Below are 144,179 nucleotides of genomic sequence, written 5' to 3'. Positions count from 1 at the left end.
CCCCCCCCAAAAAAATGGGGGGGGGGACAGGGGAGCAAGAGGAGACAGAGGGAGGGCTTCGGCTCTAAATAATGCTCTCACTACCAATGTAACTCAAGCAAATCAAGGATTGTTTGAACTGTAACCAACTCTTTCAGGTCCTATAAAATCTTCAGAGTCAATTTGTAAGTATATTAATTCTTCCATTAGCCTAGTTTTATCTACATCCCTAAGCAAATCCTTTATCGTTTGTATTTTCTTTGATTTTCATTGCTTCAGGATTAATGCCTTCGCTGCATTTAAGAGGAATGGAGTAATTGCTGCTCTATAGTTTTTCATTGAGTCGCCCACCGCATGCAACAAACATTGCCAAGGGTCATGCCTAATTTCAACCCTACTGATCTTCTTAATTAAGTATAATACTTCCTCCCAATATGGCTGGATCAAAGGCCATTGCCAGCATATATGAGCATGGGTTTCCATGTCCCTACATTCCCTCCAACACAGAGGCGAAATATCAAGACTGATTTTATGCAATTTTGATGGAACATAATACCACTTAGTTAATAATTTATAATTAATTTATTTTGTCCTTGTGTCCATTAAAGTGGAATGTATGTAATCAATAACTTTACATTTCAATTCCATTTCCCAACCCTCCAAAAGACACATGGATCCAGAATATTGGGGGGGGGGTGTCTATCGACATCTTATATACAGTGGTGTGAAAAAGTGTTTGCCCCCTTCCTCATTTCCTGTTCCTTTGCATGTTTGTCACACTTAAGTGTTTCGGAACATCAAACCAATTTAAACAATAGTCAAGGACAACACAAGTAAACACAAAATGCAATTTGTAAATGAAGGTGTTTATTATTAAAGGTGGAAAAAAAATCCAAACCATCATGGCCCTGTGTGAAAAAGTGATTGCCCCCCTTGTAAAACATACTATAACTGTGGTTGTCCACACCTGAGTTCAATTTCTCTAGCCACACCCAGGCCTGATTATTGCCACACCTGTTCACAATCAAGGCATCACTTAAATAGGAGCTGCTTGACACAGTAAGGTCCACCAGAAGATCCTTAAAAGCTACACATCATGCCAAGACCCAAAGAAATTCAGGAACAATTGAGAAAGAAAGTAATTGAGATCTATCAGTCTGGAAAGGGTTATAAAGCCATTTCCAAAGCTTTGGGAATCCAGCGAACCACAGTGAGAGCCATTATCCACAAATGGCGAAGACATGGAACAGTGGTGAACCTTCCCAGGAGTGGCCGGCCACCCAAAATTACCCCAAGAGCGCAGCGATGACTCATCCAAGAGGTCACAAAAGACCCCACAACAACGTCCAAGGAACTGCAGGCCTCACTTGCCTCTGTTAAGGTCAGCGTTCATGCCTCCACCATCAGGAAAAGACTTGGCAAAAATGGCCTGCCTGGCAGAGTTCCAAGGAGAAAACCACTGCTGAGCAAAAAAAACATCAAAGCTCGTCTCAATTTCTCCACAACACATCTTGATGATCCCCAAGACTTTTGGGACAGCATTCTGTGGACCGATGAGACAAAAGTGGAACTCTTTGGAAGGTGTGTGTCCAAGTATATCTGGCGTAGAAGGAACACTGAATTTCATAAAAAGAACATTATACCAACAGTAAAATATGGTGGTGGTAGTGTGATGGTCTGGGGCTGTTTTGCTGCTTCAGGACCTGGAAGACTTGCCATGATAAAAGGAACTATGAATTCTGCTGTCTACCAAGAGATCCTGAAGGAGAATGTCCGACCATCTGTTCGTGTACTCAAGTTGAAACGAACTTGGGTTCTGCAGCAGGACAATGATCCTAAACACACCAGCAAGTCCACCACCGAATGGCTGAAGAAAAACAAAATGAAGACTTTGGAGTGGCCTAGCCAAAGTCCTGACCTGAATCCTATTGAGATGTTGTGGTATGACCTTAAAAAGGCCGTTCATGCTCGAAAACCCTCTAATGTAACTGAATTAGGACAATTCTGCAAAGATGAGTGGGCCAAAATTCCTCCAGGAGGCTGTAAAAGCCTCATTGCACGTTATCGCAAACGCTTGGTTGCAGTTGTTGCTGCTAAGGGTGGCCCAACCAGTTATTAGGTTTAGGGGGCAATCACTTTTTCACACAGGGCCATGATGGTTTGGATTTTTTCTCACCTTTAATAATAAACACCTTCATTTACAAATTGCATTTTGTGTTTACTTGTGTTGTCCTTGACTATTGTTTAAATTGGTTTGATGTTCCGAAACACTTAAGTGTGACAAACATGCAAAGGAACAGGAAATGAGGAAGGGGGCAAACACTTTTTCACACCACTGTATACTAGAAATCCCCTGTCTATTTACTCCCCCTTGGTCAATAATTCTTTCCCAAGGGCTTAACCTGCTGACTGGGCAGAGGTGTTTTGGGGAGGACTCTACAAAATGTTGGAGTTGTCTGTATCTCCACACATCCCATGGTGTTGTACCATATCTTTCTCGCAATTCCAATAATGAACAAAGAACATTTCCTTTTAGAACATCTTTTAGTCTCAGACAGTCAGAGAGGGTCAATTTTAAGTACAGCTTATTCTCTTTCCCTGGCCTGAAATAGTACCTAAGAGAAGCATCAAAGGACTATTATGTTGCCATGACATACTTTTAAGTAGCTTATCCCATAATCTTAAAGTTTCTATTGTAATTGGGGCCATTTCTCTAGAGAGACCTCTATATTGCCTGGGATCCAGATAATCTGGCCCAAAGCTAGTTTACTTATATTTTCCTCCAGTAACACTATTTTTTTTATGGGAAGTTCTATGAACCCAGTCTATTATTCTCTGTCACGTGGTACTTTTCAAAGTCTGGAAGGAGTAAGTCCCCCTTTTCTTTTGGTCTACTCATTATTTTATAGGCAATATGTTTGCCTCTATTTTTCCATATGAATTTCTGCAGTAAAAGTGTAAGGGTTTTAAAGTATGCCCCCGGGATGTTAATCGGGAGGCTTTGAAAGATAGAATAATCATTTTAATTGCACTTATCCTGCCAAACCAGGACAGTCTGTGGGCAGGGTATCCTTTCAGATCTTGTTTAATTTTGTTCGATAAAGGTAGGTTATTTCATAGTTTCATAGTTTGTTAGGTTGAATAAAGACACCAGTCCATCCAGTTCAACCTGAGTGAGTGTCTACAATTGTCCCCATCCCTGTACATTGCACACTCATGTTGGTCCCTACCCTCAAGGAGCCCACAATCCAAGGTCCCCATTCATATCCTAGGGCCAATTTTGAAGAGAAGCCAATTTACCTACCTGCATGTCTTTGGATTTGTATCTTGATACAAATTTGTCGTTGATATTGATAGAAATACTCCAGATACTTTAATCCTTTTTGCTTCCACATAAGGTCCCTACATTCTATTAACCACTTGCAGACCAGACCATTTTGCTGGTCAAAGACCAGACCACTTTTTGCGATTCGGCACTGCGTCGCTTTAACTGACAATTGCGCGGTCGTGCGACGTGGCTCCCAAACAAAATTTACGTCCTTTTTTTGCCACAAATAGAGCTTTCTTTTGGTGGTATTTGATCACCCCTGCGGTTTTTATTTTTTGCGCTATAAACAAAAATAGAGCGACAATTTTGAAAAAAACGCATTATTTTTTACTTTTTGTTATAATAAATATCCCCCAAAAATATATAAAAAAACATTTTTTTCCCTCAGTTTAGGCCGATACGTATTCTTCTACATATTTTTGGTAAAAAAAATCACAATAAGCGATTATTGATTGGTTTGCGCAAAAGTTATAGCGTTTACAAAATAGGGATAGTTTTATAGCATTTTTATTAATAATTTTTTATTATTATTTTTTTTACTAGTAATGGCGGCGATCAGCGATCGGCGCGCTCCCGATGGCAGGGCGGCATTTAATATTGGACGTACCTGTACGCCAATATGCCTGCCCGTGCCATTCTGTCTACGTACATCGTCGTGCGCTGGTCGAGAAGTGGTTAAAGAAACCAAAATATTTAATATCTCTGTTTTCTCCATATTGATCTTAAAATATTAAATAGCCCCATATTTACTCAGTTCTACAAAGAAATTTGGGAGCAACTGTATGGGATTTGTTATGTATAACATAATATCATCCTCAAAAAATGTTCTTGTCCAGCCACCTCTATACCTTCAATGGCATGATTTGCTCTTATAGTTGTTAGAAAATGTTCTAAAGAAAGTACGAAAAGTAGTGAGGAAAGTGGGAAACCCTGGTGTGTATCATTATAGGGCAAAAAGAGTTCTGACATAGTCCCGTTTACCTGAATTTGGGCCATAGGATTAGAGTACAGTGCCTCTATCCACCAAAACATTTGTGGGCCTATGCCAAAGTTATTTAGTGTCCGCAACATATACTCCTAATCTAACTTATCAAAGGCCTTTTTGGCATCTACCGATAGAAAAAGCACTGTTTCTTTCCCTTTTTTGCTCCGTGCATTAAAAGAATAGTTCTTAATATGTTGTCCCTTGCTTCCCTTTTGGGGACAAAACCTGCTTGGTCCTTCTCTATACATTTTGGCATATAAGACTTCAATCTTTCGGGCCAATATCCTTGCATAAATTTTTATGTCTTCATTATTCAGGGATATTGGCCTAAACCTGGAGCACAATGTTGGATCCTTCCCTTCCCCGTGATATTAATTTCCCTCCCCGGATGGAATTAATGTATATCTGAAAATAGGGAGTCACGGTTCCTAAAAATGTTTTATAATATAGAGACATATACCCATCTGGACCTGTGCTTTTAATGACCTTAATATTTTTATTTGCCTGTTCTAGCTTATTTGAGTCCTCTTCTGATATAAATGGAAGCTTTAAATTCTGTAAATACTGCTCTATTTTATTTCTTCTATTTTGTATATCATAGCAGTTTTCGGTGTCATTTACTTTACATAATAATTAATAATATTCCAAAAAAGTTTTACTGATATCACTAGTGGGATATGTAATCTCCCCTGTCTTATCTTTCATTTTCACTATATAATTTGTGTTCCTTCTAGGTTTAATTACCCCTGCCAGCAATCTCCCTAATTTATTTCCAAATTCATAATGCCTTTTTGCTGATCTGGTAAATGCCCGTTTAGTATCCTACTCCATCAAGTCCCTTAATGCCTCCTGCTTTCCTGTTAATTTGACCATCATCTTATTATCATTTAACCCTTTATGTATCTGTTCCAACTCCTGAATTTCCTTTAAAAGAGATTGTTTTTGAGCTAACCAAATTTTCTTCCTCTTAGCCCCTTCTGCTATTAATCTCCCTCTCATAAACACTTTATGAGTTTTCCAAAGTACAGTTGGTGCAATATTCTCTATATTATTTTCTCTAAAGAATACATTCAAGTATTTTTCCAGATCATTTACTATCCCATGATCATATAAAAGGGGTTCATCCAACCTCCAAGATCTCTGCCTATCCTGTATATCCTATAAACCCAAGATGACCATTACCATGGCATGATCTGGGAGGGTTATTGACTTCACTTCTGCCACTAACAACCCTTCTAAAAGCTGGTGATCTAAAAAAACATAATCAATTCTTGAGTAAGAAGAATATATTTGAGATTAATATTTAAAATTCCTCCCCCTGGGGTGTAGGATTCTCCAAGCCTCTACTAATTGCTGCTGATGCAATTTTTGTTTAATTACCCTAAGATGTTTTCCCTCTGAACGTAAGGAGAGAGGTTGAGTGTCTAGGGTTGGATCAAGTACAAAATTAAAGTCTCCTATCATGATCAATTTCCCCTCTTTGAACATTTCTAAATTGTTTATTACCTTTCTCAGAAAGAGACAAGGAAGGATATTGGGGCAATAAATATTAGCCAGTGTGTATTCATTATTAAACTAGGAGCCCTTAATAAATAAGTACCTTCCTTCAGGGTCTGACTCCAAAGCTTTTAAAATGAATGGTGTATTCCTATCAAACCCTATCGCCTTTAGATCTCTTATTAGGGGACTAGCCATGGAACAAGATTGAATCATTTTTAGAAGTCAAGCCAACCCTAGATGACCACTTTAAATGAGTGTCTTGTAAAAAAAACGATATTAGATAACCAGCTTTTCAGTTCCTGCAATATTTGATATCTGGGGCTATTTAGGCCTCTAACATTATAAGTAATTATCTTCAAAGGCGCCATTTTTCAAAAGAAAAAATCATAAGCCACAAAGAACGTTGAGCCGTGGAAAAGAAACAAATTTCTTCCCACATTCCAAAAGTAATACATTCTACTAATAACACAGTAATTAACAAAACATCATCAAATTTTTTACCGACAAACACCCACACACCCTCCCATATATTGAGTACCAATGTTATAGCCCACCAGGCTGCCGCCTAAATTGTAGGCACACAGCCAAACAGGGCATCCCTTGGGGGGTTTTGTATGCCCCCGTGGCCCCCCAGATCTCATCCCTAATTTGAGAATGGCGCTGGGGGACAGGCGGGCATCGCCAATCCCCAGTGTGCCCCCAAGTGAATCCTCTTCCCTTACTGCCCTAACTTCTCCTAACAAAGAAGCTTACTATATATTTATCTCCTATTTTATTTTTTTTATATTTTTTTCCCCAATTCTCCAGGTTAATACATGGCAAATCTAATTTGCTGCAGAATTCCTTTAAGTCTTTTGGAAATCGTAGGGTAGCTGAGATACCCTGATTTTGTGCTATCAAGCATGCTGGAAAGCCCCATCTATAAGAAATGTTTTTTTCTTGTAGCCTGCTTGTAGCCTGCTTGTCAAGGGTCTCAAAGCCCTCCCACAGGCTAAGATCTCTGATGATACATCTGTGAAAATAAGTAGCTTAGCTCCATTAAATTCAATCGATGCAGCATTTCTCATGCCTTGTGAAACTTGTTCTTTTATTTCATAATGAAGAAATCTCGCTATTTTATTAAACACCTCTCGGACCGTATTTTCTAAGTCGCTATCTTTCACGGACTCTGGTAGTCCACGGATCCTTAAATTATTCCGTCTGTTTAGATTTTCTTGATCTTCAAGCCTATATCGAATGTTCCTCATTTATAACCAATCCAGTTCAGCCCTCTCTCGCAATTCCATAATGGCCTTTTTATGTTCATCTAAATGTTCTTCAGATTCTTCTACCCATTGTAATACATTCTGTATATCCATTCTAGTAGCATTCAATTCTCCTTTAATCATGCATTCTAGATGGGACAGCATCTCTGCCATATCTTTCTTTGTAGGGAGTGCTTGTAAGCTTTCGGTTTATTTTTCCATTTTCTGCTGTTGAATTTTTTTTGGAGAGGCTTTTTCTTCTCCCATGCAGGTTCTCTTTTTTGTTTGCTCTACTGGGGGAGTGTTATCTCCTCTACACTCTCTACCGCTTTTTCCGTTCCTTGGTCCACTTTGTCCTGCACTATATATAATTTTATAGAATTGCTATTCCTGCTTTCTGCTTGGTTTGTTTTTTCTCCTTTTCTCCCCATTATTTCTTCATGCCTAATAATTGACCACGTCACACGAGCACTATGTTCCAAGTAATGCAGTTATCAAATCATGCAGATAGTTGTGCAAGTGTCTGCAAATATTTATATAAATATTTAGATATCCATACAGGTAATAATGCAGGTAGTTATGCTGATAGTTTTGCAAACATATTTGCAGATAGCTTTACAAATATTTATTGTGCAGGTAGCTATAAATATAGTATGCAGGTTAAGCCAAGTTTTGCAACTATTTATGCGAATGGGTATGCAGGTAATTATGCCAAGATTCTGCAGGTAAATATGTTAATAGTTCATATAGCAGGTATGCAGACACTTTATATAGATATTTATGCAGATTGTTGTACCAATATGTAAACTAGTAGGTAAGCAGGCAGGTAGATGTTTATGCAGTTGATACACAGATTGATGTGCAAGTAACACTGGCGATTTATGTGCGATTATGCGGGTAGATGTGCAGATAGGTGTGCAGGTAGGTAGATTCGCAGGTATGTATTCAGGTAAGTTTGTGGATAGGTATGCAGGTAGATATGCAGGTAAGTATGCAGGTAGATACGCAGGTTAGTATGCAGGTGGATAAGCAAATATTTTGTAGTTGTAGTTGTTGTACAAGTGGATATGCAAATAACAGTACACACAATTTTGCAAAGTGGTGGGTAACTGTGCAGGTGGAAAGCAGGTAGCTATGCAAATATACAGATAGATATATACAGTCAAGATAATAAGCGATTTAAGCCTATTATAGTACCACAGGCTTAAAACAGCCTCTTCCCTTGAAATTTTAGTGCTAGTTCACACCAGACGCAGTTCCGTTCAGTTCCGTGCACTTTTTTTCTGCACAAAATGCATGCACAGTGTTTTCAATGTATTCCAATGGTTCTAGTTCACACCATGCAGTCAGTTTTGACTGCATGGTGTGAACTAGAGCCATTGGAATACATTGAAAACACTGTGCATGCTTTTTTAGTGCAGAAAAAAGTGCACGGGAACTGAACGGAACTGCGTCTGGTGTGAACTGGCCCTTACTCCGACCAGTTCCCTCAATAGAGGCATAATTAAGTAGCAGAAATATCTTCTCTAGCTCGTCCCGCCCCCTCCCTGGCAGTGGCGATAAATGGGGTATACATATACTGGGGGCCACAAAAGATATATATATATGTCCAAATTACCAGGGGGGCCGTATTAAACCGGAATGCGGGCCGGACTTTGGACATGCCTGGACTATGGAATATGGGATTTATAGTGTGCACAGAACAGTTCACCTGACCGCAACAAACATGCACTGGAGAGGTTCAAGAGCTCACACAGGAAGTTACAAGAAAGCAGGAAAAAACAGAGTAGGAAACAATTAAATATAAAATAGATTACAGGGCCATTAGGTAGTATGAATTATTTTTGGAAAATAAAGATATTGTTTTTTATTATTTTTAAGTATTGATCTTTATTGTAATGTTAAAATTCTATTTTTTTACCTCCTAACCCTCATCAGAAGTTTCCGTAGTGTAGTGGTTATCACATTCGCCTAACACGCGAAAGGTCCCCGGTTCGAGACCGGGCGGAAACAATTTTTCGTTTTGATGTGAGAGTATTAAGGTCCAAGGCAACGCTGCACCTGTTACTGTGCACTAGCAGCCAATAAAATAGGATCAAGTGACACACAACACTGCCGATGCAGTTCTCAATTTTCATACACCATAGGTCAGAAAGAACCCTGACATCTTCTCATTTAGAATGCCTATGCGCTTTAGATTACTTCATTAAAAATAAATGGAAATTGTTAGTGGATGTCCTAGTGCAAATCATTTTCACCTTCCTCCTTCGTGGGAAACTAAAAGTTTAGTCATTATTTTCACGGTTGTCCTATCCACAGAGGGGGATAGACACTGAGGTATAAAAAAAAATATTTTACAATTTGAGGCCTCAGGAAGACCGGATGTTTGCCCATCTCTCCCAGACACCTTTTCTCCTTGGCAGAAAAAAAGATTAAGGCTTATAAATGCCTGCAACGTGTTTAGGTACGCTTGGGCGTTAATTCATTTCATTGGCCAGAATAACATATTCTGGCCATTGAAATGACTTAACGCTTTATGCACCTAGAATTGATGTATGTTAAGACACGTTTACATGCATCAAGCGTTTTTTTTCTGCCAAAACGCAGCTGCTCCTAATAATGTTGGCAATGGGGTTTTATCTGCTTCTAAAAACCTGTAGGCGGGACCAGACGGTTGGTACCTGGAGTGGAGTGAATGCACATAGAGACCTATGAGTGCAATAAAAGTAGACATGTGCAATTCGTTTCATTACAAATTCGTTTTTTAATGAATTTAGACAAATTCATTCATTCTGAATTTTCCGAACTTACTAAAACCCGTTTAACATTTTTTTCCGCATTTTCGTAAATTCAAAAATTTGCTAATTTGTAAATTCAAAATTTGCAAATTCGGAAATCCAAAAACCCCAAAATTCGAAAATCTTAAATAATAACTAAAAATAGCTTAACTATTACTAACTATTAAATGATAGGTATTGGGATTTTCTTTCAAATTTGGCTGTTAGCGAACGTAACAAATATAAATTTATCCAAAGTTGCGAATTATCTGAAAAAAAAGAATGCTGTATCTAAATGAAACAAATTAATAATGATAAATAATAATAATAATAATAACCTTTTTATTATTATTTATTATTAATTAGTTCTGTTCCATTTGTTTAGATGCGGCATTCCTTATTTCTGATAGTTTATAACTTTGGATAAATTTGTATTCGTTATGTTCACTAACAGCCAAATTTGAAAGGAAATTCCAATAATTACTATAACTTAATAGTTAGCTATTATTAGATTGTTAGTTATTCTTTCAAAGTTTCAGATTTTCTCTTTCTTATTTTTGGATTTTCAAATTGTCAAATTTACAAATTTCTTGAATTTACGGAGTTACGAATTGCGAATATAACGAATGACTCGAAAAACTAAAAAAAAACAAAAAAGAATGAAACGAAAACAAAAATTAACACATTTTTTGGCAGTGCACATGTCTAAAATAAAGTGTATTAACGTGAATGTTTCGACAATGTGGTAACAGGATATATGTAATACGACCAAGCCTGGCACAGCAGTACTTTACAGAAAATCTTGCAGACAGTCTCAATATTACACTCTAAGCCCTTGTACACACGGTCAGACATTCCGATGGAAAATGTCCGATCGGACCGTGTTGTCGGATAATCTGACCGTGTGTGGGCTCCATCGGACTGTTTCCTTCGGATTATCCGACCAACAAAGTTTTAGAGCAGGGCTATAAAACTTTCCGACAACATGATCTGATCTGACTTTGTCCGATTGTGTGTAGAGAATTCCGATCGGACAAAGTGCCACGCATGCTCAGATCAAATTCCTAGACCAAAGCTATTGGCTACTAGCCTGAACGTAGTCCCATTGTAACGAAATAACGTCACCACGTTCTGAACGATCGGATTTTCTGACAACTTTGTCCGACCGTGTGTATGCAACAGTCTCGGACAAAATCCGTTGGACACAATCCAACGGATTTGGTTGTCAGAATGTCCGACCGTGTGTACAAGGGCTAAAGGGTTTACAACAGGGGTGTCCAAACCTTTTTCAAAGAGGGCCAGATTTGATGAAGTGAACATGCTTGAGGGCGGACCATTTTGCCTGACATTCTTTGAACCATTAAAATTCGGTCTAAAGCCCCATCAGATTTTCTGTTGATTTTTTCCTTCAGGTTTCCCAAAACCATATAATATGAGATCAAACCTTAGGAGTTTCAATTTGTATGCAATCAGGCAGGCCCTTGCACTACATGGTTTTGGTAAACCTGAAGACAAAAATCAGCAGAAAATCTGATAGTGTGTATGGGGCTTAAGTGTGTTCGTCCGAGCACTAATACACTGCCTAAAAGAATTCTCTTGCCTTTGTGCTGTGTGTGGTGAATAGATGAGCTTGGGCGTGTTATTTGGATATACCATATTTATCGGCTTATAACACGCCCCTTAACTTTAAAAAGGAAGTTTCAGGAAAAAAATCTTACATTTTAAATAAAGAACTGTGAAGCAAAATAAGGGTTAGAGGTTCAATGCAGCCTAATCTGTGCCCATTTGCAGCCTCACAAGTGCCATGAATGCAGCACCCACTCCATTGCCATAAATGCAGCACCCACTCCATTGCCATAAATGCAGCACCCACCATATTGCCATGAATGCACCCCTTACCGTATTGCCATGAATGCAGCCCCCCACTGTATTGCCATGAATGCAGCACCCACCGTATTGCCATGAATGCCTCACCAACGGTATTGCCATGAATGGCGCGCCCACTCCATTGCCATGAATGGCGCACCCACTCCATTGCCATGAATGGCGCACCCACTCCATTGCCATGAATGCTGCACCCATCATATTGCCATGAGTGCAGCGCCCACCGTATTGCCATGAATGCAGCGCCCACCGTATTGCCATGAATGCAGCGCCCACCGTATTGCCATGAATGCAGCACCCACCGTAATGCCATGAATGCAGCACCCACTGCATTGCCATGAATGCAGCACCCACATTGACATGAATGCAGACTCACCATTGCCGTCAGCGCAGCCTGATTCATGTCCATCTGCACCCTTGGAGGAGACAGGGAGAGTGCGGGACGAGCGCCAACAGACATACAGGAGAAACTCCTGTTTTTATCGGTGGCCTTTTTAATTGAAAGTTCGACCTCCTATGATGGACAAAACAATTGTCCAATGGCAGCGCAGGAGACGGGATTTCCTTTTACACAAGATGCCGTGTAAACAGGAAATACTCCTCTCCTGTATGCATGGCACTCGTCCCGCCCCCTCCAAGGCAGTCAGCATATCTATCTTTTATGGCCCCTGGCACTTGGGGATTCGTTGGGGGCCACAAAAGATATATATGTCAAAATTACCAGGCGGGTCGTCCTAAACCGGAACACGGCCGTGGTTGGCCAGCAGGCTTGGACATGTCTGGCAACTTCTGTTGAATGGAGGCAGCTGGAAGGAGGTCTGGCAACAAGGCACCTGGCACGTCAGTCTTTTTGGAGGGCATATTTTCTGTCTCAATCTTAAGTAGATATTTTCCAGTGGTTCTGATTCAGACTCTGATTCCTGTTCTGGTTCAAACTCTAATTCAAGCTCTGGCTCAAGCTCTGGTTCAGGAGCAGTCTCTCTCTACTCAATTGGTGTGGGAACTGGGGGGTCTCTGGCACACTGAGTACTTCATTGGGTCCCGTCTTGACGTCCTCGTTTCCTCTTAGTGGGTGGGAATCTAGTACTTCAACTTCTGGTAGTGGAAGATGTGTCTTCCTCGCAAAGGGTGTCCCCTGAGCGGTGGGATCATCTTCTAAGGGGGAAATCTATAACCAATCAAGGTCTAATTCCTCATCACTCTCTCAGGGAGGAAAGTTTGACAAACACCCTCTGGCTCTTCAGATGAGCTTCTCCGGTATATGACTCCATCCTGTAATCGCATTCATTCCCATTCTTTATGGACTACTTTTGCTCCCTCAATGGAACTATTCAACAGCATATGAGGGTCCTGAATGAATAGCGACTTTTTCATAAAATTTCCCAAAGGGTCTTCCTGTTGATCCTGCCTCATATCCTCTCTTGTCAACTGGGGCAATTCTTGACTGTACACTTGTGTCAAATCACAGTAATATTTGGGCACACAAGCAGGAGTGACTCCCACAGCTTCCGCTCCTATTGCCCCTCTGTGCTTATGCTTGACTCCTTGACACACAGCCATCACTTCTTCCAGGGACAAATGGACTCAACTCTTCTGGCCAACATTTGTGACATGAGGACTTTGGGAAAGGACATCAGCGTCCCGATTTCCCACTCCTGGCTAGTATTTCAGACTGAACCGAAATTCAGACAGAGTGGCCAACCACCGATGTCCAGTGGCATCCAACTTGGTAGTGGTCAATAGGTAAAATAAAGGGTTCCAGATTTGGATGATCACCCAAATCTGGAACATGAAACGTGGGTTGCTGTATGGTCAAGTTGGTGCTGGTCAGATGTCCGATGAACAGCAGGCAGCAGGAATGTTGTACGCCTGCGTGGTAGGCCACAATCTTACTCTCCCTGCACTGAGAGTTCTATCACACATGAGGCCTGGGAAAAAGAGAGCCTGGGGCGGGTCTTTAGGTTTCTTTTATAGACCTTCCCAGCAATCTCCCTGATGGTAGCAAAGATCCCTGGGATAAGTGGTGTGGGTACATAGCCATGCAAGGGAATAGTTATCTGGTGGAACTACTAATCCCACAATCCCTTTGATTGGGCTCACAGATATGACATTAGTTTAGTAACACTGGGTACTAGAGGGATAATTAATATACAGATAGGGAAGGGAATAACTGTTTGTTGCAATTGTAGTCTATATTGCTACATTTGAAACCAGTGTGGCCTTCACAGCCCCATTATTTATTCACAGGAATATGTGAACAAAAAAAATCTATGAATCCCAAATGCCACAGCAGCAGAGGGACTTGTAATTCTCAATGGAGCACAATGCGGTGACGTTACCCACACTAGCAGTCCATTGACACTTCTATCCCTGTAACTGAAGAGATGTATCTTGGTAAGGACCAGTGGCCTTTTTTTTTATTTGGACACATTTATTATTTTCATGCAAAAGGCGGTGAATTGTGTTGACTGATTAAAGTTTTCCTGTTGAGACATCGTTGGTCTGCAGCTTTTTTATTTTTTTTGGATGCTACTGAGCCATGTTTGGAGTAGTGATAGACTCAGACAGCCAGCATTTGATTCCGGTATACCGTATGAGGGGAGCACTTTGAGGGTCGGAACGATGCTCTTTTTCTTGACTCTAAAAACAGAAAAACCTAAGGTTTAGTAAACGTTTTCCTGGCCAGAGGCCATTAAAGCCTAGATGCCCAGGTTAATGTGACAATGACCCTATGGCTAAGTTGCCTAACTAAATAAATATTACATGCTGAACGTAGTCCCGTCGTAACAAAATAATGTCATCACGTTACGTACGATCGGATTTTCCGACAACTTTGTCCGACCGTGTGTATGCAACACAAGTTTCGGACAAAATCCGTCGGACAAAATCTGATGGATTTTGTTGTCGGAATGTCCGACCGTGTGTACAAGGGCTTAGAGTCTACAAATCAGAACTTTGCACCCATCATCCACCGATTGCAACACAATGCTTTCCAGGCTCCTATGCAAAAAACAATAATGAGCCCATTTTTTTGGGCGCATTTATTATTTTCATGCAAAAGGTGGACTTGCGGTGAATCTTGTTGACTGATTAAAGTTTTGACTCATCATTGGTCTGGGGATTTTTTTTTTAATGATACTGAGCCATGTGTGGAGGAGTGATGGACTCCAAGCCAGCATCTGATTCCATTATACTGTATGAGGGGAGCATTTGGAGGGTCAGAGCGGGGCTCTTTTCCTTTACCCTAAAACAGAAAAACCTAAGATTTAGTAAACCTTTTCCTGGCCAGAGGCCATTAAAGCCTAGATGCCCAAGTTGATGTGACAATGACCCTATGGCTAAGTTGCTTATCGAAACAAATGTTACATTTTTGTTGACATTTTAATCTGCATCCTATTTGAGTAAATATCTAATTTAGTTGTTTTTCTTTACGGACAAAAATGCTAATTGAATTTTTGTACTCACCATAACATCCTTTTCTTGGAATCCAGTGTTTATGTTATTTATTAACCGATTGCCGACCGCCTCACAGAGATATACTGCGGCAGAAGGGCTCGTACAGGCAAACTAATGTACCTGTACATTGCCTGTGGCAAGCTCTGCGAGTCGGGTCGCGGGTCTCATGGACTCAGTGTCCGCTGGGATACCCGCGATTACCTAACGGAGAGGAAGAATGGGGAGATGCTAATGTAAACAAGCATCTCCCATTCTGCCTAGTGACAGTGTCACTGATCTCTGCTCCCTGTGATCGGGAGCAGAGATCAGTGACGTGCCACACGTAGCCACGCCCCACCACAGTTAGAATCACTCCCCAGGACATACTTAACCCCTACACTGCCCCCTAGCGGTTAACCCCTTCACTGCCAGTGTCATTTACACAGGAATCATTTGTATAGCACTGATTTGCTGTATAAATGACAATGGTCCCAAAAATGTGTTAAAAATGTCCGATGCGTCCTCCATCATGTCGGAGTCATGATAAAAATCGCTGATCGCCGCCATTACTAGTAAAAAAAAAAAAAATTATCAGCTCGTAGAACTTCAGAGCAGTTTTAAATTTAAATGGACAACAGTAGCTCTGAGATATCCCTCCTAATATATCTCAAATATTTGACCTCAACTTTCCACCTCTATTAAAAGACACAAGGGCGCTACTGGATAAATGGCACTCGGGACTACATTCGTGGTTCGGGAGGTGTAACATCCTGAAGATGTGCATTCTTCCCAAATTTCTGTACCTTCTTCAGGCACTACCGATCCATATTCCTACTAAATATTTTGATCAGGTGACAACAATGTTTTCTGATTTTATCTGGGCCCATAAATGACCAAGATTGAATAGGCAACAACTCTCACTTTCAAAAATTAACAGTGGCTTGCGGTACCCGACATATGGAGATATCAACAGGCAGTACACCTAACTAGGCTTATTGATTGGAATCGACATCAAATAACTTAATTATGGCCAAGACTGGAACAAGCTTTAAAGTAACATCTTACTTACTAGAGCACCTTGGTGTTACTCAGCAATGCCAAATGATATAAAAAAACATCCGTTGGTGGGGCTGACTGCGTGGATATGTGTGTCTCTTTTTACAAAATACTCTCTCACGTCGACCCATTCCCTGTTGTATCCGATCCTGGGGAATCCTATATTCCCTCCAGGAATTCAAGATTCGGTTTTCTATTTACTAAGGCAAAATGGCCATTTTCAGGTATCCCATTTCCTGATGGACAATAAATGGCCGCCTGTATCAGAACTTGTGGATACAACAGGCCCCTATAGATTAGATCATTGGAGAGCTATTCAATTTACTCACTTCTTACGATCTCTGCCCTCTCCGGGTAGCTTTGGTCCAAATGTTACTAGGTATGAGACCTACTGCTCAGAAGAGGGGGTATTACCACATGTTCTATCGGTGGTATATCAGTTATTGAATACACCATCTGAGGACTACCTGCTGCCATGCCTTGGTGCATGGGAGGCAGATATTGGATATAAGTTTACAGCACGCCAACGACAAAACATTATTAGCCTTACTCATGGGTTTTCTATAAGCACTAAGATACAAGAGATACAAAATTGTCACCAGATGGTACCAAACTCCCATAAAATTGCAAAAGATTTACCCTTCCTTGTCAGATCAGTGTTGGATGCCAAGAAGATAGGGGAACAATTCTCCATATCTTCTGGCTATGTCCAAAATTAGAAACGTTTTGGAAAACGATACAACAAGTAGCCCAAAATTTTATGGAAAGTTTAATTTCAAATGACCCGGCTCTTTTTTTGCTCCATGCAACTAATATTTCAAGTAAAGTATACAAAAAACAGTCCTTTGCCACCCTTTTAACGCTGCTAAAGCATTAAGTATTCCTTTATGTTGGAAATCCACATAAGTACCATCTATAGGCATGTGGTTCAAAAAAGTAGAGGAAATCAAGAAAATGGAGGACCTAATTCTTCAAAACGCCATCAAAAGGAACAACACACTAAGATGTGGACACCCTGGAATATGTATATCTTCTCAAACAAAGGACAGACCCTGTTTGAGGGCAATATGGTAGATTAAATAAATGTAAACTGAGTAACATCTCGAAGGAAGCGCGCTCGCCACCTCCGCCTCCTTAATATTGGAGAGGGAGGGTTGGCTTCCCCTCCTCCTCCTATTTCCCTTCCTTTTCCCCCCTTTTTTTTTAAGATGGGGAAAATTTGAGGCAGGAAGTACAGGGACACATATGACAACAGGGTATAATTTGATGGAACAGATGTTTAGATATGGAGAAATAGTGTAAGAAGGTCGGGCGACCATTGGTTAGGTTATGTATATGTATGAGATGATATGTCTGAGATGAACGATACAAGTTTGATTTATTTGAACTGTTGTCATTATTATTTTTTCTTTTTTTTTCTTCTTCTTTCTGTATATATCCGAAAAAGATGTGTTCTGTGTTTTCTTGTCTTATGAAATAAATAAAAGATTTGAAAAAAAATAAAAATATTAATAAAAATGCCATAAAACTATCCCCCTATATTGTAAACGCTATAACGTTTGCGCAAACCAATCAATAAATGCTTATTGCGTTTTTTTTTTTACCAAAAATATGTAGAAGAATACGTATCGACCTAAAATGAGGAAAAATAAGTTTTTTTATATATTTTTAGGGGATATTTATTATAGCAAAATTTAAAAAACAATGCGTTTTTTTTTTTCAAAATTATCGCTCTTTTTTTGTTTATAGCGCAAAAAATAAAACCAGCAGGGGTGATCAAATACCACCAAAAAGAAAGCTCTATTTGTGGGAAAAAAGATGTCAATTTTGTTTTGGAAGCCACGTCACATGACGGCACAATTGTCAGTTAAAGTGACGCATTGCCGTATCGCAAAAAGTGCTCTGGTCTTTGGCCAGCAAAATGGTCCGGAGCTTGTTCACACTGATGGGGACCTTGATGTAAAGGGGGATTCTGATGAGGACTCTGATGTAAAGAGGACTCTGGTGAGAAAGGAGCAGACTGATACATGTTTATTTGGAATTTCTTTGCTTTTACTGAAGTTATTTCTCTATTGTTCTGAATCATAGCATGCTGATTGCAAAGAACCTCCAGGTAAAACTTATTTGCTCATTTGCAAATATTTATAAAATATATGTTGTGGCCCTCAGACTGAATAATGTGGAGACCCCTGATGTATTCTTATTTTTTTTTAAATAAATCTCCATATTCATTGTTTTTTCTTGTTGCTGTGATCTGACTTCCTGTTAGAGGAGTTTGTTCTCCATGGTAAGAAAGCAGAAAAAAAAACAGTAGGAAACAAAAAATAGTTTACAGTGTCATTAAGTAGTAGATATGTAAGAATTATTTTTGGAAAATAAGGATATTTGTTTTTTATGTTATTTTAAACTATTGATCTTTATTGTAGTGTTAAAATTCCATTATTTTACCTGCTGCAAATCACCAGCAGTTTCCGTAGTGTAGTGGTTATCACGTTCGCCTAACACGCGAAAGGTCCCCGGTTCGAGACCGGGCGGAAACAACTTTTCTTTCTGATGCAAGAGTGTTAAGGTCCAAGGCAACGCTGCACCTGCTACTGTGCACTGGCAGCCAAAAAAAAAAAATAGGATCAAGTGACACACAACACTGCGGCTACATCTCTCAATTTTCATACACCAGAAAGCAGAAAAAAATACGACACAATGTTGTCATTTAGAATGCCTATGCACTTTAGATTACTTTATTAAAAATAAATGGAAATTGTTGTGGATGTCCTAGTGCATATTATTTTCACCTTCCTCCTTCGCAGGGGCAGATTCAGAGTCTAGCCTCGGGAGGGGCACTGCCAGAAAATAAGGTGTTGCTTACAGAACTGTATCATACAGTCCTAACCTTGTTTAACCATTTCCCTACGCGCCCATTGTCATATGACGTCCGAGGATGGGATCTCCCATTCTGGTCGGGCGTCACATGACGTCCTCGGCTACCCGGCAGTTTAGGGGGTGCACACGTACTGCCGCGTCACCGAGGAGCTGATGCGCATGCCCGGTGGCCGCGATGTCCGCCAGGCACGCGCGATCGCTCATTACAGAGCAGGACCGTGGATCTGTGGGTATAAACTAGAGCTGCATGATTCTGGCCAAAATAAGAATCACGATTTGTTTGCTTAGAATAAAAAGATCACGATTCTTTCACGTTATACAAAAAAAAAAATGGGCTAACTTTACTGGTTAGTTTTTGTGTTTTTTTTTTTTTTTTAATTCATTAAAGTAATTTTTTCAAAAATAAATTGCATTTGAAAGGCCGCTGCGCAAATACAGTGTGACCTAAAATATTGCAACAACCACCATTTTATTCTCTAGGGTGTCTACTAAAAAAATATATAGAATCATTTTCTAGCAAACAAAAAAAAGATTTTAACTTGAAACCAACAAATGTCAGAAAAAGGTTTAGTGTGGTTAAACTTTTTTTAACTTACACACAGTCTATTCCATTGACAAATTGTTACAATGTTTATAGTTAAAGAGGAAGTAAATCCTGATGAGTTTACTTCCTCTTTCATTCCCTGCAAAGACAAAGCATAATGGACTACTATGCATCGCATAGTAGTCCATTATGTGTCACTTACCTGACACAGGAGCCAGCAAAGTCACCGCTGTCCCCTGTAGTCCGGCGCATCCATCTTCTTGGTGGGGTCTCGCAGCTCCGCCGCTGTCATTCGGCGAAGCCGCAATGACGTCACTCCCGCGCATGTGCACAGGAGCCGACACGCGCGGCAGCTCCGTTGTTGGAAATGCCGTGCTCAGTGCGCCTGCGTGCTGCTGTCTACGGCGCGGTGCCTGTCTTCGGGCAAATATCTCCTAAACCGTATAAGTTTAGGAGATATTTCTTGGACCTACAGGACTGTGCGTCCTACCGTCCAATATCCTTGATTAATGTTGACGCCAAATTGCTGGCAAAGGTGTTAGCGAATCGACTGGCGCAGGTCCTGGAGGAGCTTGTCCATGTTGACCAGACGGGGTTTATGCCCGGTAAGGGTACCGACATTAATCTAAGGCATCTCTTTCTTAATTTGACTATCCCCCATGATAACGCTGGGACCAGGGTCATTGCCTCACTGGATGTCGAAAAGGCATTTGACTCAGTGGAATGGGGATACCTATGGGTGGTACTGCACAGCTATGGGTTTGGTCCCCATTTCCTGAGTTGGCTGCAGCTGCTTTATAAGCGACCCAGAGCGCGGTTGCGGATTAATGGTAGGCTGTTGGAGGGGTTTCAGTTGGAGAGGGGCACCCGTCAAGGCTGCCCCCTTTCTCTCTCGTTATTTGCGCTGGCGTTGGAGCCTCTGGCGGTAGCCCTGAGGGCCTCCCCAAGGGTGGAGGGGTTGAGAATTCGCTCACTTGAGGAGAAGATGTCGCTCTACGCCGATAATGCCCTGCTCTATTTGAGGGACGTGGACTCCTCATTATGAGTGGCTCTGGAAATTTTTAACGAGTTTGGTCGTTTTTTTGGGGTCAGAATAAACTGGACCAAATCTGTCCTGTTTCCTCTGGACCCAGGGTCGAGAGCGGCTGCAGCAGATACTCAACTCCAGTGGGTCAGTGAATTCAAGTATCTCGGGGTGGTAGTGGGCGGTGACCCATCGACCTATTACGACCTTAACTTGAAACCTGCCCTCCTTCAGCTGAAGGCTAGATGTGCCTCCTGGGGGAAGCTTCCCCTGAATTTGTTGGGTCGCATCAACCTGTTAAAAATTGTGTTCCTTCCCAAATTCCTCTATTTATTCAGGAACTCCCCTGTTTTGATCCCGGGTGCATTTTTTGCCGATCTCGATAGTTGTGTTGGGTCATTTATTTGGGGGGATCCACCCCTAGACTTGCGCGATCCACTCTGTGTCTGCCTGTGCGATGTGGAGGGCTGGCTCTACCCAACTTCAGGGTCTATTACTGGGCGGCGATCCTCGTGTCGGTCCGTTGGTGGTTTGCCCGTTCTAGGACAAACGCCGCAGTCTGCATTGAGGCAGCTGGAGTGGGTTCTTTGGACGACCTTAGCAATTTAGTATACAGAGGCCCTGGTGCACGCCCTGGGCTTCCGCTGCCGACTAGGACGACACTCAGGGTGTGGGGGTTGGCCAGGAGACGGTTTATTAGGCCAGGGGTCTGGTCTCCCCGGCAGCCGCTGTGGGAGAACCCTGGGTTCCCGCATTTTCGGACTGTACCTGACCCGATGGTGTGGGTGCGCTACGGGGTGAAGACGGTAGGAGACATTGTCATGGGTGGAAGATTGGGGTCGTATGGGGAACTCGCCACCAAATTAAATTTGCCCGGGTGGATGTACTTCCGCTACCACCAACTACGACATGCAGCCAGGGCGCAGCTGCCAGAAGTTAAGGGCCTCTCTATGGACCCCGTGGAGGAGCTACTAACTTGGGACCAGCTCTCCAAGCCTCTCTTGTCCCTATACATGTCGCTAATTAGTGTGGACTCTCCTAAGATGGAGAAATTGTGGGAAGCCTGGAAGAGGGATATTCCTACCCTGGATAGAGAGGATTGGACTGACTGCTTTGAGGATAGCCTAGGCCTGGTGATTTCCTCGAGGGATAAAGTAATACAGACCAAGTTTCTACATAGAGTTTATTATACTCCACAGCAGCTGCACAGACTGTACCAGCAAAGGGACCCTGCCTGTACCAGGTGCAAGGCGGAAGTGGGAACGTTCTTCCATATGTTCTGGAGCTGCCCGGCAGTGGCCAGCTTCTGGACTGATGTGTTTGGCACCATTAATGAGCGTCTTGGCTTGTCCCTGCCCCGGTCCCCGGAGCTGGCTCTTCTTGGCATTCAGGAGGAGGATCAGCGGTCTCGCTACTTCAAACTCCTGGTTGCCTTTTTGCTTTATTATGCCAAGAAGGCCATTCTCCTTCGCTGGACTTCTGCCTCCCCCCTGACGGTGGCTCTGTGGGATGACATCATTAATAAGGCCCTACCGTTATACAAAATGATATCTATCAGCAGGAAGTGCCCTAAGAAATTTGACAGCATATGGCTACCCTGGACGGGAGGAGATAGAGAGGGTATATAGAAATTAGAACTGCTACTGCTGGATCCGTGGAGGTTGGTCCTCATCCCCCCTTCCTTCCCCCCTCTTCCCTTTTCTTTTCCTTGTCATGCCCCCACTCTTGTTCCTCCTTCTCCCTTTGTCTTCCCCTTTCCTACCCACCCCCCTTCCCCCCCTTATGGGGTCTGATGGGGGGTACAGTGGCTCCCCTGTTACATTGACTGTTCCGTGGTATCTGAGTGTCCACTGCCCTCACAGGGTTAATGTCGGGGAAGTTTGTATAACAAATCTTGTATTCCACGTGGAGTATACTGTATTCCAATTCCTTTTCTTGTTGTACGTTTTAACATTGTTTTTTCTCGATTGTAACCTGTGTGTCAAATATCAATTAAGCGAACTTTATTCACCGTGAAATTGAGGAATTTTTTTTTTTTATTGGGATATTTATTATGTCAAAAAGTAAACAATATTGTGTTTTTTTCAAACTTGTCGCTCTTCTTTTGTTCATAGCGCAAAAAATAAAAACACATTTATTTGGAATTTATTTGCTTTTACTGAAGTTATTTCTCTGTTGTTCTGAATCATAACATGCTGATTGCAAAGAACCTCCAAGTAAAACGTATTCGCTCATTTGCAAATATTTATAAAATATATGATGTGGCCTTCAGACTGAAAAATGTGGAGACCCCTGATGTATTCTTAATTTTAAAAAAAGTAGATTTTATTGCTCTCAGCCTCCTCTAAGGCTCTATGCACACTGAAGCTCAAAAAAGCTTTTTCTGGACGCCAGATTGCTGGCAGAAAACGCTGGTTGAAAAACTTGCTTTTAACAGCGTTTTGTACTAGCGTTTATGAGCGTTTATTAGCGTTAGCGTTTTCAATAAAAATACACAGAGGACACTCCAAAAATCCCACAGTACATTCCAAACTCCCACAATGCATTGGAAAAATAGAATGCCGAACACTAATTAACGCGCGTTTATAAGCGTTTATGAGCGTTTATCAGCGTTTGTCGTTTTTTGGCGGTGAAAAACGGCACTTTGAGCGCGAATTTCTGGCGTTCAGAAAAAAGCCCATAAACTCCACTGCTCATTAAAGCTGAAAAACGTCCATGTGTGCATGGACACATAGTGTCACGTACCAGATAAGACCAGAACTGTGTGGACTGCAACAGAGGAAACCCAAACGTGTATAAGTGAAATATGATTTATTAAAGAAAGTGAATAATATGAATACAACCACACAGTGCAATAAACCAACCAACAAAGACCCCCAAACAACAACAGACAGATATGTACAATAAATGGGAAATGCAAGTACCGTAAACGATAGGCAGGCCAGGGTCATACACAGAGGATCAGCAAATAACAAAGGCAGTCCAGAATCAGAGTCACAAGCCAGGCCAAGGTCATACACGGGGAGATCAGCAAATGGGGTAAGGAACACAGGACAGGGAGAGGATGGATGGATCAGACTTCAGGACAGGAATAATGGTAACAGGTGGGACAGGGTTGGGACCAGGACAGGGAAACAGGATCAGAGCCACGGGTCACAGGTTCAGGGTACAGGAACAGGTTCAGGATCGCAAGCAGCAGGTCAGGGCACAAGGAACAATACCAAGGCAAACATATGACTGCTTGCCAGCTATTTATAGGCCTGTGATTGGCCTCAAGTGACACCTGATTGCAGGAGGTGCTGCCTGCTCCATACTGCCAGGATCCATCCGCTGGTGGACGCCAGTACTGCGGCCCAAAGATGATATAGCATCAGCAGGGAAAAGCTCTCCTGACAGCTCAAAACTGACAGGAGACACCTGCTGGTGGACCTCAGTACTGCACGCCAAGAGACGGATATTATCAGCGGATGGAACATTTCCTGACACATAGGCTAACATAGAGTGGAGTTTATGGGCTTTTAAAAAAAACGCCCAAACTCCAATAAACTGCAGTTAATGAGCTCCAGTGTGCATGGAGCCTAAATCTCCAAATTCATTGTTTTTTCTTGTTGCTGTGATCTGACTTCCTGTTAGAGGATGGCTACGTTTGTTCTCTATGGTTCCACTGTATGTAGGAATGTAGCCACCCTTTCTTGTTCACTTCTGAGATGGACTATGGGATTTATAGTGTGCACAGAGCAGTTCACATGATCACAACAAACATGCATTAGAGAGGGTCAAGGGCTCACAGAGGAAGTTACAAGAAAGCAGAAAAACACAGTAGAAAAAAATTAAATAAAAAATGGATTACAGGACCATTAAGTAGTAGAAATGTAAGAATTATTTTTAGAAAATAAAGATTTTTTTTTTAAAGGTTATTTTAAAGTGTTGCAGTGTTAAAATTCTATTTTTTTACCTCCTGGCCTATCACCAGGAGTTTCCGTAGTGTAGTGGTTATCACGTTCGCCTAACACGCGAAAGGTCCCCGGTTCGAGACTGGGCGGAAACAGTTTTTCCTTCTGATGTGAGTATTATAGTGGTTGTAAACCCTCAGAGTAAACTTAATCTTATAATATACTAGATAAGAGAGGCAGCTAATCGCTACCCGTGCAAGTGCACTTGTGCATTTTCCGTGAAAATCGTCTCTTTATTTTGGATGACGTCATGCACAATTGCGCTGTATGTTCTTTTATTAGTGCCCTTTTGCATTTCCTGCATGTCTGTAATTGACTGTGAGTGAGATTCCCCTCTGAACGGCACAGAGGAGGTCTTGCGGTGCAGGAATGATTCTAGTCTTTCTGATACTCCCCCTTGTGACTGAATAAGACGTCACAACAGGGGAGTGAATCAGAGCTGGTTCAGAATGCTCTGTTACCGTAGTAGCAGCAGCAATCGAGATTGAGGGTTGGTTCAGACGCTATGGCGCATGCGCGGGATTTCGGCAGGGATATGAGCGAAGGGCGGAAATGGCGTTCGCATCGGCTTCGGAAAACAGAACTAAGAATGGTGCGGATGATACCCGGAAGACACTATACAATCAAACATCAAAAAAAGGTACGTCTAACGCTCGTTTCGGAGTAATTTATATATATATCTTGCTTGGTAATGTAAAAAAATATTATAAAGATTATTGGGGGGGGGGGGGGGGGTTACTTCCTCTTTAAGGTCCAAGGTAATGCTGCACCTGCAACCAAAAAAAATAGGATCAAGTGACACACAACACTGCGGCTACATCTCTCAATTTTTATACACCAGAAATCAGAAAAAAACACGACACAATGTTCTCATTTGGAATGCCTATGTGCTTTAGATTACTTCATTAAAAATAAATGGAAATTGTTAGTGGATGTCCTAGTGCATATTATTTTTCACCTTCCTCCTTCGCAGGGGCAGATCCAGAGTCTAATCTCGGGAGGGGCACTGCAAGCAAATAAGGTGTTGCTTACAGAACTGTATTTAACGTATAATAAAGTCCTAACCTTGTTTAACTACTTCCCTACCCGCCCATTGTCATATGACATCCGCAGATGGTATCTCCCATCCTGGGCGGGCGTCACATGACGACTTTCTGGCGGTATAGGGGGGGCATGCGGCGCTGCATCACCGATGCCCACCGGGCACTTGCGATCGCTCGTTACAGAGCAGAACCGTGGATCTGTGTGCATCTGTAAACCCACAGATCCATGCTCTGTGAGGGGAGAGGAGAGAGATCATGTGTTCATACTAAGTATGAACACCGATCGATCGGTCTCCTCCCCTAGTCAGTCCCCTTCTCCTACAGTTAGAATCTTAACCCCTTGATCGCCCCCTAGTGTTAACCCCCTTCCCTGCCAGTGACATTTATACAGTAATCAGTGCATATTCATAGCACTGATTGCTATACAACTGTCAGTGGTCCCAAAATAGTGTCAAAAGTGTCCGATATGTCCGCCACAATGTCACAGTCACAGGCAGATCGCCGCCATTACTAGTAAAAAAATAATAATAATAATAAAAATGCCATAAATCTATCCCTTATTTTGTAGGCGCTATAAATTTTTACGCTTATTGCAATTTTTTTTTACCAAAAATATGTAGAAGAAAGAATACATATCGGCCTAAACCGAGGAAAAAATTATTTTTTTAAAAAAAGAATTTGGGATATTTATTATAGCAAAAAGTAAAAAAATTATTTTCTCAAACTTGTGGCTTTTCTCTTGTTTATAGCAAAATTTAGGTACAGTGTTACATGACCGCGCAATTGTGATTCAAAATGTTACAGTGCTGAAAACTGAAAATTGGTCTGGGCAGGAAGGGGGTGAAAATGCCCTGTATTGAAGTGGTTAAAACTGTAACACTGTTTTAAAGTGTTGCATGCACCCCAATGCCGGCACCTCCTTTATTTCTACTGAGACACACAGCAACTATATCCCAATATTACGTGCTGGTGCGGGTCCTTGAATGAACCCTGCGTGCATTCTGGGACCCGCACACATGACATATAGGGACAGAGTGCATTCTGGGACCCGCACACATGTCATATTGGGACAGAGCGGCTGTGTGGTTCAGTAGAAATAAATGGGATGCCGGCATTGGGATGCATGTAACACTTTATGCATCCCCAAGCTAGTAAAAGACAGCCCTGCATGTTAGACGCATGTCTGCAGCACGCCCTGTATAAATGAAGCCTAAAGATAAATTTTTCTGTCATTCTATATCACTGATGATCACGGCATGATCGCCGTTTGAAGCGGCATGCTCAGTGCGCCTGCACCCGATGTCTACGGCGCATGTGCCGTAGACATCGCTCCGGCTATTTCTGCAAATATCTCCTATACCTTTTAGGTTTGGGAGATATTTCTTGCATTTACAGGTAAGCCTTAATCTAGGCTTACCTGTAGGTTAAAGTGGTTGTAAAGGGTTTACAAGCACTTTAACCCCTTTGTGCTGCATTAGTGGTACTAGGGGCAGTGTTTATAAACAACTTCATGCTGTAGCATAAAAGAGATTAATTAACACCGATGGTGCTGCTGTCATTAATGCAGCACAAAGGGGTTAATTGCCACTGGTCACTAATACATCACTGAGTACATTAACCCCCTCCATGTAACAAATTACAATTACCATTGTAAATTATTTAACCCCCCCTCCCCTAAAGCGTTAACCACTTCACACAGCTAAGACAAGGTGTTAGTTAAGGCACTGTTGTGTAATGAGTTAAGTGATCACTCACTTGCAGCGCACATGGGCTCTGGCTACAGATCCTATCGGCAGCATCTTGCCTTCAATCCCACGCTCCTGGCCTTTGAATCGTGACGTCCCTTCTGTGGGCCTTTTGGGACAGCAGTTGTCTCTTAACTAAGAGCTCCTATCTACAGTTATGTACTGCCATTTGCTCAGGCCTGCAGCAGAGAAAGCAGCTATATCTACTTTTACTTGGCCTTACCCTTCCATTTCTCCCTCCTGTCATCCATTCTCTCTCACATTCCTTTCCTTGCATTCCTCTCTTTTTAATTTTCTTTCTCCCCACCCCTCCTTTCGATATTGTACCTTCATTCCTGGTTGCTACAGCGGGTAGTGTGGCACCTTGCTCCGACTTTTCTGCCTCTACGCATGTGAGGATGTCAGGAGCCGGCTGCGGCGGGCGGGTTGCATAGATCCTAGGGTAAGTTGACCACATTTTTAAAATGAAATCCAGGGACATATTGTTTTTTTCTAATGGCAGCAATCAGTGACTCATAACGGGACTGCGCTATTGTGGTGGACAAATCGGACACTAAGTGAAAAATATGTACTGTCACTGTACTAATGACACTGGTTGGGAAGGGGATAACATCTAGGGCAATCAATGGGTTAAATGTGTGCCTAACAAGTGTTTTCTCACTGTGGGGAGGTGCTTTGCAGGAACACAGGATCAATGTCTTCCATACTGACAGACCGGCGAACTACGAACCTGATTGGCTCTGACACCCAGAAATGCAGGATCACCTATATAACTGATCTTGCGCAGAGTGACCCCCCTGTAGCAGTGAATCTGCTGTCAGGCAATCGGAAACTGGTTAAAGCGGGGTTCCACCCTAAAGTGGAACTTCCACTCATCGGAACCCTCCCCCCCTTCGGTGTCACAGTTGGCACCTTTCAGGGGGGAGGGGGGTGCAGATACCTGTCTAAGACAGGTATTTGCACCCACTTCCGGGCATAGACTCCCACAGGAGTCTGTGCCTCTTCTTGTCCCTGCGCACTGTCTGCTGGGACACACACGAGTCCCAGAGACATCGCGGACAATTCCTATTGCGCTGCGTGGCTCGCGCATGCACAGTAGGGAACCGGGCAGTGAAGCCGCAACGCTTCACTTCCTGATTCCCTCACCTAGAATGGCGGCGGCAGCAGCTGAGAGCTAAGCGACCGATCGGCCTCGGCTGCCAATATCGCTGGATCCTGGGACAGGTGAGTGTCCATTTATTAAAAGTCAGCAGCTGCAGTATTTGTAGCTGCTGGCTTTTAATATTTTTTTTCACAGTGAAATCCCTCTTTAACATCATCAGCATTACGATAACTCACAGGCAGCAGGCACTCTATCATGGCTCTGGCTGGCTCTGTCACATAACATGGCTGCTGGGTGCTGATTTTGTTAACTTCTGACCAATAAGTGCCCCCCGCTGCCTATGAGTTCTGATACCATCCATTATACCAGAGAGACAGACACAGTGCAATGTAGTCTATTCACAGACACCCCCAAAGCACACCTGTGTTGAAGCCTTGAAGGCACTGGCAGCCCCACAATTGTATCTGCTTCCCCTCTATTCCTGCTGCTGGACATCGTCAGCTGCCTCCATCTGCCCATCGCCATCACCTGCCTCACAGCCTCTCAGATCTCACTCTCCAGGCCCCGGCTACTACTGGGTGGGGAGCGGAGGAAAATGACTCTGCCGGGGAAGGCAAGGAGATAATCAGGTAGGCAGCTGGCCAGGGATTTGAGACAAGGCAGAAGAACATGTGAGCGGAGCTGAACGGGCATGTGCCGAAAACTGAAGAAATAGTCCATCCGCTCTGACTAGCACATCATCATCAGAAAGGGACACAGATAATGGAAAAAATACACCCACCTAAGCTAGTAGGAGTGGGGGGGGGGGGGGGGGGTGCAATTCAGATTTATTTTTTTATGCTGCACTTACTGTCTTTGAAAATTGCCCGCTAGCTGCGTTTGCGTGGTCTGGCCTGAGGTTGTGGCAGCCATCTTGAATGGGGCCACATTTTACAATTTTTGCCCTTGTTTGTCAAAATCATTTTTTAGAGGTTTGTATCTTCCACAGTAAGGATGAGCTCAGGCGTGTTCGCACGGTCCACATGCAGAGCCCGCCAGGAAGTCTGCGCTAATCACAGGCAGTGAGACATTGCCCGATCTCTGCAGCTGCACATCGGGGCAATGTCTCGCTGCCTGTGATTAGCGCAGCTCTGCCCCGACTTCCTGGCGGGCTCTGCATGTGGACCGTGCGAACACGCCTGAGCTCATCCTTATTCCACAGATGTCCTTCCCCTCTCCATTGTTTATTACTGGGGGCTTTCAGCATGGCATCCTGTTGTCATCTGAGGAGTTTGCCTATGCGGGAGCTTCGGGAGGGGACCCTGTTTTATGCCAATGGTAAATGTAATTTCTTTTTTACCTAGGAATACCGTTCCCTTGCTCCAGCTGAAATGCAAGTCACTAACTCCTTTATCTTTCTCTAGCTGCTTTTCTGTCTGCTGCTTAAAATATCAGTCCACCCAAACAAGACCATCTCTAACATTTAAGGTAGGGACCGTCGTCCAGGTGAGTGTAAAAAACAAAACAACAAAAAAAAAAACATGCTGGTACGTTTATGTATTTCAACCTTGTACACCAGAAGAAGTCCAAGCAGATATCAAAGCAACGTAAACAAACCTATGAAGGCCCCAACCAGTAGTGACATTTCCTGATTACTTTAGTGATGTTTTCCAAGCAGTTTCCGTAGTGTAGTGGTTATCACGTTCGCCTCACACGCGAAAGGTCCCCGGTTCGAAACCGGGCGGAAACACTTTTTTTCTTGCTGACCGAGCTGCAGCTGCTACTGTCAACTAACACCTAAACAAAAGGGGATCAAGTGACAGACAATGTGGCTGCATAAGTCACAAAGAAACACGCCTTGTTCACATTTACTATGTTTATACACTTTAGATTTTTTTTTGATAATTTCAAAAAGTAAAAGATAACACAGAATAACCAATACTTATGGCTCAGTTTAGTTGAAAAGCCGCACATCAAGTATGTCTTCACAGGCAATAATTTATTCACCCAACAAGCTTAATCTATATGTAAACCCAACATTTCATACTCCTGATAAGTGCCTACTGTACCATGGAGTTGTATGAAAAAATATCGTGTTCTCTTTGTATTGCTTCCTTTATGTGAAAACCCTGGTGTTCATCTGCTTTCCCAATAAAAACTGACCACACTAAGCAGAACAGACCATGGTCCGTTCTCTAGCTATGCTGGGAATTCAGTATTAGAGATGGACGAACTTCCAATGGGACGTTTCGCAAATGCGGCCGAAAGTTTGCGAACCGCAAAGTTTGCGGCGGGCCCCATTGACTTCAATGGCGGGTGAACTTTGCAAACCTACAGGTCATATTTCCAGCCACAAAATAATTACTAGCTGTGCACACATAGTCCCACCACATGGCTACTGACATAACACATGTATGAAGTGAATCTGGGATCAACAACTACAAGCATTCTTTTTTTATATGTGAAATTTTGACAATTCAGGACTCAGGAGCGCATGAAGGCAATGGAGGAGAGGAAAGGTCAGGGTAGGCTATGAAGGGGGTGCAGGAGATGATTACCAGCACCGTGATAGGGTGCACTGACACCAGCACCATGATATAGAGCATTGACACCAGCACCGTGATAGAGTGCACTGACACCAGCACCGTGATAGAGTGCACTGACACCAGCACCGTGATAGAGAGCACTAACAGCAGCACTGATACCAGCAACTCACTGCTGGGCCCCAAAAATATGACACCGCTCAACCTCTTCAAACAGGAGGGTACGAGCATATAGTACGGTGTGCTTTTTTTGTACAAGGAAGTGAGCCAAATGTAGAAAAAAGGTCTGTGTGCTCGATTAAATAAATTGTTTATAGAGATATACATGGTCTACTGGTCACATGTGTTGAATTCCTCCGAGATCCATGCCTCATTCATTTTCAGAAATATGAGGTAGTCAACACTGTTGTGAGCTAGGCGAGTGCGCTTATCGGTCACAATCCCCCCTGCTGTGCTGAATGTCCTTTCGGACAGGACACTGGACGAGGGGCAAGCCAACAGTTCCATTGCAAATTGGGCAAGCTCTGGCCAGAGGTCAAGCCTGCCCACCCAGTAGTCCAGGGGTTCATCACTCCTCAGAGCGTCCACATCGGCCGTTAACCCGATGTAGTCGGACACCTGTTGGTCTAGGCGTTCCCTGACGCTGGATCCGGATGAGACCCGTCGATGGGTTGGCTGAAAGAATGACCTCATATCAGAAGTCACCAACACATCTTCAAACCGCCCTCTCATTGCAGGCCCTGTTGGATTGATACCCACAACTCTTTCTCTGGGAGTGGGAATTGCTCCTCTGCCAGCGCACGCAAAAGCAGAATGCAGCATTTCTGGGAATAGGGCAGTAATCTGCAGCAGTGCGCCACAACCCTATATATTGTACACCTACACCAGTCCTTACAAGGACCTTTGTGGACCAAGTAGCTAGTGATTATCAGTGTACGGACTGAGGTACAGTCTGCAAAAGGACTGCTTCAGAATAGGGCAGCAATCTGCAGCAGTGCACCACAACCCTCCAAATAATACACCTATACCAGTCTTTACAAGGACCTTTGTGGACCAAGTAGCTAGTGATTTGCAGACTGTACCTCAGTCCCTACACTGATAAAGGACTGCTGCAGAATAGGGCAGCAGTCAAGTATAATAATCTTTCTATATTTGGAAGAAAGTATATTATACGTGTACAACCCTATATACTGTACACCTATACCAGTCCTTAAAAGGACCTTTGTGGACCTAATAGTAATAGCTAGTGATTAAACTGACTGTCCCTGCTGCACACAGCATCCTGTCCCTCCCTGCACTGACAAAAGACAGGCTGCTGCAATCACCAGCACAGCAGTGCACTCAACCCAATATACTATACTACACCTATACCATACCAGTCCTTAAAAGGACTTTTGTGGATCTAATAGCTAGCGATTTGTGTCACTACAGTCTCTCCCTGCTCCACACAGCGTCCTGTCCCTACACTGAAATAAGACAGAATGTAAAATGGCTGCCAGATCGGGTCTATTTATAAGGTAGTGGGAATGTCCAATTGTCCATGTGCTGAAATGTCTCAATTGGCTGTCCTGTACCCCATAATGGATGTGTCATTATGGGTCAAAGTTCTTTCACACTGTAAACACATATGTCCACAGCGGCAATAGTCCGCCGATTGGGCGAAACGCAAACACGCAAAATTTGCCACAAAACGACCCCTGGGTGAACAGTTCAGCCATCCTTACTCAGTATGCTCTCATTCAATGATCAGACTTGTGCTGACACATCAACCCCTACATAGCCATTCACTGGGAAGATCAATGGGCTGCTGTTTCTCCTCCCCCAGCTCTTAAGCAGCTTAGAACAGAGGGAATGTGATCACTTATTAAAAAAAAGGAGGGAAAAAAAAGCTAAATTATGATTTTTAATATATATATATAATATGTATATATACACACACACACACACACACACGCTTTTTGCCTTTCATTTCTATTTTAACCACTTGCCGACCAGTGCACGACGATGTACATCGACAGAATGGCACGGGCAGGCAAATGGGCGTACATGTACGTCCCTTTAAATTTGCCGCCCTGCCCTGCTCCCGCGCTGGTCGGGACCCCCATGAGTCCGGTCGCGGGACCCGCGGACTCGATCGCCGCGGCCGAATGGAGAAGTGCCGTTGTAAACAACATTTATCCATTCTGCCTAGCAACTAGTGACGCTGATCTCTGCTCCATGTGATTGGAGCAGAGATCAGTCTTCACTAAATGAAAGCCCAACCCCCCCACAGTTAGTAACACGCCCCTAGGAACACTTAACCCCTACACTGCCACCCACTGGTTAACCCCTTCACTGCCAGTGTCATTTACACAGGAATCACTGCATTTATATAGCAGTGATTACTGTATAAGTGACAATGGTCCCAAAAATGTGTCAAAAATGTCCGATGGGTCCCCCACAATGTCGCAGTCACAATAAAAATCGCTGATGGCCGCCATTACTAGTAAAAAAAAAAAAAAAATTATTAATAAAAATGCTATAAAACTATCCCTATTTTGTAAACGCTATAACTTTTGCGCAAACCAATCAATAATCGCTTATTGCGATTTTTTTTTACCAAAAATATGTAGAAGAATACGTATCGGCCTAAATTGAGGGAAAAAAATGTTTTTTTATATATTTTTGGGGGATATTTATTATAACAAAAAGTAAAAAATAATGCGTTTTTTTCAAAATTGTCGCTCTATTTTTGTTTATAGCGCAAAAAATAAAAACCGCAGGGGTGATCAAATACCACCAAAAGAAAGCTCTATTTGTGGGAAAAAAAGGACGTCAATTTTGTTTGGGAGCCACGTCGCACGACCGCGCAATTGTCAGTTAAAGCGACGCAGTGCCGAATCGCAAAAAGTGGTCTGGTCTTTGACCAGCAAATTGGTCCGGTCTGAAAGTGGTTAAACTGAATAGGTTGTGCTACAAGGTGATTGTTTACAATCACTTTAACCACTTCAGTCCTGGAAGGATCTACCCCCTTCACGACCAGGCCATTTTTTGCAATATAGCACTGCGCTACTTTAACTGACAATTGCGCGGTCATGCGACACTGTACTCAAATATTGATTGAGGTCTTTTTTTTCCCCACAAATAGAGCTTTCTTTTGGTGGTATTTGATCGCCGCTGCAGTTTAAATTTTTTGCGCTATAAACAAACAAAAAAAAAGACCATTTTTAAAAATATATTTTTTTTTTTACTTTTTGCTATAAAACATATTCAATAAAAAAAATGTAAAAAAATTTTAATTTCATCATCAAATTTAGACCAATTTCTACATGTTTTTGGTAAAAAAAAATCCCAATAAGTGTATATTAAAGGGGTTGTAAAGGTAAAAGTTACCGCCCCCCCCCCCCCGTTTTACTTACCTGACCTCTCGAAAGTACCCTGCTCGCCCCCGACATCCTCTTCACCGCTCAGCCTGGCCATTGATTGGTTACAGTGGATGGATTGAAAGCAGCGCAGCCATTGGCTCGCGCTGCTGTCAATCACATCCAGTGATGCGGCGTGCCAGGGAGCAGGTCCGAGAGATACAGTGAGCAGCTATATCACGGGAGCGCGCCCGCAAGCACTCCACAGCATGTGAGGGAGCTCACATGAAGGTGTGGATGCCTTGCGGGACCCCAGAAGACTAGGTTTGGGGCCACTCTGTGCAAAACGAGCTGCACAGTGGAGGTAAGTAGTATGACATGTTTGTTATTTACATTTTTTTTTTTTTTTAAGTCTTTAGTGATCCTTTAAATGGTTTGTGCAAAATTTATAGCATCTACAAACTATAGGCTATTTTTATGGACTTTTTTTTTGTAATAATGATGACGGCCATCAGCAATAGTAATGGCGGCCATCAGCAATTTTTAGCAGGACTTTGACACTGCGGCGGAAAAATCTGACACCAAGTGAAACTTTTTTTGGGGACCAGTGACACCAATAGAGTGATCAGTGCTAAACAAAAATGCACTGCCACTGTATAAATGACACGGGCAGGGAAGGGGTTAACATCGGGGGCGATAAAAGGGTTAAGTGTGCTCCTAGGGAGTGCATTCTAAATGGGGGGGGGGGGAAATGCTGCGACTGGAGGAAAACAGAGATCAGTGTTCCCGATTAGCTTTTTTGCTTCCCCTGGACAGTGGCCATCATGGGCGCCAGACTTGCTGATTGGCTCCCGCTGCTTCCATTCACAAAGGGAGCAGGTCGCCGGTGGCATGCACACCCCAGACCTCGTGCACGAAATCACGTAGAGGTACGCAATTTCAGGCAGCTGGGCTGCCCTGCCGCAAAATATATGTGATGGGTGGTCCTGAAGTGGTTAAGCACATGGTCCCACCCCCAGGACCATTTTGCTGACATCATCCACTGAGTTAAATGACAAAAGAACTATATCCTCGATCATTAAGTCCACTGCATATCTCCCAACTTTTGAACTTGACAAAGACAGACAATTGCAAAGGGGTTGAATGTGGTGCGCATAGTAAGCCGTGGCAATAAGGGGGTGTGGCCAATGAAAAGTGGGCTCAACCATATGGGTGTGGTTTAAAGATATACTGGCAAACCCAAAAGCTCTTGCCAAGAATGCAGTGAAAAACACACTGCAAACATATTGGCATAAAAAATTTAAAAAACATCATTGGACACTGTGCTGCAACATCTGTTGAGCCTACTCACTGTATGATCAACACCATACCTCCCAGCTGTTTGAGATGGGAACGAGGGACACCTATTTGCAAACATATGTAGGAATAGGACACAACCCCTGCCACACCCACTTAACATCGGCTCCTCCCGGACCTTTAAGAGGTTTCAGATGGTGGGAGGTGGGGCGGGGTTTATGATCACGTGATTGGCTGTCAGAGATCACATGATCAGAAAGCTCCACATGGCAAGAAGTGATCGGTAGCTGATGGTAACTGCGCAGGGTGCGCCCTCTCAGCACTGCTGTGTCTGCAAATTGATAAGTATGTGGCTGCTTAGCGCCAAGGCCCACCCTCCAAGAGGCCGTATATTTGCGTGCTGCTGGGGCCTAGGGGTTAAAGGAGAATTATACAAAAAAAAAAAAAAAATGATTAGTTAAACCCACAAGTACTTTTTTTTTACCACAACTATTCCTTTATATTGTTTTTTGAAATTTAAAAATGCAGCCATTTAGAAATTGGATGAAAGGTTTAGAGCTGAGAAACATTTTAACCACTGGGCACTTAAACCCTCTTCCTAACCAGACCAATTTTCAGCTTTCGGTGCTCTCGCACTTTGAATGACAATTACTCAGTCATGCAACCTTGTACCCATATGAAACGGCTGTCCTTTTTTTCCACACAAATAGAGCTTTCATTTGGTGGTATTTAATCACCTCTGTTTTATTTTTTATTTTTTTTGCACTATAAATCAAGAGACAGAAAATTTGGTAAAAAAAAAAACAAACAAATAATTGTAGAAAGGCAAGGATTCTGCCTATAATATATCTCAGAGGGTGCCAACCCTTGGATTCACACCAGGAAACGTAAGCTTTCCAAACTCTATAATATACAGCTCTGGAAACTGGTTTCCTTGCATTGATTAAAGTTGAGATAACAGACCTGGAAAGCCCACGCTTTTCACAATGTGGGTTTCAATAGCCAAGCCATTAAATTTAACGTTCTTAAAGTAGGATAGAATATCGGCCCCTGCAATAGCAGGTCTGGCTTTAGTGGGAGAGGCCAAGGACCCTCCACTGCCATTTTTACGATCTCTGCATACCATGACCTTCTGGGCCGTGCTGGTGCTACCAGAGTTACCAGCTTTCTTTCAAGCTTGATCCTGAAAAGAAGTCAAGGCAGTGAAAACTGATCCCACGGGGTTACCAGCGCATCTGTTCTGTATGTGAGGGGATCCCTTGTTCTGGACACAAAGTTGGCCAACTTCATGTTGAATCTGGATGCTAGATCTATGTCCGGAGTCCCCCATCTTTGGCAAACAGCCTGAAACACTAGAGGGTGAAGAGACCATTCCCCTGGTAATACAGTAACTGTTGGCGACTTAGATAGTCCGCCTGCCAATTTTCTGCTCCCGGAATGAAAACTGCCGATAGGGATGGGACATTCCTTTCTGCCAAAGTTAGGATATGGTTCACCTCTCTCTGAGCTGAGAGACTCTTGGTGCCCCCTTAGTGATTGATATAGGCCACAGTCGTGGCATTGTCAGATTGAATCCAGACTGGACAATTCTTTAACCTGGAGATCCAGGTTTTCAGAGCCAGATACACTGCCCGAACCTCTAGGATGTTGATGGGCAGGGCTCTTTTGAGTTTTGACCACTGTCCCTGGACAGTCACCTCCTCTAGTCCTGCTCCCCAGCCTGAGAGGCTGGCATCTGTCGTTACTACTTTCCAGATTATTGGTCTGAAGGATTTCCCCTTCAGCAAATTCTGGCTTCATAACCTCCAACTGAGGCTTTGAGACACTCTTGGGGACAGCCGCATTGGCAAGTCCAAAGCTTGGACCGTCTTGTTCCAAGCACAAAGGATTCTGTTTTGCAACAGTCTTGAATGGAACTGGGCATAGGGGGCTGCTTCGAATGAAGCTACAATCTTTCCTAACAACCTCATGCAAAGGCGAATTGAAGGATTTGCTTTTGACCTGACCATCCGTACCAGCTCTTGTATGGAGCTGATCTTTGCTGGAGGCAAGAACACAATTTTCTGGGCTGTATCTATGATCAGGCCTAAGTAATCCAGCCTTCCTACTGGTTTTAAGGAAGACTTGTCTAGGTTGAGGATCCAACCTAGACTTTCCAGGTAACTGGTTGTAATGCGTACGCTTTGCCTTAAGCGAGTCACTGACTCGTCTATTAACAATAGATCGTCTAGGTACGCCAACACTGTTATGCCCTGTGCTCTCAACCTGGCTAGAGGTGGGGCCAGTATTTTTGTGAATACCCATGGTGCTGTGGCTAGCCCAAAGGGTAAGGCCGCAAACTGAAAGTGCCGTTGTTCCACTTCGAATCGCAGAAACCTTTGGCGAGTGGGAAATATAGGGACATGCAGATATGCGTCCCTGACATCGATGGATGCCAGAATTTCTCCACCTTTTTGGATGGAGACCACTGACCTGATCGACTCCATTAGACAGGAGCAAATTTTTAGGAACCGATTTAGATTTTTTAGATCCAGAATGACATCTCCATTCGGCTTTGGTACCGGAAACAGGTTTGAATAGAAACCTAAACCTTGTTCCTCTGTGGGGATCTGTACGATTACCCCTTGAATAAATTGGTCAAATGCTTGAAATAGGGATTGTCTTTTCCCTGAATCCTTGGGAACGTTTGATCTCAGAAAGTGAGATAGTGGAAACTCCCAAAACTCTAGTTTGTATCCCAGAGTGACTGTGGAGAGAGCCCATCTGTCCTGAGTTTCCCTCTGCCAGACTTCTGCGAAATGCAAAAGTCTTCCCCCCACCTTGGTGAGAGGAGACGCCTCTTCATGAAGAGGTCTTAGTATTCTGCTTTGTAGTCTTGCAGCTCCAGGTCTTCCTTTGAGCCTGGGCCTGACCCTGCGATTTTCCTCTGGAATCTGACGGTGGAAGCCGCCGCCACTGCCTAGAGGCGGATGCACTTGGCGCAGGAGAGAAAGTCAGTTTAAATGAAGGACGTTTATACTTTCGACTGGCAAAAGAGTACTTTTTCCACTGGAAATTTTCTGAATGTATTTATCCAAATCATCGCCAAATAGTCACTCGCCATGAAATGGGAAATTAGACAGGTTTTTGCAGGTTGCTTCGGCAAACCAACCCTTTAGCCAAAGGGTCCTATGCATCTGTACTAGCACAAGTGCAATGCGAGACGCCTGATGAATAGAATCCTTTATAGCATCTATGGCAAAACATAATGCTTTTGGTAAATCGGCCAACTTACTGGCCTGTTGTGCAGGGAGCTCGTTAGGGGCCTCTGTGAACTGGTCTTTTAAGAGCAAAGGAAAATGCTTCTTCAGTCACATATACAGGGGCTGTAGTGTAGTGTGAGAAGCAGTTCCACCAACAATTGCTTCCAATGACTCAACCTGGCTTGCCATGTCAGGTATCTCCAGAGAGGATGACAATGTGGAGGCATGTCTGGAGTTCCCATCGCCTGGGGGTGGTTTTGGTGCCTTAGTAGTAAGTCTTGAAGCCATAGTGCAAAGCACAAAAAGCAAAAAGGTGCTCTAAGAACTGTTCTATTTGAACAATAGTAGGAAAAACAGTGGTAGCATAGAATGACCTAAGGCTAAACAATATTTTCTTTCCTGTACTGCAAATGCCTGTGTAAACTCCTCACATGCACCAGCGCTTCTGTGTCCTGTGGCAACCTTGCATCCGCTGCTCTGATAGACACCGTCTGTTTCCCAGAGTATCAGCTTTACGTTTTTTCAGGTTTAAGCCCGATTGTCTATGCGCCACACCATTTCCTGTGCTTTAGCAAGAGTCACCTCCACAGCCGTTTTATCAGCTTTTCAGATTTATGCTTGTTTAAACATAACATGTATCCCTAGCCATTTAAGGCGAGAGGAGACCCCCCCCCCCTCCAGCTGCTGAGACACGCTGTATTAGCACAGATTTAAACAGGGTCTATACACTATTACTCGCTCTAGAGGAGCTTTAAAGGCATTTTACAAGTTAATTGAAAGAAAAGTCATAGGTGGACTTTGCAGTTCCTATGCTTTCCTCTTACCTTTTCCTCGCTGCAGGATACTGCTGTAAACAGACAGATCCAAGCTACACCCATCACGGCGGGCAGCATGGTTAAACCTTCAAAGACTGGGGCCCTTTTAATAGGGGTTCCACTCCTTTGGACCATGTATAGCACCCCTCAGGACAGCTGTAGGTAATGTAGCAAGACCAAAGAGAGCCCTGGTTCCTAGGGTCCAGCCCTCAAAGAGAAGCATTAAAGGCAAAACCTCGTTCTTCTATGAGAGGCCCGGGTACCATCCTGGAGCCGCATTGGCGGAATGGATCCAGTTCTGGAGGCTTTTTAAATCCAGTATTAATCCCTCATGGAGCTCCACAGAGGACATCTTCACTCGTGCCAACACCTTTAGACACTGGCGAAAAAAACTGAGGTACTCCTGGTAGGAGGAGGGGTTATATAGGGAAGTCAACTTCCTGTATTGGGTGTGCCAGTGTCAACACCTGAAGGTAGCTATATCCCACTAAGTAAATACTTAAGGCTCTGTGTCCTATGATGTACCATACAGAAAATAAGTTTTACATTTTGAAAAGGGCATTTTAATTGGTACACCGTTTTAATAAATACTTCATTTGTTTGTTTTACTTGGAGCAAAATGGGCAAAAATGTAAAAAAAAAAAAAAAAACATTTTTTTTAATACTGCAAGTGTATATTTCAAGAACAGTATTAAAACAAATGCACTCTACCATCTTGGCTGAAGTGGATGAGAAGGTTTATATCTCCTCGACCACATTTTGTAAATAGACCTTTAGCCAGCATGATCACCATGATCAAGAACCAGACTGATTATTTCCCGATCGTAGAAGAGGCTTTTGGCTGTTAGTTACACCATGGCCTGACAGCTAGGAGTGTGCACCTCTGCATGCTCCTAATTGTCATATGATGAATGCTACCATGGCAAAGGAGCTCATACTAGGCACTGTTAGCCTATCGACTGCAGATGCCAAATAGAAAATTTTAATTTGTTCTAATAACCAATTAGAAGGCAGTGTGTATACGTTTAACCGTATCATTTGATTACCATATTATTCCCCTACAGTACATATGATGTTTATTCTAAAAGAAAATATTTGCACAAAATTGAAAGATGACACATTTTCACACAAAACCATTAAATTATTTAGATTGCTTTATTAGTCCGATGTTAAAAAAAACTAGAATAAAATATCTGGATCATTATGACCCACCAAAAACATCACCTAAGGGTCACCACACACATTACAATCAACTTTAGATTTACCAAAATCATTTAGTATGAGGACCTACCTAATCTAATCATCTTGCATCCAATTACGCAGGCACTTGCACTATATGTTGTTGGTAGATCTAAAGGAGATTGTACAATTAGATTGTAAGGAGTGTGGTAAGATTAGGTCAGCACACAGGATGAGAACCGATAATGGGAAGGGTGATGTCAACTTAGGTTCTAACGTGAAGTCATCATCCTCACAAAGCTATATGCTGGTGTCTAGCTCTCTTGTTGGATTTTCCCACTTTGTACAATCGTTACTTTGGGAACCTATCTGCAAAAGTAGAATGGTGGCCAGCCTATTGACATTTAAAACTTTACATATTCTTCAGCAGTAAATAAGCTTTAATACACACACTCAATGAACTTTGTAGCCACAGGCACTATGGAGTAGATAATCCTAAGGCCTTGTTCACAATGTTGTGGGAATTGCACCAGTTCCCACCTGCAGCCAAAATGTGCTGCACTTTAAAAACATGCAGGGCTGCCATTCATTCCTAATGACACCTCTACGCATCTAAAAACTGCAGCGGCGGGTGTGAGAACCGCCGTGAAAACGCATGGTGCAAAAGCACCATGCAAATTCCCTTCTGCTGCATTTTAAAAATGACGCAGGAACCTTTTCCTGCATTAAACGCAGGCACAGCAGTCAATTTAAAATTAATGGGCTGCCATGACTGTGCAAACACGGCACGGAGTCACAATAGTGTGAACCAGGCATAAAAGCAGAAAAACTGAACTCCTTCAGGGCCCATGTACACGATATCATAATCTGGTAAAGCATGCACCACCACCTGCTTTAACACAGTTCATTTTAAGCAAAAACATATTCACTTTAAATAACAGCCCTCTTCCCCCTCCCTGGAGTGACTATCAGCCAGTGGGTTTGCTAATGGTTAATGTAAACAAAGAGCAGGTGGAGTGCAGAGTGCCAAGGCCAGACTTGGATGACTACAGGTCTTCTCTTAAAGATCTGAGAATGAATTCCTCCACAGTAGCTGTAGCTACAGAGGTCAGTCTTGTTTAAAAGCTCATTTACTGCTTATTAAGAACATAAAAGAATTTGACTGCTCATTGCCTGGTTACGTTTTTTTTCCTTTAAACAAACAGCTGTTCAGTCTGTATATAATCCATCTAGGTTGTATAGTTTTTTGTTAAAAAGGGGGCACCATCTTTCGAATACTGGAAGACAATCTGGACATTTTTATCCATTCCTTATCCATAATTCCAAAAACAAACACCATTGAAGTGAATGTGAACACTATGACAGGTCTTTGCAATGACTGTCTTCCATAATATTAATGATTCTTCATGTTCAGTGTCTGGATTGTGCTCTAGACAGCAGTCAACAGTCTGGGTATCTGGTCATAGTTCTGTGGGAATAATAAAACAAAAAAAGAGAAGGTGTTATGATGGAAAGCTACAGAATTAAACCAGATTTTCAGAAAACAGACATTCCCCGAGTGTTTGTGACCTTGGCTGATGCGGACCAGAACTACTGAAGTATCTGAGATATTTAAAAAGCAAGAGGCTTCACGCGGGTGGAATGCCCTTTAACCACTTGACGTCCTCTGGAAGAATTTACCCCCTTCATGAGCAGGCAATTTTTTGCCATTTAGCACTGCGCTACCCTAACTGGAAATTGTGCAGTCATGCAACTCTGTACCCAAACAATATTTATATCATTTTTTCACACTAATAAAGCTTTCTTTTGGTGGTATGTGAACACCATAGTTTTTTTATTTTTTTGTTGCGATACAAACAAAAAAAACTTTCTGCTACAAGATGAAAAAAAAAAAAAATCTAATTTCTTCATAAATTTTGGACAAAAATGTGTTATGCTACATGTCCTTCATAAAAAAAAAAAAAAAAAAAAAAAAAACCCACAATAAGTGTACTGTATATTGATTGGTTTGTGTGAAAGTTATAGTGCCTACAAACTATAAATTATAATAAATTATATATATATATACATACATACATACACACACACACACACACACACACACACACTGGATTTTTATTTTTTAAATATTACTAATGGCAGTAATCAGTGACTTATAATAGGACTGCAATAAATAGTGCAGTGGCCATTCTGGCTGGGGGGAACTGACATTAATAAAGTGATCGGAGCTAATACTATACACTGCCACCGCACTAATGATACTAGCTGGGAAGGGGTTAACATCTAGTGCGATCGATGGGTTCAATGTCTGCTGAAACGATCTGTAATGTGTGAAAAATGCACTGCTTTTGCTAACAGTTATCTTTGTTTCTTCTCCCTGTTCTCTCTGAACAGAACTCTGTGTTGACTGTCAACACAGAGCTTGCACACGCCCAAAACCTGGGAGCAGGCCAGGCAGTGATGTACCACTTTAAGGCTGGATTCACACCTACGCATTTTTAGTGCTTTTTGCATTTTGCAGATTTGCACTACAGAACGTGTTCCATAAGAAATTATGTTAAATGGACTGTAGTGCAAATTTGCAAAATGCAAAAAGCACTAAAAATGCATAGATGTAAATCCAGCCTAAGCGTTGCAGCTGTTTACTCCTTATGGATCAGAAGTTGTGAGTAGAGTAACTCCACTTTTGTTGAGAGGAAAAAAAAAAAAAACACATTTTAACAAATTTTGTTTCAGATTCCTACCTTTTGTTATTCTGAAGAAATCCCTGTGTGTTTGTATCCATGTGGGAAAGTGAATCTAATGGGAGTGCTTTAAAATTTATTAATCAGCTGCAGCACCTGCAAGGCACCAATGAGGAAAGTTGCAGGGCCTGCATACTTTAGACACGATTTTCCTATTGGAAGTATCTCACCAAAAATGACATTTGTGTTGCAGGGGATGCCTGGAATCTGACTTTTATTTTAATGTAGACTTCTGGGAAAAACAGTGAGCCAATCACACAAGCAGGAAATTAAGTTTCTATGTTTTAATGTTTGAATGTTTTAATACATTAAAATTATAATATGATTTGTGTCACAATTGTATATGGTATATTATTTTTTCGTTATTTGCCATTTTTTTCCCCCCACGAAAGTGGAGTCACCTTTTAAGGAATAGGAACGAGCTAGGTGAATGAATACATGGACATATGGGAAAAATCAATGGGCAGCGCTGCAGATGTCAGGCCAGGGACAGGTCCGGATCGCCGTTACCGACCTGGCTCCTAACTTTTTAAGCTGGCTCCTTGATTCCAAGCAAATTTGTCAAGCCCTGCCCTACAAGGTAAGGCAAACAAAACGACACAGGGAAAAAATCACTGCACTAATATCTAGTTCAAACAATAAAAATATTTGAAAGTGTACAATGCCTTTAAGGCATAAATTGAATGACATCCAACACGCAAATTGATTTTCATCTATGTTTTTGCTTCTTACCTCTTCCATGCTATTCTGTCACCTTGACACTTTCGGCACATTTCAGGAAGTCAGCGACATGTTGGGAGCACTTTTCCACCACTGTTGGGTTTAGTTTTAGACACTGTTCAAAGGCTGTAAAGGGCTCTACACATTGAGAACGGATCTTCTGTATGATGGGACTAGAGGACAAGAAATGGAATCAAGATCTGCAACGTGTTTAAATATGTGCCAAATCAAATCAATCAACGAAAAAAAAAAGAAAAAAAAAATGAAGCGTTTAGGTTTTCTTTTTTTCATTTTTTTTTTTTTAAATCAATGGTTTTTTTTGCTGCCATTGACATTGTAGGACATGTATTAAAACCCACTAGCCTTTTCTGGAACTTTTTGTTTAATAGTTTAACCACTTCAGCCTGGAAGGATTTTCCCCCTTAACGGCCAGGCCATTCTTTGCGATACGGAAGTTCATTGCTTTAACTGACAATTGCACGCTCGCGCGACGTTGTACCCAAACAAAATTGACGTCCTTTTTTTCCTACAAATTGAGCTTTCTTTTGGTGGTATTTGATCACCTCTGTGTTTTTATTTTTAGCGCTATAAACAAAAAAAGAGCCACAATTTTGAAACAAAAAAAATAAAAAAAAAATAAAATCCCAAAATTTTTTATTTTATTTTTTTTTTTTTTAAAACAAAATGTCATCAGTTTAGGCCAATATGTATTCTTCTACAAATTGTTGGTAAAAAAAAAAAAAAATGAATTGCAATAAAGCGTATATTGATTGTTTGCGCGGTTATAGAGTCTACAAAATAGGGGATAGATTTACTGTATTTTTGTTATTTTTACTAGTAATGGCAGCAATTTGGGATATTTATTGCGACATTGCAGACAATTCGGACACTTTTTTGGGACCAATGACATTTATACAGCGATCAGAGCTATAAAAATGCACAGATTACTGTGTAAATGTCACTGGCAGGAAAGGGATTAACACTAGGGGCAATCAAGGGGTTAAATGTGTTCCCTCATGTGTGTTTCTAACTGTGGGGGGAATAGGACTGACTGGAGAAGGAGACAGATTGCTGTTCCTAGTTTCTAGGAACAGCAGATCTGTCTCGCCTCCCCTGTAAGAATGGGGACTTGTGTGTTTACATACACAGATCCCCGTTCTGGCTCTTATGCCCACAAAAACACGGCGGACATCCTGGCCGCCAGCCATGCGCATCGGGTCCCCTATGCCTGCTATGGCTATTAAAGGAGCCGACGTACCAGTACGGCGATTCGCAGGAGCGAACTGACCTGCCACCGTATAATGATGGCGACTGGTCGGAAAGTGGTTAAAACAGTATTTATTTTGCTAGAAATATACTTAGAACCCCCAAAACATTACGTTTTATATTTTTTTATTTTTTTTATAGCAGAGACCCTAGAAATTAAAATGGCAATCATAATATTTTATATCAGTATTTGGGTAGCGGTCATTGAAATGCAAATTGTTTGGAAAAAATACACTTTTTTATTAGAAAAAAAAAAAAACACCATATAGTTAACCCAATTTTTTTGTAAAAATAAAAGATGATGTTATGCCGAGTAAATAGATAACATACCCAACATGTCATGCTTTAAAATTGCACACGCTCAGGGAATGGCGACAACCTACGGTACTTAAAAATCTCCATAGGCGACACTTTAAAAAATGTTTACAGGTTAATTGTTTAAAGTTACAGAAGAGGTCTTGTGCTAGAATTATTGCTCTCGCTCCTCACATGAACACCATTTACATATGTTTGCATGACTTACATATGTGTTCACGTCTGTGTGCGAGCATGGAGGAATGGAGCACTTTTTTTTTTTCTTATTTTACTTTTTTAAACTATCCATTTATTTTATCACCTTTACTCCTATTAAAAAGGAATTTAAACATCCCCTGTAATAGAAATAATGTTGACAGGACCTCTTTATTGTGAGATCTGGGGTCAAAAAGACCTTTTGAACTTTTTTTTTTATGGCCCGGAAACTAGAAGTGGGAGTCTATGGGATTTATTTGGGAGTATTTTTACTATAGGCTGGTCAGCAAGTGGTTAAAAGCTGTACACAGAGGATTGAAATTTACAAAAACAAGCTGAAGCTTATCCAAGATTTTAGTGACTGGGTTTGAGTATTCTTTACCTGAGACCTTCTCCAGCTGGCGGTATGTGCTAACCTTACTTTTAATGCTGTTAGCTTTGCATTTAATATTTAACCACACAAGTGCTATATATTTTATGCATCATTATAATAAATGACAAGTCTATAAAAATACAAATCAGATTCAGTCCTTATTGTATTTATAATAAGAGCATTTTAAATAGATTAATGTTATTTAAAGCTTAATCTTATGTGGATTTTAAATCAATGAAAATGCAGTTATGGTTTTGAATAATGATGTAGCAATACCGCCACCTAGAGATCAGAGTATGTAGTGCCTACTGCTGGGTAAGATTTGAAGTCCACTGTTTCTTTAGAAAAGAAATAATAAATGCCCATACAATACAATACAATGTATATCTGCAGGTAAAATAAATCTATTTCTTTTGAGAATTGAATGTTGTGTGAAACTGCCAACATCCTTAATAACATTGCAAAAAGCAAGCATCAATTGCATTGGGGGATGCCCCTTTGGAATTTATCAATGGCAGAAAGAAAGAAAAAAAAATTTTTTTTTTATATTTATATACACACACACACACACACACACACACGTACTTTTTCTATTTTTTTGTATATTGTGCCTTTTAATAAATGTTGACATTTACACATATATATATATATATATATATATATATATATATATATATATATATATATATATATATATATATATATATATATATATATATATATATATATATATATATATATATATATATATCTCTCTCTCTATCAGGGCTCGACAAACCCCAGGTCGCCAATGCGACCAGAAATCGCGACCTGGCGCCTAAGCTGCCACCAGCCCACTCACTATCGATGCCCCAGACATGCAGCAGCATTAACACTGACTGCCGTCCTCCTCCCTCCTTCACACTCTGCAGCACCGCGCTGTGTGTGAAACTGACACGCAATGGAGAGAGGAGGATCTGTCAGCCTGATGTCGGGGTGGGCGGGACCCGGCCGGGGTGGGGGCGGGACCCTGCAAGCTATCAAACACCAGCCAATGGGATCTGGGCGGGCCGCTACGGGTATGTGGCCCGCCCCTTTTCTTAAGCAGCCCAATCGTTGGCTGGTGTTTGATAGCTGCTGAATCCCGCCCACCCTGACATCAGGCTGAAATCTGACATATCCACCTCTCTGTTACTTGTCAGTTTCACACCCCGGCTGGGTCCTGCCAGCTCCTCTGTTACATTTCAGTAACAGAGTGCTCCGTGTGAAACCTGCCAGTGCCACCCATCAGTGCCAACCAGTGCCACCTCCAATCAATACCACCTGCAACCAACCAGTGTCACCTGCCAGCGCCAACCAGTGCCACCTGCCAGCGCCAACCAGTGCCACCGCTAATCAGTGCCACCTGCCACCGCCAATCATTGCCACTGCCAATCAGTGCCAGTGCCAACCAGTGGCACCTGCCAGTGCCACCGCCAATCAGTGCCACCTACCAGTGCCACCTGCCACCGCCAATCAGTGCCATCTGCCAGTGACAACTAGTGCCATCGCCAACCAGGGCCACCTGCCATCACCAACCAGGGCCACCTGCCATCACCAACCAGGGCCACCTGCCATCACCAACCAGGGCCACCTGCCATCACCAACCAGGGCCACCTGCCAGTTCAAAACCAGTGTCACCTGCCAGTTCAAAACCAGTGTCACCTGCCAGTTCCAAACCAGTGTCACCTGCCAGTTCCAAACCAGTGTCACCTGCCGGTGCCATCTGGCAGTTCCACGTGCCTTCCAGTGGCAACCAGTGCCACCTGCCAGTGCCAGCCAGTTCCATCTGTTGCCAGCCTTACTCTTTCTGGTCAGCCCATACCCCTGATGTAACAGCGTTTCAATGGAGTTATTGACTGGGTGCTCCATTGTGAGATAGGGGGTGAAAATGAGTGGCCTTACCCCGGGAGCTGAAAAAAAAAAACTGGCTCCTAAATTCAAAGCAAATTTGTCAACCCCTGATAGATAGATAGATAGATAGATATATATATATCTATAATTAAAAAAATTATTAAAAGGCACAATAGTGCCAACTTTATTAGTATACAAAAAAAAATTGAAAAAGTACATATACGTGTGTGTAATATGTGTAATATTATATATATATATATATATATAAAAAAAAATTCTGCCATTGATAAACTCCAAGGGGGCGTCCCTCAATGCAATTGATGCATGCTTTTTGCAGGTAAATAAAAATGTGCATTGCACCCACGGTCTGTGGATGGTTGGTGCAATGTCAGGCCCCTGCAGACTGTTCCTCCAGCTCCTTGTTTGTACAGAGGTACATGCTTTCAGTTGGAGAGCTGATGGAATTGTCAATAGGCTAGGAGTGCAGTAATTATCTATAGAGGGACACCGGATGGAAATTTTGATGCCAAAACCGAAAATTACAGGTTTATAAAAAGATTTATATAAAATTTTATTATATTCAACTTTTTAATTAATATCATCAATGTAAACACTTCCCACCCAAGGTATGTCATATGACGTCCTGGACTTTGGGTGGGGATATCTGAATGATGGTTGCAGCTACAGGCATCATCCAGATATCATCTTTTTTGGTTGGCGATTCTGTGCACCATAAGAACAATCATAGCAGCAGTTCAGCCGCTTGATCGTTCTCACAGGCGACGGGAGGGGAGGTCCTGTGCGATCGGTGAGCCGGAGACCAAATCGGTCACCGCCGGAAGTTGAGCATAATCATTTCTGGTCCCGTCATTTCTGTGACCCTCAGAGGCCTGGGCATTATGACTTCACGGGCCGGCGGATGTAAATAATGCAGGGGACTTGGCTAGAAAGGCAGACAGACAGTTTATTTTTTTGATCTTGGCCATTCCAGCCTGAAGGAGAGATGTGGGGTCTTATAGACCCCATCTCTCTCCATAAAGAGGACCTGTCCCACACTATTCCTATTACAAGGGATGTTTACATTCCTTGTAATAGGAATAAAAGCGATAAAAAAATAAATAAATAAAAATAAAAATGTAAAAAAGAGAAAGTGTTAAATAAAAATAAAATAAAATTTAAAAGCACCCCCATCCCTGCATGTCCACGCACAGAAGTGAACACATAGATAAGTTGTGCCCACATATGTAAACAGTGTTCAAATCACACATGTGAGGTATCATCACGTGTGTTAGAGCAATAATTCTAGCACAAGATCTCCTCTGTACCTCTAAACAGGTAACCTGTAAAAAGTGTCGCCTAGATTTTTGAGTACCAACGTTTGGTGCCATTCCACGAGTGTGCGCAATTTTAAAGTGTGACATGTAAGGCATCTATTTACTCGGCGTAACATCATCTTTCACATTATACAAAAAAAGTACCAGTTACTTACCGGTAACTGTCTTTCTGGGAAATCTTCCAGGACGGCACACCTGAGAGATGAGAGGCTCCTCCCTACAGGAAACACAATCAATCGACAGCTGTTTTAAGTCCCCACCCTTCCCCTTGATCCTCAGTTTGTAGAGAAGTAACTCCTGAACCAGGTTCACAAGGGAAATCATTCCTCATAGGTACTCACCTTCTAGTGTTCTAGAATTTTCCCTCCTCCAACGGGCGGGAAGTAGGCCTGCCGTCCTGGAAGATTTCCCAGAAAGACAGTTACCGGTAAGTAACTGGTACTTTTCTCAAGTCATCTTCCAGGACGGCACACCTGAGAGGATAAACAAGTACCTCAGGCCTACCTTAGGGTGGGGCCACTGCAAAACCCTCTTGGCGAACCTTGGCTCTGCAGTGAGCTTTACCTCCACTCCATACGCTCATATGCTTGATGAAGGCATGTTAGCTGGATCATGCGGCTGATCTGCAGGTCTGCTCCACAGATGTTCCTGCCTTTTCCGCTTCAGATGCAGTATCTAGGTGAAATGGGCTCTTAAAAATGGAATCAGAAAACATGTTAAACTTGTAGGTTAGCAATGTTGCCTATCTCACACATCTAACAACCATGGCCTATTATGCCTGTAGGTGCTACTTAGAACCACTAAAAAGATAAATAAGAGACCTGTGTAAGACAAGGACACTACATTAATCAATAAGAGGGCCTGTCTTAACACTATCCTGTTGAGGGAAATAAAACTGCTTCCTTTTTATCTTTATGTCAGCAAAAGACTAAAGGGAAGCCTACTTAAGGGAAATAGATTAACAGAAGCTTGAACCCTGGGTTTAAGGCATGCCCAATCTATGTCCTTACTTACGCCTGAGAGCCTTCTTCAGGAGAATTAAAGTCCCTAGCAGGAGTAGACTACCCATATTGCTATGTCTAGTTTTGCTAAAAGGGCAAAATGAAGGCCATGCACCAAGCCGAAACCTATTCGATCGGGTATACATCTTTATACTTCATCCTCAGGCCCTAATACTCCTCTGAACAGAACTCTCCAAGTTCTTACTAAACAGGGCGATTCATTATCCCCTTCCTCCAGTGTCCCATAACCCTACAGGGCTTCAACCCTAGGAAATGGTTCTGGCATCCCTGAATGCAAGTGGTCAAGGTTTTCTGACATGTGGCAGCTGCAGCCCGAACTCCTGGCCCCTCCATGGAAAAGAAGGCTGAAATACAAAAGGTGATACATGCATTATTAATATCACAAATAAAATGATCATAGATTGTGGGCACGGCACAATAGATTTAGACAGAAAGGACACAAGCATAGACAACAATGTTGTGTGCCTGAGTGTGACTAGCTAAACCAATATATCAAATATGGGAAGAGACCCAAATCTGAACCTCAACGTAGACAAACAGTCCTCATAGTCTGGTTTTCTGATGTGCTGCCAAGACGTAAAAACATTAAGACTCAAGCAAACCCTAAATGCTGCGTATTTCTTTAGTGCAGCTAGCTAGGTCATAACTGATATATAAATACGGAAAGGACAGGAACCCCCTTTACTGTTGTGCTTTACCTATGTACAGCAAAACAAGGCTATAAAGACAGAAAGACCCAAACTTCCATGTTGTGTATTTCTGACAAACCACCACAGTTATAAGATTAATATGAACACCAACTCCCGTGTTGTGCATTTCTGCTATGCCACAGGGAAAAATATGGAACACAAGACAATCCTTTCTGTCATGCACTTCTGTAGTGTAGTTCAGATAGAAACAACACTGAGAAAGGACACGAGCAACCTGCAGCATTGTGTTTTTCTGAAACAGAAAGCACCAGCAAGCTTCAATCTTGAGTATTTCTGCTGTGCAACAACATAAAAGCAGACACTGAGGAAAAAGACAGACAGCCTTTACAGCTGCAATCTTTCTGGTCTGCTGCAAAATAAAACAATAACGCCATGATGAGTATTCCTGCTGTGTAGCAAAACCTCAATCAGAAGGGACAGATAAGTTTAGGGTTCCCACACCCGTGCGACCCAACCTGCGACTTGGGACTGCAAGACGCATGAGAAGTCATATACTATGGCTTCCAATGGGTACCATTTGTGTCTGTGCGACACCAGCAGTCCCTGATTCCTGGATCCACAGACCTCAAGATTACACAGGTCGCAGGGAAAAAAAAAAAAAAAAAACAAATAGCAATTTTCAGGTCGAACCAGTAAGGGGTCCCCAATGCTGTGACTCCCTGGAGGATTGCAGCCAACAAACCCCTGCTGTGTATCCCTAAGATGCAGAAAGGTAGATCCATGAGAAACACTGCTTAGCCTGATATACAAACGATAAGGCAGTAAATATAGGACATACAGGACACAAACATTCAATCTTTGTGTATGTCTGATGTGTAGTAATATACCAATACTGAGCAGAGAGGCCACCATCCTCAATGTGTCTCTCAGCTGAGCAGCAAAAACAAAATCAGAAAAAGACAAGCAACCTTCACTGCTGTGTCCTTTCTGATATGCAGCCAATAAGGCAGAATATGCAAGACATAAAAGGACAGACAACCTTCAATCTTGTATATGTCTGATGTGCAACAATATAACAATTCTGAATAGAGATAGCACATGCATATTGAAGCGATTTGGCCTTGCGACTCAACATGTCAAATCGCATGGCTAAAATCAGCACAACACCACTTTGTGGTGCTACATGGATTACCAAAGGCAGTATATGTACTACACCTGGCAGGGGTTCAATTTGTATTTCTACTATGTAGCCCAACAAATTCGAACCATCAATTTTCACTGCTGCCTTTCTGATAAGGCAGTAATACAGGACACAAAACCTCACAGACCTTAATGCTGTACAAATCTGATGTGCAACAATAAAACACTATGAATAGAGATAGCACATCCATATTGAAATGATTTGTCATGCGACTCAACATGTCAAATCGCATGTTTAAACTCGGCAGCCATTGCTGTTAATAGCACTGTCTGAATCAGCACAGCGCCCTGCAAATCAGGACCATCAGACTTCACTGCTGCCTTTCTGATAAGTAACCAACAAGGCAGTAAAACAGGACACAAAGCCCCACAGACAGACCTCAATCTTGTGTATGTCTGATGTGCAGCAATATAACCATTATGAGCAGAGATGTCACCAGACACAATGATGTGCATTTCTGCTGTGCAACACAAAACCAGAAAGTACAGACCACCTTCACTGTTGTATTTTTCTGATCTGTAGCCAAACAAAGCAGTACCTTTAGTATATAAAGGACAGCAAACAAGCTTCAGTGCAGTGCATTTCTGATGTACAGCAATATAGCCCTTATAAGCAGAGATGTCACAAATCTCAATGTGTATTTCTGCTGTGCCACAAAAACATCCCAGCAAGCACAAACCTTCACTACTGAGGTCTACTGGTGTGCAGCCAATGAGGAGTCATGGTCTATCCCTTTATGAAATAACCAACAGGCAATTTATTTCATAGGCATAGCCTGGGCTGTAGATACTAAACCTTCACCACCAGAGAAGGAACAGATCCTAAAATGGTTGGACACCCTACTATTAGTAGTAGTTGTTGTCCTACCTTACCTCCATAGACTGAGCAAACGCTAGCCAGCACATATCCAGGTGGTGCTGATTAGCAACTAAAGTCTCAATGAGCCCAGCCCTAGAGACCAATTTAAGACCTCTCTAGAAGAGGTGGTTACCAGTTTAGCCTGGGAGGTAAATAGCTATTTGCAGGCTTCAAACAATTATGTAGCTCTTGCATAGGTTTGCACAGAAAATCCTCAATTAAAAGGATGTAGGGAGCGATCTATGGTGAATCGCCTTTAGATCTGCCACTGCGTGGATTGTAGCCCAAACCAATAAAAAATAAGTTTCTTCTTACCTCCTACACTATAATATAAACACAGTGTAAAGGTGGAGTGGGAGGTTGGAGCTTATGAAAGTTAACTATAGCAGGCAACCCCCAAAAGGAGGATCTGTGACAAGGGAACCCCTACTGTGCCACACAGTAGCTTGGTCTCTGCCCATCCTTGAATGTTAGGTCAGCTTTTAAACATTGTGAAGCAACTTCAGATTCCTAGCAGCTGGGCTAATAGGGCCGGTAACCTAGTGCACCTGCTGACCAGGGGAGCTTCTGAATCCACCAACCACTGCCCAATTAATAACCTGTTCAGTGGTATACCTGGCCTGTAAGTAACTTTGTATCTACCAGGTCCCCTCTGTACGCTATATTCATCCCTACTAAATGTACCACAACTGGGCATGTAGGGAGAGGCTGGCAACCTACTGCTGCGATAACCACAGTGTCTCTGCTGTAAGAGGGAGCTGTGGCTGGTGGTTTTAGCAGTGGCGTCTGCGCTATTTGTATCCCGACCCCAGGTTCTGCACTGCACCAGTCAGTATATACACGGGGAAGGGGGAGCAATGGCCTACCTACCTCTTTCTCATCTGAAGTGGTTTAGGCACACTCGTTCCTCTGCACCACCTGTCCACCATACAGCTTCTCTGATGTAAGAGGGAGCTGCGGCTGGTGTTTTTAGCAGAAGCTTAAGGGCTATTTGAATCCAGACCCCAGGTGAGATCTCAAATGCCCAGGAACCCTCTGGCTGGAATTGGGGATTTTGCAGCTAAATTCCCACGGCAAAAGGAAAGTAAAGTACTCACCGTTGTCGTCTTCCTCTTTTTGCCACAGCCAGCGGGCTTGCTTTTCCATCCTTATGGTCCACACGCAAGGAGGATAGCCGCCAAAGTGCTCCCCCCCCCAACTGCTGTCCCCATAGGGAAGTCAGTCTATATACATGGGGGGGGGGGGGGGGGCAATGCCTTCCATTCCTCATTCCCATCTTCATATCTGAGGTGGTTAAGGCAGACATCCACCGTAGTAAACTGGTGCCTCCTCGCTCTAGAGAAAGGAGGATGTGGGCGCCTGCTCCTACTGACTCTCAGCCTTCCCTCCTGGGTAAGAACGCCGCTGCCATTTTCCCGAAGTTTGAAAATGACGCGGGTGCTTGTTGCCACGCCCTCTCCGGCAGCCCACGCGAGCTACCGGGGACCCAGGAGTCGGGGACAAGCCCCCTGGAAAGAACCGATGGCCAGCACCCCCGTCTGAACAGCCACCTGTACAGGTAAGGAGGGGGGAGACAGGATAATGGCCCCTGAAGTTCTGGGTACACCACTGTACCCAGGGTCCTTCAGCTCTCAGGGGGGCTCTTCCAATTTCTGCTGCCCGCCCTGAGGAAAAGATAGGGGAACCCCCCAGGAAGGACAAGAATATCCTACCAGACCCAGAGGCTTCCCAGGCTTGTGGTCCGGCTCCCAGGGGGAGACCACCAGCCCCAGGCTTCGGGTCATTTGGAAAAAAACAAACAGTTTCGCTGTGTAGGGAGAAACACAATCAAAAACTGAGGATCAAGGGGAAGGGTGGGGACTTAAAACAGCTGTCGATTGATTGTGTTTCCTGTAGGGAGGAGCCTCTCATCTCTCAGGTGTGCCGTCCTGGAAGATGACTTGAGAAAAATAAAAAATTGGGCTAACTTTACGTTTTCTTTTATTGTTTTTTTTTTTTTTTTTTAATTCATGAAACTGTTTTTTTCCCAAAAAATGCATTAGAAAAGTTGCAACAACGCCATTTTATTCCCTAGGGTCTCTGCTAAAAAAAAAAAAACATATCTAATGTTTGGGGGGTTCTGAGTATTTTTCTAGAAAGAAAAAAACAATAATGATTTTTACATGTAGGAGCAAAGTGCCAGAATCGGCTTGGGCTGGAAGTGGTTAAAGAAATATTAATTTATCGTCGCCCATTATTGGCATGCAAGAAAAATGAATGCCTTTTAACTTCTATGTATGTCTGCACACTGGTCTAATGCGCTTCGATTGTGGTGTTAAAAATCCTGCTTGCTGCATTTTTGGAGAGAGGGGCAAAAAAAAAAAAAATGAAAAAAAACCACACCACACACCTCTCAGTTGAAATGCATTGAAAACACAGCAAGAACGCATAACTAACGCACCCATGTTATCTTTTTAATGCGGTTTTTGAGTGACATGACCTATAAAAACACTCCATAAGCAGAGTAAAATCATGGTTAAATCAGTGCAAAATTGCAGCAAAAACGCAGTGAGTTTGCAGCAAAGACGCTAATTTGCAGTAAAATTGCATGCATTTTCGGTGCCATTATCAACACCTTTTTTCTCTTATTGGAATTCTGCCGATAACACAATTTTCAGGCAAAATATTTCAGCACCCGAAATTTTGGTGCATCTCTAATTATCGCACTCCGTTTGTATCCGATAGGCCTAGGATAGTTCATTCACTTACAGATCTCAGTGAACGAATTACACAGCTGTAGCCCTTCTATATTCCCGGTTCACACCATAAACACTGTACAGTAGGTGGTATTATGCAGAAAAATGCAGCTTAACAGACATGCTGTGAAAAAAACCCTTAGGCTTGGTTCTCACATATGCAAATCAAATGTATTTTGAACCGCACGTGATTTGGCACCTGATTTGCATAACATGTGAACCAGACTGGGTTTCAATGTAGCAGCTGCACATACATGCAGGCTGGTTGCAGTGCAAATTAAAAAAAAAAAAAAAAAAAGGGGGGGTCCTGTGCATTTTTCAGTCGCATTCAGGTGGGATTTCAGTGTCAAATTTACACCAGAACCACTGAATAGAAATCGCACCGGACTCTACACCGATACCAGACCCGCATATATATGAACCCAGCCTTACAGGTAAAAATGTTAGATACTCACTGTGATGAAGTACACTGGGCCACCTTGACCTTTAACGCATGACAATCGTGATGCCACGTCCCCGGCTTGTTTGTCACACACTGTCCATATTCATCCAGTTCATTACGGCAGTACTTGGCTGTGACTTCCAAAGCGGCTTGCCTTTGAGTGAAGAGAATGGAGAAGGCCTATTTATTGCCAGAAGTTAACATATCTTTTAACAGAGCTGTGCTTGCAATATACTGCATAATTTCCATTAAGTCTTACAACAGTTTATATTCGACATGGATTTCCGAATTACAATAGTAACGAATTTGAAAAGAAGCTGAAATAATGAAACAAATTTTGTCCAATCAAATTCAAAAACTTAGAACGGAAAATAAATTAATAGAATAGGGTAAAATAGAACAGAAAAGGATAGAAAATATAAGAATAAAATAGAATAGAAAAATGAATTGAATAGAAAAGAAAAAAAAAAAAAAAAAAAAAAAAACAGGAAATAAGAGAATATATATATATATATAAAAATCTTAAAGAGAATGTGAACTTCCATTACTGCCTTTTACCTATAGTTGAGTCTATAATAAGGCTTACCTATAAGTAGTGTAAAGCATGTGTAAACATGTAGCGTTTAGGAGATATTTACATTACATGCAGCCAGGGAAATTACTGGCACATGCACTCCGGAGAAACGGCCACCCGGACCATTCCTTCCAAGCCCTGTGACGTGAATGGCGGCTCCCGGCTTCACGGCTCCAGCCACTCACAGCGCTGGAGCCTGCCAACCCAGAAGCAAGACGGGTGAAGATGGAAGTGGCTGCATCGCTGACGTCACGGTGCTGGAACAGCTTCGTTTCAAGGTGTCACATAATGTGCTAGTAAGTGATACTAGCACATTATGACTTTACCTTGCAGGGGGAAAAAACTTCCAGTGGTATAACACGCTTTAACATGCCTTACAGGAACCGCAATACTTATATATACATGGTGGTTTGCAAGTGGTTTACCAGGTTTATGGCTGTAGATAACAGCCAGATCCCCAGTACTGTTTTTTTCAGCAGACTGACGGTTTTCTCATGAAACTGGCCCGAGAGGTTCAAGAGCTGCTGGGCTGGTTTCCAAAGCGCCGGTGCTTCTTGGACTTACCGTTACCCCCGGTTCGCCTAAGAAACGAGCCGATGGTGCGGCTTTGTGCTCCCATAGGAGATCAAAGAGTTAACACTCTTTGAACGACTCTATGGCCTTGGAGGACCAGAGCGATGTCATGTTGTCACTTCCAGTCCAGGCTTTTTATGATTTTTTGCTTTAAAAAAATAAAAAAAAAGTAAGTCAAAAGGCATAAATGAGTTAGTATGCATCACATACTAGCTCATTATGAAATACTTACCTTCGAAAGAAGTACCTTCAAATGGCAACCCGCACGCTGCAGAGACAGCTGACATCTTCCACGTTGTTTCTTCCGTGTTCATTGTGAGTTACAACAGCCGCGATGACATCACTCCTGTGCAGGAGCCACCAGCCACGGAAAATGGCATGGGCGGCTGTTCCTTCAGAGCGCGGGGTATACAGTAAATATCTCCTGAACGGTGCAAGTTTAGGAGATATATACAGCACCTATAGGTAAACCTTATAATAGCCACAAACAAACCTCTTTTATCTCTTCATAAAGAGGACGTGACATCCTAGTTTCTATTAAGCACTTAAAGCTGGGTTCCACCCTAATGTGGAACTTTCGCTCACCAGAACCCTCCCCCCTGGTATTTGCATCCACTTACGGGCATAGACTCCCATGGGAGTCTATGCTTCTTCCTGTCCCGGCGCCCTGTCTGCTGGGACACACACGGGTCCCAGAGACAGTGCGGACCATTCCCATTGCGCTTTGCGACTCGCGCATGCGCAGTAGGGAACCGGGAAGTGAAGCCGCAATGCTTCACTTCCTGATTCCCTCACCGAGAATGGCGGCAGCAGCAGTGATGCCCAGCAGTGCCACCTATCAGTGCCCATCTGTCCCACCTATCAGTACCCTTCAGTGCTGACTACGAGTGCCCATCAGTGGCACCTCATCGGTGCCCATCAGTGCCACCTTATCAGTGCCGGTCATTGAAGAAGTTTTCTTTTTTTATTTGTTGTGCAAAAAATTAAATAAATAAATAAATAAAATCGCAGAGGTGATCAAATACCACCAAAAGAAAGCTCTATTTGTGGGAACAAAATGATAAAAAAAATTAGTTTGGGTACAGTGTTGCATGACCGCGCAATTGTCAGTTAAATTGCTACAGCGATGAAAGCTGAAAATTGGCTTTGGCAGGAAGGTGTATAAGTGTCCAGCATTGAAGTGGTTAAACACCACAAAAAAAAAAAAAAAAAAAGGCTCTATTTGTGTGAAGAAAACAATAAAAAAAAAAAAAAAAAAAAATATATATATATATATATATATATATATATATATATATATATATATATATATATATATATATATATATATATATATATATATATATATATATATATCACAATTCACATGGTTACAGTGTTGTGTGACCGCACATTTGTCATTCAAAGCGTGACCGCACTGAAAACTGAAAAATTGCCTAGGTAGGAGGGGGGCGTAATTGCCCGGTATTGAGGGGGTTAAACCTGCAAACAAAAGGTGCCAGGAAAAGCCCAGTTGACAAGCAGTTAGATTGGATTTTGCTTGAAATGTGAAGGCAGATGAGGGCTCATTCATTGAATGGAATGTCAAATCCAGGAAGAGATCAGGAAACATTGCAGCAGAATAGAGGCGATTACAGCCAGATCCATCAGACACACTCTACTTACATGATCACTGACACCAGCTCACCCTTGAAGGCTTCACATGGTCACACTTTACTTCCTGTATGGGGGATGTGCGCCCTGTGATTGGCCGAACAAAAACAAAGAGGCGGAGAATTCGATCAGAGAGGGCGGCGTGTCTGATTAACCCATGTGTGGCTGAAACAAAGTGATCAGAGTTAGGGATTACCCAGCATGCATCTCCATAGTGAGCATATACCAAGGTGCGCCATGTGATATGATTTATATAATATGGATATATATATATATATATATATATATATATATATATATATATATATATATATCTACAGTATAATATATATTACAATAATACATATAATCCTGAACAGAATACATTGTTTCATCATCTTTACATTTATGGTGGAAAGTTTACATTTTTATGAGATCGATGTACGATTCAATCAAAATGATTGAATAGCCATAACTTCACCTTCTGTTCGATTTAGACTCAATTTCGATCAGATTCGGCCAGGGCGGAATGTTATTGATCAGCAGCACTCAGATACTTTCTTTATGATCCTATTTCATACAATCAGATTATGAGATTACATGGTGGAAACAGCAGTGGCGGTTGATTATTTATTATGATCGTATCTTATCTGTCGATCAAAAATCCACTTCCCTGTATGTATCATATCGATCAAATAAGTTGCCAACTATAAATTGATTATGCCTATCTTAAGAGATTGATTTGGAAAAGAAATTGATTTTTTCAGTATTGTTTCCAATACGAATAATCAATCTTAATCGATCTATAGTTTTCTTCGTTAGAAGCGAATATTCAATATAAAATTTAAAGAGGAACTGCAGTCTGCTCACATAATTTATAATAAAAACATCTTTACCATTCTGAAGCTTCCCTCCAACCATTTTGCATATTATTATTATACACGATTTATATAGCGCCAACAGTTTACGCAGCACTTTACAATGTATAGGAGGGGACAACACAATTACAGTAGAATACAAAAGGTACAGGAGGGCCCTGCTCGTACAGCTTGCATTCTAAAGGGAGGGGGTGGTGGTACAAAAGGTAATAGTTGCAGATGATTGGATGGGGGTGGCATATTATTTTATATATAAAGTGGGCAGGGCCGGTGTTACCACTAGGCAAACTATGCAGCCGCCTAGGGCGCACTGCTGCCTAGGGCTCCCGGCCACTGTTGTTCCTACTCTCTTCTCTCTGCAGCAAGCAACTAAGTCTGAGCGGCAGAGGACTATGTCTGTGTCCCAAATTCTGAATGAGTGGAAGCAAGCAAACTTTCATTGAGTAGGCTGAATTTGATGGGAGCTGGTAAGGCTACATTTGATGGGTGGCAGTGGACTGCATTTGATTGGAGCTTCATTCAAAAGGTGGGGTAGGACATGGGTAGGACAAAGGAAATGGAGTGAAGGGTGGAGTCAAGGGTGGAGCCAATGGGGGGGGGGCAAAATGAGGTTTCCCCTAGGGTGTCAAAAATCCTTGCACCAGACCTGACTATGGGCAGCTGAAACTGCTGCCTGTTTACTTCCTGGATTTACACAGACACACACCTCCAGCTCTGCAGCTCTCATTGGCTCTCTTATGACTCACCCCCGTCTTTTCCTTGCAAACTCACGAGAGCGAGAAAGAGCTGTGCATGATGTCATAAGCCTAGGCTTTTTACCAGACAAGAAACGGTAAGTGGGCTGCATAAGGTATTTACTGGCAGAAAAAAAAATGTTTTACTATCCAAAGTTAAAAACAAAAAGGACAGAAGATTTAATAGACGAAAAGATGAAAAAATGACTTTCCAATGCTTATGGGAGATACAAATAAATATAAGTGTTAAAAACTAGAATAATAATATAAAGATAAAGATTCCATATATTAACATCTGGTATAAAATTGTGACATTGAGACCAACATCCCAGTGTTGAAAATTTAAAACTGGATAGCTGACAACCCATTCAGTCGATATGCCACAGACACGACTGTAAATGATCAAACGCATCTCTGTTTCCACCATGTAATCTCATAATCTGTTCGATCAAAATATGATCGTATTCACAAACAATTGATAAATCGTTTTCTACCCCTAGCCAATTAAATGGGTTTGATTGAATCCAATCGAAACCAAGTCTCAATCAATTGGAAAGGAGTTTATGGCTGTTTATATGCTTTCATCGAATCACGCATTGATCGGATACTAAACATGAAGTATGTATGGCCACCATTGGGCTAATGCCAGATGTAAAATTTATTTAAAGCGATCGGCCCCTCTTTTATTTTAAGAAATTCCCACTACAAAATTTGTAGCCATTCCTTATTGTATTGATAGCTGGAATTTTTTCTCAGTAATTTGTAGCTCATTTGCTCATTCATTTCATTTTAGCAGTGGGTCTTAGCAACGGCCTAGCAACAAGGTAAGACAGGGTGATTTCCTCCCTGGGGGGTTTTTCAGCCAGGCTTGGGGTTGTTGTGCTGCTGGAGAATAAACGTGGGACTATTCACATTCCTCCTTCATAGTATAGCATGATGGGCCCACATTTATTCTCCAGCAAGACAATGACCCCAAACATACAGCAATAGTCATTAAGAACTATCTTCAGTATAAAGAACAAGGTGTCCTGGAAGTGATGGTTTGGCCCACACAGAGCCCTGATCTCAACATCATGGAGTCTGTCTGGGATTACATGAAAAGACAGAAGAATTGATGCAGCCGACATCCACAGAAGATCTGTGGTTAATTCTCCAAGATGTCTGGAACAACTTACCTGCCGAGTTCCTTCAAAAACTGTGTGCAAGTGTACCTAGAAGAACTGATGCTGGTTTGAAATCAAAGGCCAAATCAACACCAAATATTGATTTGATTTAGATTTTTCTTCTGTTCAGTCACTTTGCATATTGTAAATGGATAAAAATTAACAATTAAAATGTATATTTTTGTGTAGCACTCTCTGGTTTACAGAATAGGGACATGTAGTTTTAGCTCCTATGTAGGCCAAGGAGCTGAGGGTTAATTGCTGTTGTGCTGTTCAGGACTGAGTCTCTGTTCCTTCCCCTTGGCTTCTGGAACTGCTGGAGAGTTCTAGAGGGTGGAGGAGCAGAGATCAGTCATCTCATGTCTCCCGCAAGGTGCGGGAGACTTCCGCATTTCTGTGGCGGCTCCCGCACACCCACAAGCGCCTCCCGATCTCTGCAAATGATCGGTGCGGCGGGGAACAGCTATGAAGACAGACTCTGTCTCTGCAAACAGCTTCTGCTGTTTGTTTATTTGTTATGTTTTTTACTTTATTTCAAAGCAGATAGATATATCTATCTGCTTTGAAGTAAAAAATTAACAAGTGTATATGCTGACATCTCGCCAAAGTCCCCCAAAAAATTTAAAAGAAAACTATAAAAAATGTTTAATAAATTAAAGAGGAAGTAAACCCAGATGGATTTACTTCCTCTTTGTCTCCCTGCAAAGGTAAAGCATAATGGGCTACTATGCATCGCATAGTAGCCCATTATGTGTCACTTACCTGACACAGGAGCCAGCAATGTCACCGCTGTCCCCTGTAGCACGGAGCATCCATCTTCTTCCGGTTATCGCTGCTCCGGCCACGCACAGCGCTGGAGCAGCGATGACGTCACTCCCGCGCATGCGCACGGGAGCTGCCACTAACGGCATATCGCCGTTAGCAGCGGCATGCCCAGTGCACATGGCCGTAGACAGCGATGCCTGTCTTTTAGTAAATATCTCCTAAACCATGTAGGTTTAGGAGATATTTCTTGGACCTACAGGTAAGCCTTAATCTAGGCTTACCTGTAGGTCAAAGTGGTTTGTAAGGGTTTACAACCACTTTAAAAAGTGTAAAAAAAATAAAATAAAAAAACTACTGACACCACTCTCCCCTGCCCTACCAACACTGTTCACTGCCCCAACCCCCTCCCCCCAAAAAGCATTATGAAAAAAAATTAACAAAACAAATTTAATTGTAAAAAATAATTTAAAAATAAAAAAAAACTACTGACACCGTCCACTGCCACCCACCACCCCGAAGGTGGGGAGATAGGCCATAAATATTCTGGAGCCTGGCAGCAGGAGAGGAGAGCCCAGGGTCCAGTAGCCCAGAGTGGACCCCTGTACTGAGAGAGAGAAGTCAGGAGCAGCTAAAGACTCATGTCCCTTTCCAGCCACAGCGAGGCTTAGCTGAAGCCATCCTGGAAGCCAAGATCAAGACCTGTTCAGGAGGTGGTCTGTGCAGCGGTCGATTGAGCTTCGGGGTTCACCAAAGGGCCTAAGTGAGTAACCTCAACCACTACATCCCCGGAACCTGATAGAGGAGTAGTAACAAGATGCAATACCTTTGCTTACTTACTACCAAGGGACAGCTTAGTGCCATTTAATGGCTGGAAAGCTACCCTACACCTCTTCCTTGGGGATTTAAGGAACAGCCAGGTACATAAGCATATTCTACAGAAAGAGAGCGTCTGCATTCAATGGATGGAACCATTTTATTGCTACCAGTTGAGCTAATCCATTAATCCTATGGGCGGACAGCATAGTCTCTTTTAGCAGCCAGAATGTTAGCAAGTCCTCGGTTTGTATTCAAGTTGGAGTTCTGGGCATCCCATACTTACCTATCTAAATTCATCCCCTAATAAACCAAAAACAAAACCAACCCAACCCTTGACTGATTCTTGACTATTGTGCAAGTTCTACAAAATCCCTGTTGCCCAACTGCATGAGTAAGGCCGCGTACACACGCGCGGACTGTTCGCCCAACCTTGTCCGCTGAACAGTGTTTGGGCGGACAGTCCGCTCGTGTGTGGGGCTTCAGTGGACAGTTTCAGCGGACAGTTGGCCGAACAAGGTCTTACGGAAATTCCGAAAAACTGTCCGCTGAAACAAGGTTTCAGCGGACTGTTCGCTCGTGTGTAGGCTTGTTCGGCCAACTAAGTCTCGCGCATGCTCAGAAAGGATTTCCACGTCGGAAGGTTGCATTGCAGTGTATAGGACGTCGTATTTTTCGTCCCGTCGTACGTGCCGTTCACGTCATCGCGCACGGTTTCAGCAAACTGTTCGTCCGTCGTGTGTGGCCATGTCCGTCCATGCTAAGTTTGAGCGGACTGTTCGCTCAAACTGTTGGACGGACAAAGTTGGGCCAACAGTCCGCGCGTGTGTACGCGGCCTAAGGCCGCGTACACACGGGCGGACTGTTCGCCCAACCTTGTCCGCTGAACAGTGTTTGGGCGGACAGTCCGCTCGTGTGTGGGCTTTCAGTGGACAGTTTCAGCGGACAGTTGGACGGGCAAAGTCTTTCGGAAATTCCGAAAAACTGTCCGCTGAAACTGTGTTTGAGCGAACAGTCCGCCCGTGTGTGGGCCTGTCCGCTGTACTTTCGAAATGAGCGGACTGTTCCCGCTCGGAAAGTCCGCCCATTTCGAGCGCGTGTACAGGTAGGCGGGGCCCGCGAAGGAGACGTCGCGGGCTCCGCCGCCTGGAATGGGCTTAAAGGGGAACCCCAACGCCGAAAAAAATCGGCGTGGGGGTTCCCCCAAAGTCCACAACAGACCCTTGTCCGAGCACGCTACCCGGCCGGCCAGGAAAGGGGGGCGAGCGAGCGCGCCCCCCCTCCTGAGCCGTACCAGGCCGCGTGCCCTCAACATGGGGGGGTGCCTTGGGGAAGGGGGCACCTTGTCCCCATGTTGATGAGGACAAGGGCCTCTTCCCGACAACCCTGGCCGTTGGTTGTCGGGGTCTGCGGGCGGGGGGCTTATCGGAATCCGGGAGCCCCCTTTAAGAAGGGGGCCCCCGGATACCGGCCCCCCACCCTATGTGAATGAGTATGGGGTACAATGTACCCCTACCCATTCACCTGTGAAATAAAGTACAAAAAAAAACACAACACAGGGAAAAAATATTTTATTGCACAGCTCCGGGGGTCTTCCGTCTTCGGGGGTCTTCTCGCCGGACTCCTCCGCTATCTGTGTGTAGCTCTTTTACTAGCGGAGGAGTCCGGCTTTCTTCCTCCCCACCGCCGGCCTCTTCTCCCGACTTCGGGGGTCTTGTCCCCCTCTTCGGTTCTTCTGCCGGGCCACCGCGCCTTCTTGTAGCTCTTTTGCAGGCGGTGGCCTGGTCTTCTGTCGCCGCTGCCTTCCGTTCTTCTGTCGCCGCCTTCGGTTCTTCTGCCGGGCCACCGCGCCTTCTTGTAGCTCTTTTACAGGCGGTGGCCCGGTCTTCTGTCGCCGCTGTCGTCGCCGCCGCCGCCGCCGCCTTCCGTTCTTGTTCTTCTTCTTGTTCTTCTTCTTCTGCTCCTGGAGATGTTGACTCGACGAGCTCTCCGGCCGGAATGCCAGAGCCGCGCTGTGCGGTCACTTATATAGTGACAATGGGGCGGTGTCACATGGTATATGTCACATGGGTTGGTCACATGGTGACCCAGCCCCCTTACGATGTCATAGTCCCCATGTGACATCAACCCATGTGACCAACCCATGTGACATATACCATGTGACACCGCCCCATTGTCACTATATAAGTGACCGCACAGCGCGGCTCTGGCATTCCGGCCGGAGAGCTTGTCGAGTCAACATCTCCAGGAGAAGAAGAAGAAGAACAAGAACGGAAGGCGGCGGCGGCGGCGACAGCGGCGACAGAAGACCGGGCCACCGCCTGCAAAAGAGCTACAAGAAGGCGCGGTGGCCCGGCAGAAGAACCGAAGAGGGGGACAAGACCCCCGAAGTCGGGAGAAGAGGCCGGCGGCGGGGAGGAAGAAAGCCGGACTCCTCCGCTAGTAAAAGAGCTACACACAGATAGCGGAGGAGTCCGGCGAGAAGACCCCCGAAGACGGAAGACCCCCGGAGCTGTGCAATAAAATATTTTTTCCCTGTGTTGTGTTTTTTTTTGTACTTTATTTCACAGGTGAATGGGTAGGGGTACATTGTACCCCATACTCATTCACATAGGGTGGGGGGCCGGTATCCGGGGGCCCCCTTCTTAAAGGGGGCTCCCGGATTCCGATAAGCCCCCCGCCCGCAGACCCCGACAACCAACGGCCAGGGTTGTCGGGAAGAGGCCCTTGTCCTCCTCAACATGGGGACAAGGTGCTTTGGGGTGGGGGGGCCACGCGGCCCCCCCTTCCCCAAGGCACCCCCCCATGTTGAGGGCACGCGGCCTGGTACGGCTCAGGAGGGGGGGCGCGCTCGCTCGCCCCCCTTTCCTGGCCGGCCGGGTAGCGTGCTCGGACAAGGGTCTGGTGTGGACTTTGGGGGAACCCCCACGCCGATTTTTTTCGGCGTTGGGGTTCCCCTTTAAGCCCATTCCAGGCGGCGGAGCCCGCGACGTCTCCTTCGCGGGCCCCGCCTACCTGTACACGCGCTCGAAATGGGCGGATTTGCCTCCGCCTTACGTGGGCGAGTCCGTTCATTTCAAAAGTTGAGCGGACTGTTTGGCAAACAGTTCGTTGAAACAGTCCGCTCGTGTGTGGGCAAGTCCGCTCATGCAAATTTTGAGCGGACTGTTTGCCGAAACTGTTTGACGAACAAGGTTGGGCAAACAGTCCGCGCGTGTGTACGCGGCCTAAGGGGCAATACGGAGTGCTACATTTGAAAGCATTCTTACTTTCCAGCATTTCTTCACACCTGCCTAAAACTTTTGCTTAAACACTTTAAGACCGGGCCTCTTTTTTAGATGTGGTGTTTACAAGTTAGAAACTGGCTTGTTTTTTTTACTAGAAAATTACTTAGAACCCCAAACATTATACATTTTTTTTCTAACATCCTAGTGAATAAAATGATGGTGGTCATTGCAATACTTTCTGTCACACCGTATTTGCGCACCGATCTTACAAGCGCTTTTTTTAATTAAAAAATAAGACGACAGTAAAGTTAGCCCATTTTTTTTTATATTGTGAAAGATAATGTTACACCGAGTAAATTGATACCCAACATGGCCGCTCGTGGAATGGCGACAAACTTTTACCCTTAAAAATCTCCATAGGCAACATTTAAAAAATTCTACCAGTTACAGAGGAGGTCTAGGGCTAGAATTATTGCTCTCGCTCTACCAATCGCGGCGATACCTCACATGTGTGGTTTGAGCACTGTTTTTATATGCGGGCGCTACTCACGTATGCGTTCGCTTCTGCGTGCAAGCTCCGCGGGATGGGCACGTTTACAATTTTTTTTTCTTATTTATTTTACCTTTTACTTTTTATTTTTACACTGTTTAAAAAAAAAAAAAGTGTCACTTTTATTCCTATTACAAGGAATGTAAACATCGCTTGTAATATAAAAAAATCATGATAGGACCTCTTTAATATGAGATCTGGGATCAAAAAGAAAAAAGACCTCAGATCTCATATTTACACTAAAATGCAATAAAAAAATAAAAATGTGTCATTTAAAAAAATAAACAAAATAAATTGGCCCTTTAAGAGCTATAGGCGGAAGTGACGTTTTGACGTCGCTTCCGCCCTGCAGTGTCATGGAGACGGGCCATCTTCCCCTCACTCATCTCCATGTCAGCCCAGGGGACAGACGCGATCGCCTCTGCCGCTGCTCACAGCTCTGGTAAAGTGGCGGAGGGCACCGGATCGTGGCAAGAGAGGGAAAATTTTGGGGGAAAAAATACACTTCAATGAATAAAAAAACAAAACAGTAAAGTTAGCCCAATTTTTTTGTTTTAATGTGAAAGATGATTCGTGAGAGAATCGTGATCTATCTTCTAAGCAAAAACATTGTAATTCTCATTTTAGCCAGAATTGTACGGCTCTAATGGGAATGTTTGACCATTCTTCCAGAAGTGCATTTGTGAGGTCAGGCACTGATGTTGGAGGCCTGGCTTGAAGTTTCCGCTCTAATTCATCCCAAAGGTGTTCTATCGGGTTGAGGTCAGGACTCTGTGCAGCCCAGTCAAGTTCCTCCACCCCAAACTTGCTCATCCATGTCTTAACGGACCTTGCTTTGTGCACTGGTCCAAGTCATTTTGTGGAGGAGGGTTACGATGTGGGGTTGTTTTTCAGGGATTGGGCCTGGTCCCTTAGTGCCAGTGAAGGAAACTCTTATGGCATTACCAAGACTTTTTGGTCCATTTCATGCTCCACACTTTATGGGGACAGTTTGGGGATGGCCCCTTCCTGTTCCAACATGACTGCACACCAATGAATAAAGCAAGATCCATAGACACCGATGAGTGAGTTTGGGGTGGAGGAATGTGGCTGGCTTGCACAGAGTCCTGACCTCCACACCTATGGGATGAATTAGGATGGAGACTGCAGGCTTCTGGTCCTTTGTGTAGATTTGGAGACCTGTTTTATGTTATAGAAACTCAACCAGCGGAGTCTGAGATGGGGAAATCGTATTATTCACATAGTATTCTAGATTCGGGGATTTATTGGATATATTCAATATTTTATGGATGATTTCTATAGTACTGAATTAAAGTTTGTAGGAATTGTTGTAAAGGAGAAGAGTTGTACAGTAACAGTCCCCATGGAGAGGAGACCCGACAGTCTTTATTTGTAGCAGTACAGCGGGGACACAAGGCGGCAACACCTTCCATCAGCAGACACACAAGTCACGTGACCTTCCTGTCCCCACAGCGCATGCCCGTTCCTGACTCATCCGTTGCCGGTGTGCGGAAGCGGAAGTTGCGTTAGCCGGCGCTGACGCAGGCGGAAGTGTCAAGGGGAGACGGGAATGGCGGCGGCGGTGTCAGCCGGTGTCAACGGTGTGCCGGCACAGGACGAGCTGGTCCGCTCGGTCACCCTGTACCGCCGCCGGCCCCGGCTGCTGACGGGCACGGTGCTGCCGTTCTGTATCCTGTACCCGGCCTGGCTGTATCTGTGGGTGTCGGTGTACGGCGTCGATGAGTACCCGGAGGCCGGGCTCATCTGCCTGGCGGCGCTCGGGGTCGCGCACGTGCTCACCGTGCTGTCGGGGCTCTGGTCTGTGCACGCGCACAGCGCGCTCTCCTTCTCTAAGGTCAGTGAGGGGGATGGGTGAGGTTGGTAGTTGGGGGGATCCCTGACAGCTGTGCTCATTCCTGAACTCTCCCTGCATGGCACACACTGATTGCAGTCCTAGCTGTCACCCAAATGTCAGGACTCTTTCCTCATTGATATTGGCGCTCCAATAACAGGTGGAGATCCCCTTTAAATGTGTGTGCCTGATTGTAGAATAAATGGTTGAATGAATGGAAGGATCTTCTGATGTGGCGTGTGATCTCATCCATCTCCCTGGTGCTGGGTTGGTGCACCGATCCTCCTGCCGACACCAGTGCTGCTGGGGGGGGGCATGTAATCCTTTTACTCTGACTGAACCCCAAGGCTGAGGCATTTTATACTCTCACTAATTATGGGGATCTTTCCACTCCCACAGGCCACACTCTAAAGGACAGTATACTCACCTTTTATGTAGAAAGTTTGGAGACCTCTGTTCTACCTTTATGGAAAGTCAATCAGCTGTTTCTGAGATGGGGAAATCTTATTATTCACATAGTATTCTAGATTAGGGGATTTATTGGATACATTCAATATTTTATGGATAGACTTCTATTGCACTGAATTAAAATTTGTAAGAATTATTCATTTATTTATACTGGAGCTGCACGATTCTGGCCAAAATGAGAATCACAATTTGTTTTGCTTAGAATAAAAAGATCACGATTCTCTCAATGTAAAATCTTTCACATTATACAAAAAAAAATGGGCTAACTTTATTGGTTGTTTTTTAATTCATTAAAGTAATTTTTTTCAAAAAAAAAATTGCATTTGAAAAAAACCGCTACGTAAATAGTGTGACATAAAATATTGCAACAACTATAATTTTTATTCTCTAGGGTGTCTAATAAATTTATATATATATTTATTTATATATATATATATATATATATATATATAAATATTGGGGGTTCTAAGTAATTTTCTAGCAAAAAAATAATGATTTTAAGTTGAAACCAACAAATGTCAGAAAACAAGTGGTTAAACTTTTTTTTACTTAGTCTATTCCATTCACTAATTGTTACAATGTTTATACTTAAAGGGGTTCTGCACTCATAATACAACATTTGCCCATTCTCTTGCCTCTAGTTAATATATTTCATAATGCCACCTGTTTTTTTTTTTTTGATTCACCTACCTTTTGTAATCTTCAGTAGTTTATTTTAAACCCCTGCGGCGATGGGCGGTCTCTTGCGGGGATCAGCGTCATTTCCTGTTGAAGCCCGCACTGTCTCCTGGGATCTCGTTCGTGTAATCCCAGGAGACATTGCGGCTAATGCACCCGACATCTCGCGAGATTTCGGGTGCTACAGCCGACATCTCGCGAGATTTCGGGTGCTACAGCCGACATCTCGCGAGATTTCGGGTGCTACAGCCGACATCTCGCGTGATTTCGGTAATTACAGCCGAGATCTCGCGAGATCTCGGCTGTAATTACCAAAATCACGCGAGATGTCGGCTGTAGCACCCGAAATCTCGCGAGATGTCGGGTGCATTAGCCGCAATGTCTCCTGGGATTACACGAACGAGATCCCAGGAGACAGTGCGGGCTTCAACAGGAAATGACGCTGATCCCCGCAAGAGACCGCCCATCGCCGCAGGGGTTTAAAATAAACTACTGAAGATTACAAAAGGTAGGTGAATCAAAAAAAAAAAACAGGTGGCATTATGAGATATATTAACTAGAGGCAACAGAATGGGCAAATGTTGTATTATGAGTGCAGAACCCCTTTAAGTTCATCTGATAAAGAATGTTTTGATTCTTGGCAGACTGCCCCGTTTTTCTCTTCCTTTCTTTTGATGGCTGTGGCATCAGAAGAGTAGAGAGAATTCCTTGCATAGAAAGAATTGTGAAACACTTTAAAGTGGTTGTAAACCCTTACAAACCACTTTGACCTACAGGTAAGCCTAGATTAAGGCTTACCTGTAGGTCCAAGAAATATCTCCCAAACCTATATGATTTAGGAGATATTTACAAAAAGACAGACACCGCTGTGTACGGTGCATGCGCCGTAGACAGCGGCGTGCAGGCACACTGAGCAGGCCGCAGATCACTGCGATATGCCACTCATGTCGGCTCCCGTGCGCATGCGTGGGAGTGACGTCATCGCGGATCCGGCGAATCACAGCGCGGGAGCAGCAAGCCCCGGAAGTCACTCTGGGATACATGGCAGCAGCGAAGATGAAGACAGAGGACCGCTTCATTCTCAGGTAAGTTATTCATAATGAGCTAGTATGCTATGCATACTAGCTCATTATGCCTTTTCCTTGCAGGTTGCATTTATTTTTATTTTTTTAAATAGCCTTTACTTCCTCTTTAAGATTGCAATAACAATTCTTGACGATTAATTTTGCAGCTCTAATTTCTACCCTGCATCACTAAATATTTGTGTATCTAAAAATATACCAAAGACCTTTCTGTAGGTATGTGCCTGCAGCTGGCTAATCTATAATTGCAACTATAAATTCCATCTACTTTAACACATGTCAGCGTTAGACTGCATGTGATAATCTATGAACACGGGTCCTATTTTTGTGGATTACACATCTTGAAATAAGTGATCATATCTAGTCATTGGAACTGGTAGCATTTTGTAGTCCATTTTTTAGCGTTTTTTTATTGGACATGTTGTTCTTCCATGTACTTTTGTAATTATAATCTCTATTAGGCCTCATGTACACTGCTGCTGGTAAACATACGTTTAGGCTTAACCTCTTGCTTACTGGGCACTTAAACCACCTTCCTGCCCAGATGAATATTCAGCTTTCAGCGCTGTCACACTTTGAGTGACAATTGAGCAGTCATGCTACAATGTTCTTAAATTTAATTCTTATTTTTTCATGGAAATAGAGCTTTCTTTTGGTGGTATTTAGGCTCCATGCACACTGAAGCTCAAAAAAGCTATTTCTGGACGCCAGATTGCTGGCAGAAAACGCTGGTTGAAAAACCTGCTTTTACAGCGTTTTATACTAGCGTTAATGGGCGTTTTTTATAAAAATACACAGAGGACACTCCAAAAATCCCACAATGCATTGAAAAATAGAATGCCGAACACTAATGAATGAGCGTTAATGAGCGTTAATGAGCGTTAATGAGCGTTAATGAGCGTTAATGAGCGTTTGTCGTTTTTTGCCGCTGAAAAACGGCACTTTGAACGCGAATTTCTGGCGTTCAGAAAAAAGCCCATAAACTCCACTGCTCATTAAAGCTGAAAAACGTCCATGTGTGCATGGACACATAGGCTAACATAGAGTGGAGTTTATGGGCTTTTACAAAAAACGCCCAAACGCCAATAAACTGCAGTTTATCAGCTTCAGTGTGCATGGAGCCTGAATCACAGCTGTGGTTTTTATTTTTTGCTAAACAAAAACAAAAAAAGTTTCATAGTTTGTTATAAAATTTTGCAAACTGGTAATTTTTCTCCTTTATTGATATTCGCTGATGAGGCATCACTGATTAGGCGACACTGGTGGGTGGCATTGGTAGGTTTTATTGATAGGCAGCACTGGTGATGACACGCTGGTGATCGCTGCTGGTGGGCCTTTCTACGATTGGGACCGATGTCCCTCTCACAGCCACCGGTGATCGGCTTTATTTTTTTTCTCCTCACGTTACCAGCAAAAATTGCCGATTACCGGTTCTGTTTATGGCACATGATCAGCTGTCATTGGCTGACAGCCGATTACGTGGTAAGGGGTCGGCAAATTAAGTCCGCGATGCAGCCGTCTTTCGGCTATAGCATGGACGGGAAGTGGTTAATGTACACGGGACGTTTTTACGACCCCTCCTAAACTATTTAACTTGACAGATGGTAACCCACGGTTAAACTGTCTGTTTAAATGCGTTTATGTGCCGCATTTAGCCACGCTCAGAAGCGTTTGAAAAAACATGTATTTTTTCAAAATAGCCAAAAATGAAAAACGGCTGTAAAGGTGGCTAAACGTGAGTTACCGCGTTTAGAAGCGATTGGCACTGGAAATACCTCTAAACTCAGCGTCTGAACTCATTTTTTTTGTTTTCCAAAAAAGGCCTCTAAACTTAAATGCCTAATAATGACATTAAACAAACCTGTGTACATGAACACATAAGATAACATTGGATGAGTTCAGGGGCAGCTGAAAAAAGCAGCCAACTGGCTCTGAACATCCGTTTACCAGCAGCCGTCTACATGAGGCCTTAGGAGCAGTTGGGCATTTTTTTTCAGCTGCCCCTGAACTCTCCTTTTATGTTATCTTATCAGTACATGTACACAGGGTCCTTTCTAGGCAGTTCAGTTCAAAAGTTTTTTTTTTGGAATACAAAAAAATGGGTTCAGACAGATGTTCAGAGGCATCCGAAATGCCAAACATGGAGCTTTTCCTTCTTAAATGTATTAAAGTGCAATTCCACCTTATTGGATATTTCAGTTTTTTTGTGTTTACCTTCACATTTATTCATAGCTGGATTCTTGTATTTTCTGGGAAGACAAAAATTGAGATATTGCAGCCCAAATTTCCCAATTTCTAGCAGGACGGTGAAAAAAGTCCTCCTAGCCGCATCGAAGGTACGGTGTATTCACCGCTCCTAAACTGCTCCTACCCATTGAAATCAATGGGGCAGTGTGGCTATACCGCTGGCAAAGCGCCGCAGCGGGCAGTTTTAACCCTTTCGGCCGCTAGCGGGGGTTAAAACCACCCTGCTAGCGGCCAAATACCGCTGCTAAAACAACGGTAAAGCGGCGCTAAAAATAGCGCTACTTTACCGCCGATGCCACTCCACCCCAGTGTGAAAGGGGCCTAAGAGAATATCTTTATTATAAATTAGAGATGCCCGCCTTCCAGGTTTTGCAGTTCACCTGTATCCAATTAAAAACAAGTACTATATGTACTCAAGTGTAGGCCGACCCAAATATAAGCCGAGGCACCTAATTTTACCACAAACTGGGAAAACTTATTGACTTGAGTATAAGCCTAGGGTGGGAAAATGCAGCAGCTACTGGGTAAACGGTGCCCATTTGCAGCCTCACTGTGCCCATCTGCAGTTGTAGCTTTGATAACTAAAACAGCATGTGTCTTCCGCTGTCATGCAGTCTGTACGACGGCCATCCATAGTAACAAAGCCACGCCGCCTCCTCGTCACCTGCTGTTTTAGTAATCAAAGGTACAGCTGCAGATGGACACCCTGACTCGAGACCCTCACTTGAGTATAAGCTGGGGGGGGGTTAGCCTAAAAAATAAAAAATGTGCTGAAAAACTTGGCTTATACTTGAGTATATATGGTATTTGGTTTTGGGTTGAGGTGCACCAAATTAAAATTTTGGCGTCAACTGAAAATTCAGGGTGCACTTGGCCGAACCTTTACCTTTAGGTCAAGAATAGCGGATTCCTTTAAAATTCCTTTTAAATTCCATGCATGTCTTCACACTGGTCCGTTGCCCTTCTTTTCTGGTGTTAAAAATCTTGCCAGCTGCATTTTTGGTCAGTTATAAAAAAAAACGCTTCCCTGTTGAAATGCATTGAAAATGCAGCAAGAATGCATCAATAACACACCCATGTTACATTTTTTATGTGTTTTTTGAGTCACATGACTTATGAAAAACACACCATAAGCGCAGCAAAATGACGGTAAAAATCACATGCGTTTTTGGTGCCTTTTTTTAGCTGCAAAATGCTGAAAACACAATTTTTACCAGAAATTTCAGTGCATCTCTAGTTTTGGGATTAGCTAATGATGGAAAAATACCTAACTACTGAATAATATTTTGGCCTAAAAAAGAACTTGTCGTTAGGATTGCGCTGATGCTGTGCATTTGCACGAGTACTTGTACTCGGGCAACTGCTCCGATGCTTGACCCGATACCTGCACAGTCAGGGACGATAGGTGCGGTGGTTGGGGGAGGTAGAATCACCAATCTCCCTGTGTGGATTTCAATAAAGCATCTGACAGCTGCTTCATCAGTGCTGCATATTGGTGCCACTGTCATATGATCTTAAATAATCGGTATTGGCGAGTACTTGAGAAAAAGTATTGGTATTTGTACTCGTCTTCAAGTGGTATCCGTGCAACCCTACTTGTCGGGACAGAATTAAGTGTTTATAAAGGAAAATTAAAAAATTCTCTACTTGCCTGCTCTTTGAAATGGAATTTCACAGAATGGCCCCGAATACCCTCTTCTCAAGTCTCTTCCGGTCAGCCGCTTCCTATAGGGGCACTTGTGCATGCTTGCACCCGAGCCCCGTATCTGTGTCCATTGAGGCAGACAGTGGAATTCGGCCCTGCTCCTGTTTTACTGACTTTGATTGACAGCAGCGGGAGCCAATGGATCCCGGTGCACCAGCAATGTCAGCGAGACCTTGAAGAGAGGATAAGAAGAGCTGCAAAGGTGGATCAAATGAGGGCTCAGGTAAGTAAAAGGGGTGGGGCGAGGGGCCAAAAACCACGCCTAATTATTTTTTTTACTTAATGCAAAGAATGCATTAAGGTAAAAAGTGTTTATGCTTTAGAACTACTTTTAAAGTATCAGTTATGCCCCGTACACACGAGCGGACTTTTCGACATCCAAACTCCGACGGACTGAGTCCGGCGGACTATCCGATCGTGTGTGGGCTGCAACGGACTTTAGCGAAGCTAAAGTCTGACGGACTTTAGAAATGAAGCATGCTTTAAATTTTCCCGACGGAACTCCGCCGGACCCGGTCCCCTTTGAAAAATCCGCTCGTGTGTGTGCTACTCCGACGGACTAAAACCGACGCTAGGGCAGCTATTGGCTACTGTCTAGGAACTTCCTACGTCGAATCCAGTCGTACGTCATCACGTTCGACTCCGTCGGAGTTTGGTGTGATGGTGTGTGGTCAAGTCCGTTCGGTCGAAAAGTCCGCCAGAACTCCGTCGGAACTCCGGCGGAACTCCGGCGGAACTCCTTTGGAGGTCTGTCAGACTTAATCCCTCTCGTGTGTACGGGGCATTAGTGTCCTTCTTGCTGACAGCCCAAGGAAGGAATGATAATCGGGCTAGAAAATCTGCCCTGATAGTGATCGTTCTTCTCTGGGTCTTCCAGTTCCTCTCGCCTCTATTTTTCTTTGACATAACTTACCAAGTCAACAGAGCTGACCTCGTAAGTTGGAATTCCTTGTTCAGCGTTCTTAAGATTGACTGCCCCAGGGTTGTGTTCCTGATTGGCCTGCGCTGTGTTCAGAGAATTGGCAAACACATTATTCAGTTGGGGGTACCTACTTTTTACATTCCTGTCCACCCACAGTCATTTCCAGTAATACCAGTCCAGCTGTTTGGGAAACACTGCAATGTGCTTGTAGTAATCACAAATAAGGTGCAGATTTGTATTTGGACTGTTCAGTGCCTGTCAACAGATGTGATATTAGAGTGAAATATACTCTTCAGTAAACTAAGAGATGCTGACAGTGTTTATATCTCTCCACAGGACCCAAACCCAAAGACTGCAACATTCGCTAAAGTCGTACCGTATCCCAACAATGGCTCTGCGGAGCTGGTGCCACTACTCAGAGAGAAGGTGAGGCCACAATAATTAACTTTGTGTTGTAGTAGATATATTTATGGTAAACATGAGCTCTTATCTCTGGTATAATGCCTGATTAGTATAAATAATGTACGTGAAATCACATACTCCTTGTTACCAGCAATGTGTCAGCTGAAACCAGTCCTACCCCAAGAACGTTTCATGCCAGTGTTTGTACAATATACAGAGTAGCTTATCTGTGTAACCGATCTTTAAAGACCGTGACCTTATAAACCTTAACAATAGTTCAGGTTGTCATGCTGGTCGTGAAACCTGCAATTTCTGAAACAAATAAACCTGGAGGCAGAGCAGTGGGTAGATGTAATAGCTCAGACACCGAGGTATTCTCACCTGGATGTGTATGTGATAAAGCTGACATCTGCCAGCAATAAAAACATCAGATTTTGATAGAGGACCTTTTTAAAGAGTTTCATAAAGTGCATTGGCTTATATACTTTTACAGTCGGGGGGGAAAGATCACTCACCATGTTATCCAGCAGCTTGATTAAACTTAATTGATCCAGGCAGATCAAAAGAATGCCTTTTAAAGGATAAGTTCACCTTTTGGAACATAGTACCTGTTTTCTTGGGTGGAGTATGTTCCAGCAGTATTTTTTAAACAATGAAGTAATACTTCTTTTGCTTGCTGTTGAAGGATTTCTTTCTTTGGACATCTATTCCACAGGAGATTGGTAAAGTATATATTTCTGTCTGAGGTTGCTCCGATGCCTAACGAGGTCTCCCTGGAGCCACCTCTACGTGCACGCTCCTCAACTTAAAGGGGTTGTAAGCCCTCGTGTTTTTTCACCTTAAAGGGGTTGTAAAGGTAAACATTTTTTCACCTTAATGCTTTCTATGCATTAAGGTGAAAAAACATCTCACAGTGCCAGCCCCCCTGTTTTACTTACCTGACCCCTCGAAAGTCCCGCGCTCGCCTCCGACATCCTCTTCGCCGCTCAGCCTGGCCATTGATTGGCTGGAATGGATGGATTGAAAGCAGTGCAGCCATTGGCTCGCGCTGCCTTCAATCACATCCAATAACGCGGCACGCTGGGGGGCGGGGCCGTGTGATACAGTGAGCGGCTATAGCCACTGGCTGTATCACGGGAGCGTGCCCGTAAGTGCTTCTCACCATGTGAGGGAGCTCGCATGAACGTGAGAAGTACTTGCAGGGGGAAGCAGAGACAGCCGCCAAGGGACCCCAGAAGACCAGGTTCGGGGCCACTCTGTGCAAAACGAGCTGCACAGTGGAGGTAGGTATAATGTTTGTTATTTAAAAATAAAAAATTCTCTTTACAACCCCTTTTAATGCATCCTATGCATTAAGGTGAAAAAACACCTGGCATTGACCCCCCCAGTTTTACTTAGCTGAGTCCCTTATTTCTGTCTGGTGGAGACACATTCTCCTTCTCTCCACGGGGTCCTGGCTCTTGATTGGATACATTGGCTCCCGCTGCTGTCAATCAAATCCAATGACGCGGGCGTGGGGCTGAGTCGGCATTCGTGTCTATGGACGCAAATGCTTGATTCGGCAGCACGCCCACAAGATAATCCCCCGGGAGAGTGCTTTTCCTAATGGTTATCTGATGTGAGAAGGAGCTGCGAGAGCTGCCGGGGGACCCCAGAAGAGGGGATTTGGGGCCAGTCTGTGCAAAACGAGCTGCACAGTGGAGGCAAGTATGATGTTTGTTAAATAGAATTACCTTGATTTTGGGCTGTCTATGCAGTTGGAGTGCAGTTCAAAATGCATCCAACTGTGTTTGGTGTGAAAGGGCCCTAAAGCAACCTGTCAAGTAAAATTTTGTTTAGTTTTATTTATTGTTTTATTGAATGTTCCTGTGTGTATTAACTCTTAATTCACTCTAATCTGCCTTAATTATTTCCTTGGTCTCCATTTAATCATTTTCCTGCTGTTTGTTTTTTTTGTTCACTTTTATTAATAGCTTATAAAATAGTTTAAACTTTCTTTTTGTTTATATATATTTTTACACCTTTTAAAGCGGAGGTCCTCACACCACTGCAAAAATGAAAAGCCAGCAGCTACACATAGTGCCAAGTGAAATATACAAACGTATACCGCGCTGTCCAAACGTGCAAGAATAGCAGCCACCACAGCAGTGATTCAAATTGCCAAAGTGTAGAATAATAAAATAAAGTGCAGCGCTAAATTCAAAACATGACTAAAATAAGTGTACAGTTTGAATATAATGTACAAAATTAAGACATGTTCATAAGTGATATATGGGGACCGCACCGGTCCTAATGTGGAAAAAAAAATCCAGTGAAATTAATAACAGACCAATGGATCATATGGGTGTATCAAAATATGAGTATCGCATAAATGGAAATTCATAGAAGATCCACCACCAAAGTCACCAGTCGCTTACCGGAAGAATTGAACTCGGATAGGTATACACCTAATGAGTCAATCAGGCTTTTGTGAGATGCCCAGGATGATTTAGGCCCCCAGTATAACAGCAGCTTCCAGGGGGTGTTGCAGAACAGTGGATGTCAGTAGGCAGGATAATAAAAGGTAGGCAGCCCAACAATTAGATATAAAAAGAAGGAATGCACATGGTATAATTTCGTATGGAATGGGTAAAAATTGAAGACGCGAGAATTACACTCCAATTTTTAAGGTAAAAACATGTCTTATAAGACAGTAACAGTGGAATCGGCATAGCTATGTTCAAACGAACTGTACACTAATTTTAGTCATATTTTGGAGTTAGTGCTGCTACATATGCTGCTGGCTTTAAAGTGGACCTTCCGCTCATCGGAACCCTCCCCCCCTCCGGTGCCACAATCGGCACCTTTCGGGGGGGAGGGGGGTGCAGTTACCTGGATAATCCAGGTAACTGCACCCACTTCCGGGATAGCTCTCTGCGGAAAGGGGCGTAACTTACGCCCCTTTCCGCAAGTGCCCCGCTGCCTGCTGGGAAACACACAGATCCCAGAGGCAGCGGGGAGCGTCCTTATTGCGCAGCGTGATTCGCGCATGCGCAGTAGGGAACCGGGAAATGAAGCCGAAAGGCTCCATTTCCTGATTCCCATACCCAAGATGGCGGCGGCAGGACCCGACAGGCCTAGAGATCGGCTTCGGGTGCCGACATCGCGGGAGCGCTGGACAGGTAAGTGTCACTATTTTAAAAGTCAGTAGCTGCAGTATTTGTAGCTGCTGGCTTTAAAAAAAAAAAAAAAAAAAAAAAAAAAACGTGGAGTCCCGGTGGACTCCCGCTTTAAATACTGGTAATAGGACACTTATCTGTCCTCTCTCCTACTGGCCTGGCGGGAGGGGAAGGAGGAGGGAGTCGAGCGGTGACGTCAGCAGCCGTAACTGGGGACAGGATACCTGTCGGATAGGTATGCATCCCCCCCCCCCTCTCGAAAGGTGCCCAATGTGGCACTGGAGGTGGGGAGGAGACAAATTAGTGGAAGTTCCACTTTTGGTTGGAACTCCACTTTAACATATATTTACACATTTCACATTGAAAAAAAGCACACAAAAAATGTATTTCATTTGTAAATAACTCTTCAAAGCTTTGCTCAATTGCTGACAGCTGAAGTGTAAACAAAGCCATTGTGGTAGGTATCGGTAATTGGTGTCGGTACTGAAAAAAAAAAGCATCAGTACTGGAAAAAAAATGGTAGTAGTGCATCCCATTCCCTAGTGTACATAATGAATCCTCAGGGACAGATCTAGGTTGTGTAAGGTGGCATTTTGGGGGTAAAAGGGTATACTACTTAAAGACAAGGTGTCATCTTTACTTATATCTTCTTCTTTATTACACATTGAATTGATGGAAGGATTGCATTTGGTACACATTGTGTTAGACTTCTTATCCCATGACAGGGGCATTTGTATGGTATGGTATAACATTATATGTTATTTAAAGCATGTCCCCCCCCCCCCCCCCCCTCTCTTTCTGTTTTCTTTCCCCAGAGTGAAGATGGGAAGGAGACCCTGTCATTCGAGTTCCAAAAAATCAAATATTCCTATGATGCTGAAGAGAAGAAAGTTTTTTTTCCTGTTGTGTTTCCGCTGGAGCGTCCCTTGTCCTATTATCAGAGTTCTAAAGGATACCTAGAAGAAGCTGATATCAAAGCTGCTGAGAAGAAATATGGAATCAACAAGTAAGAGCTGTCTTGGTATCTATTTTTTCTTGGGCATTGTGCTTTATTGGGTATAGCAGCCAGGAAAACCGTTGTTTTTTTCCTTCCTGTCTGCATCCCGTGAAGCTGGCCCGAGATAGGTTGATCTATAGCTCTTTGTTTTAATGCAGCGCGTGCCCACATCCACAATTCATTATAGAGTCTTTGTGTTGTTTACAAAGTGCAAGTTCAAATGTACTCCCACAAAGCCCTAAAATGGCCGTCCTCTCCATTAATGTTGGTCATTTGAAACCTTTGTTTGGGTGTCACTGTGGGACTTTAAAACACATCGCATAGATCTCAGTCTTTATAGTATTCCAGATTATAATGCATAAGAGGCTTCAAAATTGCTCTTGCATTGTGCAGTTGTGATATTGCTATATTGGTTTAGCTTTTTGTTGCATGTCAGGAATACCCAAACTAAGGGAAGTCTGAAAGGAAAACTTTTATGAAGGTTGCAGTATTAAAAAAAAAAAAAAAAAAAAAAAAGAATTTCTTTAGTAATGTCTGAAGAGGTCCTTCAGAAAAAAAAAGTATAATTGTACACCAAACTCCCTCTCCTTCCTCTCCCTCTCCTTCCTCTCCTCCCTCTCCTTCCTCTCCTCCCTCTCCTCCCTCTCCTCCCTCTCCTCCCTCTCCTCCCTCTCCTCCCTCTCCTCCCTCTCCTCCCTCTCCTCCCTCTCCTCCCTCTCCTCCCTCTCCTCCCTCTCCTCCCTCTCCTCCCTCTCCTCCCTCTCCTCCCTCTCCTTCCTCTTCCTCTCCCTCTCCTTCCTCTTCCTCTCCCTCTCCTTCCTCTTCCTCTCCCTCTCCTTCCTCTTCCTCTCCCTCTCCTTCCTCTTCCTCTCCCTCTCCTTCCTCTTCCTCTCCCTCTCCTTCCTCTTCCTCTCCCTCTCCTTCCTCTTCCTCTCCCTCTCCTTCCTCTTCCTCTCCCTCTCCTTCCTCTCCCTCTCCCTCTCCTTCCTCTCCCTCTCCTTCCTCTCCCTCTCCTTCTTCCTCTTCCTCCTCTCCTTCCTCCTCCCTTCCTCCTCTCCTTCTTCCTCCCTTCCTCCTCTCCTTCTTCCTTTCTTCCTCCTCTCCTTCCTCCTCTCCTTCTTCCTCTCCTTCTTCCTCTCCTTCTTCCTCCTTCCTCTTCCTTCTTCCTCCTTCCTCTTCCTCCTCTCCTTCTTCCTCCTTCCTCTTCCTCCTCTCCTTCTTCCTCCTTCCTCTTCCTCCTCTCCTTCTTCCTCCTTCCTCTTCCTCCTCTCCTTCTTCCTCCTTCCTCTTCCTCCTCTCCTTCTTCCTCCTTCCTCTTCCTCCTCTCCTTCTTCCTCCTCCACAATCGACTGCCGGCCACTAACATCCAGTGGTTTTCCGAGTCTGGCCAGTGGGCATGTGGAGACCACAGCTACGCAATAGGTCGGCCGTGACATAGCCCCACTGGACAGGGGCTGGCCCTGTGAGTTAAACGTCACACTGTTCCCCCCCCCCACCTTTGGGGTTGCTGCTGGGGGGGGTATTCCTTGGGCCTAGAAAGCGGGTGACCGGGTGTCCACGATCAGGGGACTGCCTGCGGCGGCCCTCCCATAATTTAGGCCACGGCTTTGGTCTAATTTAGGACCCTCGGTCTGGGCCCCCTGTGAGGGCCTCGGGTGGTGGGGATCTCAGTTGGTGGCCCCCCTCCTGAGTTTTTTGTGGTGGAGCTTGGGCATATAGCCTAGCAAATGGCACCTCCCGCCCTCCCCTACCTGATGTCTCGAACGATCCTATATCTGGCTCTGCCACCACAGACGTGGCCCACCTTGTGGGGTTGGTTGCCATGCTTCCTGTCCTGTCAGGGAGTGAGGATGATTCCTCCACAACTGCAGTGATGTGCAAAAAGGCGCTGGTTGCCACACTTATTAAATCTGTGTGGGAACCTTTCAAGATGGGGGCAGCTGCGGCGGAAGGCCGGTTCCCCTTTGGCACCTATAAGCCGTCTTGTGCGGCGACAGTGTTCCCTTCTCCCTCTTATTTTGTCAAAGACTGGGAGTGTCCAAAGTGCCCTTTGTGCTTCTGAAAACACTTGCTGCGAGGTACCCCTTTTGAGGAGTCCCTCCTTCAGAAGTGGACTGTTCCCCCAGTAATGGACCCCCCTGTCTCTAGGCTGCTCAAGGCAACCATGATTCCAATATAGGAATATTTTGGCTTCTAAAGATCCAGCTAACATACCTGGAGGGGGTGCAGAATACCCCTGCCTTTGCTGTATTGGTGGACTTGTTGGTCTAGGCACTGCAGTTTGTCTGCTATGCCTCTTGGCTGCAGTTCCCCTGGTTGCTGAGTCTTTTTCTGCAGTGGTGCTTAGACAGCAAACCCTGTTGCTTCAGAGTGTGATTGTCCCGGTTCCCATGTCGGGGACAGTTTCGGGGGTTTCGTCAAACTTGTTCACAGTCCAAAAGATGGAGGGCATGGTACGTTCAATTCTACACCTCAAGGCCCCGACCTGCCTTGTGTAGGTACAGAAATTGTTGGCCCCGGATCTGGCGTAGTTACGTCAGTGGGGGTTTGCGATCCTGGGCTCCCTGGATGATTTTCTTCTGCGAGTCCTCGACTACCCCGAGGGACAGCGTAGCTCTTATACTGACCTTGACAGATTTCAGTTGGCTTCTATACTATCTGAAGTCTGCTTTGGCCCTTTCCAGAAAATTGAATTATCTGATTCTGATCCGGGCTTCAGCTCTGGCCAGAGTGTTTCTTCCTCTGGACAAACTCCAGAAGTTGCATGCTGTTTTTTTCTTTTACTGTTGTCCATCAGGTGGGCCTCCCTGGCATAATGGGACAAGTGTCCAGAGACCTCAGGCATTTGGATTAGGTTGAGCCAGGAGGAAGCCTGAGGTTCCCCTGGTCTGGTTCTTCGGTGGGGTAAATCTTTTCTACCCTTGTATTAATCAGGGTGACCACCAGTGCCAGTCTGTCCGGGAGGGGTGATGTCCTGGGACTAAGCTCTGGGTCGTTGGATGCTGGTGGAATCCGGATTACCAAGCAATATCCTGGAACTTCGAGCAATCAGACTGTCTGGATCATGAACATATCCACTTCGGGGGCTCCCGGTATGGATCCAGTCGGACAAGTTCAACGGTGGTGGCTTATGTCAATCACCAGGGGGGCCAAATAGGGTGTTGGCAACCCTGGCAGTTGTTAGTATCCTCTGGTGGGCAGAAGGTCTCGTTCTGGCCCTCTCCGACGTACGCATTCCAGGAGTGAAATACTGACAGTCTGATTTCTGTCGGCTAGGGTTTGACCATGGGGTGGGCCCTTCACCTGGCTGTGTTTCATTGAATATGTCTCCGATGGGGCACTCCTGAGGTAGATCTGTTTGCGTCCTGGGTAAACAGGATGATACCAAGGTTTCTGGCAAGGTCACGTGATCCTCTGGGCACCTCAATCGCTCTGGTGGCCCATGGGGCCCGTAGCGTTTGCTCTACGCCTTTCCTTCTCTCCAGCTTCTGTTGTGGCCTTTGCGCAGGATCACGGCCGCAGGGATTCTGGTCATTCTGTTGGCTCTGGATGGGTCCCATCGGTCTGGGTACACCTGGTCTTCAACGTTCCTTGGCGTCTGCCTCTCAGGGAGGATCTACTGTCCCAAGGGCCGTTCTTCCATCAGCCGCTTTCTTGTTTTAAAATTGAGGACAATTTCTCTGGATTTTCTTGTGGGACCCTGCTGAGCCACTTAGAGCCCAGGAGTGGTTCAACTTCTTAGGTGGACCAAACTTAAGTGTGCGGTCACACTGTTGGAGGTGAGCGCATTCACATGTGTGTGAAGTCACCCTCTTCTGATCAGGATTATCATCACTAGAGTCACTTTTTGCACAGTAATATGTATAATACCCCAATTTGCACTTTTGTCTCTGTGGATTGATGAAAATTGGGAGAAAATCCTTTTTTTTTTTTTTTTTTTTTTTTGATATTAAAGAATTATTGCAAATTTTTCACTGTGCGCTTGCTTGTTGCACAAAATATTTCTTTATGTTTCATAGTTACTTTTTTAGCAATCTTGATTTTCATTGTTTATGGCACTATCTATGGATTTGTAAGGTTCAGTATCACACAGCGCTGCATTTTTGTTTTTTTTGTATGTATGTTTTCACAGATTATGGGATTGTGATCAATGCTTAGCAGCTGTGAATTTGCGCTTTGTTTCACAGGAATTGTTATACCACACCTGACGCTAGGTTGTAACTTCAGGTAAGACTGCCCATACATTATACAATTTCCTTTAGATTTACCAAAACCATATAATATTAGGTAAAATCTGAACACTTTCAGTTTGTGTGCAATCAGGCAGGCCCTTGTACTACACAGTTGAAGGTAAATCTAAAGGAAATTGAATAAGAAAATTGTATGGTGTATGGTCAGCTTTACTTTATACCTGATGCGGATTGCAGTCTCTGGTTGCTCTAGAGTAGCTTGCAAGATTTATTTATTTTTATACAGTATTTGTAGCCGCTGACTTTTCACTTTTTTGTGGATCTCCTCTTTAATCTTTCTTCCACTGTTCCGTTGTGAGAAGTTAACTGTAGATCACTGAAAATTTTTAAGAGTGTGTAGTTAAAGTGGAGTTCCGCCGATTAAAAAAAAAAAAAAAAGTCAGAAGCTACAAATACTGCAGCTGCTGGCTTAAAATATAGACACTTACCTGTCCAGGGCACCCACAGTGTCGGCACCCAAAGCCGATTCGGCTCTCGGGCGCTGCCGTCGCCATCTTCGGTAAGGGAATCAGGAAGTGGAGCCTTCACAATCCCCCCCCCCAAAGGTGGCCTAAGTGACACCAGATTCCGAAATGCGGAAGTTCCATTTATGGGTGGAATTCTGCTTTAAACAACTTTCTACCACATAAAATACACACACTGTTTTGTCTTTGTCTCTAGCTCAATACAAAAGTTCAACTTTCTCAGTTAATCCGATATTACACTACCACGCTGAAATTTGTTTTTCTCTCCTTAGAGCAGAGATGGTTGTTCCTGATTTTCTACATCTGTTTAAAGAGAGAGCCATTGCACCGTTCTTTGTGTTTCAGGTATGAGTCTTTATAATAATCGTGTCTGACAATTATTTGCAGGGTAATTGGACCTGTCGTGTTATAGGTATACATAGGAAACGGTTGGCGCTAAACCAAGTTTTTGGAGACGTGTTTCGATATTACATTAGAATATTGGGCTCAACCTGGCAAAGCTGTTGGGTAATTTTAACAGAAAAAAAGGGGTGGGGGCACAGATGAGGCTGTAAGGTAACCAGCCTCTAGGGACTTTTTGCGGTATCAAATTGAACAAGTTTTACACATTCCGTAATAGAAATGTACAATTTTTTTTTAAAAAAACAGACACCAAATGGAACATATTACAACATTCAAATAACAGATTAGTATAATTATACAGACATAAATACGTTAAGACACCCCCACTCTCAACATGTTTTGCTCTAAATTTAGAGCTTCCTCAGGATATTTGTGGTTTGTATATACGTTGTAGTTGCGAAGCTAGTAAGAAATAACATCACATTAGGTGCTAGAAATTTGTAAAATGAACGAATTTATAAATACAAGTACAAGGACAAAGAAGACGAAATGAACCAGGATACCATAAAAATGATCTCACCACACTACTGACTGTCCAATAATCGTAAAAACGTAAATAATCTCCCAAATATTAGAATGAAAAAAAAATATTAAAGGTTGAAATCTCAGCCCAAAAACGGCAGCCTCATTCAATATAGCCTGTAGAGGGACAATGGGTAAAAGTAAAAATGTAACAATAAATAATTAAAAATATGTATTGATGTATAATAAGGGGGGCACCCTTCCTCCCTACCCTAAGCAAGAAAGTAAAGAACCATCCGCAGATGGAATTAAAAAATAAACAAGAACAGATACCTTGTATGTCTTGCAACCAGGCTGGTGGGACCAATCGTGTGTGGATTCATTCAATAAAACGGCACTAGGGCTGCAATGCTTCCAAAACAGTATGTCAGAGATCAGACAGACATGGGGGGGGGGGGGGCAAAACAGCCCAGAAACCCCTAAGCAAACCAAAAGAAAAACTTGAATCAATAAGCAACTAGGAAAAAACCTAAAGAGGATGGTAGAGTGTCAGCCCTGAACAAATACAGAGCCAACACCAAGAAGCAGCCAACGTAAATCTACAAGGTCAAATGGCTCACCTGGGATCAAAGGACTAGTGCCAGCAAGGTTCGCAAAGAAATTGAAAAATCAAGGACCGGTCTCCCCGCATGGAAATGTGACCATCCATGCCAAGAGACAGGTATCCAATGCTTTTAAAGCCCTCTCCAACACGGCGGCGTCTGACGTCAACGCCGAGTCGCGGGCGCAATTGAAACTCACCGCCTAATCATAAGTCTCGCTAGGAGTGGTGAAATGTGCATGTCCCAATGACGCAAACCGCGTCATTGAGACACCACGGCCATCTTGAAAAATCCCCTTGCCCTCAGCTGGGAACAGAGGGGACAGGGACCAAGCGGGGGAGCGTGTTGACGGATGAACTCCGCTCGCAGCTCCACCGCCCCGGAAAGGGACAAAATCAAAAGGCTAAGGGAGGACAAAGGCGGGAGTTAAAATAAAGGGCACTTAAAATCGCCCACCAGATTGATCACACAAAGTGGACAGAAAATGCCCCTGGGCGCCCGTACAGGCCAAAAAACAAGGCTGTAATGTCAGTGGCCGAGAAAGGAACCATTCCAAATACATTTAAATACACTAATTTACTCTAAATAATTTGTAAATCTATCTTATATGTTAGAAATAGTGTTGAGTACCTTGACAGATATCGTGGATAATCATGCGTCTTTGCACAGTGGTCTTACAAACTCCAATTATTTTGAATAAAAAATGTAAAATATTGTGAAAGATGTTACGCCCAGTAAATTGATACCTAACATGTCACGCTTCAAAATTGCGCCTGCTCGTGGAATGGCGACAAATTTGACCCTTAAAAATCTCCATAGATGACGTTTAAAAAATTCTACAGGTTGATAGTTTAGAGTTATAGAGTAGGGCTAGAATTATTGTTCTTGCTCTAACGACTGCGGCAATACCTCGCATGTGTGGTTTGATATTTTATATGTGGACACGACTTGCATATGTGTTCGCTTCTGCGAGCAAGCTCAGCGGGGCGGGGTGCTTTAAATTTCTTTTTTTTTTTTTTTAATTCTTTTACGTTTTATTGAGAGAAAAAAAATTCCCCTTTAAGACCATTGGGAGGAAGTGACGTTTGACAGCGCTTCCGTCATCCCAATGGTATGATGCCGAGTGAGGGCCATTGTTCCTTCACTCGGCATCAAGCCTCAGAGGGGAGAGGACCCGATCGTCTCTGCCGCTACTGACGCCTCCGGTAAGCGGCGGAGACCATCAGGGAATGGCGGGAGGGGGATGGGTACACCTCCCACCGCCGATAAAAAAAAAAAAGGGATCTCTCGGCAAATTCGCTGCAGAGACCACTTTTATCTGAAAGCAGACCGCCTGCTGTTTAAAACGATACTGATGTTATGGCAGCTACCTGCTGCCATAACAACAGTATTCCACTTTAAACAGCCACCGTATATTGACGGCGGGCGGTCCGCAAGTAGTTAAACTTTTGTTTTAGGGCCCATTCACACCAGAATGTGTTTTATAAATTCAATTTCTTTATTTTATTTTTTTAGTAAACTATAATTCAGTTATTTTTGAGCAGCAAACACGCAGTATGTCCAAATCGAAATTTCCATGAAAATATAAAACCTGCATAAAGTTAATCCTTTATCTAGTCCTAAAGTAGAAATTTGCTTTTGAAACAGGGAAAAACAAAGGTATTCTAAACTGTAAATAAGAGACACATTAAAAACCTTTACAGCTCACTAAACAAAGTAGAATACATAATAGGCTGTTATTTTTACTGTAGTTGGGCTCCGTTTTAGGTTAAATGCTACAGTTGCACCAATGCGACTTTAAGACTGAGTACTAGTGCCGATACTTTTTTCAAGTACTCACTGATACTTTTTATTTAATGTCTTGTGTAAAAACACAATAGACTGAGATCTTATGTAGCACTGATGGGGTGGCACAAATATGCAGTACTGATGGGGTGGCACTGATCAGGAGACATTAATGGGCAGCACTAATCAGGAGGCATTAATCGTCAGCACTGGGGTGACAGTGATGAGGAGGCACTAATATGCAGCACTGAGGCGGCACTTTGGAGGCACTAATATATGCAGCACTGATGGGCACTGATAGGTGGCACTGATGTGCAGCACTAATAGGTGGAACTGATGAGGTGACACTGATGAAGTGGTACTGAGGAGGAAGCACAAATATGCAGCACTGATGGGCATTGATAGGTGGCACCAACTGATAGGTACTGATGAGGAGGCACTAATATGCAGCACTGATGGGTACTGATAGGTGAGACAGATGAGGCAGCACTGATGGGGTGGCACTGAGGAGGCGGCACTAATATGAAGCATTGATGGCCATTGATGGAAGGCACTGATGATACAATGCTAATGGGGTAGCCTGATGAAGAGGCACTAATATGGGGCACTGACTGATGGGCAGGCACAGATTGGCCTCGCTGCAACGTAAAAAAATATATTTATTATTTTATATGTTTTCGCAAGACAAATGGTTCCGTCAGAATCGGCGACCTATCAGATTCAGTAATGGAACACTGCGATGCCCATCTTGGTACACTCTGCACTTGACCACAGTAAGCCTGCAGTAAGAAGGCGGCAGTGGGCATCTTGTCACATTGGAGAAGCGACAATATGGCTGGATGTAACAAGATGTCCAATGCTGCCTTCTGACTGCAGGCTTGCTGAAGCAGAGTGCAGGGTGTACCAAGATGGGCTTTGCGGTGTTCTGATGGAACGTCCCTTCCTTTACCAAGTCTGATGGGTCGCTGATTCTGACAGAACTATTTGTCTTGGGAAAACGGTGGATGCGCCCCTGCCAGCTTGGTGTTATATATTAACTGTCTGTCTTCTCTCCGCCCACTGACTCGGGAGGCATCGGATTAAGCATCGGCACATTTGCATGAGTAAAAGTACTCATGCAAATGCTCGGTATTGGCACTGATACCGATACTACGCACCAGTGGGATCTGTGCAACTTTAACAGAAATGTAAACCAGTAAATGAATACCTAATGGGCTCATCGCTGATTTGTTCTGTAAACCATACTCGTTTACATCCAGGTCTCACTCTCCTCGACACACTTGTGCATTACAGCATGTCCTGTGGCTAGGAATGAAGTGGGATGGTAGGAGACGGCTTCATAGAAATCTATGCAGATTTAATGCTAAGGCACAGCCAAGATGTAATCAGTCACCAGAGGACAGTACCATTGGATCTAGAAAATTACGCCTCTGTGGAGGGGAAGGATGAGTTAGTTAAGTCAGGGAAAAAAGAGCCAAAAGGATAAGTGTATTTTGTCCTAAAGTGCACTTATCCTTTAATATTCAGGTAATTTCTGCTACAATATAGAAAATGCAAAAGATGTTTGTTGCAGGAGTGGAGGTTTAGGAAAAAGTTGCCCGTCTTTGTTCCTGAATGTTGGCATTTGAGTGTTCATTGTCTGTATTTTTTGGCAGGTATTTTGCGTTGGCCTGTGGTGCCTAGATGAATATTGGTACTACAGTGTCTTCACCCTCTTTATGTTGGTGGCATTTGAGGCCTCTCTGGTCCAGCAACAGATGAGGAACCTGTCTGAGATCAGGAAGATGGGGAACAAGCCTTATATGATTCAGGTGAGGAGGGAACTGAAAAATGTCTTGCTCTTATAATATCTTTATCTTCATTGGATTGCCATTTATTTGCTATTTAGGTGCTGTCAACTTGTGCATATGGTCGCTTAGCTTTGAGTTGGCATGTAAAGCCAGCTCTACGTTCCGCTTTATTCTCGCCTCTCCACCTGGTGTCACCTGGTATTGAAGCTCGGAGGTTAACTCAGCCTCTCCATCTTATTATATTGCTAGGGCCTCCCAATTGGCTGCTAGATTGGAGATCTGCTTCGTGGGAGGTCGTCACATGTTTCTCTTAGAAGAGCCAGGTATTTTCTTTTGTTGGTGGCGATGGACAAAGGAGGGGCATTGGGGAGGCAAGTATGATTTTGTCAGAGATGGAATTTACATACACGGTCACGTTTTTGTGAATAAAAAGACAGTTTTCCCCAAAAAAGGGCAAATGAAAGGATTTACTTGGATACAAGTCCCTCCTTTCCCAGCAGCATACACCCTCCCTTCCATGCTCCTGTAACCATCTGGCTGCTGGTATCGGCGCATGAAAGCCCTCTGTATATACATATAGGGCTATGTATTTCTTCCCCTATGCTATGTGACACTGACCAATCGGGGAAGCAGCTAGCGCTGTCACATTGGAAATAAGCAGGAGAGTCATCTGCTCACCCATGCCTGTTAAATTCACGTATGCCCCAGTTGGCAGGATTAAGAAATGTTTTATTTTAATGCAGCGCAAACACTTCATTATGTTACAATATTCTGTCTGTTTATAAAAAATTATAACAATGCTGCGCTGTATGCATGTGACAAGTTTTTCTTTTTAGACTACGTTATAATGTGTTTAAACTACAGGATATGCAAAGCCAACATTTTTTATTTTAACCCCCCTGGCGGTATTCCTGGGTCTGGCTCGGGGTGAAATTTCAGTACCATAAGCGGTATTCCCGAGCCAGACTTCGACGTTACGACACACAGGAGCGGAGATCAGCGCCAAATTCAAAAAAGTAAAAAACACACAATACACATACAGTACTGTAATCTTACAGTACTGTGTAAAAAAAATTATACACCCCCTTTGTCCTTAGTATTCTGTCCAGTGCCCTGCATGTAGTTTTATATTATAAATACATTTTTTTCTGCCTGGAATTTGGAGATTGTCCATAGCAACCAAAAAGTGTCCCTTTATGTCAAAAGCTGTTTTGGACCAGCTAGAAAACAGCGATAATAAATTATAATCACTTGCAGAATTGAGCGATAGCGATTTGTGGGGAAATTCGTCATCAAACACTAAATCTAATGACAGCGACAATTCTGCAACTGAGCAAATTTCAGTGTTTTTGATTATTGAATATTTTTTATTATATTATTATTTGTTATAATTATTTATAGTTATTCTATTATAATTTATGATTTTTTTTGTTTCAAACTACTATTATACCCAGGATGAGTTATTCCTAAGAATTGCAGGCCTACAATATAAAACACCATATTTCCATGCAAAATAATGGTACCGCTTTCAGCACCTAAAATGAGAAATAATCATGTCGCCAGGGAGGTTAAACATATGTAGCACTGACCCCCGAAAGAGCTGCTGATTTTATTGGGCTTACCGTTACCTTCTTGTCTGCTTCTCCGTCTAGGGGTTCCCGTGGTAGATGGCCCAAAGAAATGTGGAAACTGACACTGAATCTTCTTTTGGGTTATTTATTTGAAACAGAGTCTCTCACTTTAGGGTAGAGGGTTAGGAGTAAGTTCAGGTACTTTAGACTGCAAAAATGGAAAGTCTTATAGAAGAATCCAGAGAATAGCAATTCTTTCACAACTGGATTTCACAACCCCTAAATAGACCTCCTCTCACTAGGCCTAACAGGCGGTAGGGTGTTGAGTAAAGTCTCTGCCACAGACTTGAGCGTAGGGTGTTTGACAAAGTCTCTGCCACAGACTTGAGATTTACTGAGGGACATAGACAAATTAAAAGAGCTATCATACGGCACCGGTATCTCTCCGGCGATCCGGTGATACCGTATGAGTGTAGATCCATGTAGTGTCCTTCAGAGAAGCCAGCCTTGCGTACGGCCTTCTCCTGAAGAGCCCTTCCCTGGGGTCTTCCAGTTGCTGGGCCTCTCCCTTCAGATGAGATGGCACCGGACCACCTTTGGATCACTAGGCCCCGAAATCCATTCAGGCCTGTCCCTGCAGTTGCATTGCCTCAGGCTAGCCAGCCCCGAGACTCGAAATGCATGGTTCTGCACCCCAGGCCAGGAGGGCCATGGGGTTGGGTCAGGTGGATCAACCGAACAGGCAGAAAATCTCCGGAACCCCGAAGCACAGTCAGTACCTTAAATGCCACCTCCCAGAATGCACAGCCGAACACTCCCACTGGGCTGGTTCTGAAATAACAGTGGCATTCAATACACATAGCTAAACTGAGTTATTACTCTTGCCGTCAATGACAGCAACACCTGCGGTCAAGTAAAACCCAGTGCAACCCAGCTGGACTGGTGCTGAAAACCCAACTGTGGTTTCAGGAAAATTAACTTTGAAAAAACACACAGCGCCTGCTCGTCAGGAGCCAGCGCTACACATAGTTAAAACTCCTGTCAATATTTTTTTTGTTTTACTTTCAATTGTAAAACAAAAGTGAAGTGAAGGTAAATCTTTTGAATAAATCTCTCTAGAGAGAAATAATTTCCCTCTAAGGTGTCCGTTTATGAAGCAGTGATCAGTGGAGATCCAGAGGATCGCCGCTGATCACAGCCCATAAACAGTTTATAAACCAGAGATAATCAGGGGGAGAAGTGTTTGAACTTGTTAATAAATTGACATCTCTGTGTATCGGTGAATTTCTAGTACTGTAATCTCGTAAAGTCTCATGAGATTCCAGTATTAGGGGCCGTTCTCCAGTGTTAGAAGCGTTTGTAGAAGCTTGAAGCTTGGAGGAGTGAAGCGATCTACTCCGCTTTATAAACTGGCATACAGAGGAGAAAGATCTCCTCTGTGAATGCTGGAAAATGAAGCAGTAAATAGATTTCACTGCTTCATAAAAGGACACCTTAGTTGTCAAAGAAACAAGTGTCTCCATTGGAAGCTTACAACTCTATTCCTGGTTTAGTGACAACTCCACTCCACAGGATTTTCCCTCCCTTTCAGTCCTTGTAACAGTGGTCTTCAGAACAGATGGACTAAATCTCCCTAACGGGGACGCTGCATAGAAACCTGACAAGTTGCCACTTTATCCAAATCCCAATTCTGGGCAAAAAATGTTTGCCCCTGCAGTGGGAGTTGTGCCTGCACTGCAAGGGTTAAGTGATTTTGTCCAGGCAAGAGGAAAAGCCTTATACGTAACTGATCCTCTGCTCCACCGGAAAACGGTGCTCACCCCCGATCCAGCATTGGACTGTTCCTGGCATCCAGAGCAGGTCTATGGCACTTACTCTGGACTTGATGACTTCAGGAACAGTCCATGGCACTAGGCTGCAGGGATTAGGGTTGTGCTTGTGTAGGGAGGCTCTGGTAAGTATATCTCTCCATCTCTCCCCTAAAAATGAGCAATTAACCCTTGCTCAATAGTACTGGCTTTAGTTACACTTTTGGGTTAAAGGAAGATTCCACCAATTGTTTCCTGCTATGACACCTGCGTTTAAAAGAGCCTGGCCTTTGTGATTTTATATTTATTTTTTCTGTTTTATAATTTATTTTTATTTTTTGCAGTAGTTGTTTGCTTTTCCAGTTTAACATGTTATTGCTTAACCGAAAACCTATACTTTTTTTTTTTCTTTTATATACATGCATATGTAACTTGTAATAACAATGTTGTATTTTAAAACCAGTCTGATTTGCTTGCAACACTGTGGGGCATTTATTATTGCTTGTTACATATGGAGGTATTGTAGACAAAACCTCACCCAAGCTCTACCGCATGTTTATAGGATGATGAGCTGAATAACGGTGCTCAGGCCATTGTGTCCCATACACCTAAATTGCAAAAAGAATGCCGGCAACTCGATTGCTTCTTCTTAAATGTTTATTGAGCACAAACAGCAGTGTGACGTCAAAACCCCAACATGTTTCGGCAAAAGCCTTCCTCATAGCATACAGATTTACAATAAAATCAAGTTTATATAGGAAAAGGTGTCCATTCCTCCAAAACAAAAAAGGGGACGGTACAATCCAATTTAAAATCGATTAAAAATTAAAATCTTGTGAGGTTGGTAGAACCAGAGAAAAGGGGGGAGGGAAAGAAAGGAAACGGACTGAAAACTCTAGGGCAAACAATTATTAACCCCCTGTGGAATCAAGTTATTTTAGAAACAGGTTCACATCCATTCTACTGTTCATTCCACTAGGAAATCGAGTATTCAATCTGTGTATCCACCAAACCTCCTGCTGAAGTAGGGTATATAATGTGTATTACATATAGAGGCGGTTTACAAATATATCCCTTAAAGGAGATTTATAGTGACATCATACTTTCATTTTATACCATGAGCATTGTAATTGCAAAACAAGCAATTATTATTGACAATCCTATAGAAAGAAGCTTACTTGGAAAATCTTCTTTCATGTAAGCGATGCATGTCTGCTTTCAATCTCTTTTCACGACTTCCTGAATTCCCTGCATGCTTTGACCATAGATATATTTTAAGCTGCCACACTCTTTGCTGCCATACCTTCAGCCAGGAACTTAGACAATGCCATTTTTAGCTTTGTGTCCTAGGGAGATGCAGTGGACCCAGCAATCTACATCTTTTATTTGAAGCAGTTCCCCCAATGCTAATGGGAGCACAAAAAACTGCTTCTCTATTTGCCCGGAGATATTCAAATCCTGTTATTTATGATAGAATACCCATGCTTTCATATTCCGGAGCCCATGCCAACCGATGAGAACCAGGTATTATGTTCTCCTGTTTTCCTACTGAAAGTGCCACATCTTCCTCTAGCAAGTTCTGGTCTTCATTCCTTTTAGGATCTCATCTCTCTGCCTTAAGACCACCAGCTCCATCCAGCGTGTATGTTGGTTGTATTGTAGAACTCTCATATGTTCCTATTGCCTGAGCCTCCTTTCACTCTCATCGTACATGTATCCTGTCACTTTAAAACTGGAGTCAACACTGGGTCTTCAGTCGAACAAGGAAGTTCTGGAAGTTGGGTTTTGCTGGATTCCTGCATTAATGCACACAGATGTGTGTCGCTGGATGGACTTGCATTGATTAAACCTTTTTTTAGCTTTTGTCCGTTTTAGCTGTTTTGCAATTTATCATTGACCATTAAAGAGTTTGTGGTGTTTTCACAATTTATCGTGAGTAAATTATGCTTCACGTTCATGTTTATCTGTTTCTAAGGTGTACAGAAATCGGAAATGGAGGCCAGTCTCCAGCGATGAAATCATTCCAGGTGACATTGTGTCTATAGGTAAGCTTTCATATACATAACCCATTTCTGTTTGCAAGTCTGTATTTTAAAGTGGAACTTTGTTAAAAAAAAAAAAAAAAAAATTGCTTGTAGGAAAACTTTTTATTACAGACTGTCTTTTCTCCAATAAAAGCTTCTTTAGCTCTTGGAGAATGAAAAAGGAAAGCACTCATAATGCCACATCCGTAAATTAGAAGAGGGGAAAAAAGCGGTACTAAAAAAAGTAACTAAAGGTCAGACTTTTGAGGCAAAGAAACAAGAAATAACAAAAATAATGTTGAAAAAAGTTCATGGTATGATTACATTATTCAAAGATTAAAAATCATGTGAAAATGATACAATTTGTACAATGAGTCCTTGTGCGTCTACGTTGTGTTCTGCCGTTAGGCTTCTTCAGGACACGATCAAGGTTCAGAGATATGACAAAGAAAAAAAGGGGGAGAAGGAATCTCACTATCTTTGGGTGGGCTAAGCTTTACTACAGGGCAGTGGTGTGAACACTGCATAATTTAGCCTAGGAATTAGTGACTTTTGGTCACAAAGGGGGTTGCTTGCAGGACACAACAAGGCTATAGTTAACAGGACACAGTTACCTAAATTATGAACTTGTATAAATATTTGATATAGATGTTGGTCAATAAATGTGTGCTTTTTTTTTTTTTTTTTTTTCAGGAAGGTCAGCCAATGAGAATTTGGTTCCTTGTGATGTTCTTCTGCTCCGAGGACGATGTATTGTGGATGAAGCAATGCTGACTGGAGAGTCTGTCCCTCAAATGAAGGCAAGAGTTCTATTCCTTGATGCTGAACACTAAAATCCTTTTTTATTTTTTTTATTTCATTTTTTTAAGTAGAGTTTTGCACTGATATGTAAATGGGGTGCATTTCTGTTATTACTACATGCCCCCTGAACCAACGACCACCCTCCAAAATGTTTAAATCCAAGTTATTTTGCTTTTTAGGTGCCTAAGTAATATGTAACAATTTGGGGTTTTATTTATATAACAGCAAAACCTCTTTTCAGGTTTTTCTTTTACTGTGACTCCATTGGGGAGTTCTTCCCACTACTGTGTTTTGTTCACACCCGGTGATGCCAAGATAAGAAACTTGGAGAATGAAGTTACTGGGACTGGAAGCCACACACAGTATAAACCCTACCAAAATGATAAATTTATCTGCTCCAGAATTCTTGTAGCAGTTGTAACCCATTGGAGGGATTTCCCATCACTTTCTGGTCCTCTGGGCCCTGTGAGAGGAAATTTTCCCAACAGGGCCACAACAATGAGTGAACCTGCGAGAAGCTCTTGACTTTCCCCACTTTATCCAAAGCAAAAAGAATGCGTTTTACCTGGATTAAGGCTTTGTAGAAGTATAATCTACTAACATGTGCATGTAATAAAAATGGCAATGTGTGGGTCTCTGCAGGAGCCTATCGAGGATTTGGATGCAGATCACGTTCTTGACTTAAACGCTGACTCCAGACTGCATGTAATTTTTGGTGGCACCAAGGTTGTGCAACACACTCCTCCTCAGAAGGCGACTACCGGCCTTAAACGTAAGTACTGCTTTTTGCAACTTTGGTTTAAGTTTCCGGTTTTAAATTAAACCATGTCCTCCATACATTAAACTTAACATTGGGCAAAATGTGTATCAAAGTGGTAATAAACCCAAAAGCAAACCTTCTTTTTTTATTATATTGCAACTTGCCAAACTTAGCAATTCTTAGAGGTGGCAGCTGCATTTGTTTTTTTTTTTGTTTTGTTTTTTAGGCAACTTTCACACTGGTGCAAGCGTCGGTGGGAAAGCGCCGCTATTTTTAGTGGTGCTTTACCATCATTTTAGCCGCTAGCGGGGCACCTTTTAGCCAAAAAAGGGTTAAAACTGCCCGCAAAGCACCTCTGCCCCATTGATTTCAATGGACGGGCGCTTTAGGAGCAGTGTATACACCGCTCCTAAAGCTATGCAAAGATGCATCGCTGATGCATCGCTTTGGACAACAGGTTAACAATGCTGTTGTCCAAAGGTGAACTCATGCTCCTTCATCCAGTGTTGGGGCACTCTAATACAGGAGGTGTGTTATTGGCCTGACCACCAGGTGAAAGCGGTGGAAAAAAAGCCAAAAAGAAAACTAAAACAGCCACCATATCTAATGATTATAAGCTTCAATATATTACATTTTTGGTTTTGGGTTTAATTCTGCTTTCATGCCAAAATCATAATGTATCCCATTGGAGAATTTTCTTCACTTCCACATGTCCCAATTTGAGGATTTCCACCTGCTTGTTCTGACCACTCCAGAATATTGCTTTTCTCCATCACTTTTCTGTCTGGACAGTGGTCACTAGGAGGGTGAATCCCGCTTAGTGGGGACAAGGATGACAGTTAAAACTTGGACAGAGGCTCTTGCAATTACCTGCATTTTCCAAAAAAAACAAAAAAAACTGGGCTGTGCATGGATTTTAAATTGTATCGCAGACGAAAAACATAAATGTTATATTTTGTAGCTTAGAGGTCCTTAGATGTGGTGACTGTATTGGTGTTCTGTAGTTTATAAAATATTGCTGGTTAGGCCAGTAAAAATTTTTTTGAATCGGCTCCGTGCACAGGAAGTTACGGGGACAGGAAAGATAAAGAGGTATTTTCTGTACTTGGAGAAAATGTTCTTGGCTTAAAAACTCGCAGCCTCCACTTCTAAGGTTTGGATATTTTAAAATACTGCTAGTATTAAATATGCAAACAAATGGCCACTTGTCTTTGTACTCCTCACCTGGTTGCTGCCACAAACACTCAAAACCATCTGAACCAAATACATTTATCTTGGTCTCATCAGACCACGACTGGTTCCAGTAATCCATGTCCTTAGTCTGTTTGTCTTTAGCAAACTGTTTGCAGGCTTGTGCATCATCTTTAGAAGAGGCTTCCTTCTGGGACGACAGCCATGCAGACCAAGTTGGTGCAGTGTGTGGCATACGGTCTGAGTACTGACAGGCTGACCCCCCACCCCTTCAACCTCTACAGCAATGCTGGCAGCACTCATACATCTATTTCCCACAGACAACCTCTGGATATACACTGAGCACGTGCACTCAACTTCTTTGGTCGACCATGGCGTGGCCATTTCTGAGTGGAACTTGTCCTGTTATCCTGTTAAATCACCGTATAGTCTTGGCCACCATGCTGCAGCTCAGTTCCAGGGTCTTGGCAATCTTCTTATAGCTTAGGTCATCTTTGTGTAGAGAGACAATTCTTTTTTTTTTTTTTTTTCTTTTTTTTTTTATTCAGCTCCTCACAGAGGCCATGAGGTGCCATGTTGAACTTCCAGTGACCAGTATGAGAGAGTGAGAGCGATAACACCAAATTTAACACACCTGCTCCCCATTCACACCTAAGACCTTGTAACACAAATGAGTCACATGACACAGGGGAGGAAAAAATGGCTAATTGTGCCCAATGTTTACATTTTCACTTAGGGGGTGTACTCGCTTTTGTTGCCATTGGTTTAGACATGAATGGCTGTGTGTTGAGTTATTTTGGGGGGACAGCACATTTACACTGTTATACCAGCTGTACGCTCACTACTTTATATTGTAGGAAAGTGTAATTTCTTCAGTGTTGTCACATGAAAAGATATAATAAAATATTTACAAAAATGTGAGGGGTTTTGTCAGATACTGTATATGTGGTATAAGTATGAGATACTGGATTTCCTGGAGTTTACATGAAACTTGTAAACAATAGAAACTACTTATGCATGCTGTTTAGCTTGAAGTGATACTGAACATACAGTGTTTAATTGGCAATATCCCTTCTATTTAGACAGTATGTAAAATTCATGCCACTGTATTTAATCACTTTACTCACAGACCAATTTTGACATTTCTGTCATCCATGTAAAAATCTACAGTTTTTTTTTGTTTTGTTTTTTTGCTAGAAAATTGCATGTTTTTGGAAAGCAATGGCCCTGAAAAATAGAATGGTGTTTGTTGCAATTTATGTCGCACAATACTTGTGCAACCATTTTTTACATGCAAATTTTTAGGAAAAAAAATACACTTGAATGAATTTTAGTGCGCACACAACATAATGCCCAATTTTTTTTGTAAAATCTAAAAGAGGTTATGCCGCGTAAATGGATACCCAACATGTCGCACTTTTAAAAATGAGTACATCCGTACCTAAAGATCTCCAAAGGCCACAGTGTAAAGTTATTACAGGTTACCAGTTCAGAGTTACACAGGAGTTCTAGAGCTAGAATTATTGCTCTCACTCTGACATTTGGGGAGATACTTCACATGTGTGGTACCATTTACATATGCAACACGGGACTTGCCCACGAAGGCATCTGATCAAATCAAGGCAGACTTTAAGCTGATTGACAATAGCTTTGACTTTGTTCACACGGTAAAGAGATCTGGAGGAGGTTCTGCCAATCACAGGATGTGTCAAGACCCTCCAGCTTGTGTCTATGGTGTGTATGTGCTGGCATTAACAGAGGTAAAGCCTCCATCAATCAGCATCTTACATCCTGTCCCCATAGTGTTTAGCAATACGAGGACATGGAGGAGGGAGTGAGCTGTCATTTATCTGGAGCGTATACACCCACATTTGTGACTCTGTAGTAATGTGGCCTACACAGATAAGAAAATGGAGGAAATGAGCAGCTTTGAAGGGAAGGATGCTCTGTAATTTCAGTAACTTCTATACAATCTCAGGCTGCAGCAGGGACACAGATAAGGAGGGAGGGCAGGGAACAGCAGGATCTACCAAGTTTTTTTCATTCTGCAGAAAAAGAATGCTCTAATGGCAAAGTATGAACACAATGTAATACAGCACATATTAGCAAAGATTTGGGTTTAATGGCACTTTAATGTTTTCTTTTCTTTCTTTCTTAGCACTTGATAATGGGTGTGTGGCCTATGTCTTAAGAACTGGATTTAACACTTCCCAGGTGAGGAGCAAATAAAGATTTAAAACCTAACACAGGATGGTGCAAAGACATGGGGATGATATTTTACTTTGCTTCTTCTTGTGTACGTTTTAGCTTGAACTAATGAGCTCTGCAAAAATAGGTTTTATTTTTGTACATGAGGTAAGGATGTACACCTATCTCCTATACGTTTATGACCACTGACGGATACAATTAATAACCTTGTTACATTGGCATCTGAAAGTGGGTGGGATATATTAACAGAATGTGAACATGTCCCTGATGTTTTGAAAGCAGAAAAAATGGGCAAGTGTAAGGATTTGAGTGACTTTGACAAGGTCCAAGTTGTAATGGCTAAATAACTGGGTCAGATTAACTCCAGAACACCAGCTCTTGTAGGATGCTCCTGGTCTGCAGTGGCCAGGATCTACCAGAGGTGGTCCAAGAAAGGAAAACTGGCAACAGGGTCATGGGTGGCCAAGGCTTATTGATGCACATGGGGAGTGAAGGCTGGCCTATGTAGTTTGATCCAATAGAAGAGATATTGAGCTCACATTGTTCAAACAAAAGTTCATGCTGGTTCCAGTAGAAAGTTGGCAGAACAAAGTGCATTGCAGTTTATTGTGAATGGAGCGGTCTACTCCCTGACCGATCAGGGTCTCTATGCTGACCTGTTTCCTCATCCAAAAGCACCTACAATGGGCTCATAAGCATCAGAACTGGACCAGGGAGCAATGGAAGAAGGTGGTCTGGTTCAAAGAATTGCCCATTTTGTTTATTTTTACATCTTGTGGCTGGCCAGGGGCATGTGTGTCATACCAGGTTTTACTATATGAAGAAGGCAAGCTGGGGAGGAAGTGTGATGCCTTGCCCAGTGGAGTCCATAGGTGGGCATAATGTTATGGCTGATTGGTATGTGTGTGTATCTATCTATAGATATATATTTTCACAATATGTTCATTTTATTAAAGTACAGCTAAAGGCTCCCCTATCAGTTTAAACAAGTACCAAATCCAATTTACTATGTGATACACAGGCCTTATAAAGTAAACAAAACGACTTCTTTACCTTTCTCGACTGAGCCTTATTCCCTATCATTTGTGTCTCATGTGCTCCCCCTCCCAAGTTCTGCAGCTCACAGGGGGAGAGTTTGAACAGCAGAGGCAGTGCTGCCGATCCCTAAATCAAGGGCCGGTGCTAATAGAAACGCGGCTTATAACTTCAGCAGTGAAAAAACGGCACACAGTGATTTAAATATCATAAACTTCAAAATTTCAGCTGCACTCAATCACACATCCCTATACCAAATGTGATGGCAATCCAACTTCTAATATTGTTGCACTGCATTTTTAAAACACATTGTGCAAATACAGCGAAAGTGCAAATCATTATGAACAAATTGTATATCATGCAGGTATCCTATATGGTGCAAATAGTTCAGCAAAAGAACAATTCATAACTTGTATCATCAAATAATAAAGTTCATTCCATTTTGTGCCAACACGACCATGTGTGCAAATAGTGTGGAGAAAACAAATCTTCAGTGAGCAGACAGACTTCTCTGCGGCATTTAGGTGATTCCTCTACCACATAGAAGTAAAACCGCATACACCGCTTTCATTGTAACAAAGAAAGTTACTCACAATAAGTAAAACGAGCAGAGCAGCATTACAAATGGACTGACACTGGGTCCTGGAGTACGATGGTGTCATCTTGGCTCCGCCCAACGCATCTCGTCTTGGGAAGACGTTCTCGAGGGGGTCCTCAGCAGTGACGAAGCTAAAAGCCGCCTCCCCTGGTACTTTTTTTTTTTTTTTTTTTTTTTTTTTTAACAAACATATGGGAGAACAGACAGGGCTGTTCCTAAATTGTTAATTTCCACTACTTTTGCCTTATAGCATTCAACACATCGCTAAATTGTGTTTATTATCTTTAGTTTCATTACTTTTATTTTCCTTTTTTACAGTTTTCTGATAATGTCATTTTTTTTGTTTCTTTTTAACAGGGTAAGCTCCTGCGGACAATCCTATTTGGGGTCAAACGTGTCACTGCCAACAACTTGGAAACTTTTATCTTCATCCTCTTCCTCCTGGTGTTTGCCATTGCTGCCGCTGCCTATGTCTGGATAGAAGGTGATTGTTAAAAAAGTAACATCTTAATATTACCGTACAGGATGCATACCTTTTATTCATAGACCATGGGTTATATGCAGGCTACCTTCAGGTGTTTGGACACTGGCCAAAAGGACTGGGGTTGGGGCTAGGGTTAAAGTAAACTTGTATAACCCTACCCAATCAAGGAGGCTCCAGTTTTTTGCTAGTGTGCTTAGATGATGGACCTGTTCTCCTATTGAAAAGTGTTTTTTCTTTTTAAACCATTCAAATTTTTTTTTTCTCAAACGTCTATCAATATGTGACTGTTAAATGCCTTGGACTGTTTAGTAGCTTTTGGATACTGGGTTTGTACCATGGGGACCATATCCAGACCCCTCTATATGGTGGCGGGGTGGAGGGGGCGGAATGGGGACTGGGTACCTGGTTTTGACATGTACCGCTCACTTCTGCGCGGATTGCCTAGGTGATCCAAGTGGAAGTTCTCCCTCCCCCACATAGTATTCTTGGACACATCACAGGTGCCAGAAGACTGCAGGGACCATTCACAATGCATGGTTCGTGCATGCACAGTGGGCACCCGGCTATGAAGCCACAGGCTGTCACTGCCGTTTTCCCACAGTTAAGATGCCGGGGACCAAAGAATGAAGGCGAAAAAACAGCCAGAGTGAGCACAGCTCTGGATCCTGGGACAGGTGAGTGTTTGTTTATTAAAAGTCAGCAGCTGAGATTTTTTTGTAGCTGTGGACTTCTAATTTTTACAAATATGACTGGAGCTGCCCTTTAATACAGTTTTTTTAGTTTAACAAATATAACGTATAAATTACAATGGCAAAAATTACCCCCATGAAATGTATAGAACAAAAATTTAGTCTATGAATATTTAGACATTTTTACTGTGTACCTTTTTGTGTGCGTTTTTTAGTTGATGCATAATATTACATCTGCTCTTAAATATCTGCTCCTAATCATTATGATTTCTACTTTCAGGCACCAAAGATCCTAGTAGAAACCGATATAAACTATTTTTGGAATGCACCCTGATCCTGACTTCCGTTGTGCCCCCTGAACTACCTATTGAGCTGTCCCTGGCAGTAAACACCTCGCTGATTGCTCTGGCCAAACTCTGTGAGTAAATTGCTGTCTGATTGCACATTGTACATTTCTCAGAGATCTTCATATATCCATGTCCCTGTTTGAATATATATGGTGTGTTTGGTATTAGAGGTCGGCTGATATGGGTATTTCTCTGAAATCGGGGGTGCCCAATGGTCAAGATTTGATGACGATTTTTGAGGCTGATTTTTATTTTTTATTTTTTTTGGCAGGTTGCACTGGTTGGTACTGATTGGTGGGTGCCACTGGTTGGCACTGGCAGGTTTCACACTGAGCTGATATAGTTTAACTGTGTGAAACTGACATATGTAACTGAATGCAGAGAGAAATCGGCTGTCAAAATTCAGCGGTGATGTCGTAGGGGGGGGGGGGTGGGGGGGCAGGACCCAACAGCTATCAAACACCAGCCAATGATTGGGCTGCTGAATTCTGACAGCTGGTCTCTCTCTGCATTCAGTTACAAATGTACACACACACACTCAGCAACTCTGGCAAGTGTCGAGCGCCACTCTGCCAATGAAGTGTGGGGAAGGGAGGAGGTACACTTGTGGGTCGTCGGGGCATGGTGTGATTAAATCAGCTGAATTTGCATAATAATCTGCCGATGCCGATTTTCTTAAAGATCAAATATTGGCCAATATATTGGTTGACCTCTTGGTATAATATAGATGCTGTAGCGCACAAATGCTTGTTTATCCTTCTCTCAGCTCCGCTGATCTGCTAAAAGGCAGTAATGAAATGCAACCGTTCTTAGAAGTCAAAGATTTGTCTCAAATGCAAGTGTTATTGTTGAAATGGGTACCTATGAAAGAAATGTAGTTTTTTTTTTTTTTTTTTTTTTTTTACATTTTGATATTTAGAATGATTGATCAAATATGAAAAAAATGCCTTGTAAGTGTACATTGTCTAATTGATTTTGTAATTTTATTTTAGATGTATACTGTACTGAACCTTTCCGAATCCCCTTTGCTGGAAAGGTGGAAATTTGCTGCTTTGACAAGACTGGTACATTAACCAGCGATAGCCTAGTAGTCCGGGGTGTGGCTGGCCTCAAGTAAGTTCTTCTTTTTAATAAAACATGTACCATATTTTTCGCTCCATAAGACGTACCTGGGTTTTAGGAGGAAGGCAAGAAAAAAAATATTTTGAACCAAATGGTGTTAGCCAGTGGTCAGTACATTAGGCCTCCAAAGCACCCGGCCACACCTCCAAAGTACCCCCCCTTCCCTCAATCCAGGTCAACCATAAAGAGAAAAATAAAAAATAAACCTTAATGTACAGGTTACAGTAATGAGTTTGCTCTGCAGGGGTTCAGATTCCTTTGTGTGATGCAGTAAAGTCATTCCAGCCCAGGCAGCTCACGTGCACAGCAGCGTGGTCGCCAGCACTTGCTCCTCCCACAGTGTGGCATGTGTCGTTCAGCTAGGCCATGCTTGTTTACTGAAAGGCTGGCCTGGTGCTGCTGCACAGCTGACTCAGACTCCTCCTCTCTTCTGCCACAGAGGAGCCGAGGCGGCTAATGGGGGGGGGGGGGGGGGGGGGGCTGGTCAATATTCGCTCCATAAGACGCACAGACCTTCCCCTCAATTTATGGGGGGAAAAAAAATGGTGTACTTTTTATGTAAAGGCTGGTATTTATATTGATGCCGTTGTAGTTAAATTTTTCTTGTTTTGTTCCTGTAGAGATGGAAAGGATATAACTCCTATTCTTGAGATTCCCATTGACACTCACCGAGTGGTGGCCACATGCCACTCTCTTGTGCAGATGGATGATGGGACATTGGTTGGAGATCCATTGGAGAAAGCTATGCTTACAGCTGTGGACTGGGCCCTAACCAAAGGTAAGGAATATATTGTTTCAACTGTAAAACAAACCTTTCAGTTTAAAATAGAAATGCAGGGCAGAATGTGTGTGTATGCAGGGCTTTTTTTTTTCCTCATACAATAGATGCAGGAACACTCTGCCTTTTGTCTCCACCCCCACCCACCTCCTGCACCATTCCTTGGTTTCACCCCCTTCCCACCTCCTGCGTACTGCCCCTTTTAGAGAATACAGAGCCAAGTAACAATTGTAGTACTAAATACTTTGTATGGAATTTGTTACTGATGACAAGAAAAGCAGTAAAATTGATACCCCCCAGCAACAATGGACCACCAGCAACAATTGTCCCCCGGCAGCTACAGATTTCCCTGCAACCGGCATACCTAGATCCCTCCTAGCAAAAACTGACCCCCAGCAACTTAAGACCCACCATCAGCAACAGTAGACCTCCCTACCAGCAACAATTGACCTCCTTAGCAACAATAGACCTCCCCCGCCCTGCAAAAATAGATCCTTAGCAACAATAGACCCTGCAGCACACCCCAGCACCCCTTGCCATTACATACATTCAGTGCTGGAGGTGCCAGTACTGCGTTCCCCCGCATTCCTGCTGAAAAAAAAAGCTGTATGTGTGTATTTTATACCTTCTTTTTTTTTTTTTAATACCTTTTTATTTATTTTTTTATAAGTGATCCTATAACCTCTGTTCTCAGTTACATAAGAGGCTTGGAATGGAGGTTATGACTGCAGAGGTGTGTCAGCAGGAACAACTGAGGAAAAAGCACAGCCGCAAATCTGAGTGTAGTAAGTTAGTGAGTTTTAATACACATATAGATAAGGGTATTTGCAAAGGTAAAATGTCAGTAGGCATTGAGCACAAAGTGCATAAGGCGTCTGTGGGAAGGGTACATCCGACTGGCTTCTGCGGTGGATACTCAAACAGGCTGCGCCGGTGGATGCCGATGCTTCCTTGAGCCTGTGGCACAGAGGGAGTCGGTGATGACGTAATTTCCCGGACACGATGAGGGGATAGGTGATGCGTTTACGGAGCATGCTCTGCTTCTTCCACACCGGAAGTGACGTCATCTCTGGCTCCCTGTGTGTCCCAGGTTCCAGGAAGCGCCGGCATCCACTGACACGGTCCGTTTGAGTATCCACCGCAGAAGCCATTCAGATGTACCCTTCCCACAGATGCCTTATGCCCTTTGTGCTCAATGCTTATTGACATTTTAACTTTGTGAGTACCCTTCTCTATATGTGTATTAAAACCTAATACATTGAAATTGGCGCCTGTGCTTTATCCTCAGTTCCAGACGCTGCTTCTTGCTTTTCACTGGGCTGCCTCTCAGGGTTTTATTGCATGAGCCACATGGACTTATAGTCTTTTCATGTTTCAGTATTCTATATAGCTCCTATTCCCCATGGTTAGGGATGAGTTCAAGCGTGTTCGCATGCTCCACGTGCAGAGCCCGCCAGGAAGTCGGCGCAGCGCTGCACTAATCACAGGCAGTGAGACATTGCCCGATCTCTGCAGCCGCACATCGAGGCAATGTCTCACTGCTTGTGATTAGCGCTGCGCCGACTTCCTGGTGTGCTCTGCACGTGTTCCATGCGAACACGCCTGAGCTAATCCCTACCCATGATGTATGTCAGCCTTGTGTGCTTATACTAGGCTTGATGCAAGCTTCTGCTCATCCGTGTGTGCAGGAAACAGAGAGCCATACGCGGATCTTCCCAATGATAAGCTGTGCAGGGAGGGGAGATGTCGGCACAAGTCTTGGCCATTTAAGGAGAGGCAGCCCACAACACTGACCATGCCGGGAAGGATGTTCTTCTTTGCCTAGTGTAGGTTTGAAAATAGGAAAGCAGGGGGACTGGCAGAAACACCAGGTATCTTACACGAAGAAATACAAAGAAAATATATTTTTTAACACAAGCACATAGCACAACATATACATACCTGAAATGTGTGTATGTATATGTGTGTGTATATATATATATACACTGGATATAAAAAAAAAAGTCTACACGCCCCTGTTAAAATGTCAGGTTTCTGTCATGTAAAAAAAAATGAGACCAAGATAAATAATTTCAAAATGTTTTCCACCTTTTAATGTGACCTATAAACTGTACAACTCAGTTGAACAACAAAAAAAATGAAATCTTCTAGGTGGAGGGAAGTAGCCTGCTCAGTCATGCTACAGGCCTGGTGGTTATGCTCTTACTGATAAATCCAGTAAATGAGCCACTCCATCCAGTGCACAAACCCCTAATGTGTTTCACTCGGTTAGGAGCTGTGGTGCAGTTTGGTCACTGACTCAGCCTCTTGATTGGACAGTGCAATGAGCTTTACCACCCTTATGAGATCATCACTGTGATCTGTTACTTTTTGCCAGCAAGGCCCCATTGTTAAGGTCTTCCTAGACAGCGTCTTCTAAATTGGTGAAAATGTGATCCAAAGGTAACCCTTCAAGCACCACTCAGCTTGACAAAAGTAATTTTAAAAATCGACCAAGTTGGGTGGAAAAGTATGGTCTGAGCAAAGACCACATTCCCTCTGATGCAGTCACTGTTCAGGCACCCATCGGTGCCATGGCTCCTGAATACAATAGCCAGCCGTAGAGCATCCTCCATTCACACGGTTCACTTTGAGATTAAACTCAATTGTTCTCTTGTTCAGCTGAGAGAAACTAGACCTGTGTATGGTGTACAGATCTTGGGGAACTTGGGTGACTGGTGCTGCCATTACAGCTGCCCTTACATGGGTCAGTTTTATTTTTTCGTGCAGCCAGCCATCTGATTCAATTCAATGTGGGTACAGGAGTCCTCTCTGCTGTCATTGTGGTCTGACATCAGGGAAACTTCCCCCTCAATCAAAATACACTGATCAGTTCCACAGCATTTTGGCTGCAGCTCTGATCAAACTGGTTTTCCAACAGTCGATCTATAGCTCAGCTTCTCATTAATGGGAAAGGCCGTACGGGCATCAAAATGTGGTTGGCTCTTGTTGAATCGGCCAAATTTTTGATCCGTGTATGGCCAGCTTATGATACAGCTTCGCCTGTAGTGAGAAGGGTGGGTGGCATGCCACAGATACCCCCTCTGATGGCTTGTCCTGGGGTTTACAATTGCCTGGCAAGGTTTTCCTAATTTATCCTATTATCTTTAATGTAGTACATGACAATATTTGTTGGTGGTGACGGAGTGTGTGCTCTTGACTGTGTTCAGTTGTTACGGTGGCATTGTTTCAGCTTACACTTATGCATGTCCTGCTGTTTTTATGCATCAGATGAGAAAGTTTTCCCTCGAGGCATTAAAACTCAGGGCCTGAAAATCCACCAGAGATTCCATTTTGCCAGCGCCCTGAAGCGGATGTCTGTATTGGCTTCCTACGAACGGTCAGGCTCCACTGATCTGTGCTGCGTGGCTACTGTGAAGGGGGCTCCAGAGACACTACAGAAGATGGTGTGTAGATGGCAAAGGTCTAGTGATGAAATGTTTTGTATATTTATTGTTTTCATGTGTTTCTGACTGGCCTATGAAAGCTTCTGTTGGGAATATTACCATTGTGGAATAATTGTAATTGAAGTCTGATACTAATATGGCAGTGGTGCTGTTTTCTTTTTTTTTTTTTTTCTTTTTTTTTTTTTAGCCATCTCTGCAAGACTTGCATTTTTTCACCCTTGTGATTGTTTGACTTTTGTGTGAAAAAGGTTAAAATTGCCTTTTTTTTTTTAATGTGTCTGATGGTTTTTTTTTTTTTTTTTTTTTTTTTTTTATGCTGTCTCTGAGCCATACTTTTTTCCCCTTTCACTAGATAACAAAAATCAATTAAAAATGTCCCCAATATGCTACAAATGGCCTTAAAATATTGTAAAACTACCTTGTGACCACACAAAAAAAAACACCTACACCCAAAAATGTTTATAAAAGTGGTCTGTTCATGATGGTTACCCTTTCTTGTGCAACAAAGTTAGAATTTTGCTTTTTACATTTGTTCCAGGAATGCTGATCTATTTAAAGTCTAGTTGAGTAGACCTTGTCACATTCCATGAGAATAAAGAACTTCACTCGTGAGAATTAAAGACATGAAAGTGGTTATAAAGCCTAAGATGTTTTACCTTTTTTAGTAGTAGTATCCCCCCCTCCCCCAAATCTACTGGAATCCTCATGCAATCCAGTGCCTGTCTGCAGTGGCTCTCCCCCCACTTCCTGGTCTCTCAGGCTTTGTTGAGGCAGCAGGATAGTGCTGTCAATCAAAGCCAGGAGTGCGTCTGTGTCTATAGATGCAGGTAACAAAGTGTGGGAGTGAGCCTGCAGGAATGCCCCCATAGGAAAGGAGGAAGACTGAGGCATCGGTGGGGGACCCAAAAAAGGAGATTCGGGGGAAGTATAAACCTGTGTCTTTGTTTTATTACATTTTTTATGTGTTCTTTATTTCTTTTTTAGTTGCACTTACAATCACTTTAAGGTCTGTACATATACAGTCATTAAAGCTATCCTTTTTGTTTTTTTTCAGTTCTCTCACTGTCCAGAGTACTACAACCAAGTGCACACAGAGATCTCTCGGGAAGGAGCCAGAGTTCTTGCCTTGGGTTATAAAGAGCTTGGCCATCTCTCCCATCAGCAGGTATGTAGTGGCTGTAATTAGTTTAGCATGGCCTCCTCACATTACACTTGTGTTTACGTATTGCAGAGAACACACCCAAAATGTCTGTGGTTGTCCTTAAAGAGGGAGTCCACCTAAAAAGAAAGAAAAAAAAATGATTAAAAGCCAGCAGCTACAAATACTGCAGCTGCTGACTTTTAATAAATGGACACTTACCTGTCCTGGAGTCCTGCAATTTCGGCAGCCGAAGCCAAGCAATCGCTCGGCTCTCGGCTACTGCCAGTGCCGTTCTCGGTGAGGTAATCAGGAAGTGAAGTGTTGCGGCTTCACTTCCCAGTTCCCCACTGCACATGTGCGAGTCATGCAGTGCAATGACAATGGTCCGCGCTGTCTCTGGGACCTGTTTGTGTCCCATCAGACAGCACGGCGGGACAGGAAGAGGCATAGACTCCCGTGGGAGTCTATGCCCAGAAAAGTGGGTGCAAATACCTTAGAGGTATCTGCACCCCCCCCTGAAAGGTGTCAAATGTAACACCGGAGGGGAGGAGGGTTACGAAAAGCGGAGGTTCAGTTTTTGTGTGAACCTCCGCTTTAAGCCTGGTACACACCCTAACAGTTTTTTTTTTTTTTCCGTTCAACCCAGCAGGTTGAACAAAAATAACCTAATCGCTCAGGTTGGAGCCTCTGTACCAACGATCCAACGTTATTACAGCGATATCCCCCGCTGAGCTATTGTGTTCTGAAAGGGGGTGGCCCACTGCCAGAACACTCTGATCAGTGCTGTTCGCCACCAGGAGTCGGTCGGCTGCTGGTTTTCCAACATGCTCGTCCGGCTTCTGTTGGACTGACTGGCATACAGACAGGCCAAATGCCATCCGGATTTTATTTAACTGGCCGATTTGTCTCCTGACATTCGACCCATGTGTACAAGGCTTTAGTGCTAGTCTCCTATTTCTTCGCTGTGTTGTCCTGCTGTCCAAGACGGACCTAAATAAGTCTATTCTGTAATATAGTCATTTGCTTATGGTTTCTGAGAGTTGGGATCTCCTGCACAGACAGGAGAATGGAAGAAAAATATTACCCTTCTTCATATAACAGCAAAGATATTAGGTCTCCTGCTCAACAACTAGAACACACTGGGTTTGTCCCCCTGTCAGAACACAACAGCTCAGTGGGGGAGGTCGCTGTACTAACCTCGCATCCAACTGGAGCTGTCAGGTGTTTTTTTTGTTTTGTTTTTTTCCTGCAACCCACTGGATTGTGTACCCGGCTTTATCCTCTATGCAGTTTGCATCTGCTGAAGAGAGTGTAGTCAATAGTAATTGACTACATTTCCACCTCCTACAGCCTCTGCATCAGTGTGATCCTTGTCATCTTCGGCACCACTTCCAACCTGCCATATATTGCACTTACCATTATGACTGCCACTGCTCTTTAGGGATTGTCCTTCATCTGTCAAATGCATAATATTCGGGTAAGAGCAAGGAGTTCCAGAAATGAATGTGTGATTCCAAACTACTAAAATTGCAGCATTTTGATACTTCAGGTTCTGGGTCCAATACACTTTGATGCAGAGGGAGGAGCTTATTGTTATATAAAGATACTATATGGCTGGGATATGCAATTAGCGGACCTCCAGCTGTTGCAAAACTACAAGTCCCATCATGCCTCTGCCTCTGGGTGTCATGCTTGTGGCTGTCAGAGTCTTGCTATGCCTGATGGGACTTGTAGTTCTGCAACAGCTGGAGGTCCGCTAATTGCATATCCCTGCTATATGGAATCAACACACTGACTAAATAAAATAAAAAATCTTTCATATGCTTGTGCCTATCTTCTCTTGCAGATACGTGAAATAAAGCGGGAGACGCTGGAGTGCGATCTGAGGTTTGCTGGTTTTATTGTGGTTTCCTGCCCACTTAAAGCTGACTCCAAAGCCGTTATCAAGGAGATCCAGAATGCATCCCACCATGTAAGATGTTTTTACGTGTCTTAGGTGCATGCAATTGGTGTTGGGACAGTAGAAGTTCAAGAGGGTTTTGCCATCAAGTAATTTTCCCTTTTTATATCCCTTGCTTAACCACTTCAATACTGGACACTTTCACCCCCTTCCTGCCCAGGCCAGTTTTCAGATTTCTGTGCTGTTGCACTTTGACTACTCGGTCATGCAACACTGTACCCATATAAAAAAATGTAGCATTTTTTTACACAAATAGAGCTTTCTTTTGGTGGTATTTAATCACCACTGGGTTTTTAATTTTTTGCTAAATAAGACCAAATTTTGAAAGTGTTTTTTCTTTGTTTCTGTTATAAAATTTTGCAAATGATCTTTCTTCATATATTTAGGCCGAATGTATTCTGCTACATTTCTTTGGTGAAAAAAAAACCTATATCAGTGTTTTATTATTTAGCCTGTAGGAAAGTTAGCAGCATGATTTGTCACCCCACTGTCCGGCAGGAAGGTGGTAATTAAATTGGTTGCAAGTTATTTAGATGGTCTGCTTTCTTACCTCTGCTGGTTGTCTTTCATGTTACTCTTCTGACTGTAAAGGCCTGTAAGTCACAGAAATTGATAGGCAGCCAGATAGACATTATATCAACCACCTCTATTTTATAGTCTTTCCTCCATGTTTCTACTACAGCAGTTGTGCAGGGTGTCTAGGATATGCCTGTGCAGTTCAATGCTTATCAGCGTTAGCCCCAGTGCTTTTAGTAATCAGCACTCAGTAACAGGTCAGACAGGTCTCTTTATCTACATTACAAGTTTATAGGAGTACTTGAGTCAAGTGTTGCTGCTACTTGGCTTTGCCAACACTGCAGCCTGAGAGGACAGGAAGCAGCATTTTTACTGATACAAAAATGGAAATTAAAGTGCATCTCTGATTAGAAGTGACAAGTAAATATAAATGTTTCATCACTTCTCAAACCATCTACTGTATGCAGTAAAACCTAGAAACATGCATGTAATCCAAAGCACTTGTATATCAAAGAAAATTTTCCCATAAGAAATAATGGAAACTCGAATGATTAATTCTACAACCATTTTTTTTTCGTAGGGTCTTCCGTTTATAGTGCATATAAAGAGATTATAGCAATTAGGGGTGTAGAAAATGATCGATGCATCGCGATTCTGCCCTTCACGATTCGGTAATGATGCGGGGAGCCTTAGCATGCGCCCCCACCCAGGCTTTCCCCATCCTCAGGATTTGTATCTGTGGACACGGGACACCCCTCTCATCTCCCCGATGGGCGGGCGCAGAGCCTCACGGAGCTGTGAGACAGATCACAAGCTGTCATCACATCCGTGGGATAGCAGTGGCGGAACAATCAGGGTTTGCTGAAGTCGAACTTGAGACTGAGCCCTGGAGATCCTGCACTGTGGGGGGGACCCATGCAGTGACCATTTGAGAAAACAGACTGATTTCTCCCATCCGTAGGACAGGAGAATCAGTCTGTACGTTTAGGGGCCGATGACTGCAGCTGAGCAGAGTGTCTCTGACACTGGTCTCACACACAGCCCAGAGAAATTCACTCCCCCCTCCCAGCAACGGAGATGAACCATGCATTGATTACAGCTGCCCCTCCTCCTCCTCTCTCCCCGTGTCTGCCCGGCTGTCCACTCTCCTATCCCAAGCTATCAGCTGTGAAGGAGAGAGGGGGGGGGTACGCGGGAGATATGAAGAAGCTACACATTCCAAGCTGTGAGAACTTCCAGCCTCCTCCCTGAATGAGTGAGAACTGCCTTTTGCATTAAACATTGATCACTGAACTGTCCCTTTTCTCTCCCTATCTGTCTCCCTCCCCCGCTCTGTTATTTCAAGATCCAGTAAGCACTAAGGCACTTATGCAGCCCATATATTGATTGCTTTTTTTTTTTTGTTTGGTCATTACACTGTAACAAAAAAAAAAATTGATCCAATTCCCCCATCTACACATTCCAGGTGCATGGGGGAATCCTCTAACAGTGGACCAGTGGGCAAACAACCAGGGTTGCTGTCCTGTCCTTGACAGTGCTGGTCTCGGTGCCCATGGCAGTAGCAGCCTATTAGAACCCAATGCTGGCTACTTGGCGCATCAAGTCTGCCGTCTCTGACCGTCTCCTGTACTATGTCTGCCGTCTCTGACCGTCTCCTGTACTATGTCTGCCGTCTCTGACCGTCTCCTGTACTATGTCTGCCGTCTCTGACCGTCTCCTGTACTATGTCTGCCGTCTCTGGCCGTCTCCTGTACTATGTCTGCCGTCTCTGGCCGTCTCCTGTACTATGTCTGCCGTCTCTGGCCATCTCCTGTACTATGTCTGCCGTCTCTGGCCATCTCCTGTACTATGTCTGCCGTCTCTGGCCGTCTCCTGTACTATGTCTGCCGTCTCTGGCCGTCTCCTGTACTATGTCTGCCGTCTCTGGCCGTCTCCTGTACAGTGTCTGCCGTCTCCTGTACAGTGTCTGCCGTCTCCTGTACCGTGTCTGCCGTCTCCTGTACCGTGTCTGGCCGTCTCCTGTACCGTGTCTGGCCGTCTCCTGTACCGTGTCTGGCCGTCTCCTGTACCGTGTCTGGCCGTCTCCTGTACCGTGTCTGGCCGTCTCCTGTACCGTGTCTGGCCGTCTCCTGTACCGTGTCTGGCCGTCTCCTGTACCGTGTCTGGCCGTCTCCGTTGTCTTTATTTTATTTATTTTTTTAAGAACATATAAAATAAGAAAATGAAGTTCTCCTGACTGCTTGAATTTTTTTTATGAAAACCACATGCAGTAATCCGGATGCATCGTGATGCATCGCGGAATCGAGTCGTTGACATGATAATCGTAATCTAATCTAATCGAATAGTGAGGCCAGTGAAGATGCGCACCTCTAATAGCAATGGTTGTGTAACCATAAAGTCCATCCACAAATGGCATCCTCCACAAGGGGGATTAGAAGCAAAATCCAGCAGGAGCTACAAGTGTAGCAATATGTTGCTAAATGTTGTACCTTTTATTAAATATAACTATATTGCTGCACTTATAGGCTCCTCTCTTCTCTTTTATATCAAGACATCGCTTGTATAAAGTCCAAATGTATTTTAAAATTTTTCTGGTCTTGTAAAATGCTCTCAAACCAAGGTTTTACTGTAATTATATTTCTGTGACTTGTATAAAAGTGTCTTGATTCTGCCAGCAAATGACATTTAAAGATCCTTCCCATAGTATGGTGGCTAAGCTCATGCAATGCTTTTACAATATTCTTCCCAGCATAGGCACCATCTGGAATGTTGTTCCTCTCAAGGGCTAGAAGTGTAATGGATGACGTTACCAGTGTCCTGTCACCATTCTGCCCACTCTCTACCTCTGTCTGCTCTTGCATCTTGTCAGTGCTGAAGGGAGAGGAAGCTTCTCATCTGTCCTATGAAGACACAAGCCTGTCTTCAGACAAGTGTTGCAGTGCATTCTGGAAAATGCAGTTTTACATTGAAATCGATGCCACACAGCATGTTGACATAGTAGTGACGCTGCTCATGTAGAGCAAATAGCAGTGGTCCCTGCCAGATGAGTGCACCAATCTTAGGAAGGTTTTATTTTACCTAATTGTGATGTCTAGCATACACTACAGCACTTTGAAAAATTAAAGTATTGGATTTGAAATGTCAAGATATATCCATGACTTTAAGGCCTTTTCAAGCAGAAATGACATGCAGGGGCACAGATCTATAAAGAGAAAAGTGTGGAACTTGTGTATCTAACTTAAAACAAGTATGCAGCAGATAAAGCCACATACAGTACTGACTCTGAGATCAGAGTAACAGCCAAGTGAACTATCATTTTTAGAAGTAATTTGTTATTGATGAAATACTCCATGCTTCTTGAAGTACACAATTCTTTAGTAATGATTATAGGTCCTCATTTTAAAGCGGCCTTCAGCATTTTAATGTGAATTTGGTTAAATGTGACCCCCTCTGCTCTTCTCTGTTTCCCAGATAGTGATGATAACTGGGGACAATCCACTCACTGCCTGTCATGTGGCTCAGGAGCTTAGTTTCATTGAAAAACAGCACACGTTAATCCTGCAGCCTACACAGGATTTGAAAGGTTAGTGATATCTACACTGCTTTTGTTACTGGGTTAAGAAGTGTGCAACCGTTTCTGTGATAAAATTTCCCTTTACAAAATGATATTGGTATGTAAATAGAATGTAAGTGATTGTGTATGAGGGACATTGGAACATTTAAAAAAACAAAACAAAAAAACTTCCCTTTTGAGCTACATTTAAACCTTGAAGTTTTTTTTTTATTAGCAGAAATCATTAAGAGATGTACAGCCAAAGCTCGTTTGGCTGTACGTCTATAGATCACAGGAGTGCAGTTTGTTTGGTACTCCTATGACCCGTTTTTTAGCAGAGAGCGGGCTGAAGTTTACTTTCTGCTGACTTCAGAGTCGGTCCAGGCTCGGGCGTCATCACGACCATAGAGTCAGGATCTGCCCAGATCCCTGGACCGACACCCGGCTCAGCCTCTCAGGGAGCTGCTGAGAGCCTAATCTGGCCGCTCTCGTCCCCTCTGCAGACCAGCGCTCCAGTGAGCGAGGAGGGGGCAGAGAAGAGAGCAGTGACTGACAGCAGCTCTGCTCAAGGAGCTGTGAGAACCGAGCGATCGGCGATGTTCAATCGCTCGGTTCTCAGTTTTAGAGGCGCCAGGGGACAAATGCAACATTGGAGCGATGCCTCATCCACCTAGGTAAGTATGGTCTTTAAACCAAAAAAAACAAAAAACAAAACAAAAAAACTTCTCTTTTAAATACAGGAGGTTAAAGCTGGCTGACAGATCTTGACTGCTGATTGGTAAATGTATGTTGAGGGACATGCCTTGTAGTAGTTTGTTCTATCTATTTGTTTTACCACTCCCCCAAGTAGCTTTCTCAGTTATAAGTGTTAGAACATATGCCAGAATTTATAGTTACACTGTTGGCTGAGCCACATTAAAGGATAAGTATAGCCAAAGCTATTTTGGCTATACTTCTCATGAACTGCACTCCTGTGGCCCATTTTCAGCCGTCAGTGGGCTAAAGCTCGCTGTTGGCTGATATCAATCAGTTGGTCCAGGCTCATGAAAAATCCAGACTGTATTGGGATCTACCCAGATGCCTAGACTGACAGCTGGATCAGCCTCTCAGCGAGCTGCCCCCTCCACAGCCCAGAGCCACAGTGAGCACTAGAGGAGCAGAGAGCCGGTGACTGACGGTCACCAGCTCTGCTCAGTAAAGAATGAGAACTGAGCGATCAGCGGTCTTTGATTACTCAGTTCTCAGCCTTAGAAGCAGCAAGGGGCAGATGTAGCATCAGATCTATGCTGCACCCCTCTAGGCGAGTATTTTTCTATTTTTATTTTTTTAAACCCAGACTTCTCATTTAGGCCCAGTTCACACTGGATGCAGTGCGGGAACCGCATACGATTTGAACAGGAATCGCACCACGTTACTGTTCAAATCACATGTGATTCTGCAGCAGTGCGATTTGAGCCATTTATTCTTTAGTGCTTAAACAGCACTACATCCACACACTGCAGATTTGTGCAGGACTCTTTTCTTTTTGCCGCACAAGTATCGAATCACATGGGTTTTCAAACCCATGCAATCTGATTCAACAAATCATCCTACCTTTTGCGAACCAATTTCAGGATGTCACATTACCTTAACATACACACCCACAGCGGTTCACATGAATGGGGTGCAATTTTGATGCAGTACAGAAACCACACAGAATTCACTGGGAATTCTGTACCACATCAGTGTGAACCCTTATCCAATCACCATGGTGTCATATAATTTGGCAAAACGTATGTTGATTGCCCAATAACATGATGGGAGGTGTGAGTTAAACCAACCTGTTTTAAATACTCATTTTTCATTGTTATTTCTAGGATGATAATTGTAATTTTGGGATGGGTGTTACATGGCTAAAGGTGTACGTTGTTGGGGTAAACTGCTGGAGTATAAATGGTAAAAATGTATACAGTATGTGAGAGGCAGTGGTGGTTGTTCATTTGAAGGCTTCTTTCACACATTGTACAAACCAGTTGTCCTTTGTCCAAATTGTGCATGTCACTATCCTGGAAGGAATGTCTCTTCTCCCTAGGCCTAGGGTGTTTGAAGTCCTGACCTGCAGAGATCACCCTTAGGCCGCGTACACACGGGCGGACTGTTCGCCCAACTTTGTTCGTCAAACAGTTTGACAAACAATCCGCTCAAAATTTGCATGAGCGGACTTGACCACACGATGAACGAACAGTCCGCTGAAACCGTGCGCGATGACGTGAACGGCACGTACGACGGGACTAGAAAAACGACGTCCTATACACTGCAATGCAACCTTCGGCGTGTAAATTCTTTCTGAGCATGCGCGAGACTGTTTGACGAACAAGCCTACACACGAGGGGACTGTCCGCTCAAACCAAGTTTCAGCGGACAGTTTTACGGGATTTCCGAAAAACTTTGTTCGTTAGACTGTCCGCTGAAACTGTCCGCTGAAGCCCACACACGAGCGGACTGTCCGCTGAAACACTGTTCAGCGGACAAAGTTGGGCGAACAGTCCGCCCGTGTGTACGCGGCCTTACTTTTTTTTTTTTTTTTTTTTTTATGGAGCCTTTTCCTCCCCATTGGCAGTCAGAATCCCACTTGGATGATTAGTGAAATGTCTTCAACATTACAGAACAAGTCCAGCTGCATGTGACTGCTCCTAGCTGTACCATGATTTTGATAAATGGCAGACTTTACATGCAATCTTATTTATACATGGTTTCTTTACTATGTTAATAAGTTAGTTGACCTGCATAGTTTCTGGTCTTGCTGTAAATCTTGCTTACACAATATTTTAAATTGATTTCTCCTGTCTGTCTTCAGATGCCAGCTGGGTGTGGCAGTCTATCGATGGCACAGTGTCCTTACCAGCCTTCCCTGATTCTGTGAAGTCATTCACTGATAAGTATTACCTATGCTTAACTGGAGAGGGTCTGTCTTACCTGCAAGTCACAAGAGGGGATCTGGTGAATGCACTTATTCCACACACCCAGGTGTTTGCACGGGTGTCCCCAAAGCAGAAGGTAAAAAATAAAATAAAAATTTAAATGCATTTTATTTAATTTTGTAGTAGGTGAATGTCTTATTTAAATTTTTCTTCACACTTGACTACAAATCGGATTTGACCTATGTCCTATCTTTATTGAAGGATAAGTTCACCTTTTTTATAAAAAGACATAAGGGCACATCTTTTTGTAGGTTAAAAAGTGCAGATTTTTTTTTTTTTTTCCTTATTTGAATGCTGTAAAGCGTTGCACTTGTAATCAGCAGATCACGGCTGCACTCTCTAGCTCCTGCAGACTGTCAGTATAGCTGTCTGCCCATACTTTATGCAGGCAGGCAGATACTGAATGACGGGAAGAATCTGAGAACTTCCTAGAGTGCTCATCAATGCCCTTGCAGTTCATTGAGAACTTACAAGCCGTCCATTGCACAATGGCTGATGGTAGTTGTAGTTCTCCCATTCATGGAACTTTGTGAATGAATGATGCTGCCAGGTGGGTGGAGCCCCTCATGTCCACTCTTTTTTTTTTTTTCTTGTGACAGCAGGTGCAGGGATAAGATCTCCTGCCCACTGTCACGGGGGGGGGGGGGGGGGGTGCAGGGGCTGCTCAGTTAGTAACATGTTACTGAAGGTGAACTTCATGGATAATTCAGTATAGCTTTGTTGGTGGCCAGTAATCTCACATGTAATAGGAATTTCATGCGCTGCCTCTCCTCTCCTGTGGCTTTTAGGGTTTATATCCATTTTTGCTTGGGGGGGGGGGGGGGGGACAAACATCTTCAAGTCAGTTCTATACTTTGCAAGCATTTAGCATTTATGGCAACAGGTTTTCAATTTTTCAATGAAGCTCAGTCTTCTAGCAGCACAAAATTGCCCCTCCTTAACCCCCCCCCCCCCACGCACACGCACACTTTTCTTATCCTCTGGGAGCAAAAGAAATACATGCTTTGGGTATGGGAAGACCATGTGTGTGACTCTCCTTTTTCTTACATGTAAAAATTTTGCTTCAGCAGTTCTGAGTAAGCGTTTACACCGGGCTTGCCTTTCTCACTCCCGGCAGGTGAAAAGAATGGTCACATTTTCATTTAAATGGTCAAACATCTAACCAAAGCTTAAACGATCACTGGTAATAACAATCTGACTCTAGATCTGTCCTGAAAATGTAAACCCAAATTGGCAAGGGTTTTTTTTGTTTTGTTTTTTTCCTTTGCATGTTTTGATTGGTTGTCCCTTGTGTGCAGGAGTTTGTGATTACCAGTCTAAAGGAGCTGGGCTACATCACATTGATGTGTGGAGATGGGACCAACGATGTGGGTGCTTTAAAACATGCAAATGTGGGTAAGTAGAGGACTTTACCTGTGACTATAGAAACCGCTTTTAGTAAAATAGACTGCTTGGACTTTGGGTGTGAATTCTGTTTGTTGTTTTCATTATGTCTTGAATGCAACTGCTAGATTCATCTTTCCCTCTATTTTACAAACTTTGCTGCCCCTTCCTAATGCCTGTGGTTGTTCAGATGTCATACAAAATAAATATAGATGAATTCCTGGTAAATAGCTAAATAGTTTATTTAACCACTTCCTTTTACTTCCGTAAAATTTACCCTCCTTCACAACCGGACGATTTTTTGGTGCCACGGCACTGCTTTACTTTAACTGACAATTGCGAGGTCGTGCAACACTGTAAATAAAATTTACACTTATTTTTTTTGGAAACCATTGATGCTAATACAGTGATCAGTGCTAATAATATACACTGTCTCTGTACTAATGACATTGGCTTTGAAGGGGTTAATATCGGGTGATCAGAGGGTTAACCGTGTTCCTAGCCAGTGTTTGCGTACTGTGGGGGAAGGTGCTTTTACTAAGCGAAGACATTAATCCTTGTCCCTGCTTTGCAGGAACACAGAATCCATGCCTTCTCTACTGACAGAATGGCAATCTGCCTTGTTTACATAGGCAGACTGCTGTTCTGCCTCTGTAACGAATGATTAGCGGGTGCCGGCAGACATCGAGTCCATGGTACTCGCTGATTAGCTCCCTCTGTGCATAATCATAGCGAGAGCGAGCCGGCGGCAACGTGCATTTGCACCTGCTACCCGCGTAAGTGTGGGGTCGTGTGTGTGTGTGTGTGTGTATATACGTGATTTGGCACACAGCGCCCTCCCTGTAGCAGTAAAACTGATCTAGGGTGGTCATGAAGTGGCTGACTGCCAAAGAAAATATGTTTTATCTAGCGTTGTGACCTGCATACCTCTGCTATGCTTCACAGCTAGGAAGACCACCATACCACCTTCTGATCTAGCATGCTTCTCTTGTATCAACTCCCTGCTGATTGGACAGAATTATTGATATCTATTGATTGTCCTATAAGCAGGCTGGAGGAAGAGAACAGACGCTAATTACTGAAGCTGGAAATAAGTTGATTATGTGCCTTGTGCAGTTTGCAGATGTTTGCAAGTCAAACATGTGACTGCACATAATGACATCTTAGGTAAGAAAATGTGATTTTAAAGTGTGTATTTGGCTATGAGTGGTATTCCAGACACGAGAGCCTAGTGTGGCTGTAGACTTTGCTGTGCCTCCTAATTATCTAATATTTTGAAAACTCATTGTGGATAAGAATGGGAATGTATAGCACCGATGGAAACCAGAAGCCCTGTGTAGGTAGACTATGGACCCTCAATGCTTTGCATACAGTTTTCTTTCTATTTGGACTGGATTGTACATTTTTAATAGATTATAGTTTATGTAGTAAGTGTTCAGGACTGATCCTTTCTACAAATGCACTTTCCACCCTCTCTCCTTTCCCATTTAGATTATAAACTCTTGCATTGTTTTCTTTTGTGATAGTAAAGATATCATGCTAAATATTTTAGGGGTGGCCTTGCTTGCCAATGCACCAGAACGTTTGCCAGAGAAAAAGAAGCCGAAGCGCGAAGTGGTTGGTGATGGCAGACCGCTGCCCCCACACTCCAGTAACTCAATCAAGCCCACATCCCGAGCAGCTAAAAACAGAATTATGTCACAACGAGAAGAACAGCATGCTCTACAACGGGTAAGTTCAGAGCTCCGATGAGCCAAATTATTTCATATTAAAGCTGTCTGATGAGAAGGACATGTAATGGTTATCCAGTTCACCCAAGCAGATTTTACCTACAGACAGTTGATCATGATCACTTCATCTTTATCAGATGCTTGTATACTGCAGGGCTTGTGTTCTTGACTCATTGGTACATTGTATCATCGATGAACTGTCTTAATCTGCTGCTGTCCTGCAGGTTAGTTCAGGAGATTTCTTTGTTGATGATACCATCTTGGCCCCTATTTAGATCTGCATTTGCCATGTTACAGGTGTGTCCAACTATACAGTGTAAACTATTTGAGGGCTTGAAAATTTGGTTGAGAGCTGACACAAGCACACAGGCAGCTTGATAGTTATCACCAGAGGCATGCTTAAATGTAGAATACATTGCATGTGCACTAGTAGGCAAAATGTATTATAGAACACTGTAGAAAACAGCATTGGTATGTATGATTTACCCCTTCATGCCTGAAGGTAAAACTGGATGCAGTTAGCATGTTTATTTTTTTTAGCATAAATTGGGCCTTCATTTGGTGGCAAATGTTAACGGATATCTCCTGTTTTTTTTTTTTATTTACCATCCAAGGAACAGTGGCTATAGCCACCAGCAGTAATCGCGTGTCAAATCTGTTTCTACCCCAGTTGATGGGTCGACTTGGGTACAATCAGCCAGCCCATACATGAATCTAATCTTGGCCGGTTCCTGCTGAACCAGCTGAATTTAGATCCATGTATGGCCGGCTTTACTTTAGGATCTACTCACTATTTAAGCTTGAATTGTCCAGTTTTGTGATGGATTTAGTTTAAGTGTAATTCCAGTCAAATTGTAACTAAGCCTAAACCTACTCCCAGCTCCATTCAAAGCCTATTGGAACTACCCTGTAAAGGAAAGATGCCTATACTTATGCTGAGGGTTCTCCAGTCACTTGATCAAGTCCCAGCGGCACCTTCAGTGTAGCAGAGGGACAGCCGACGATGGATGACGACATGGTCCAGACTGTGCAGCCATTTTTGGCGATATCTCCTCTACACTGAAGCCAAGCTGGCGAGATCATGTGATCGGACTTCCCTCAGCATAGGTAAGCATAGACTTCTTTCTTTTTAAAGGGTAGTTAGAATAGGCTTAAAATAGGAGTAGACGTGGGTTTAGGCTTAGTATTTGACTGGAATTACGCTTATTCTTTAATTTTTCACTTAAAATGTTTTTCTTCCTTTTTTTCTTTTTACTATCTTTACTTCTAGGAGAGGATCAGTCAAGTCTTAAAGGAGTTGGAGGAGGATCAGGTGCAAATAGTCAAGCTGGGAGATGCGAGCATTGCTGCTCCATTTACGTCAAAGCTGTCCTCTATCCAGTGCAGTGAGTAACAGTCATCATGCAGACCTTAGCTTCTGTGTTCTTATTATGTGGCAGGTGCACCCCTGTCCTGCATATCTTAAGGTGAACCTTACACCAGATAATGGGCAGTCATGATATTCTTAACAAGTAGTAAATGAGCTTTAAAACAAACCCTCACCAGCCTATGTTGCCACAGGCACTGTGGAGCAAATCCTCATCAAGGAAGCACAAAACAAAATGTCTTTGCAACACAGTATTGCCAGTAGGAAACCTTGTAGTATTTATCTTAAAATGGTAGGTAAAGTCTTAAACACTTACAGGTAAACTTATAATAAGGCTAATATGTGTGCATGCTAGCACATTATTGCATAAACCTGCAGAGGCTCATTTAAAAAAAAAAAAATCAATAAGCCATAAATCAATAAGCCCATAGAAGAAATGTAATTGCTGTGGTGTACATGTGTGAGAGCTGAAGTGGTTAAAATTAGAGACCAAAGGAGTACAAAATTGGGATTGCCAGGATTCAACATCCGTGTCATAGAAAAATGAAATGTGAATCCCTATCGATCACTATGTGCAAAAACTTCACATTATTGTGGAGTTTTTTTTTCCCCCAGTTTAATGGCTCCTCCTATAGAGAAGACTGATGAATTAGAAATAAGAAGTTTGAAGCCCTAGATGGAGTTTGACAATAAAACGTTTTTTTCTTTTTCTTCCCGTAGTCTGCCATGTCATCAAGCAAGGTCGTTGCACTCTGGTAACAACGCTACAGATGTTTAAAATCCTAGCACTGAATGCTCTGATCTTGGCCTATGGACAGAGTGTTCTGTATCTAGAGGGGGTTAAGTTCAGCGACTTTCAAGCAACACTACAGGGGCTTCTTTTGGCTGGCTGCTTTCTCTTCATCTCCCGCTCCAAGGTGAGTCTGTCTGTGTTTTTATTAATGGTCTCGCCACTTTAACAGAACATGGCTCTTTCACAGAGTAAATGCCATTACATGTTGTGGCTATTCCTTTTTGTAAAAGGAGTAACACCACCCAGAACTACTCACACCCGGAATTGTTTTCCAGCATTTTTTGCTGCGATATGTAGTGATGTTAATGTAGGATGTGACTATATGTGCCTGCTCAGTCTTTCACCATCTCTCCCTGTGTGAGCTATAGATGGGGGAGAGGGCGGGTTGTCCAACTCTGATTCATACAGTTGTCTTGTCGCTAGTGTTTTTGCTAGACACACTTTAGTAGTAAAGGCTGTTGTAAGAGATCAAAGGAGTTGAGGCAACCAATCCACACAAGAATTTCAGGCACAATTCTTGCTACAGTCTTTCTGAATTGTCCATAGAGGCTAATACACTGTCCTCTCGCTTCTATTTATCCTTGTATACTTTTGAACGATCCATCCTCTTGGTCAGACTTGAGAATAACAGTATTGTTTGTTTTCAGGTTGGAAATTTATAGCATTTATTATTCAAGCGTGTCAAGAAAATACTCGTAGTTGTCATTGCTCCCCCTTTAACTTTGTGTGTAAATATGTGCATTTCTGAACCATTTTTCAGAAATGTATAAAACATGGAGAAGGGATCTAAGATATTTTACAAACTTTCTGCATTAATCATTGACTTAGGCAGGTCATAGACGGTTTGAATTTATTTTGTTGCAGGGAATTAATTTACACGATTCCCCTATCAATACAGTGTTGACAGGGAAATCCCTCCTGCCAATTGTCTTCTCCCGGCGGAAGGCACGGGAAGCCGTCCCCACTGGGAGAACAGTGATTATCTACAGATGCAGCCCACAGCGCTGCTTCCATCCAATCTCCCCTCCACTGTACAGATCTGTACACAGAGGGGAGAGAGGAACCAGTGTCGTCATGACACCGGTTTGTTTACAAGTGATCGCTCCATCATTTGATGGATCGATCACATTGTAAATGCCGACGGGTGTACAAAGATGGCTGCCTCTTCAGAACTAGGCCGAAGCCGTGGCCTTTCCTAAGGCCAAGATCGCTGCGTGTGCCGATCCGAACGGGGTGACGCGTTCAGATCGTTGACGATCAGTTGCACCCCTAATTGTAATTGATTAATTCATGTTGTTCTCCTCTCATTTCAGCCTCTTAAATACCTCTCCAGGGAACGTCCTCTGCCCAACATCTTCAACCTATACACCATCCTGACTGTGATTTTACAGTTCCTTGTCCACTTCTTCAGTCTCATCTATTTATACAGGGGAGCAATGGAGAGAACAGAAGCCAAGTAAGATGCTGTTTGATATCTCAATGTCACTAGTTACATTTTATAATCGCGCGTGTGATCTGGAAGGGTTAATGTTTTGGCAACATTGGTTTGTTCTGTAGGCAGAACTAATGATTAGAACGCGGCTGTACTCAGTAGCTCTGCTGAAGGAATGAGACTAGGTTGCGCATTCAAGCTTCATTCACACAGTCATAAAAACAAACACATACAAGTGTTTTCTAACCGCATAACGCTGTTATATGGTGGCAAAGTGGCTCTCCTGTGCCTGATTACGTACTTAGTGCGTGATCCAGCACTTCCAGGTAGGGTGCCCGCTGCTTGTCCTGTGATTGGTCAGATGCTTGGTATCGGCGCATCCCTAAATACTAGTTTAAAAAAAAAAATATATTTATATATATATATAATATTAAAATTTCCAGTATATATCCCATAGTTTGTAGACCCTAACTTTTGTGTAAACCATTCAATATACACTTTTTGGGATTTTTTTTTTTCTTTATCAAAAATTTTGCAGAATACATATTGGCCTAAATGGAGGGTAAATCTTCCAGAGGTCAAGTGGTTAATTACTGATCTGAACACAGCCACATTGTTTTCAATGGAGTCATTCACATAGATGTGTAAACTGCTCTCAGATCCATAAGAGTCCAAAAATCTATGTCAAAGAACATGCGATTTACACGCTTATTCATATAAACACATCTAAATTAAGTCTAAACAAAGGAGGAAAATGATCATAAAAAGTTATCTACTCGTCTTTACGCGTTTAAGCACATCTATACGCAAGTATTTTACCGATAACTACACAAGAACCTTTCAAGTAGAAAACATGTAAAAACATCAGTAAAAATTTAAGCTTTTATGTCATATGAAGTAGTACCCAGAAAACACTACATTTTGACTTGAGTTCATTCTAAAAAAAAAAAAAAAAAAAAAAAAAAAAATAGCATTGCAATTCCTGTACCCAGACCCTGCTGTGTACAGTCTGATAATTTTTTAAGATTTTTAGTCAAATTTTGTCATGTGCTGCCAACTGTTTTTGCTGAAATCTCTGTCCGACATGAGGAAGCAAAACTCCCTTCCAAGATGCTAATTAATTTCCTGGATCTTCTGTAGGTTGTATGTACTTTTTTTATTGGTTAAATTAGATGGCCTTGTGTCTCTTTTTTTTTTTTTTTTCCCCCAACCAGACTATGTAAGTCACTTATGGAAAAAGATCATCTAGACACCAGAAGGAATACTAGTGACTAGGTCATTTCTTTTTTTGGGGGCACAGCTTCCAGAGTTCCGTTTTCTGTAACATTTTGTATGTTTGCTGTATATTTCATGTTATGTAAATTGGTAACTTCTCCCTCTTTGCTGTTTCTGAAGATTGCAGTATATTAAATAGGGAAAACTGTAAAGGTTTTTGTCTCCAAACCACATCATTCAAATGTAAAATACAGAGCTTTGGAAAACTGTACGATGTTGCTGTTAACCAGTTCCCGGACGGCGCATGGCGATGTACTTCTGGCAGAATGGCATGGGCAGGCAAACTGACGTACAGGTACGTCCAGTTGAAATTGCCGCCCTGCCATCGCATTCGCGCGTCGGTCTGGACCCCCGTGAGTCCGGTTGCGGGTCCTGCGGACTCAATCGCCGCGGGGATACCCGCGATTGTCTCACAGGGAGGTTGAACGGGGAGATGCCGATGTAAACAGCATCTCCCCGTTCTGCCTAGCAACAAGTGACACTGATCTCTGCTCCCTGTGATTGGCGCAGAGAGCTGTGTTCACTAAGACATAGCCCAACCCCCCACAGTCAGTAACACGCCCCTAGGACACACTTAACCCCTACACTGCCACCCCCTGGTTAACCCCTTCACTGTTAGTGTAATTTACACAGGAATCAGTGCATTTGTATAGCACTGATTGCTGTATAAATGACAATGGTCCCAAAAATGTCCGATGTGTCCGCCATAATGTCGCAGTCACAATAAAAATCGTTAATCGCCACCATTGCTAGTAAAAAATTAATAATAAAAATGCCATAAAACTATTCCCTATTTTGTAAACGCTATAAATTTTGTGAAAACCAATCGCTTATTGCATTTTTTTTTTAACCAAAAATATGTAGAAGAATATGGATCGGCCTAAACTGAGGAAAAGTTTTCTTATATATTTTTGGGGAATATTTATTATAGCGAAAAAAAAGGTGTTTTTTTTTTCAAAACTGTTGCTCTTTTTTTGTTTATAGCACAAAAAATAAAAACCGCAGGGGTGATCAAATACCACCAAAATAAAGCTATTTGTGGGGAAAAAAAGGACGTCAATTTTGTTTGGGAGCCACGTCACACGACCGCACAATTGTCAGTTACAGCGATGCAGTGCCAAATCGCAAAAAGTGGTCTGGTCTTAAGCCAGCAAAATGGTCCGGTCTGAAAGTGGTTAATGTGCACTTTATCTTTATTATACAGGAAAGATGAGTTTGTGGATTTGTATAAGGAGTTTGAGCCAAGTTTGGTGAACAGCACAGTGTATATCATGTCCATGGCTATGCAGATGGCCACATTTGCTATTAATTATAAGGTAAGTCCCTTGAATTTTGCTCTACAGAAGACATTGATATATATATATATATATATATATATATATATATATATATTTTTTTTTTAGAGCTTAAATCTTCAAGTTGCTTTCTGTTTAAGGCTGCATTCACACCTGAGCGTAGCGTTTTCAAGCAGGAAATTTACCGCGATTTTGCGGCGTTTTTTACCGCGATTTTGTGCAGGGCAAAAGGTCACCAATGTTAAAAAAATAAAAACGCCCAAATCTGCTCAATTTGAGCAACAAAAAAGGGTCCGGAACTTTTTTGAGCTTCAGACGTTCGGCTTCAGGCGACATGGAGTGGAGATGTGAACCATCTCCATTGAGAATAATAGATTTTTTTCCCCTCTAGCGTTTTGTAGCTTCAGGCTTCAAGCTACAAAACTTTCAGGTGTGAATGGGGTCTGAGACCATGCTTTTTCCACATCTATATTGGTAACTTAGAAGATCCATCCCTCGTATTTCTAAATGCAGTGTCTCTGGTAGAAACAGGCAGTCTTTATCTTTTTTTTCAGAGGTAACGAGTAGCACTGTAAGTGCCCTCACATAAAATTGCAACTCTTAAACCATACTAACTAAATAGCAGAACCCCTGTCCTGTTGTCACCGATCAGAGGGGTGCAGGATTGTGCATTGAGTACTCTGCATACAGGAGCTTTGCCAATGTTTCAGTTGAAACTAGAACCCATTTGTCATTGTATATAATCAGCATTGAAGGCACTATAAAACAAACAAGCAACAAGGGTGTGATCATCTGATTGCAGCAGGTTATTATATAAAAAGATTAAAAAGCATATATGCACTTGCATCTAGTTAAAAGAAACAGGCATATTATCCCCCACAAAGGAATCGCCACTGGACCGTCTCAGGATGGAAACCACCTGCAGAGATTGGCGGGAAAGTAACCAGGCACTGCAGAGTGGATGCCAAAAAGTAGGTGTGATGTAGAGCACACCGAAGCTTGGATGTACGAAGTGTCAGTTTTGCGATGGGCGGATAAAGTAGGCTTTCGTCGTGGGCATGGCTACGTAGTTCACAGCATACACTCCTCTTTCTCAAGCCTAAAGAGGCTCTCTGCTGTTAACGCTGCAATTCCTGTTTGTTTTCCTGCCAAACTGCATGTGGTTTCCATCATGAGCCAGTCCGGTGTTAAAGTGATACTAAAGTCTCGTTTGTTATTTTTAAAGAAAACGTAAAATAAAAAATGTTATACTTGCCTGCTCTGTTGCAGTGGCTTTGCACAGAGCAGTCCAGATCCTCCTCTTCTCGGTCCCTCGCCAGAGCTCCTGGCCCCTTCCTCCAGTTGAGTGCCCCCACAGCAAGCTGCTTGCTAATGGGGGCAGCCGAGCCGCAGCTCTGTGTGTGCATTCAGACACAGAGCCGCAGTTCAGCCCCACTCCCTCTCTCTACTGATTGGCTAACTGACTTTGACAGCGGGAGCCAATAGCGCTGATGCTGTGTCTTGGCCAACCAGGAGGGAGAGTCCCAGATGGCCAAGACAGTCATGGATCGAGATGGGGCTCAGGTAAGTATGAGGGGCTGCTGCACTCTGAAAGTTTTTTTTTTTTTTTTTTTTTTTTTTTTTTTTTTATCTTATTTCATAGAATGCATTCAAATAAACCTTTTGCCTTTAGAAACACTTTAATTACTTTGTGGGGGGCAACATGCCTGTTACTTTTAACTACATGTGAGTGCATACATGCTTTTTAATCTTTTTATGTAATACATTGCTTCACACAGATGGTCATGCAATTTACTTGTTTGTTTTATAGTGTTCTGATTGGAGGATCCATCTGGTCCTTTCTGAGGAACTACAACCAATCCAACAGTGATTGTTTACATTGTTTATTTTGCACCATAGTGGTAATTTGTATTTTTTAATAAGCAATGATGCTATGGGAGTGCAAAAAAAGCCCTTGCCCCTTATTTGACAGCCGACTGAGATGTTTGAGTTAGGACTAAACCATTTAGGGTTTTACAAGGTGGGAAAAAAAACTAATTTTTGCTGTCGGATAACCTAATCAAATGTTTCATGTTTACTGTACAGTGAAACATATTTTGTACTATACCTTTTCTTCACACTTTTAGCCCTTTCGTAACAGTCTATTTATTTTACATGCTCACATGGTCTCTAATGCATTACTTCATATGCCATTGTGCATTTTGTGTTTTTCTTAGGGCCATCCATTTATGGAGAGCTTACGAGAAAACAAACCCTTGCTGTGGAGTATAGTGTTATCAGGAATGGCCATTTTGGGTCTTCTGTCTGGTACATCTCCGGAGTTTAATGAGCAGTTTGGCCTGGTGGACATACCAGTGGAGGTAACTATAAAACCAGACTTGGATTTTGAAGCAAAACTTTTAAGTTCAACGTGGTCTCCATATGTAATATTGGGCTTCTGTTCTTCATTTTCTGTTCTTCATTTTCTGTTCTTCATTTTCTGTTCATTTATTTTTTTCAACCCTCTGCTTACACAGATTATCTGTCAGAATAACTCCCAGATTCCTACATCTCCCTTTATCTCCCTCAGGTCACTGTTGAAGAGTCCAGTTCCATTAAGCCCACAGCTGATGTTTTGAGAGCTGTACACATACTGTTGTAGATGCCTTCTTTTAGAAGCCATTGTGTGATGCCCGTTACACAGGCTGGTGTGACTTGTGTCTCTCCATAGAGACTCTTGGCCACAGGGCCTAAATTCTAAGCTGGCAACTTTTTGTTAAGGTACCAGCGGTTGGTCTGACCCTTAATTCTGAGGCAAAATATTAAAGGCCAGCTCAAGCCAAACCGTTTTTGGATAGAGCAGGAAAGTGTTGGAGCATATGTCAAGGTTTTATTGCCATCTGTAGAGTTTTTGAGTGCATCCGAGCAGTCTCCGGGTATTTCCGAGTCTCTCTGGTATCCCCCCCCACCTCTGGCCACATGCGGTATTGCATGCAATAGAAGTTTGTGGGACGAATTATCTTTGTTTCCATTGACTTCTATCGGGAAACTCTCTTTGATATGCGAGTGCTTTAGATTACAAGCATTCTCCTGGAACGGATTATGCTCGTAATCCAAGGTTCCACTTTATAGGGTAATGGGGACATGAAATGAGGGTTGATCTCCCCAGTTTGAACACATAAATAAACAAACAAAAATGTTATTTCTACTTAGCTGTATCTATAAAAAATAAATAAAAAAGGAGTTAGAGCGAAGGTTCACACAAAAATAGAACATCTGCTTTTCGGTATAATACAGGTATTTGCACCCACTTTCGGGAATAGATTCCCGTGGGAGTCACGTCCCTTCCGGTCCCCTCCCGTCTGTCTCCTGGGAAACACACAGGTCCCAGGAGATGGCAGGGACCAGTTAGGACGCGCAGCGAGACTCGTGCATGCGCAGTAGGGAACCGGGAAGTGAAGCCGCAGCGCTTCATTCCTGATACCCTCACTGAGGATGGCGGCTGCTGCTGAGCGCTGGACCCTGGGACAGGTGAGTGTCCTTTATTAAAAGTCAGCAACTGCAGTATTTGTAGCTGCTGGCTTTTAATTATTTTTTTAGCTGGACCTCCTCTTTAAGCTTTAAAGCGGAACTAAAGTCAGCGATACTTCTCTGTCCAACAGTCTGATGTCCCATGGCAGCATCCTCTACCCAGCTTCTTCAGAGTGCCAGGCTGCAGCCATCTTCATTGGCCAAATAATTAAGTTGTCCTGGAACACCGGCTCTGTGCCAAAATGTAATCTACACTTGCACAGTTCATTGTATATTCCAAAGACGACTGCAAGCAGGCAGGTTGCTTTATATTATTGCAGAAGAAACATTGCGTGTCTCTTCTGCAAGAGCCTGCCTGATCGCAGTTTTTTTTTTTTTAACTGAGACTTAAAGGATAAGTTCACCTTTCACAATATGTTGCAAGCATAATCGGGGTGTAACATGTTATGAGTGCATCGGCCCACGCACCTCCTGCTCCCTCTGCCAGCTAGCGGAGGATCTTCTCCACCTGCTAGCTGTCAAAAACATTTCTAAAACGTGGCTGTGCAATGGCTCTGCTCTCCCGGCCATGTCTTTAATTTACAGCGCTCTGTGAATGGAAAACGACAATGTCCAGCAGCCTTTGTGGCTGTCGGTTTGTAATTTTCAATGAACTAGCGCCGTGGTAGTTCATTCTTCCTGTCAGCATGTATCGGCTTCCTCATAGGAGGTATGTGCAAGCCTATACACTGACAGGTCTGCAGAAGCCCTGCATAGCATCAGCAATCTGGTGCAATTCTTTACACGCTCCTGCAACAAAAAATTATAAATGCACATTTTTTTTACCTGCAAAAAATGCGCATTTTTATATTTTTTGTTGAAAAGGTGAACTTGTCATTTTAAGTTTTGATTGAATATCCTATATAGAGGTATTAAGGGTGTTGATCATTTTGACTGGCTGTTTTCTTGATCTGTAATCTTCAGTACTTTTAAGTCTCCTATGCAACACCAGAGCAGAAAAGTCATAAGTCCTTATATGCATACTTGTTTAGGGTCATTGAAAGTATTGAAACCTGATGGGGGGGCATTCACACCTTTGCATTGTAGTCAAATGTGGCAACACATCCTAACCAGCTTTATTTTCATTGACATACCAGCACACTGGAACACACTTGCATTGCAGCATACTGCAACAAATGACAACTTACTAGCATTGTGTTGTGCGAAAATGGTGCATGCATGATTTTCATTAAAGAAATTAGGCAGGCTTACTGTAACGAACAATAACATATTGCAGTGGGGCCAAACAGATGTGAATAGGCTCTTAGGGTCAGCATGATTGCTAGGCAGATGGCATTATGCTTCTTTTACTGACCTGGACCAAGCACATGAATATCTGTCTTTTAGTAAACTGGTTCTGCACGTAGTTGATTGAGGTCAGTGGCTGATCAAATTGTAAAGCTAGGCTTTAGAAGATAGTCCCGAAGTGGCACCTCCAATATCTCTGCACCAGTGTCCTTTTATTCAGCTTGCAATAGGAATTAATATATAGTATTCCTATTACTTTCAGGTTATTTCAATTGTTTAATGGGTTTGTCATCATTTTTTTTTTTTATACATTTTTTTTTCAGTTCAAGCTGGTGATCGTTAAAGTTCTGTTGTTGGATTTCTGCTTGGCCTGGGTGGTAGACCGGATCCTCCAATACGTCCTTGGGAGCTGTAAACTCAAAGTGCCTTCTTGAACTTAAAGACTAAAACTGTCTACAATGTCAAGCCACTTAATGGCCAGCCTGCAGTCTTTATTCCCAAAGGCACCTCTGGTTCTTAAAGAAGGATCACAGATAATGGGAAACGTGGATATGAAGAACAATCCACTCAACACTTGAAACAAAATGTTTGGGACGCAACAAACTGATCCCATTGTTTTTCTACTAGAATTCGCTTTTGGAAAGCGCAATTTATTAAATAAACAGCATTGAGGGGTTTTAAATCATTTCTCTTTTCAATCCCATCTCAACCATGTTACCTGCAGCATTTTGATGCTAAGCTTTTATATCTTCATTCCCAGAGCTCATTACATCCGTTTATTGTATTTGGTGGTGGTGTAGACTGATATATGAAAACACGTACAGTGCCAATCCTCCATACATGATGTCAAAGCAGTAGATAATCCTCAAGCTCGAAAAGAAGTGTTCTACAAGTCACTTTTTTTTTTTTTTTTTTTTTAAATGTATTTAATTTTTGAGGTTTTATAAACCTTGTGAAAAATGAGCGAACCTTGGCGTCGGGTACCCAAGGGCAAGTTCATGCTGTCTTTAAGCTTTGACATGAATGCTTTTTCCAAGAAAGTTCCCAAGAAGATGAGATGAAGGGACAGATAAATTGTGTATTAATGTTGGTAAGTGATCACAGGTCAGTTGCCGATAGGATTTATATGAAGGAACAAATACATTTGTACTATGTGCTCTTAACATTGGCCAGTGTCCATAAATCATGTTTACAATCAAAATTTAAAATGTGTATTTGTTGCAGCTTCAGTTCTTGATGTTTCGTGTCCAGAAAACATCTTTTTGTGATCTCTTAAAAGGGGAAAAAAAAACTTTCCAAATGCTTTATCAGTTAAGAGAACCTGTGACCAATATCAGTTTATTGGTGATCTGATCCCATAAAGGGACTGTGTAATGAAAATGGTCATATTCTGACTCACATCCATGTATTCGTTCTAGGATAGCAATCGAACAAACAGGTTTTGGTTCATTGCCTCACCAAAAGATTTACCCCCCTTAACCACTCAAGCCCCGGAAGGTTTTACCCCCTTCATGACCAAAGTACTTTGCAATTTGGCACTGCGCTGCTTTAACTGGTAACTGTGCAGTCATGCAATGCTGTACCCAAACAAAATTTGCGTAATTTTTTTCCCCACAAATCGTTTTTTCTTTTGGTGGTATTTGATCACCTCCTGGGATTTAAATTTTTTGTGATTTAAAAAAAAAAAATGAAAATGTTTGAAAAAAAATATTTTTTCTACTTTTTGTTATAAAAAAAAAAAAAAACACGAATAAACTGAATTTTAGTCATATACATTTAGGCCAAAATGTATTCAGTCACATGTATTGGGTAAAAAGAATTTCAATAAGCGTATATTTATTGGCAAAAGTTATAGCATCTACAAAATGGGGCATTTTCTGGCATTTACTTAGTTTTAGTTTATAGCTGCCTATCTAATTACTTGAGGTGTTAAAATGGCAGGGCAGTAACACCCCCCCCCCCCCCCCCCAAAATTACCTCTTTTTGGAAAGTAGACACCCCAAGGAATTTGCTGAGTGTCATGTTGCGCCCATTGAATATTTTTATTTTTTTGTCGCAAGTGATTGAAAATTGACAAAAGTTGTCACTGAAATAATATATTACTCGCATATGCTATGGGTATATGTGGAATTACACCCTGAAATACATTCTGCTGCCTCTTCTGAGTACAGGGATACCACATGTGAGACTTTTTGGCAGTCTAGCTGTGTACAGAACCCCGAAAACCAATCGCCACCTTCAGGATTTCTAAGGGTGTAAATTGTTGATTTCACTCCTCACTTCCTATCATAGTTTCGAAGGCCATGAAATGCAAAGATAGCACTAAACCTCCCAAATGACCCCCTTTCGGATAGTAGACCCCCCAAGCTATTTGCTGAGAGGCATGTTGAGTATTTTGCAGATCTCGCTTTTTGTCACAAAGTTTTGAAAAAATAATAAATACATTTTCCTTTTCTTAATTTTTGAAAACAAATGAGAGCTGCAAAACACTGCCCTCGATTTGACATTTGCAGTGATACTGCACATGCAAGGTGCAATTGCTGTTTACATACGGCACGAGACCAATGCTTGCGTTTCCGTGGTGGGACAGGAGTGCTTTAAAAAAAAAAATTCTATTATTTTGCTTTTTTATTTAATTTTTACACTGTCCCTTTATTTTTTTTTATCATTTTTGTTCTCGTGGGGAATGTAAATATCCCCTATGATAGCAAAAGGTAGTGACAGGTGCTCTTCTCCTTCCTTTTTTTTTCCTATTGGACCCTAGATCTCTCATCAGCCCTTAAAGTGGCTGTAAACCCTCCTGAGAGAAAAAAAAAACACCCTTCAAGATGAAGGCATAATGAGCTAGTATGCATAGCATACTAGCTTATTATGAATTACCCGAGAATGAAGCCCCCGCAGCCGCCCTCGTCTCCCCCTCCGGCTGGCGATATCTATACCGGAAGTTACTTCCGAGTATCACGGCTCCGGCGCTGTGATTGGCCGGAGCTCTGATGATGTCACTCCCGCACATGCGCAGGAGCCGATGGGAACAGCACAGTATAACTGAAGCAACAGCATGTACGTGCTATTGCTTCAGTTGGCTTAAGTGCGCATGTGCCGCATGATGTTGGCACATGCAAATATAGGGATATCTCCTAAACCGTGCTGGTTTAGGAGATATCAAGTGCAGCTACAGGTAAGCCTAATTATAGGCTTGCCTGTAGTTTAAAGTGGTTTGTAAAGGACACTGTTTATATCCCGCAAAACCAAAGTCATGAAATGCTCATATTTTCCAGTTTCTTAAGCTGTACAGATTGGAGCTGTTCTTGCCTCCGATCAGCTCTATGGTCAGCTGGTGAAACCACTGGCTGCATTCTCAGTGGGACAGGAGAGCCCAAGAAAACTATGGAAGATGGGTGGGGGGGTTCCCCTCCCACTGTTTGTAAAAGCAGTCTAGCAGCTAATTAGTTGCTAGGATTGCTTTTACATGACAGCTGACCGCCAGCTGAAAAAAAAAAAAGATAACCAAGATGATACCTAAGCCTGCAGGCATCATTCCGGTATAACCACTCGAAGTCCAGCAACATACCAGTATGTCCCTGGGCCTTGTTGGTCATATATTGTAATATTTGTTTGAGTTTTTTTCCACAAAGCCTGTGGGCTGCATGAAAAAAAGAGAACCTAACAGATTTCTCCATTCGCAGTGATTTAATCGGTGGTCTGCCAACCATTAGAATACCCCCCTGCATCCACCCATGATGGACATATACAATAAATATAAAAGTATATGTTTTTTTTTTTTTTAACTGTGGTGGTGAAATTGCCTCCTACAGCACTGGAGTCATGGATTTATGTATCGTGAGGGCAAACTCTGTTGCTGTCAAAATAAATCCACGCTGCAGCTGAATGGTGTACCTGCAAAGAAAACAATAAATCGCAGTATCAATAAAACATTAACTCCATAAAAACCTTTTTTTTTTTTTTTTTTTTATTGCAGTCTGCCAAAAAAGTAAAAAAATATATGCAGAAGCATAGGGGCAATCTGCCTCTGTCCACCTCTGCCCCCCAATCCACCTCTAATGTCCACCATGCTTTGGCATATACAATATCTTCCTAAAGAGAGTACACCCCTCACATTTTTGTAAATATTTTATTACAGCTTTTCATGTGACGACACTGAAGAAATGATACTTTGCTACATTGTAAAGTAGTGAGTATACAGCTTGTATAACGGTGTATATTTACTGTCTCCTCAGAATAACTCAACACACAGCCATTAATGTTGAAAACCCTGGCAACGAAAGCGAGTACATCCCTAAGTGAAAATGTCCAGATATGTCCAATATTTAGTGTGGTCACCATTTTCCAGCACTGCCTTAACCCTCTTGGGCATGGAGTCCACCAGAGCTTCACAGGTTGCCACTGGAGTCTTCTCCCACTACAAGATGACATCACAGAGCTGGTGGATGTTAGAGACCTTGCGTTCATCCACCTTCCGTTTTGAGGATTCCCCACAGATACTTAATAGGGTTTAGGTCTGGAGACCTGTTTGGCCACTCCATCACCTTTGCCCTCAGCTTCTTTAGCAAGGCAGTGGTCATCTTGGAGGTGTGTTTGGGATCATTGTGTTTGCCCTGTGGCCCAGTCTCCGAAGGGAGGGCATCATGCTCTGCTTCAGACAAAGTACATTTTGGCATTCATGGTTCCCGTAGCTCCCCAGTCCTGGCAGCACTCATGCAACCCCCGGTTCATGACACTCCCACCACCATGCTTGACTGTAGGCAAGACACATTTGTCTTATTCACCTGGTTGGCGCCACACACACTTGATGCCATTTGAACCAAATAAGTTTATCGTGGTCGCATCAGACCACAGGACATGGTTCCAGTAATCCATGTCCTTAGTCTGCTTTTCTTCAGCATACCGTGGGCTTTCTTGGGCATCATCTTTAGAAGAGGCTTCCATCTTGGGACAACAGCCATGCAGGCCAATTTGATGCAGTGTGCGGTATATGGTCTGAGCACTGACAGGCTTCAACCTCTGCAGCAATGCAGGCAGCATTCATATGTGTTTCCCAAAGACAACCTCTGGATGTGACGCTGAGCACGTGAATTCAACTTCTTTGGTCGACCATGACGTGGCTTGTTCTAAGTGGAACCTGTCCTGTTAAACCACTGTATGGTCTTGACAATCATGCTGCAGCTCATTTTCAAGGTCTTGGCAATCTTCTTATAGCCTAGGCCATCTTTATGTAGGGCAACAAATTTTTTTTTTTTTTTTTTCAGATCCTCAGAGTTCTTTGCCATGAGGTACCATGTTGAACTTCCAGTGACCAGTATGAGTGAGAGTAATAACACCAAATTTAATACACTTGCTCCCCATTCACACCTGAGACCTTGTAACCCTAACCAGTCCCATGACACCAGGTAGGGAAAATTGGGCCCAATTTGGACATTTTCACTTAGGGACGTACTTACTTTTGCTGCCAATGGTTTAGACATTAATGGCTGTGCGTTGAGTTATTTTGAGGGGACAGCAAATGTACAAGCTGTACACTCACTACTTTACATTGTAGCAAAGTGTAATTTCTTCAGTAGTGTTGTCACATGAAGAGATATATTATAAATTTGTAAAAATGTGCGGGGTGTACTCACTTTTGCAAGATACTTCTTTTTTTTTTTTTTTTTTTTAACAGTGGTGGTGAAATCACCTCCTATAGCGCTGGAGTCACAGATGTATGTATCGTGAGAGCAATTCCTGTTGCTATCAAAATAAACCCGTGCTGCAAATGCAAATAATGGTTAACAATAATATAGTAATAGTACAGTAGGACATGCCTGCAAAGGAAACACAATAAAACAGTAACAATAAAACATTACATAATAGCACAAAATACAGTAAAAACTAAAACTTTTTTACACTTATTCGTAACTGTAAATGTTCCAGGTTGGGGTCTCTCAAAATGTGATGGCCATCTCATCTTGTGAGACCATGCGTCCTAGTGTGCCCTGGGACTGCGCCGTACCCTGTGCTAATACTCCACTAGTGTGTGGTAGAGATGGAAATGGTCACTGATGCAGAGACCAGGTTGCTCAAGACAGGAGGGACAAAAATAGCGGGTGTCACGCCTATGTCCACATTTTCCACAGACACAACATCTTTGGGGTAATCTTAAGGTAGGGGTACCAGGGAGGACATCTGGAAAATGCCTCTCATGCAGGCGGCTCACTGCATTTGGATTGGGAAATTGCCGCACAGCACCTCCTGGATACAGAAGGGCTGTGATCTCTTCCTGCAATTTTAGGAAGGATCCCGTTCACCCAGATGCTTTGTATAGCACATAAGCGTTGTTCAGAGCCAATTGAAATAAGTATACAAACACGTTTTTGTACCAGTGGCTGGTCTTACGGGCAATTAAGTACGGTACAATTTTCTGGTTGTTGAAGTACACCACTCCCATTTTAAGGACACAGAGGGGCTTCTCAACAACACCAGTCATAGTCATTTGGACTGCTGTGTCTGCGTGAATGGAAGACAGAGCGAAACGTTCCATTTGTCCTTCCATCTCACAGAATGCAATTCATTGGACCTCAAGCAGGCTCTCTCCCCCCAGACTAAGTCGAGCATCTACAAGCTGTTGCGGGAAACCTTGGGGGTTAGATTGCACGGTGCCACATGTGCCAGTTCCTAATCGAAATAGGTGTTTATGAAGTGGCACGCTTGTATAAAAATTGTCCACGCCTTTTGCCCTGTCACAGAGCTTATACATCATGATCCCATATCTGGCATGCTTGCTGGGGAGAAACAGTTTGAACACAAGGCGGCCATGAAATGTAATCAGGGGCTCGTCAATGCAGACATCTTGATCGGGAATAAACAAGGCTGCAAATTGTTGGTTGAAGTGGTTTACAAGGGACTGAACTTTGTGGGGCTGATCATATTCGGGGTCACCACGAGAACGACAGAGTTCATTGTTGAAGTGCATGAACTGCGAGATTTGCTCGTATCAAGTCCTGGCCATGGTAGCAGAGGACACGGGCATATGGTGAATTTGGTCCGTGGACCAATATGACCGCAACTCGCTCTTTTTAGTAATGCCCATGAGGAGGGATAGGCCCAGAAAGATCTTAAATTCTGGAACCGTTATAGGTTTCCAGCCAAATTCTCTGCCAAGGATCAAATTTAAATATTGCGGCGATAAATTGGTCCACAATAGATTTGTACAGATCTTGTGTGAAAAACAGCTTGTAAAAGTTAAGGGACGTAAAATACACTGTTTCCATTGGAATTCCAGGTTGGGCAGTGAATGGGGGAAGTAAGGGCGCTGCAGAAGTGGTTGGCTGCCATTCAGGATTTGCGAACGCATCAGAAAGGACACTATGGATTCTACAGGCCTGTGTTCAAACGCTTGGTGGCTGTGGGGCACTACTTGTGAAAGCCACTGCACAAGCTTGAACTGCACTTATGGAACGCGCCATATCACCAAGTGATACTGCAGTGCTGGTTTGTCTATGAATAGGATGTACTAGGCCGCTGGTGCTTGCCAGTTCACCAGAAGGTTGCAAGGCACTAGTACTGGCTCTCTGACGCATGTGAGAACCGTGCGGTTGTTGCACCTCAGCAACAGAAGAACGGGGTTGGGAATGCCTTGCCTTAGGAGGACCCTTTACTACGACGCGTTGGGAGGACTCCACTGCCACCATTTTTATGTACAAAGCGCTTGAAAACTACTTTTAAAATGTAAGTTTGATACTACTTTTAATAAATTGTATTGATTATACGGAATTACGCTATATGGCCTTATTCTTCTATTCCATATATCCATCGGTTGGAGTTTGGCTTTATATATATTTGGAGAGAGCTTGGTATTATTTATTTGTATCTGGAGAGAGACTTTCCGTAAGCTTGGGAATCTAATGATTTCATTCATCTGTTGTCATCAAGCGTGTGTGACCCTTGGAATATGTTTTTTTGGATCAGAACCATCTGGTAAGCCTACATCTATAGAGGTGGTGGTATCGTCACACGGGTGGCTGCGTGTTGCATCCTGAGATTCAGTGGTCCGTTTGATATTCCATATTCAACTTTTACATGTGGGATTTTACATAGTTTCAGATTTATTTTCATCACCAATTTTATTTTTCTATGTACTATGTTAATCCGTTTGGGCACATATTAAGTGTATTGTATACATTGAATTGGTATGTTGTCAATTGAGTATGATATACATTTGATGGTATATTAATCACTATATATTCGCACAAATTTCCACATATATATGTGGTCTTTGGGTATAGATGTAGTCACATTATTTATTTTTTCTTCAGCGCTACACTTTATGTAATCTCTTCACTAGTGTACCTTTCGTTTGACATTTTGGCCACTAAATTTGCAGGTACAGCTAGTGTGACTCACAGGTAAAAATGCACCTGGTTGTCAGACTGCTTGAATCGCTAAAAGAGAAATTAACTGTTGGTGTTAGCAGGGATCGGGCGTGACTCTGCTAACTCTAGTTTTGCATGCTGTTTTATAAACTGACCATGATCTATTGATCTTGCACTTTTGGTGGGTTGGGCTGTGCGGAGGGGCTAAACGCAGGTGCTGGCAGGTGTCTGGGTTGATCCTGCTAACGCCACGTGTTTGGGAACACTATACTACTGGGGACACTAATATAGTTATGATCAGATCAAAGAGATTTGCAGATGACCCTAAAAAAAGAAAAATTAAAAAAAGAAAACTGTTCTACTCAAGTCAACCTTTTGCATGGTAACCTCCTTGGCTCACAGGGTGTTAAATATGAGAAAAGTGTGTTCCCTCATCCACTGAGTGACTCCAGCAAACAAAAAAAAACTAAAGGGGAGCAAAGGATAACCCCTCCTACTACTAGCATGCGAATTTTCTATTAATTTTTTTCCCCCTTCAATCAAGGCTCTTATCTACATTGCTGCTAGAGTTGCCTCAAATTAGCTGCAGAGTGCTCTCCAGGTCCAGAACTGCAGGCATTTGCCCCGTCTCTGAGGACTGAGCACCAGGAACTACCTCATTAAGGTCACTGGGCACCATTATTCCACATTCCCACTTGTTTTGCAGCAGGAGGTAAATGCTTTGGGACTAATGTGACATACGCCTTTTGCGCTATTCTGTTCTATTTTTCCTGTGATTTTATTTTTTTGATGCAACATGTCCTGGAGTTACTTTTCACCACTTGTGGTCATCAGCCTTAAGGATTTTAAGTTTGTTACCTGTCTGATATGCATCAATATAGGTCATTGTGAAGGGGTGAGTGATATCCAGAGAGGAGTGGCATTATATTAGGATTTTTGTGTTCAATAGTTAACACTGGATATTTTTGTAGGGGGTCACTATGTTGTAACATCACTTGTGGATAATGGTGGACGTTTTATGGACTTTTTTTTTTTAAATGACTCCGTCGCCTGTATGAGTTTGACACAGATGTACACCAATATATATGGACACATTGCCACCTGTTTAATGCCTGGGACACACTAAGTTTTTTTTTTTTGTTAGTTCAGCCCACTGGGTAGCACAGTGCTAAATGGCAAAAAATTATCTGCTCATGAAGGGGGATAAAACCTTCGGGTGGTTAAGGCACTTTAAATAAAAAGCTGGTCTGTGGAATCCTTTTGTTAGAAAACATTTGACCCACATGGCCTTTGAGGGACAACAATCTCTTTAGACAAGCTCTTGACAAGATCATGAAGGATGCCACTGGTAGCAAGACCACCTATCTTCCTAAGCAGAAGAAGCCCGGGGCACATAATGCAAAGTCTGCTTCTGTAATGGTTGAGAGATCCCGTTCTTTTCTCCACTTCCTCGGGACCCTCGAAACTTGGCTCTCCATGCACCAGCAAGACTTGGCACTTGCCCTTGGTCCTCTGTTACCGTAGGGGTTTTTTGTTCCGCTTGAATCAGGACATTATGGTGTTACCACATTGAGGTACATTAACAGTCTATTTAAAGTGAATTGATTACTTAACACACACATTAACGCATGGAAAATAACATTTTTAACATGCAGGTGCTTCAACACATGGAAAATAACCTTGCTGGCATTGTGGAATAGGTTCACCTATTCTGATGGGGTTATTCAGCAGTATATGTAAAATGTAGGTGCCTATTTAGGGTAAAAATGCTAACTAATGAAAGCCTCCATCGGACAGAATCTAAAGTCTGCTCTTTAACTTTTAAGAGGTCCTGTTCATTTGTTCATATTTCTTTCACTTCCTCAACCACCTTGAGACCCACCAAGCTTGGCTCTCCATGCACCTGGCAAGACTTGGCAATCACCCTCGGTCCTCTGTTGCCTAAGGTGGTTTCTTTGTTCCACTCGAATCAGG

General features: G+C 43.0%; 2 protein-coding genes and 1 non-coding gene across 3 annotated transcripts; 2 read left to right on the top strand and 1 right to left on the bottom strand.

The window, feature by feature from the left end:
• Positions 1–30,135: 30,135 nt before the first annotated feature.
• Positions 30,136–30,208, top strand: TRNAV-CAC (transfer RNA valine (anticodon CAC)). The gene has a single exon. It is a non-coding gene; the product is annotated as a tRNA-Val (tRNA).
• A 10,623-nt stretch (positions 30,209–40,831) lies between these two features.
• On the bottom strand, positions 40,832–59,555 carry CHCHD5 (coiled-coil-helix-coiled-coil-helix domain containing 5). The gene is made up of 4 exons (XM_077470133.1): positions 59,414–59,555; positions 56,615–56,755; positions 44,351–44,511; positions 40,832–42,342 (listed from the first exon to the last, which is right to left on the bottom strand). Coding segments are annotated over exons 1-3 (294 nt in total). The 5' UTR covers positions 59,416–59,555; the 3' UTR covers positions 40,832–42,342; positions 44,351–44,360.
• A 9,483-nt stretch (positions 59,556–69,038) lies between these two features.
• On the top strand, positions 69,039–134,521 carry ATP13A1 (ATPase 13A1). Its single transcript, XM_077470132.1, has 26 exons — positions 69,039–69,365; positions 76,801–76,890; positions 80,840–81,030; positions 86,008–86,080; positions 90,642–90,797; positions 96,131–96,200; positions 96,873–96,979; positions 97,623–97,752; positions 101,090–101,145; positions 103,130–103,256; positions 104,226–104,363; positions 105,285–105,405; positions 106,035–106,192; positions 109,463–109,638; positions 110,693–110,803; positions 112,626–112,751; positions 116,727–116,838; positions 119,645–119,844; positions 121,067–121,163; positions 122,704–122,882; positions 124,152–124,266; positions 124,968–125,164; positions 126,354–126,496; positions 128,952–129,063; positions 131,259–131,402; positions 134,163–134,521. The coding sequence occupies exons 1-26, from the start codon at positions 69,081–69,083 to the stop codon at positions 134,271–134,273; spliced, it is 3,525 nt and encodes a 1,174-aa protein (XP_077326258.1). The 5' UTR covers positions 69,039–69,080; the 3' UTR covers positions 134,274–134,521.
• The last annotated feature ends 9,658 nt before the right edge of the window (positions 134,522–144,179 follow it).

This window comes from Lithobates pipiens, unplaced genomic scaffold, assembly GCF_037356315.1.
Source record: "Lithobates pipiens isolate NorthernLeopardFrog02 unplaced genomic scaffold, aLitPip1_a1.2 Scaffold_8, whole genome shotgun sequence".
Taxonomy (NCBI): domain Eukaryota; kingdom Metazoa; phylum Chordata; class Amphibia; order Anura; family Ranidae; genus Lithobates; species Lithobates pipiens.
Note: the sequence above shows the minus strand (reverse complement) of the source record. Positions and strands in the feature narration are given on the sequence as shown.

What these genes read in the sequence shown, in the direction of transcription:
- CHCHD5 (XM_077470133.1), bottom strand. An exon ending in GCCCAGTGTACTTCATCACA is followed by an intron (nt 44,512 to 56,614) that starts GTGAGTATCTAA and finishes CTTGTCCTCTAG; the next exon opens with TCCCATCATACAGAAGATCC.
- ATP13A1 (XM_077470132.1), top strand. Translation starts at nt 69,081, where the DNA reads ATGGCGGCGGCGGTGTCAGCCGGTGTCAACGGTGTGCCGGCACAGGAC. An exon ending in CTGGATTTAACACTTCCCAG is followed by an intron (nt 101,146 to 103,129) that starts GTGAGGAGCAAA and finishes TCTTTTTAACAG; the next exon opens with GGTAAGCTCCTGCGGACAAT. An exon ending in AACAGCATGCTCTACAACGG is followed by an intron (nt 122,883 to 124,151) that starts GTAAGTTCAGAG and finishes CTTTACTTCTAG; the next exon opens with GAGAGGATCAGTCAAGTCTT.